The following is a 144,179-nucleotide window of genomic DNA, read 5'->3' as shown; positions in this document are numbered from 1 at the left end:
TCGTACAGATCACGTTGACCAAAATTAAATCTAATAAATGACGGCGGTGATTAATTTTTCTTTCCATAACACATAAATATAATAGAAAATACGTCAACACATTCACATTTGACAAAATTCGATGAGAATTAAATATAACATTAAACATTTAAACTAAATACATGAATTTGGGATAGACAAGTAGCGTAACACGTCTTAAAGTAATGCGAATTCACACTCAGCAAAACAGTCACAATCGGGAATAAGTCACGTTTGGTAATTAAAAGATTAGACGACATAATGACAAACCACAATCTACCATGTGGTAAAAATGTCCTTAGCTAGTTTGGTTAAAGACACATCGTATGGATCCACCAATTCGTGATGGTGTCCATAAAATTTACGGAGTGTCAATTTTAATCTGTCTTCCTCATAACTTTGTTGGAGAAGTTTCTGCGTAAGGAGCACACTCCTGTATATGAAGTCCGTATAGTGTGAACAAGCACGTGAATAACGTATCAATTGTGATATGTAAACACCATACAAAGGGGCAGATGGTATGTTACTGCTGAGAAATGGGAAATTGATAATTGGGAAGTTGAAATCGTCCCGTTTGTCATAGATTTTCGTGTGAAGTCGTCCATCTACGTCAATATTGAGAAAAAGATAAGGCTGATAATTTAAAACGCCAGACGCACGTTTCATCTTCATAAGACTCATCAGTGACGATCAAATAAAAAAAGTAAGAAAGCCAAACAAGTATAAAGTTAAACAGCATTGATGACCCACAATTCCAAAAAGTTGTACCAAATACGGCTAAGATTATCTATGCCTCGGATAAGAAAATTCTTAGTATTCAAAATAATTCATACTTTTGCAAACAGTAAATCTATAAAAAAAAAATGACCATATAATTAATATTTACGTCAGCACCGAAGTACTGGCTAACACAGAATGAAAACGAACACGTAAAACAACAGAGAGCAGCACATAAAAACAGCACAACATAACCATGCATTGTCTAAAACTTACTTTTAAACCCGTAAATGACGTTATCATTAGTAACAACCATACATATATATGAAAAACACAATATACAAACTGAATCATATCTTCCTAAAGAAGGCTTGAAGGAAGCTGACATGTAACATTTCAAAATAAGAATAATATTAATTTTTTAATTAGGTTTTTTTACCATCAGTTGCTTAACAACATCGACAGTGGTACAATGTTAACTAACTTATTGAAAACATAATCGTAAATCGTTTAGGATCTACCAAAAAATCTCGTATTTAGCGAGAAAAAACTAAGTTTTAATTTCTAATTCTAATAGAATTTTGTATCGCTTATGTCCAACTACATGCTCATAATAAGACACCAGAGCAAAGTATAAAAAAATTAAAAGTATTCGCGTCTCTCTGTGGTAATATGTAGAAATGATATTCGGTATCATAATTACTTATTTATTTTGAACAGCAAATATATTAATGCAACCAATGATGCACTTTATAAGGAAAATCGTTATTATCCCTTTCTTTATGATTAAATACCATTGTCAAATACATGAACCACGCATCAAATGAGATCTTTCAAAAATTTAGTTTAAATATCAATACTACAGTTTAATCATTGTATACGTATACAACCATATTAAAACTACTTTAAGCGTCGAGTTTACACATTGTGTTATCTTAAAGGTGGAAAGACTTTTGAATATTACATTTTTGTAATTTACAGATCCGGGTACACAGATAAATCAGTAACCATTTTTTTTTTGCTGAGCTATTTTTAAGCGTTAATGGAATACAGCAAAAAACAAAATATGTGACATGAAATATAAAAATTAAAATGGAAAATTGGATTCATAAAACGTTTGTCAATCAAAGAAAACAACTTTTAACCTCGCTTTTCTTCGATGAAATATTATTTGATATATAAATTGTCAAATCGATTTTATTACGATTCATTTAATTTTCTAATTTAACATCATGCATGGTGAAAATATAGATCCACAAAACAGACACATGATTAAACCAAAATACAAAGATGTAAACAGAGCTTACGGAAAGCTTTCTAAATGAACAGAAATATATAATATGAATCAGTTTTAAGTACATGTAGCTTGTTTTCAGATAAGGTTATTTCTCGGTATACATCGTCCAATCATGTGAGAAATACCTGTAACGTTTTCAAATTCATAACAAAAAATATGCCTCGAGTTGACGCAGGTGGTTTGAATATATCTAAACCAGTTAACAATTATAGATTATGAAAAGAATGAACGAATTTTAAAAGAAATGGTCTGGTCTTATACACTAGAAGCTAGGATTAGATCCGGTCGTGTTCTAAAGAAATAAACCTTCGTAGGAATGAAACAGGAAACTACAGAAATAAAACAAAATAGATAAAGGATGATATAAGAAAATGTAATTGATAGTAGCTCATTGTTAAAAACAGAAGTAAGCCATCGTAGGTAAACTCAACCTGCGACAATCAAACCGACGTTTTACGTAGGCCAAGCTTCAAATACAATACAGTTGTTTCTTAATTGATATGTTTTCATTGTTAAAAAAAGTAATGATTTAATTCAAGAACTCAATAAAAGGGTTGTGTTATTTATTTCGTACTATGATTAAAGTGATTTGAGTTTAATTTTAAAAATAATTAATATACAATTACGGTCTAATATTTTTGGTTTTATTGACTTTTAAAAAACTGATAATCATTGAGGCAAACCAACTAAAGACAGTTATTGTTTTTCTTCCATACCACCAGCTATAAAAATAATGTATTTAAATGGCAACGGTATACCAAAACCAATTGAACATCAAATCATTATACACGTAAATGTCAATGTTTTAAAGCGCGGTAATTAATACCAATTGAAATTCTTTTTTATGTTAGCGCGATATGTGTTTCAGCATTTTCCTCAGATGAATATACGTTGCTTTATTCAATATAGAAAAACATAGTGAATAATGAAATAATACTTATATAGGATAACACCAAAGATTTTACTCGTCAAAACAGATTATCCATCGATAATGACTGTTAGTTCGGTCAAATGCAAGATTTATTGACCAAAGAAAAAGTAAAATAGCCATCCGCCTAAGGTCTCAATAATTAACCGTCACAAGTAAACATACTAATTGAATATTGATGCCAACATTTATTGAAAAATTAACAACCAGCTTTGTTGTATAATAAGTAAAATAACAAGGTCTCAATAATTACCGTCACAAGTAAAATATACTAATTGAATATTGAAGCCAACATTAATTGAAAAATTAACAACCAGCTTTGTTGTATAATAAGTAAAATAACAAAAATACCAAACTCCGAGGAAAATTTTAAATGGAAAGGTCTACCGCAAATACTATATTTTTATCCTGGTATCTATGATAAGTTTATTTACAACCACTAGATCGATGCCACTGCTGGTGGGTTTTTTGTTCCCAAGGGTATCACCAGCCAAGTATACGCCACTTCTGTGTCGACATGATTTATCATTGATATGGTCATAATTATAAATTAACTGTTTATAAATCTTTGTATTTTTGAAAAACTAAGGCTTCTCCACCTCAGGAATGGATCACCTTAGCTGTATTTGGCAAACATTTTAAGACTGTTTTTTTTTTTAGACATATAAACGTTTTATTCCTATTTTTTTTCCTGTATACAATTACCTTAGCCGTCCAGGAATAGGGTCCCTGTGTACAAAATGAACCATTTTAAGAATGTTTTGTTCTCCATGCTCTTCAACTTCGTATTTTTTTGGGGTCTTTTTAAACTTTTTGGAGTTCGAGCGTCACTGATGAGTCTTTTGTAGACGAATTGCGCGTCTAGTTCAAATACTATTTTTTAATCCTGGTAATTATGATGGGTTTATTTACAACGACCGGGTCGATGCCACTGCTGGTGGAGTTTTTATTCCGTAAGGGTATCGTCAGCCTTGTAATCAGCACTTTTGTGTTGACATGAGTTATCATTGATTGATATGGTCATAATTATAGATTAACTGTTTGCAAAACTTTGAATTTTTGAAATACTAATGCTTTTCTACCTCAGGAATAGATCACATTAGCTGTATTTGGTCCTCAATGCTCTTAAACTTCGTACTGTTTTTGGATTTTTAAACCCTTTTTTGGTCCGATCATTACTAATGAGTCTTTTGTAGACGAAACGCACGTCTGGTGCAAATACTATATTTAATCCTAGTATATATGATGAGTTGATTTCATTAGCAAATGACAAAAACAAAAGCTCAAACACATCAAACGACATCAAGTACATGTAACAACTTCCGCGAAAAGAACAGAAAATCCATGAATAAAATACATCACATCAATAGAAAACAATTGAACGTAAGAACGTATAAATCTGTTTCTACTAAATGTTTCAGAATAATCATGCATTTTCAAATTGATAAAGCTTGAAGATCCAAACATGTTGTTTTTTTTCAACGAAGACCAAACAATTTTGTTCATAACGTATTACTGTGTAGTGAAATCAGGAAAATAAATATGTTCAATGAACCAACAATTTGTTTTAATTTTTAAAAGAAAATATTCAGACAAAAATAAACGATGAAGAACGTTCTATGACTTGGTACAGACACACAAAGCGGCGCTGTTTTACTACGAACCAAAATAGTTATCACAGGTATCAGGCTTATATTTCGATACGCTAGACGCGCGTTTAATTTTTATAAAACTCATCAGTGACGCTCAGATCAAAATGATTTGAAAGCCAAAGAAGTATAAAGTTGAAGAGCTTTGAGGACCAAAAATTCCAAAAAGTAGTGCCAAATACGACTAAGGTTATATGATATGCCTGGGATAAGAACATCCTTAGTATTTTGAATAATTCATACTTTTGCAAACAGTAAATTTATAAAAATGACCATGTTCTTGATAAGCATGTGAAAACCGAAGTCCTGACTACTGGGCTGATGATACCTTTGGAGACAAAAAACATGATTAGCAAATAATTGTTCCGTAAAGCACAGAAGATCCATCAGTAAATAATAAAAAAAATAACGAAGACGAAAAAAGCTTTGATTTTATAGGCTATCTTTATCTTACAACCAATATATGCAAATAAAGCATTACTGGTTGACAACACTGTTATCAGTAAGGAATTGTATTGTTTACTTCTTAAAAAAGAGATTTGTATCTTATTACGAATTTGATGTGTATTTCCGGATGGTTTTTTGAAAACAAATCATTTCTTGACATTGTGTAGCTTATTGATTCGTTTTCAAACGGCTTTTCCTAGTTTCTTGACCTGAGAACTTTATATATACAAATGATGATAATCTCATCAGAGTATTCCAAGGTTACTAATAACAACATTGGACGTTTTTATTATTTTAATACAATACAAAGCTAATTCCTGAGAGATATAGAAGACGTTGACGGATATAGAAATCGTTTATGGTTGTAAGTACAACATAACGAGAGCAAATGTCGTTTTATTTTTCGAAAATATCGAGAATGTTAGAACAAAATAAAACAAAACAAAACTGCATTAAGTTGATAAGTTCACGCTTCACTTTCAATTTAAAGAAAAGGTCTTATCTCATGACTCATTATTTATTTTTTACTAAATAAATGTTGTGGTCATGGAAAGTTAACAATGTCATTCTTATGCTACACCCCCTACTTTTAATTTTCAAAAATCATTTTTCTCCATTCAGTTTTGATTTACACTTAAAAACAAACAAAAAGATAAATGCAAATAAATTCATCATATATAAAAGGATTGAATTTTTTTATTTGTGTCAGACGCGCTTTCGTCTACAAAAGACTCATCAGTGACGCTCGAATCAAATACAGTTAAAAAGACCAAATAAAGTACGCAGTTGTAGAGCATTGAGGATTTAAAATTCCTAACAGTTTTCCCAACTTCCCAGCTAAGGTACCTTATCCCTGAGGTAGAAAGGCCTTAGTATTAAGTGTTGTCACCGGTTATTTTCTCTGCATTTATTTCACTTTCAAGGTCTTTTTCGCCAAGTCTTTTTTCAATATTAATTTGTACGTTTAATCAAAATAATTGATGAATGTCAAGAAATGACACAAAACTACGACTTTTATAGATTGCAACCAACTTTCCTGATAAGTGTTTTATTCTCAATTCAAATCGGCAAGTCCTTTAAACTTACTTATCAATGAATATAAATTGTAATTTATATACTTAATGTACACAAACTCATAAAATAAAAAATGTACTACAATGCCACAAATTGCTGTTAACCTAAGAAGACATGAATCTTTTTTTCATAAAACTACATAAAGTTGCTAATTTTGAACATGTTGAACGAAAAACAATTACCAGATGATCCTATATTTTTTTTTATTTTTTTTTATGAATAATATGTACGGTAGCGATCCCTGAAATGTTCTTTCTTTCCCATCATTATGTAAACTAACAAATTAGTTTTACAAATTACATATTTTTGCAAACTGCAACGAAGCTTTTCGTAAATTCAATTCAAAGTTAGATTGATATAACTTTATCAATTTATAGAATACGAAATCAACGCAAATGGTCAAAAGGTGTTTGACCGTTATAGATTTCTTTCATTACAACGATAATGTCAATTACTTCTACGCCCACCGATGCTTATGTGATTTTAACGTCGTTAGATAGATTGGTTGTTTACACGGTGCTTAGAAATTGCTGAAATCTAAACGGCAGCTAACATACTAATCAACATTACACTGCTTTCCAATAAATGACGTATCGTTTTCATTCAATCCGGATATAGAACTTTGCAGTTCTTTCGGGTTGAATAAAATTGAATTTATTATGGAAAAAAAATCGACACAATTTTGAATTGAACAATATCAACCACATGCGTCAAAAAATAATTCTGCAATATATCATTTTGACATACATTCACTACATTTGAATGCTTTTACTGGCTTTATCATTGCAGATTTATAAAGATAAGATTCTCAGAGAGTTATCTTGAGCGAGGTACAATTGTCACTTACAATTTGGCAAATTATAACGATTAAGTACTATAATGAATGACTCATGAATTATTGGTACACAAATACAATTGGTGTGTCATGTTATCACACCTATACTATCCATATATAATACATAATGTTACTTTTGATAAATTTGTACGCATTTTTGTTTAGGGGCCAGCTGAAACACACCTCCTGGCTGTTTTGGGCTTTTTGGTCGAGTTGTTGTCTCTTTGACACATTCCCAGTTTCCATTTATTATTTTTCTTAGAGTTTCATATGATAAGCATTTCTTGACATTTGTCTTCGCTGAAGAGACATGTATTGTCGAAATGCGCATCTGGTGCAAAAAAATTGGTACCGTTAATTTTATTACTACCACTGGGTCGATGCCTCTGCTGGTGGACTATTAGTCCCCGAGGGTATCACCAGCCCAGTAGCCAGTACTTCGGTACTGGCATGAAAATACGGATTTTTTGTGTTATTAAAATTTGCTGTTACAAAATATTAGAAATTATTATAAATTGAGGAATGTATCTCCCTCATGCAAAGCTCTGATTCCTTTCACGGATTTGGCTATACTTTTTGGACCTTTTGGATAATAGCTCTTCATCTTTTATATAAGCTTTGGATTTCAAATATTTTGGCCACGAGCATCACTGAAGAGACATGTATTGTCGAAATGCGCATCTGGTGCAAGAAAATTGGTACCGTTAATTTTATTGTCTTTAACTGAAGTTGGCGAATAAATATTTCCATTTAAATATTAAGTCATATCGTGTTTTTATAGTTTTTTAAGTATCGACATACTTTAGAACTAATTGATTTATTTTTTATGGCTTTTAATGGTCTGTTTTTAAAAACATCGTTCAGACTGATCACTTTTCTTCAGCTATTCGAATGACGAACAATGAAACATAATTTGACTGCAGTCAATGTACAGTAAAAGGAGAGAAATATACACAATTTTCAGTCTGAAACCAAGAATAAAATTTGGACTAAAACTTTAGTTTAAACAATATTTATTCAAAACGTGCATGAAATATAAATATACAAAATAAATACAGGGATTCGGAAACAAGAAAAACTTATATAAATCCGTCTCCCTTAAGAAAAAATGACAAAATTAGGAACATAGTATATAAGAAACTCGTATAATCTAATTTTCAATTCACATTTAACATGTTTATTCTGTGGTTTGCCAGTTACTCAGAAGTCAGTTTGATCGAAAAATGGGATCAACTCTTTTTATTATAATTATGGTTCATGTATCTGAGAAATGTGTAAATGTTCTTTAGTTTTGACTAGTTCTTGTTTTATAGAAAAGTTCAACACCGATAGATTATATAAATTGTGTCACTGAAGTGATTTAATGAACATGCTCTACTCATACACAAATAACGTACAATGAAAAAAGTCACTGTAGAAATTTAGCGAGAGAGAGAGAGAGATATGATGAATAGAACACAGACATACGAGCGCAATTTGATGAGACAAAGGAGATTAATCGATAAAACAAATCCGCAATGAAGACTTTCTTTAGTTTATTTCTTTTTATTGCAAAAAATAAATATTTATTTACCCTGATAAGGAAAACTGTTCATAATTGTATTTTCCGTATCTTTATAATATAATTTCTTAAATCTAATTATAGAAGTCTGGATTATTTTAGGCAAAACGATCATAAGTTTTATAATTTTTTTTCTAATAAAGAAACTTTATAGGGATCTTTTAATAAGTTTTGCGAAGAACATTCGGATATAAAATTAACACAATTTGTACCCGAAGGATTTTTTAAAATATACAAATAAACCTTCCTACCGATATGTCACAGGATTTACATTCCTCTTTTTTTTAATTGTCAATTTTCTATCATGTTTATCCTACTTCTAACAATAAAGGGACTTATACAAATATTCAAGTGCAATTTATTTCTCAAGAGATCATTTAATTGAATTAGAAAAAATGTTTGATCAGGCTTAAGGTGGTTGTAGTGTACTATATAGTGTAAATGACTGCTAAGCTAAGGATATCCCTGGGGACTTGTGGTCCACTAGGAGCGATGTAAACCCCGTGCTATAAAACGAAAATAACTCGTGATGATTTTTTTTCCAAAAATGCGTAAAACGATTGAAAATGGAAATAAGGAATGTGCCATAGAGACAGCTATCCAAAAAAGAACAGAAAACAGCCGAAGGCAACTAATGGGTTTTCAACACAGCAAAAAATTCGCAATGTTTGGGTATTTTTGAGGGGTTTGAAAAGTCAATTAGCGCATCTACTATACAATGATATCTAAAAAGTAAAATCACAAAAATACTAAACTCAGAGGAAAATCCAATCGGAAAGTCCATAATCACATGACAAAATCAAATAACAAAACACATCAAAAACGAATGGACAAGAACTGTCATATTCCTGACTTGGTACAGGCATTTTCAAATGTAGAATATGGTGGATTGAACCTGGTTTTATAGCGCTAACACTCTCACTTTGATGACAGTCTCATCAAATTCCGTTATATTTACAATGATGCGTGAACTAAACAGACATTTTAAATAAAATAGTCAAAATATGGGTACAGCAGTCATCATCGTGTAACAATATTAAAAAGAAACCATTTAACAGAACACAAAAACATCTATCTACAAACACAATTGCATTGCTTCGCGTGTCTGACGTCAGAAATTTTATACGTCACATATATTTGTCGTTCAATGTATATACAAACAATTTTAAAATATCACATAGGCAATGTAAGCATACAGGGTTAAAAAATCAAAAGTATGTAAGAATTAATTTCAGAAATAGACCGAGATTTAAAATAGTCCAAAAGTTATATAGTGTCCTTATACGAAAAAGTGATATAACGGTCTACATACAAATTACAAAAAAAGTGATGTAATCGTTTATATAATAATAAGGTCTTTTATTTTCAACCTTGTGGCTCTTTTATCATGTGACCTTTTGGAAGGAAAGTTGTCGTAAAAACTGCCATTTAGAACGTTTACTTAAGCTAAAAGCAAATGAGAGTTAACTTGATCCATCATTATAGCGATATGTAATGACGTTAGACTACTCATCTTCATTCAGTTGTCTACTTGGATTGCGTCAATAGAACATTGTCTTCTTAAGATCAAATTACAGACAACCTAATTTTGATTTCTGAAGATTATATTTGTACTTAAACCCAGATAACAATTCCATTGAATAACTTGAGTACTTTTCCATTTCCTTTATTTTCATAAGCTTATTTGCAGATTTGTTTGCTTTTAAAGTACAAGGGGGATTCACTGGATATTATATTCCAAACTCCGATTTCTAATCAATCTTATACTATTGGACAGCAACAGGAAATGAGCAGTTCATTATAAATAAATCAAATATTCCATGAAATTTCTGGAAAAGAGAAGAGAAAGATACCAAAGGGACATTCAAACTTATAAGTCGAAAATAAACTGAAAACGTAATGGCCAAAAAAAAAAGCAGAAAGAAAAAAAAAGAGAAACACCAGTACACAAAATACAACATAGAAGACTAAAGACTGAGAAACACGACCCCGACTAATAACTGGGGATGATCTAAGGTGTTCACGAGGGAGAACAACATCCTGCTTTATTTAAATAAATACATTCTAAACGTCCGCACGAAATCGTTGTGTTTATTCTGATATCTCGTGTATGGAGAGGTTCACACCATCAAAACAGTTTTTTTAGGTATCCATAGAAAGATCAAAGTAAAATCACAAAAATACTGAACTCAGAGGAAAATCTATGCGGAAAGTCCATAATCACATGGCAAAATCAAATGACAAAACACATAAAAAACGAATGGACAAGAACTGTCATATTCATGTTAATGTTCGTGTCCAATGTACCCTCTTTTTTGCAGTTGCAGTAAAAATTACCAGTGTCATCCAGGTTGATGAATCTTGAAGAGCATAACTTTTATGATCAATGTATAGTTATTTTGTTTCTGACTAAAATATGCTTGAAATACGCCTTGGCACGTGACATAACAAAACAACAATCACTCAAACATCGTGCAAGAAAACAAAGTGGTATTTTCCTGTTAAATGACTTATTGCAATGAATACCTCTATGCAGTTTCTTGTCGTCATTTGATTTTAATCTGAATTTTAAATCAGCGCTATACTGCTACGTCAGTTAATAATAATTTGTTTCAGTCAGAGTCTGTTAAGTCGGGTTTCTTCTTTAAATCAATACGTCTATAGAAAATATCGAAATCAAATCTACGAAAATTTGACACATATGCTGTTTAAATTAAAAAAAATTAAAGCTGTTTCAAACAAATTTTGTTTAGGATTGTGTTGCCGTTTATTTGAACGCGATAGTTATAACTGTCTAAGCGTCATGATGCAATTTGGCTTCTAATCAAACGGCGTGGTGAGGCCTCTTTGATTCAATACGTCTACAAAAAATATCGACATCAAATCTACAGAAATCTGACACATATGCTATAGAAACTTAAATCAAAATAAAGCTGTTTCGAACAAACGTCTTAACTGTCTAAGCGTCATTGTGCAATTTGGCTTCTAATCAGACGCTGTGGTAAGGTTTTGTCAGTGTTCTGAGCGAAACAAATCATTTTTGAAATTTTATTTTAGATATGCATTTTGGCATACACAGGCACCTCAATACCAGAATCTATGACAAACGAGATGATTTTAATTTCCGACAACTTAGTAGCAATATACCAACTTCACCTGCAAATGGGAAATACATTTTCCAACTCTTTAACAATCATACCACATCTTCTTTGATATATTAAATATGTAACAACGAAGCACTAAAAGGCATATAGACAAAGCCCATTAGCAAAAATGAAAGACAAGAATACAAAAATTTACAATAGCAAAATAATATAATGACGGGATGTATAAATACAGAGACATCCATGTGTATAGCAGAAACACAAAAAAGGCCTATATACAAAGCACATTTGAAAAAATGGAAGACAATAATACAAAAATTATCATAAAACAATGACGGGATGTATAAGGACAGAGCCACATCAGTGTAATAAAGAAACACAAAAGGGCATATAGACAAATCACATTAGCACAAATGAAAGACAAGAATACAAAAATCATCATAGAACAATAACACAATGACAGGATGTATAAATACAGAGCAACGTCAAAAGGACACCACCAAGCAGTCAGGATTTTACTTCGTCAAAATTGTCTCCCCATTACGCAAGTTCATTTTCACAATCGTAGAAATGGAAGCCATTGTAGGGATGACGCGCTGCAAATTTTTCTCTTGGAAACCGATAAATTTATCCACATTGCGCCATTACGATCCTTATATGTCAGTTGTATTTTAAAAGACAAATGTATCAACTAGCAAATGAGCATCAGTTAATGATCGTATCTGCATAGATTCAGTTTAAAACTTTTGTCTGGTCGGTTGTCAGGTGGAATTTTCGAAAATTCATAAAATAATTAAATATTTCGTGGAAGTAGTAAGACTAGATTTTTTTCGTGGTTGAAGACTATAAACCCTAGTTATCACACACAAAAAATTATAATTTTTCGAAGATATGCATTTTCATCATCCAACTTGAAAGACTATCGTAAAGTACTTTTAGTAAAATAAAAAAGCTATTCGAACACACCTACTCTGTTTTTGTGATTCATTAGATAGGTATTTCACTTGACCCATATATTTCATCTTTAGCACCGTGATTTTTTTATGTTATAAACTTACCCTGTAGCTTTGATATATAAAAATGATAAAATCTGAAGCGAGACGATGTATGAAATATTCTTGCTTTGTGCGATATCAAGACAAAATATTCAACTCAAACACAACATTAAAAAGGGGCACTCGATTTTATCTTTTCATTACAATTGTTAACTTTTTTTTTTGGAATTTTTTCTCGAGTCACATAATGGAAGGGCAGACACGAAAATTACTGAACTAATAGATTGATATGTTTTCCGTCCATGGAAAAAAAAATTTAATCGGAGATTATTCATTTTCTACATCCAACTTGAAAGATACCCATGTCGTCGACTTGATATCTAATTGTTCTGCTTAACTATGTTCTAGATAAATTGAAAACTTACGCAAATAGTGTTTTTAAAATAAAACACTTCGTAATTGAGTAGAAAATTGTCATTTTATTTGTTTCTATTAACTTTTTAAATTTTGTCCTTATAGTAAACATTACAGTAAGCATTTATCGCCTTCTCTAACAAAGAGCTTCGATTCTTTTGTTCTATTTCAACCTGGTTTCCTACTGCAAAAACAAACTAAACAGTAAAAGTAATATTCATAAAGACAAATAAAAGAATACCATAACACCATAATCTATAATGCAATACTATCGTGTATTATTTGAAAGGAATATTTATCAACAAGGTTCCCTGGTTTATCATCTTTCTGCTCAGACTTAGGTGACATTTTACAACGTCTGAGTAGTTGCTTTATGCTCTTGAATACCAAATAAGTTAGGAAATGAATATTTCATGTGCAGGTGAAGTTGGTATATTGCTACTAAGGTGGGTGTAATTGATAATAAAGTTTGTCATAGATTCTGGTACTGAGATGACCGTGTATATCAAGTTCAATGTATAAGTCCAAAAATAAGTCGGTGAAAGCCGTGTCTGTTGCTTCATTAATATCTTCTTGTTGGGGATATATCTGAAAAGTTTGGATTCTTAATGGCTTTTTTATTTTCTTGTTTTTTACAAGTGCCGATTCATATGAAAATAACTTTTAATACTACCAAAGTAGCAAGATATGTTTTTAGGTCATATCACTATACTCTCAAGTTTTTATAGAATTATTAAAGTACGTGTTTAGCACAAGGTTATGCACTAAGCAGTATGCACAAGGATGGAAATCGCATGATGAACAGTTTCTCCTAAAATTGTCGCCTCATTCTTGTTTTAGATGTTTTGATCATGATCCGGTTATTCGTTGACTCAGACAAACAGTTTCTCTAGATAGAACAGGCAGCAATGCAAGATTCTTAAGCATTAATGATTTATACCAGCAGATAATTGTAGTGTGATATACTCTTCATTTGACAATATTTTTGGTCATGATTTCGGTCTGGGGAATGCTTGTGAAAATCGGAAAAATCGATATTGGCCAAGCCTTCAGACTTTTAATCTATTAAACTTTTGATCTTAAGGGAACACATTTCAGGATTAGTTTAAAATAAATAAATGCTTACACTTATAGTTAAGTAGCTCATATCAGCTATGTGAACGCTTTCAATCATTTTACCCTGGGCTTGTCAGTCTAAGTCTAGAATTGACACTTTCGAAAAAATTTGAGATGATTTTCTTTTTTCTGGACTCGAGTTCACTAATAATTGTAGAGTGTTAATGGAGACTTTTGTCAGGCTTTCCCCCCTTTGTCATACAATAAAACAGTCGGATCTACGAAAACATTTACATTTCTTGGTCTTGACATTGACACGTAACGCATGTTGGTGAAAATTCCTGAAAACAAGGTAATTAAATAAAAGTCTGGTATTCAATACATGGTTGGTCGAAAAAGATAAAATTGAAGGAAGAAGAGTCAATTATATGTCCGATGGGGATTTTTCGCGTGAAATTCCGTCAGCAAGGACTTATACCAGAAGATTTTATGATGTAATTTCAAACCTCAAGCACGGAAAACCGTTTTATTATGTCAAAAATTAATCAAGAGTTTAAATCTGATGTTTTACTTTTGGGTTTTCTAGGATTGTGGTAACTCCGAATTATTCTCCTGTGGAAATGTGAAAGAATCAACATTAATATAATTCAATACGATAGCTTTTAACTTTTTTAAGATTTTGACAGCAATGATCAGATGTTGATGATATTTCAGAAGGCTTTTATAGCAAAACATTCGTGACATTCTATTTTACAAAGAAACGAAAAATTGCATTGCATCTGTTATTAAAAAAGTGTTTGACGTATATTCACCATTAACATTTTGTATGAGATATTGCGTATTGGTTCAAGTGTGAAAATAACATGTATTCATTTTTGAATTTGATCCATTATTCTAATACATCATATGGCAATCAAAAAGTTCAATAATCCCTAGCATGCAGATAAGCACATTAAGTAGAATTAGGAAACATATATGCAAAGCAATTATTTATATGTTACAGCAGAATTATGCATTTGCATGTCAGGAAATTACGTAACTGAAATTGCCAAGATTAAATTCATTTTTTCTTCGTCTGCGTTATGTCAGACACGTAATTGAACAATTATCTATATCTCTAAAGAATATTACTATTGACAGATTTTCCTACCGGTTAATTGTACTTTTTATTGCCATAATATTTACGACGTTTTATCATATAAATTACATTGCAGGAACCATTTTTGATACTTCCTCTTATGATTCAATGATTATATATTAGATTGCATTAAGGATTTTTCATTTAACATATATTTCATCTCGTTGAAAAAGAGGGACGAAAGATGTCAGAGGGACAGTCAAACTCATAAATCGAAAATAAACTGACAACGCCATGGCTAAAAATGAAAAGGACAAACAGACAAACAATAGTACACATGACACAACATAGAAAACTAAAGAATAAACAACACGAACCCCACCAAAAACTAGGGGGTGATCTTAGGTGCTCCGGAAGGGTAAGCAGATCCTGCTCCACATGTGGCACCCGTCGTGTTGCTTATGTTATAACAAATCCGGTAAAAATTCGGTAGGTCACATTCATGAAAGGGCAGGGGATTGTAGTTACGACGTAAGGAGCATATCCGATATCATTTGTTGAGTGTCATATGAAGACAGTTTTTTGGGAGAGCCTGTTTTCTTCAACAAATATACATATCTAAGCGAAGCTGGGTTCCATTTTTAAGTCAAATGATACTTTAAATTTCAAAATAGGTTCAACTTTTTTTTATATACTTGAAAGGTAAGATTTACTTTAAAACAACTGTACAATAATTGTGTGTAGTATGTATCTACATCTGGGTAAATCATGACTTAACGCTAGTCAACTAAATATTTTATGCCTAGAAGCAAATTTCATTGAAAGTTTGTATCGTCCAGCTTTTTTTCTCGAAACAATGACCGTTCAGAAAGGAATTAACACTAAAAGGGAATTAAGTTCAAAAGAAGGATTTTTATTTGATTAAAACTTAAGAAATGTACAGCAATTGAATTATATGATCCCTCTAAACTCATTCGCCCGTAGCTTTTCCGTATGAAATTACATTAATCACGGGACCTCTCGTTGGCAAACACACAGAGCAATTGCGATGGAAAAAGTAAATAAAAATGGAACTAAGATAACTTTTATATTTTAAAAGAAAATCTGAATCATTTAACAAATGCACTGGCTTTGGCTAACACAGTTGTGTATTTTTGTAATGTGTCCGTTTTTATTCTGTAGATATTCACCACTTCATTTTAATCATGTTTATCTAGTTTATTATATAGTCATTTTATAAAATTTACTGTTTGCAAAAGTATGAATTATTCTAAATAATAAGGATGTGCTTGTTTTAGGCGGATTACCCTGGCCGTATTGGTCACAACTTTTTGGAACTTTTGGTCCTCGGTAGTCTTCAGCTTTGTACTTGTTTTGGCTTTCAAACTTTTTTCATCTGAGCGTCGCTGGTTAATCTTGTGTGGACGTGGCCACAACAACAACAACAAATTTCAAAATGGCATCCCTCATTTAAATAATTTCTTTAACAAAAATTTAAACGTTTCTTATAAATTAACAAATAATTTCAAACTAAATTCATACATAATTTTACTTTTTTTTTATATAGATTATGATGTTGTATTTATTTTAAACCATAACTATAAATATACTTTCAATTCCTATTGATTATGCAATACATCTTTGAATTTGGATTGTGGTTAAATATTTTGCATAGCCTAGATTTTTTAGCTCTTTTTTTACCAGTAATAACTACACGGTTCGGGCCATAACCCACAGAACTAATCCCAATCTTCTTTTTTCAGGGAGGGTACCTTGTGATATAATTTCATAGGAATCTTTACACTTATACATAAGTAGTAGTCCTGAAACTAGATTTATTTTTTCTTTTTGGCTTCTTTTATCTTAACAGCTGGATCAATAACTCCAAATTCAATCCCTAACATTCCTTTTTGAAGTATGGTACCTTATTGTATAATGTCATAGAGATCTATACTCTTATTCTCAATTGAGAGTTTCGAAACCTTAATAAAAGGAGGAACGGGGCCCCCATGGCCCCTTTGATCCGCCTATGCTTTATGCAGTCAATGTTAAGATTCGTGACGAACCAGTACACTATTATGATCGACTCATAGTCCCTATCCAAAACAAGATGTATGGATCGCTTGATTTTCAGTTAGCTGCATGCATGGTTCAGCATGCATACTTGAATCAATATTTTAATCATCTTTGTTGATTGTTACCTTCGGTATTGTTCAGTTGTTCATTTACAGATTTCATTATGTAAATGTCTCGTCTTAAGGAGGCAAATCTTTAGAAAATTCAAAAGGATATGTGCGATATCGAAAAAAAATATATCTGACTACGTTTTATTTCTAGTGTCTTCCGTATGATGTAACCTTATACTAATTATCTGTTGTCTGACTTTGTCGATGTCTTTTGATAAATGCTTTTCAACGTTAAACTAAAATCAATTAAAAAGTCACTGTGTAAAGAATGTTTTATTGAAAAACCTATTAATTCACTTTATGTTTTCCTTAAACGAACGGTTGTTTTAACATTTGTTTTCAAAATAACAGCAGAATGAAAGTTTAAGATGTCAATTTGTTTTACAATACCAATATACATTGATTATTTATTCTTCATCATCTTAACTTTGAAGAACGATAAAGTAAAGTGTGTTAGAAAATGGAGAGTAAAGACAGTTTTATCAAGTGGAGGGAATTTGTCTAAATAATTACAAAAATACCAGTTTTAATATAATTAATGTAAAATCAGTAGTTCTGCATCTTCAATGCAAATGATGCTAGTCCTGGTATACTTCAAATAATTTTTTTAAGAAACGGACAAAATCTTTTTTACTTCAAAGAAAAGAAATAAAAGTCTGTTTAACTTCAGCATATCGAGAGACGCTTACCCAGCCAACAGGCATACAACTGGTCGTGGTTCAATGAAAAGAAAAGCGCGATATTGACAGAATCTTAGTTTACCACTAGACATGTTTTAGAATAAAATTTTGCATGCATAAGAGATACTGATTGATATATCTTACCCTGTTATTAAGGACTTTTAAAACCATTAACAGAATAAAAAGAACTAAGGCAAGAAATAACCTCAAAGTTTGCACAGAAAACATACGATTGAGAAACTTGAGCCCCACTATACAATTAGATACTGTGGAATGGTGATCAATTCCTGTTTCGCCAATTGCATATGTCGTGCTGGTATACTTTAATAACTTGAGATACTGTTTATATCAAGCAATTTAAACAATGAGTTCTTGAAGAGAAATAGTGGATTTTTCGATATGTTAATACTCTTTTGTCCGGTTGTTGTCTATTTGACACATTCCCCATTTCAATCCCCAATTTTATCATTCAAGTCTTTATCAAATCGTTTGATGTGTTTGAGCTTTATGATGTTGACATTTCATTTCGTACTTTCCGTTTTGAATTTTCCTCGGAGTTCGGTATTTTTGTTATTTTACTTTCTATCATGACTCCAATGGTGATCTCGGTAATTCACGTTTTATAGCAGCTGAAAAGTTTTTTTAAAAAAGAAGAAGAAAAAAAACTACATGTTCATCTGTCGTTCAATTAGTTCATGCAACAGTAGTCTAGCGATGTTACAATCTTATGAATCGATTAAAAAGACAGAACAAGGTCACAAACAGAAACTGATAGAATCACATAAACGCGTTTGTCGACAGAGTAAGCGCCTGCTGCTGTGTATCAATCGCCCGTAGGATTTTTCGCAGACATCCATTACTACCTACTTACCAGTGTAAAAACCACCACAACAAATTCGAATCGATCTTGCAATGTTAAAAAAAATCTACTGACATATTTTAAAATAGCAATTAACAGTTTATCAGGATGCAGAATTTTTTCACTGCGTTTGTTGTTTACCGACGTTCAAACTTCATTAATCGATTTAGATTATGAAGATAAGGTAATAAAAAAAATGATATGTGCTTTGCATGCAACATACATCACTGGCCATACAAATCTCTCTGTTACTCTGTTAAATCATCACATATCAAAATTAGGCAAAATGTGTAATAACTTTTTTTTATTTCGCGATATGAAAATACCTGAATTGTGAAATAAGCTTGCAACTTTATGAAAAGTGTTGAAATTAAAATTTTATATACACATATTCCAAATGATATATATAGCAGATTATACATGGGTATTTGTCCTACAGTTTTTTCCAGGTATCCGAATTGATTTTTGTATGAACAATGAAATTGTTATTGATTTACTTTATTGAAGACGTATAATTGAAACATTTTACAGTATAGTCAAAATCAGTTAGATTCATTTAAAGGAAAAATGATTTCAAAAAGGCAAAAGCTAATAGTGAATAATTTCTATAGATACGCTTTTTGCGTGGATAAAATAAAGAAACCAATTGTTGTTCGATAAAAGTACTTTACTTTGATACTGATCGACAATTAAAAAGATTATTCAAATTTCAAAAGTCTGTTCTTAAATTATCATGTTTTCAGTCGCTTCAATTTATTTAACAATAAATTATTTACGTTATCATCTAAATTATACGAAAATGAGGAAGTGTAGGAATTCTAAACTGATATCTATAAAACATTTCTATTGAAAAAAAAACAGTGACTGATCCCATTACATTCAAATTGGTAAATCAGAAACATTTCCCAACCAATTTAGTTTTGAAAAATTTACTTAAAAGAGAATACTTGTCCAGAATCTATGATTTATGACCTGACATTTTCATCCAGATATAAGTGAATATCAATTAGGTTCTGACATATCGGTTTTGATTTGTGCAAGCACTTGCCAAAAGTGGAAGATGGATTACTTTGAAATATAAATATTTCACAAAAGAGTTTAATGGAATGAAAAGGGTTAATCTTATTTGCAATAAATAAATGATGACAGAGATTGGAAAGGGAATTTGTTTCTATTTCCGAGATTTCTGTCTTGGAATAAAATTAATAAATAATTGATGTCTGTCAAGTTATAAGGACAAATATATAGGAGTTAGTATCAGTTCAGGATGGAGTAAGCTAGCTTTAATAACCTGATAATAAATTTTTCAAATAAGGCCTTCGAAAATAGTGGAATAAATTACTTTTGGAGTGTCAAGAACTCGTTGGATGTACTTGATAAATTGCATGCTTATATTGGTGATTTTGAATCTGTTCAAAGTTTTGATTTTTCTACCCTGTATATACCACATTGCCTCACATTCTCATTAAGAAAAAATTCACACACCTAATTAAATGGGCATTCAAAAAATCAGAATGTGAATATATATGTTCAAACTCTTTTAGGTCATTTTTTAGTAGCAATAAACAAAAAAACTATGTTAATTGGACATGCTTTGATACTATATATGCCCTTGAATTTTTACTAGATAACATTTTTGTTCGCTTTGGGATTCCGTATATCGTCCGATTATCGGAATTCCAATGGGGACTAACTGTGGACCACTTATTGTGGACCTGTTTTTGTATTGTTATGAGTTACAATTTATGACAAAAATAAGCAAAGACCCATCGAAACAACATCTGATAAACAAATTTAATAATACTTTTAGATATTTGGATGATATTTTGGCTCTCAATAATGACGACTTCAGTATGTATATTAATGAAATTTATCCTGTTGAACTTACTTTAAATAAAGCTAATACTAACAATGATCACTGCCCTTTTCTCGATCTTGAATCTATATCACTAATGGAAAGCTGAATACTAAAATTTATGATAAAAGGGATGATTTTTCATTTCCTATCGTTAATTATCCGTTTTTAGATGGTGACGTTCCCTTGTCACCATCTTACGGTGTTTATATATCTCAACTTGTACGATTCGCTCGTGTATGTAACAATGTTTTAGATTTTAACGAGAGAAATTTATGTATTACTGAAAAATTATTACACCAGGGTTTTCGATATTACAAACTAGTCAAAACAGTTACTAAATTTTATCATCGGTATAAAGACATCATTCGTAAATATAGCTCAACATGCAGACTTCTAATACGTTCAGGTATTTCACATCCAATTTTTTTATGGAAATATTCTTTATAAAGCACAAAGGTGTCAGTATTCACCTCAGAAACTTACAAAACCTTTGAATAGACTTATTAAGAAGGGATATAATTACGATACTGTTGTCAAGTCATTAAAGATTGCATATTTTGGCGTTAATATTGAGTCACTGATAAGGTCTTTGCATCGGAACTAAACACATTTATTCTAAAAACAGTTGTTGGCATGACACGGGTTATGTTATTCTCATATATGTTATGATGGTATGATACTAAACCCCTAACGGGAAGGATTGTGCCTGATGTTCATATGATGAAATCATAATCTTTCAGTCAGTTTAATTGAAGTCTGGAGATGGCATGTCAGTTAACTGCTAGAAGTCTGTTGTTATTTATGTATTATTGTCATTTTGTTTATTTTCTTTGGTTACATCTTCGGACTTCTCTTGAACTGAATTTTAATGTGCGTATTGTTATGCGTTTACTTTTCTACATTGGTTAGAGGTATAGGGGGAGGGTTGAGATCTCACAAACATGTTTAACCCCGCCGCATTTTTGCACCTGTCCCAAGTCAGGAGCCTCTGGCCTTTGTTAGTCTTGCATTATTTTAATTTTAGTTTCTTGTGTACAATTTGGAAATTAGTATGGCGTTCATTATCACTGGACTAGTATATATTTGTTTAGGGGCCAGCTGAAGGACGCCTCCGGGTGCGGGAATTTCTCGCTACATTGAAGACCTGCTGGTGACCCTCTGATGTTGTTTTTTATTTGGTCGGGTTGTTGTCTCTTTGACACATTCCCCATTTCCATTCTCAATTTTATTAAACATTTGTTAAATGTGACCGATCTATGAATTGATAGACTTTGTTTATAAACGTCATTTACATTATTTCATGTTTTACATTTTGTTACAAGCCGTTTGCCCATTGCAAAACAGATATTGAATAACAAGGTGATTTGTTGCTGTTTATAATCAGTACATAAAGGCTGTTTTCCTGAAGGATGAAATCAAAAACCGTACGTCGAAGTACACAGACAATACCATGGCAAAAAGAAGAAATTAGAACAACTAATCAAACAATTAACAAACCACTACACAGGTTTAAACTGAAAAGCCCTCACCAATGTAAGATTAAATAAGAAAAACAGAGGCAACATATATCAAAGAGGTAATCCGACTCATAAGACGAAAACAAACTGCCAATTGTATGAAGAAAAAACGGAAAACGACCTACATAACAGTACATAAACTAGTACATATAACAATAAAGACTGAGCAACACTAAACTTGGCTTGATCCAAGATGTTCTGGACGAAAAACTGTCATACTTACATATGGAAACCGTCGTGTTGCTCGTATAAGTATAGAATCGATGAAATTCGATAGGTAACATTCAAGGAAGATAGCACGGGATTGCATTACAACAGTTAGAAAATATTCGATGTCATTTGTTGAATAGATATTTCATAGTGGTCAACCTACTCGTTACTCAAGTGCTTTCAAATAAACTCATCATAGATACCAGGATTAAATTTTATATTACGCCAGACGCACATTTCGTCTTCAACAGACTCATCAGTGACGCTCGAATCAAAAAATGTTTAAAAGGCCAAATAGAGTACAAAGTTGAAGAGCATTGAGGACCAAAAATTCCTAAAGGTTTTGCCAAAAACAGCTAAGGTAATCTATTCCTGAGGTAGAAAAACCTTAGTTTTTCAAAAAAAAAGTTTTGTTAACAGTTAATTCATAATTATGAACATATCAATGATAACTCAAGTCAACACAGAAGTGTCGACTAGTGGGCTGGTGATACCCTCGGGGAAATAAATCTCCACCAGCAGTGGCATCGACCCAGTGGTTGCAAATAAACTCATCATAGATACCAGGATTAAACTTTATATTACGCCAGAATCACGTTTCGTCTACAAAAGACTCATCAGTCAAAAGATATGATTCATGTTTTCACTAGTAACATCTGTCGTGTTGATCATGGCATGCAACATTCGCCGCTTCAGAACTTAATGTGTTTTGAGTTATATTTTCGAGAGTGTACATTAAAACGCTGTGAATGGCTTACAATGTCCAAAATGGTAACTAGTTGGACATTGGTCCTTTTGATGATTCTAAAACGGTTAATTCCATTTCTTTAAAAAAAAAAAAAAAGAACGAAAATGTAAGTAAGACAACATGAAAAATTATACCCATGACAATCTGTGACAGAAAAGTGGTGATATCCAAACCTAGAAATTACGACTGTTCCCACTAGTCTTTTTTTACAGCCCCGATGGCCGTTATTACTGGGGATCTAAACATAATTCAACATACACATTTCCAAAGGTAAAAAAAATCAGAGAAACGCATCACATAAATTTGAACCATAATTTTAAAAAAATAATGAATTCTATTTCAGAGACAAAATAGCTTCGAAATGTCTATCATCTTTTCACCATAAGTATGTTTGAGTTCCTGTGTTTTGTTTGTTTTTGGATACCTAATCTTCACAAAATTCCATACACACAACGGTACATCAGCGTCTCATCTGCATATTCTACAAAGGAATTATCCAGTTGATTGCCAAAACGTCCGTTCACAGTGATCTTATGAATACTGTGAAACTGTTGATTCGCGTAGTGGTATTAACATTATGTGGATTCTAAAAAACTTTAAAGATCTTCTGGATAATTTTATATCGCGATCTTTTCCTAAAATTAATTCTATCAAAACTGTTGAGTTTTCAATCTTGTATACCACCATTCCCTAGTAAAATCGAAAAATCGTCTAAAAAAATAATTCATGATAATTTCAAAATTAAAAATGGAAGCATACTCTACATTTTATTAATTTTTGGATATCATACGGCATATTTTGATATTTTGTAACAAAAAAGGTGAATAAAACTTCACAGAGGAACATGCAATCAGTATGCTGCAGTTTCTTATTGACAACATATTTGTTGAATGTAGAGGTAAACAATGGTAAACTTTTTCAACAGATTATCGGCATTCCTATGGGAACTAATTATGCGTCTTTCCTTGTCGACCTCTTCTTATTTGCATGAGTCCGGGTTCATTCAGACACTTGTCGAAAACAAGACGATCAAATAATCCAGTTCATTTATTTCCCATTCCAATATATTTATAATGTTCTTTCTATTACCAATGCAAATTTTTCTGATTGGGTTCATTCAATATATCCTCCCAAACCTATAATTTAAGAAACAACAAATAGGACTTCCTCTGCCTATCATTAAGACATCAATACCTCATCAGTTTCATTCACATTAGTATCAATATACCAACTTCACCTCAATATTTGATCAACATTTCCCAACTCATTCGGTATTCAGGAGCTTGCAGCTGCTATACAGATTTTATGAAACGTCAACAGTGTGTGAGCTCAAATTTGATGAGCCAGGGTTATGTCAAAAAACGTCGCGTTCTTTTTATAATAAATAGGTGCACTGGAAGATACCTAGACTTTGATAGATATTCCCATCAACTTAAGTATAGATTCTAGGTACAGACGTTGTTAATCATCTAAATGACTTATACCTATTTCTCTAATTTGTCTTTGTAAATTATTAACCTTTACTCTTTAGTCCACTTTTGCTCATATCTTTTGGCGTAGGTCGGCAGTAATGCATGCCGACAATGTGTTGGTTGGGCTGTGGTAATTTTTTTATATTCTTGTCTTTCATTTTGGCTTATGTATTATGTCTATATAAAGTTTGTTTCTCTTGTTGACATATTTGTTTGTTTTTAAAGTGATTGAGATAATAACGCATTGTTGACTGTTGTGTCCTACTTTTGACATTTTAACCTATTATGTCTCTTTGTTTTGTCCATAAATTGTTGTCAATATAATGATTTGTTTTTGCGACTGTCATACAAATTAGAGGTTGAGCTAGCTATAAAACCATGTTAGATCTACCATTTTTTTTACATAAGGAAATGCCTGTACAAAATCAGAAACATAACAGTTCAATTCAATTCGCTTGGTGAGTTTGAACTTTTGATTTTACCATTGGATAGGGACCTTTCCGATTTGCATTTTCCTTAAAACTCGTTATTTTTGTTATTTTTACTTTTTACAAACAAATGACTTCAATTTTTTTAGAGAAAATTGTTTTAGCTCAAAATATCGAATGAAGTATACATCTTATTTGGATCATTAAAAATACAATATTTTTTTTACAACTTTAATTTCTTATATCGGAAAGCACATGATATATTATAATTAAGCAGATCTATTTATTTCTAATACAACAACACAAATGGTAATTGTTATATACATTATAGAAGGAATCTCTTCTTTTGCTTTGAAACGAAAGCATGTTCTAATTTTATTAAAACATGGTGTACACTTATTTTACGTTACAATTGGAGTTTCAACTGAAGTTTTATTTTGAACAACACTAGAGATTGAAACTGCTGGAGTTGATCATAATATTTAATTATATCGTTAAAATGGTCGGTCTAGTTGTATATGTACACTTTTGATCGTAACACACTTGTTTATTTTACAACGTTTTTATACCATCAAATCAAAATGGCTGCCTAATGAACATATCAGATATATATATATATATATATATATATATATAAGTACGTCTGAGTCAGTGACAACCCTACAACAGAATATCATGTACTGCAGTACGCCGCTATATTAAAACTGACGTGGAAAGGTAACACACGGTCAGCGAAAGCTCTATTTTATAAGAGCCCAGGCGGTCGTGTGGTCTAGCGGGACGGCTGCAGTGCAGGCGATTTGGTGTCACGATATCACAGTAGCATGGGTTCGAATCCCGGCGAGGGAAGAACCAAAAATTTGCGAAAGCAAATTTACAGATCTAACATTGTTGGGTTGATGTTTAGACGAGTTGTATATATATATATATATATATATATATATAATATATATATATATATATATATATATATATATATATATATATATATATATATATATATATATATATATATATATATATATATATATATATATATATATATATATATTCGCTTTCAACAAATAAGTTCCGTATTTTTCCCTAATTAGTAGATTCGAAATAAATCTAAAATGAATTAGTTTATATTATATTATATTTGTCAAAATTTTACACCCAACTAACAATTTTATACGGTAAAATTTGTTCATCTACATTTATAGTTGCAATGTCATCTTTATTGGTTGTTTGAAGAACGATAAATCAAAAACATGTTGAATAGAAGAAAATAACTGTATTTTTTTAAACAGGAGTTAGATTAAATGTGCTCATAGCAAAAAATAATACTGTATTGCATTATTGATATAAAATATAAAACAAATCATCTGGATCCAGTTTCTTCATATTCGTGTTGACAATCTCAATTCCTCTTCAACATGGGATGTATATTCCTTTTTTCTGCATTATCATCATTTCGTATTCTTCAATTCTTTTATTTTCAATATTCATTAAATTGTCGTCCTCTGTTCATCTCTTGTTCCTTTACAAGTATTTCATTTCTGATACTTCCTCTTTATGGTGTTTGAAAAGGTAATTAATAGCTTTTGACAGAGCACCAGAGATCACCTGGGGTTTTTTTTGTTGGGGTTTGTGGTATTCAGTCTTTAGGTTTTATTTTGTGTTTTGTATATTGTAGTCTTTTTGTCGTTTTCCAATTTCTGCAATGGCATTGTCTGTTTGTTTTCGACTTATGAATTCGAATACTGATGTCACTTTGGTATCTTTCGCATCTTTTCTAATTCGACCTCCTTCAAAAAGACCGAATGAGTTTCTTCTCTTTTTTATTTAATACAATGCCAAGCATTTGTAAACTTTTTGCTTCTTCACATTCTCGTAACTTTTTACGTAGGTTAATTTCAGCATTAGCTATAGGTAGTGGCGTGTATATGCTTTCTGTGCATAATTCATTATATGTTTTTAGAAAAGCTATCCTCTTGTCATCGTCCATATTAGTTAGGTATCTGAAAGAACCGATTTATAAAATAAAACCATTTAATTATATTTGTATTGGACTTCTAACTATATTTCAGTTACATCGAGTACACTAATATAGGTACTTTGTGTCTATTGATTTTATGTCAGTTGTTTTCGTGCCTCGTACCGATCTTTTGAGTTAAGCAATTGCTTCTAACTTTAACAAACTGTTTTAATGCTTGGCTGTTACACCACTGTCCCAGGTTAGCAGATGGTTGAACGTAAGTATAACATTATGTTTAACCCGCCACGTGCTGTATATTCTGACACATATGTTCTTGATTATTTGTTTTGATTATTCTATTTACTGATATGTTGAGTTAGGCCAATTGCAACTGCGCTTTGGAGTAAATTTTTATGCCATGCTGTAAAGAGACTGTCCTTGATCATGAACAGGAAGGCCGATCAAAAACATGGTCAACCTCGCCACAATTTTTATGCGCCTTTTTCAAGTCAAGAGACTGTAAATCAGCAGTTGTCCTTGTTTCGTATTTGTCGTCTTTGTTTTTCGTCCATTTCAATTGTATCAGATATGCCGTTTTATTTCTCTTTTGAATTATTTCCTTTTTTCATGTCTAGCCTTTTATAGTTATGTGTTTTTTACTCAGTGTTAAAGACCATACGGTGATCTATAATTGCTTTTCATATTCGTCACTATATTTTGAGTTCATTTGTAAAAATAAGTGACTGAAGATATCAAAAGACACTCAAAACTGACAACGTCATGACAAAACACGAAAGAGAAACAAGTACACAAAACACTTCACACAAAGTACTCAGCTGGGCGCGCATTTTAATACGACCGCAGTGGTCAAACCGTTGGGGCAAGTATGATCTCTACAATAAAGTTTAATTTAGCTCTGAATTTGGATTGTGATTAAATATTATTTTTTGTGTCTATTGTATCTAATATTAACTAATCATCTATTTTTGATTTATATGTATTGTGCAATTCTCTGAGTTTGATTATGATTAGATATTTGACATAGCATAATTTTTGACACAGAATGAATGAGGTCTAAGATCATAGTAAATTTAAATTGGATATATACCTTTATAAATATGGTCAAATATCCAAAATATAAATGCACGGTAAGATTCAGCATATCAAAGAAATAAAGATTGTAACTCATGACGGCATCAAACAAAGTTTAATTTGGGACATCTTGAACTTCAGAGTTGATTTATTTAATTATGGGACCCAAAATTCAAAAATGAATACAAAGTAAAATTCACCATATCAAAGAAACCCACAAATTAATTTTTGTTGAAAACAAACAAAGTTTAATTTTGATACAAAAAAAAAATAAAACTGCTCAATAAAGGTTAACAAATTAACTTATTTCGGAGAATAATGAAGTATTCGAATGATATAATACTTATATTTTACTGATCTAAGTGAATTGGAAACTGTATCGAATCTAATTAAAAGGAAACATTGTTAGTCAGCACAAGTCTTTTACCATAAATATGCATTGCTTAATGGAAAATTGTAAACCTTACTTTTTCTAGGAAATGAGCAGCATAACCTATGATATATTCATAGTTTTTCAGAAATCTCATTTCGATCAACATCATATATCAAAATCATAAAAATGACAATAGAATTAAAAACTGTATCAAATCTAATTAAAAGAAAACATTGTTAGTTATAAGAGAAAGCATAAATTCATTCAACCTAAATATGCATTGCTCAACGTAAAATTGAAAATTTCATTTGAACATAGGCAAATTCCTGTTGCCTAGTCATAACATGTTGCTCAAGTGAACTAAATGAAATAATGAGATCAATGATAAAGGTCCCGCTCCAGTAGAAATAAACTTATCATAAATACCAGTATTAGATTTTGAACTCCCGCCAGACGCGCGTTTCGTCTACAAAAGTGACGCTCGAATCCAAAAAAGTTTAAAAGGCCAAATAAATTACGAAGTTGAAGAGCATTGACATAGCATATGCCAATGGAAGGCAGTAATGGTACTGATGTACCACTTTTTCATTCTCAAATCCAAGGGGGTTTGAAGTAATAGAGCAGAACCGATTATAAGTTCATATCAACATGAATGAGCAAGTTAAACTAAAATTTTGACCATGACTTTTCATGTTCAGTTTTTCTTACTTCTATGCGACACGTTTTCTAGTTAGGGTTAATAACTATACCAAGTTTTATTACCCAACTCTAAGTGATATGAAGTAAAAAAGTGAAAACAAGGAAGACCAAGTTATACTCAGTTTTTTACAATAGTTGCAACAGTCCGTTTATTCTGCCTTGTAGGCGACGAGTTCAGACACGTGCTGTTGGTAAATAGTTATGACAGGTTTCATTAGCCAAACCCGAGGTTTCGAATTAAGAGATCGGCAACAAATTGTGACAAATAGACGAATGGACGGTCAAACTTGCCAGTTAGCCTTAATTATTGTACTTACTTGGACATTGAAACCCGTATTGGCAGAAGTGTCTCAACATCTAATGCTGCATACAAAGCCATTTCTCTTGTCAATGGCCGTCTCAACCAAATGGTCTGATCCTCTGACATTTTACTTTTCATATCATCTTTCAGTTTTTGATTTGGAAAACGTCCTACATACTTTTCATAAATAAAGTCCAACGATTTTCTTTGGCATTGTAGTCTTCTTGTTGTTAATGCCTGGTTAGACTGGTTTTCAACTGTCATCTGGAATGTCTAAAATAAGAAATAATATGAAACTTTAAATTAATTATAAATCCACAATCAAACATCGCGGCCGGGTAAATTGATGTGTCGATATATATAAAGGCAAAATTAGTATACCGCTGTTCAATATCGTTTCAACTGAAACAGATCCGGGTGACGAACCAAAACTTAGGAAAACATATCTACTGTAAGGGGAACAACAGATCCTATTTAATCATTTTGCCAAAAATTTAAAAACCAAGTGGCAACCGACCTTTTTGATTTGAAAATTGTTCATCGACAGTGATTACATCATTGTCTTTAAAGTGGTGAGTAAGCCTTCTGTGGACGTATCAGTTTATTTTATCAAAACGTCAAAGTTAAATTTATATAGTATTGAGATCAAATCGTTTAATTTGAGTTAACAGATTTAACGGCTTGGATTTACAATCACTTTCATAGATAATCAAAGTCGGAAACAGAAAATTTTCAAATTCGTATCTTTTGGCTATATTCAATCCATTGCTGCTTTAAAAAAATAAACATAAAGTATAAATGAGCAAGATTAGATGAGTTGACAGAGTATGCGTTTCCTGGTTGGTATACTTTACTCGCCATTCGATATAATTTTAACACAAAGAGTATGTGCAAAATAGAATATTCGATCTGAACACATTTTGTTTGTACAATTTATAATGGAGTTCAAAAAGTTGTACCAAATCAGGAATATGACATTTGTGTCCATTTGTTTGATGTGTTCTGTCGTTTGATTTTGCCATTTGATTAGACACAATCCGTTTTGAATTTTCATCAGAGTACAGTATTTTTGTTAATTTCCTTTTAAGCTCACCTGGCCCAAAGGGCCAAGTGAGCTTTTCTCATCTCTTGGCGTCCGGCGTCGTCGTCCGTCGTTAGCTTTTACAAAAATCTTCTCCTCTGAAACTACTGGGCCAAATTGAACCAAACTTGGCCACACTCATCATTGGGGTATCTAGTTTTAAAAATGTGTGGCTTGACCCGGCCAACTAACCAAGATGGCCGCCATGGCTAAAAATAGAACATAGGGGTAAAATGTAGATTTTGGCTTATATCTCTGAAACCAAAGCATTTAGAGCAAATCTGACATGGGGGTAAAATTGTTTATCAGGTCAAGATCTATCTGCCCTGAAATTTTCAGACAAATCGGACAACCTGTTGTTAGGTTGCTGCCCCCGAATTAGTAATTTTGAGGACATTTTGCAGATTTTGGTTATTATCTTGAATATTATTATAGATAGAGATAAACTGTAAACAGCAATAATGTTCAGCAAAATAAGATCTACAAATAAGTCAACATGACCAAAATTGTCAATTGACCCCTTAAGGAGTTATTGCCCTTTATAGTCAATTGTTAACAATTTCCATAAATTTTTGTAAATTTTTGTAAATTTTTAGGAAATATTTTCCACTGTAATTACTGGGCCAAGTTCATTATAGATAGAGATAATTGTAGCAACAAGAATGTTCAGTAAAGAAAGATCTACAAACACATTACCATCACCAAAACACCATTTTGTCATGAATTTATCTGTGTCCATTGTTAATATGCACATAGACCAAGGTGAGCGACACAGGCTCTTGAGAGCCTCTAGTTTTTTTTAGTTTTTTTGGAAGGTGGGATCAATTATCAATGATAATGCAATTCAGCTTCAAAGCTGATACTTGAAAGTCTATCTGAATTCCCATCAAAATGTTAATAGAAGACAAACACAAACCTGTGTATCAAATACATTTCGCATCTCTGTCTGGAATGTTTCATACAACATTCTGCTATCATTTCTAGGATCATGAATCACCTGGAACAAAAATAAAATTAATTGATAAAAATAAATTAAAAAATAGAGCTAAAACAAATATGAAAAAAATAGGAATAATACTACGTTTATATGTTATCAAAACCAGACTGACTCAATATTTACTATCACAAGCATATGAAAAAAATGTATTGAAAAATTGACTTGAGTGTCTATTGAGTATTGAGGCTATATTAACAAACCTTTTCAATCTCTTCTGATTTCATTATTTCGTTAAACAAGGTCGCCTTCAAATCTATGTTGCTCCCATAAATGTCTATAATGTATGGAGGTTCGTCTTGTACCTTTATTTGCACAATGCATACAACTGAACTTCCCAATTCAACAGATTCCACATCTAAACCAAGTGTCGCAATATTGTGTTTGTTCCTATGTATTCTTTGAAATAATGCCTTCGCCTCCTCATTTCTTGATATCAAAATAAAGTCTTGGGTTGAATTATTTTGTTCTCCTGCTCTATCCTGAAATGATGTCATCTGGTTTGCATATAATATAAGCAACAGAAACTTAAAAATTCCGATAAAGCTGATGGTCGATTTATCAAACCATTTCCACGTCAAAGATATTGCAAATTAATACTTTTGACCTAAAAGTTTGATCTTCCCCAGTGTACATAAGCACATTCTTGTGTGAAAATTGAAGAAACCCAGATGTGTACAAAAATGAGGTGTGCATCTGCGTTGTGAATAGATTTCATATGAGCAATGTACGTACTTCGTGTTTGTGGGTTCTTTTTCGGGTACGGACTGGGTTTTTTTATCATTCTGTTATTTTACTGGACTAGATTTTATTTTAGTTTTAAGCCGGCACCAAGGAAACTTTGTCAATGATTTCAATTGTAAGAATTTCTTGCTTTATCATAATGTTTCTGACAATTCGAGTAGTCTGTATTGAGGACACCCTTTGATATTTAATAACGATTCTGGATACGATTTAAAGCTAGACATATTGTATTGACAATTGTATATATATATCGAAGGTTGTAAAGTGTGTTGACCTCTAGATATTTAGGTGTGTCAAATGATTGCTATATCAGTGATATAAATGCTGTGCAACCGACCAAAACATTTGCAACTGGACGTCTTTAAATTTTGTATTTGAATCCAATACACAGAAAAACTTCGTTAAAAACGAAGCATAACTGCTCAACAAACATATAGCCATTTGAACAAATATATGGAACACATTTGAATACACAACGAAACATTTGTCCTGAACAACAACAAATATGCACAATGAATTAAGCAGATGAGATAATAAGGTTAATTTATTGGTGTACTTACATATTTAGCGGCCATCAATTAATTCTGCAACTGAAACCAATAATTAAAAAACGAGTGCTAAACTGAAAGTGTTGAATTATTATTTTGTGAAAATTCCCTTCTATTTATAGATTAATATTAACTTATTGATCTAACTTTTTATCTAATTTAAGTACTTGGAAACCCAACTTAAATGCATGGTTCATGTCTATGAGCTTTTGGTTTTGCCATTTGATTAGGCACTTTCCGTTCTAAATTTTCCGCAGTTCGGTATTTTAGTGACTTTACTTTGTTCATATTTCTGTTTCAAATTTGAAAATATATAACAACCTTAATTTTTATGGAATAAAAAAAATATTGAAATGTTGCTTACGGTTGAGAAAATAACTTTTTCTTCACTTGATGCTTTGCTAAATATTCGTTGACATTATAAAAAAAACACAACTGGCAAATCCTTTGTACTTTCTCGCGTTATTGAGTTGAAATTGAATGTACGTATCAAATGAGTACAACTTAAACCAAACGAAAGTGAAAATGAAAGTTAAATCGTTTACGCAAATTCATTCGATTTAAATGTATTATTCATGTTATTATAAAGGGGAAATCCATAAATGTTTGTGTTAAAAATAAACCAATCTTTTGTATTTGGTTAAAAAATACATACATAAAAAGTTAAGGATCATCCTAGTTTTCGTGAAGTAGAAAGTATATGTGATCAATGTTGACTTGGTCCTTCGTATGAGTGAATTGAAAATGCAAAAGAGAGATGTGTATACATACGATAAGGTACCAGATATGAAGATTCATTTCAGAAGAACGTTTGTATACAAGTTGCCATATCAGAGATAAAAGAAAAAATAGTAGTGAACATGTTGTTCAACATAAAAAAAAGTAAACGGGATATTCAAAATTATCGGACAGAACAACGCACAGCACCATCCAAAACACCTATAGCTCCTCTGCCTCTCTGCAAAATAGGTCTTCCAAAAGGTGTATCTTATATACTGAACTCCAATGCAAATTAAAAAAATTAAACGTTAATTATCAATCAACGGAACAGTTACTGCCATTTTCCTGACTTGGCACAAACAAAACAACAAAGTTCAATACATAGATCAATACATAGCCTAAATAGCATGACTTGATGCAGGAATACAATATGAAGGGTTTATCCAGATGTACATCAGTCTATGTCTACTATAATTGTCATTACTTCTTTTGAAGGTAAACTTTTCATAAAAGAAAAAGGATTGCAAAGATATTTTGTGAACACAAATACATTTGTATACCACCTGAAGTTTCAGAAGATGCTCTAATGGGACATAGTACATGTAGAAAATCCTATATTAAACTACTATGTATACCACGCGTTTGATGATTTAATGTGGTCAGATTTTTAATAGTCCTTTCAATATGAAATATTGCAAAAAGTTAAGTTCTGTTATCTGGAGAAACCAACATTTTTTACAACTTTAAGAACATACATTTCTTGATTCAACGAATCAGTTGCCACTTTTTTACCCAAATGTCTACCTATGTGTTTCCAAACGCAGGAGGTTAGTATTCATCTCTACATTCAGTATTCAATCATCAAGTATTACACTTTTTTTCTAATTCCGTGGTTGCTGGTATATGTATAGTTAGTGTCAATGTTATTAATACTGCTAACTGCAACCTTTGATTGTTTGTCTACGCGTAATTCCAATATCTTACCATTCTTTGCTGTAACTACGCTATCTGGAAGGCTTTTCAAATTTACCTTTTCTTTCGTGACATCGACTCTGCTCCTGCTTAAACCAGTTTCAGCGAATTTCCTTTTTTTTATCGATCTGGTGTTTCGCACATTTAAATCTAATAAAACATTTCTTTCAAAGTATACTTCTGTAACTATCGTACATGTCTTTATCATATCGGCTCTTTGGGTTCGAAATTTTGGAATTTTTATTTTTCAGTCGTTTTTCGTCTTTGATGAAGGATTTTCTGCTTCACCTTAGACTTTTTCTATAGACTTGATATCCGTCTTTCTATATATGGGCTCCTTGTGCTAATATCATATTCAAGATAAGGACGAGCTAATGCTTCAAAAAGTTGGTCGAAATTTTTATAGCCTTTATATTATTTTTTTTAACTTTCTTTTACTTGAGAGAATATATATTGTATGCCAAAAAGACATTTATTTTTTTAAAAACCGATTGTATAAAAAAAACCAATATATGAAAACAATATTTTCGATGCAGAAAATATTTAAAATGCAAATTTCAACAGACGTTTTATAAATTACAAGTTGTGCAAACAAACAAAAAAGTCATTTATGTGGAATCCTTTTCATTCGAAAATACGCTATTAAAATGAACGTTTATAGGTACTTACAATACTTATATTTGTAATCGTTTTATGAACTACTATCTAAACAAATATGTTATACAGTTAATAACACACTGTCCTGCATCCAGTCTCTCCAAAAATGTGGAATTACAAAGGTTCAAGCTTCATCATACTGTTTTAAATCATAGGAAACAGTGTCAAATTAAAAGTTGCAATTGATCTTTGAAGTACTATTAGTAGTGAACTTCTGTGTCTTTTGTTATTTTTCTTTCTTTTTGCTCATTATCGATAGTTGGAGTGAAGTCCTTGTCAACTGTTATTTAACAGTGGGTTTTTTTTCTGATGTGTTGTTGCATTACTGCATCAATGTTAGAGAGAGCAAAGCAAGCATGTGCATGTATATCCTGGATATGTCCATAGTATGCCTGTGCCAAGCCTTAAGTTTGTAAACCAATTGTTGTAATTTGTTTCCGTCTTTCTTAATTGTGTTTCGTGTAATGTTGTAGTTTCAATTTATGTTAAGTATCATTTGGCTTTTGTAGATTGCTACATGATACGAGTTTTGATCACATTGTTCTAATTAGTTATCAAAGGTACAAGGATTATAATTTAGTACGTCAGACGCGCGTTTCGTCTACATAAGACTCCTCAGTGACGCTCAGATCAAAATAGTTATAAAGCCAAACAAATTTGAAGAGAAATGAGGACCCGAAATCCCAAACAGTTTTGCCAAATACGGCTAAGGTAATCTATTCCTAGTATAAGAAAATCCTTAGTTTTTCGAAAAATTTAAAGTTTTGTCAACAAGAAATTTATTAAAATGACCGACCATATAATTATCCGTATAATGATCTGTAGTTTTTTACATATATCCATTGATTAAGATTTGTCTCTTTGAAGATCAAACTACATTGTCTTATTTTTGTACCGAAAGAAATGTAATTGTTTCAATTGGAGTATGGATAATAATGATTCGATATTTCTCTGCAAAAGGAAAATTTTGTAAATCTAATTCCATTGTTCTACAACTCTTCTGATTTATATTCTGTGGTAACTTTTGAAAAATGATTTGATACATAACCAAAACAATGGTTAAAATACTTTTTATTGCACAACAATAGATAACAAACAATAATCAAATGATATGATTCTGAGATAAATACAATTTTGTTGTACACATTTTTGTTTAAAAGGGGAAAAAACTACTTAATTTCATTTCGATGATTTGTTTTGGCTTATTTCATCTGCAAGACTTAATTTATCTAAATTTCTTCTTAATACTCGTGAAGGTGAATGTCTAGAACTCACTGGCAGCTGTAAACTTCTAAACTCTTGGTTTTCTTGATTTGGCGTTGCTGATTCTATAACGGATACGTAATTCATTTGGTCCTCTGAGTTATTTTTGCATGAGATTCCTTCAGCTTGACATGGACCCGTTTTAACATCTGGACATTTTCGGTCAATGGTTTTCCTTTGCTTTTCTTTTGCTGTTCTTAGCCTATAATGGGATTGTTTACGACGTCTCGTTGGTGAAAATGTATAAGAAGAACGCGGTGTTCTCAAACTTTGAATTATTTCACCCTCTGCTTTAGACAAGGAAATGCCAGATTTCTGTAAAAATGACGCTTCCTCATATTCACGATCCTTTTTACGCATCATAATTTTTCGTTTTGCAACATGGTCTGTCGTATATATGCTTTCTATGCACAGTTCCTTAAACGTTTTCTCAAAACCATTTCTTTTTGTTTCGTCCATTTGACTAAGGTATCTGGAAATAATTTATTAGTACGAAAACGAATTATTTATTGATCAAAACAATTATTTTTTTTTCATTTAAAAATGAGATCACTTTTACAACAATATGCTTTAATCTGCAGTCTGATTTCAGACAAGTGTAATTATATCTTCTTATTTGTATTCAATGTGACAAACTAACATTCACGAGTTGTGACTAAGGTACTTACTTCTCCATCTCAGAACGTATTGGCAGAAGTGTCTCAACATCTGTTGCTGCATACAATGCCATCTCTCTGGTCAAAGGTCGTTTCATCCATAGTTTCGGACTTTGATCTTTTGACTTCATCTGCTTTTTCATATCCTCTTTCAGGTGTTTATTTGGAAACGGACCAACGTACTTTTCGTAAATAAAGTCCAGAGACTTTCTTTTGCCTTGCAATCGTCTAGTTGTTAAAGTCGGGTCGGATTTATTTTCAACCGTCATTTGGAAGGACTAGAACAAAAATAAACAAGTCATAAAAAGCAAACATAAACTAAAATTTATTTGTTTTAATAAAGGAATCATCAGTTTGTGTTTTTATTTATCACTCTTTAAAAGTGAGAAAAATCTGTTAAAAATCATACTAGTTTTACGTTCTAATGGTGTTTGTTTGTGATCTGACTGTTTCTAAATACTACTCTTAAATCAAAGTTCTTTCTTAAAGTACATGCTGTATGTGTAAAAAAGATATCACCTTGTTATTTAGACGATATTGTCTAAAAAAATTAGTGCTTTCCCTTTTCTTTAAAGCACAAATATAAACAAATTTTTTAATCCTTTAAAAAGTAAAATCACAAAAATACTGAACTTAGAGGAAAATCAATTTGGAAAGTCCATAATCACATGGCAATTTCAAATAAAAAAACGCATCAAAAACTTAATGCATTTTTGGTCAAATAGTTTTTGTTATCACAGATTAATCTTACAATTGGATAAGACAAATTATATTGAATATATATTCGACTAATCAATCGTTACTATGACTTACAGTATTGTCCATTTGACTTCTATATATTTGTAGAAGAAAATTCTTAAAAATTCTTTTTTCAAATTAATATTTCTTTCCTTGATGTATGTTAATATATAATATTTACGAACTCTGACTATTAATAATTTTTGGTCTATAATTTAAAAAGTTTTCCTTTAGGTTTCTAACTTAATTTTATTTGTTGAAATGTTAAATAACTGATAGAGTAAGTATGAGTAGGGTACAGCTGCCAATCAAAACAAAAACAACATACATTTGTTTTTAATGTTTGTTTATTTGTAAGCTTATTTTGTGTACTGTAAACATGAATGCCAAAAGAAAGCATTCATATAAAGATAAAATTAAAATTAAAAGGTCAATAATTGTTGAAAAAACGAATATCTTCGCAAAAAGTCAAATTATATAAAATATTGAACTCCAAAGATATTCAAAACGGAAAGCTCCTTATCAAATGACAAAATCAAAACCGCAAAACATTATATTAATAACAATCAAGACATATATAATCAGGTCATCTTTTGTTTGAAATCCCGTTATGAGATTTTGATCAAATAACAGGATAACTGTGACTCGGGAACATATAATGAGACTATTTTTGTTGGTTTTTTTTTTATTATTCCTTTGGCTATTCTAGAAACATATAAGGTTGAGACTCATGGTTGAGACTAAACTAATAAAATAACTACAGTAATGTGTCAAATTAGCTGGGAATACGCTGCAATAATGTTTACCTTTTTATGGAAAGCTTTATCCTGGTATATATGATGATTTTTTTTATTCTATATGAACAATTTGGTTAAGTTTCATATCAAATTGACAAATGCAGGATCTTAATTAAAAAAAATAGGGGAGAGGGTGGTCTCATATTGCAAAATTGCAAATGACAAACAAAAAATTCAGTAGGTATACACAACTATACGATGTAATATTTCTTTCTTCAAATGAAGAAAAAAATGTTATCGGGATAATAATGAACAAAGGAAGACAAACCTGTGGGTCAAACACGTTCTTCATCTCTGTTCTGTACTTTTCGTATAGCATTTTACTGTCATTTCTGGGGTCCTGTATGATCTAAAAACAACGAGAATAAATATTTCCATTATTCCTTATTTTTCCCTTTTTACAAATATTAAGTATAAGTAGATATTAAACATGACACTTACAAAAATGAATAAGTGCTTAAATCATGCAATTTCTTTTATTTAGAAAAATGGTCTCTACAATATGTTGTTAATGTTGTAATTAGCAAGAATAAAATAAAAAGTACTTAAAATTAGTTATTTCAAGTTTGTTACAGTGTATGTCATGGTAACATTTATTTCACATTCTTAAAGCCAAATATAAAACCTACCGTTTCAATGTTTGTCGATTTCAATACTTCGTTGAACTTCGTACACTTCAGATCTATCTGGCTTCCATGTATATCTATTATGTAGGCTGGTTCATCCATTAGTTTTATCTGTATAATTGAAATATTTCCATTCTTGAAATCTCCTATATTATCTGCCTCCATATCAAAGCCAATTGCAACAGTTTGTTTGCTCTTTTCTATTCTTTGGAATAATTCCATTGCCTCCTCGGTAGTTGATATCAATGTGTATTTCAAAGAGTGGTCGGTTTCTTCTCCTTGTTCACTCTGGAATGTTAATACATTTCGTTTTTAATGACATTAAATATACACTTTCTCAAATAAATATAACTTTATGCGATTACTATAACTTTAACAAATCATAGCCAAATACAATAAATAATGTACAAATTAGACTACTCACAATTTTTGAAGTCATGATTCTTTGCATTTATTAAAAAAAATGATTAACATTTTTAAAATATAATGTTTTCAAAAGATTTAACTGGTATATGTTAGAAACCCCCTTTTCTATTTTATTAGAAAAATGGAATAACCCAAGTGCTATTTATGATTTGTATTTAAATTTAGACCGAATAAACAACAATGTGTCATTAGAATGAAAAACTTCATTAACGTTACCTCAATATCGTTTCTTTTTCGCATTAAATACACATAAAATGTTATTTCATTGCAAAGTGTTTAATGGCATAATTTTCAACACAAAACGAGGTGGTTGGAAGGTTTGCATTATTTTAAAATAAACGTTTTTCAATAGACAATAGACAATATTTTATTGGCACAACCGCATTTACAATAAATGGTAATGACCGAATGGATAAACAAATTGCTATACATGGTAGTAAAATACAAACAATTATATATATGTGTGAATAAACGATTAAAGGTATAATTAAAATCTATTACAATAGATTACTTCTTGCATTTAAACAATTTGTTACGAAAGAGGAAGATAATTTTAGTGCCGTATAAGGTGTATTATTAAGTATAAGATTTATTTTATTTTTATCGCACAATGTGGATATACTTTTTCCTGTAATTTTGAACATTTTTAATACAAAAGTCTCTCTAATACTAATCTAAATCACAAATCTAAATCTCTAATCTAATAGCAGCATGTGCTGTTTATTTTCAATTTCGCCACTTTTACAGATTTCACAAATTCTTTGATCTCTGGGCACTTTTAAATATCTTCCTCTTTCAATGGCAAGGTTATGAGCACTAACTCTTAATTTACATAATGATGATCGATCTGATCTATTTTTTAAAGCATCAACATAACCTGCCCGTTCACTCATTTTGTAAACACTTTGGAAAAATGTTAATTTTGGAGATGCTGAAATATTTGCATGTTGTTCCTGAAAACCCTGGTCAATTAGTCTTTGTTTTTTTTAAACCAAACAGGGGTTTAATAGTAAGGTTATCATTTGACAAATAAGATAAACCGAAGTTTTGAATAATAATATTTAACCTTTTAACCCATGGGTTGCTTTTTTTTTTTGTAGCATTATATATTTGGTGAACTAAACTTCCTTCTGAAGTGGTTAAATGGTCCCAGAATTTAATGCAAGATAACATTATCCTATTTTTCAATGGTAGTCTTGTAAGTTCGGAACGACATGCATTATTCGAGGCCTTACAGTGTACTCCCAAGATTTCTTTAATAAATTTTATATGCAACTTTTCATAGGCATCACTGTCTTTAAATGTCGAAATAATCCCCCAGATTTCGCTACAATAAAGGAGAATAGGGGCTACTAAGGAATCAAAAAGTTTTTCCAGAAGTTTACAAGGGTTATCTAATCCTATTGTTTTCTTAATTTTAAAATATGCTTTCCTAGCTGTTTCCATAAGCGAAGTGATGGCGACATTAAAACTGCCATTATATCTAATATTAATACCCAAGTAACAATAAGTACTAACTGTCTCTAAGGATTTGCCATTATAATAAAATTATCAAACATTATAATTTTAGACTGGGAATATCCAATTTTGTTAAGTTGTAATCGTATCATCTATATAGATGCGTGGGATGGCTTTGTCATTAGCGTTTACATATAAGTTCTTGATTATACTTTGTCGGTCCCATGATCTTTGTCCAACAACCTACGAAACAGTTTACAGGAAATAAATATTCTATTATTAGAATTATTTATTCTCTTGTGGTATTTTGAAACAATCATTCGAACTGTTATCCTAGTTAAAAATAGGGGTTCTTAATTATATTTACAAGTATGATGACTTTAAACGATTCAGTATTTGTAGTAACTGAAATTCCTTACACGTACCACAACTGCTTTAACATTTTGTAATAAAATCAAATTTCATTTGAATTTCTTAGTTGTGAATAAGTAAATTATTCAAAAGAATTTTCTGTCTAGTGGTAAATCATTGAATCTGTAATATCGGTATTGCATACATGTTGTATTATTTTTATCTCCTTAAATAACACATGTAAACACGTGTTATCCTGTAATTATTTTTTGGTCAAATCATTTTTGCTTTCATAGCTCTCTCTTAAATGTGATAAGACAAATTATATTGAATGTATAATACATTATTCAATCATTTTTATAATTAACTATTTGCGCCATGCAGACGTGCGTTTTGTCTTCAAAAGACTCACCGGTGACTCTCGAATAAAAAAAAAGTAGTTAAAAAGGCCAAATAAAGTACGAGTTGAAGAGCATTGAGATCCACAAATTTTAAAAGTTTTGACAATTACAGCTTAGGTTATCGTTTCCTGAGGTAGAAGAGCCTTAGTATTTCAAAAATGTCGAGTTTTGTAAACAGTAAATTTATAATTATGACCATATCAATGATAGTTCATGTCAACACAGAAGTGATGACTATACTGGGCTGGTAATACCCTCGGGGGTAAAAAAAACTCCACCAGCAGTGGCATCAACCCAGTGGTTATAGTAAGTAAGTTTCATGTGTGTACTTTAAAGTTCTTTTAACTTATATGCAAAAAAAAAAGATTAACAAAGAAATCTTTTCTGATTTTGACCTACTTTAATCATTCTTATAGAGATCGAGTTAAAAAGTCGATCATTGCTTAAAAAAAGAATATCTTTGCAAAAAGTAAAATATTTAAAAAAAATACCATTCTTAATGGATATTCAAAACGGAAAGCCTTTTATCAGATTGCAAAATCAAAATCTGTCTTATAGGTCAACATACGGCAGTATTGTTCAGCACTCCAATTGTTTTTATTTATCCACATACATGTTAAATGGAGACAGAAGACACCAAGTAGAAGTAAAACTGACAAAAAAAGCCAAACAGGTCCACAACATAGTACAATGTCGAAAGACTGAGCAACACGAGTACCACAAAAACAGGAGTAAACTTGGATGCTCCAAAAGGAAGAGAAGTTTGTGTGCCCCATTTTACCCGTAGTGTTTATTTCATTATGTGATGCCTCAATCGAGAAACAGAGGACAGGAATTGTTATGACTATTGTTACATATCGATGGTCATCTATGACACAGCTATTTTATAACTGTCAACCAACTCTAAATTGCGTCAATAAAAACTAATAATCAAATACCCGGGTTATTACTGTGTACGCAAGATGTACGTTTCGTCAACTTGTGACTCGTCAGTACCACACATATTAAAACTTTTTTGGATTCGAGCGTCACTGATGATTCTTTTAAAGACAAAACGCTCGTCTGGCATCAATAAAAAATTTAATCCTGGTATCTATGATTAATTTATTTACAACCACTGGGTCGATGCCACTGCTGGTGGAGTCTTAATTCTGCAGAGCGTTTCACCAGCCCAGTAGTCAGCACTTCTGTGCTGACATGAATTATCATTGATGTGGTCATATTTATGAATTAACTGTTTACAAAACTGGAATTTTGAAATACTAAGGCTTTTTTTACCTCGGGAATAGATTACCTTAGCTGTATTTGTCAAAACTTTTCAGAATTTTGGTCCGCAATGCTCTTCAACTTCGTTCGTTATTTGACCTTTTTAACTTTTTTGGATTCGAGCGTCACTGATTAGTCTTTTGTAGACGAAATGCACTTCTGGCGTAAGTACAAAATTTAATCCTGGTATCTATGATGAGTTTATTTACAACCATTGGGTCGATGCCACTGCTGATGGAGTTTTAATTCCTCAGAGGGTATCACCAGCCCAGTAGTCAGCACTTATGTGCTGACATGAATTATCATTGATATGGTCATATTTATAAATTTACTGTTTACAAAAATGGAATTTTGAAATACTAAGGTTTCTCTACCTCAGGAATAGATTACCTTGGCTGTATTTGGCAAAACTTTTAGGAATTTTGGTCCGCAATGCTCTTTATCTTCGTACGTTATTTGACCTTTTTAACTTTTTTGGATTCGAGCGTCACTGGTTAGTCTTTTGTAGACGAACGCGCGTGAGGCGTAAATACAAAATTTAATCCTTGTATCTATGATAAGTTTATTTATTTATATAAACTCATTATAGATACCAGGACTAAATTTTGTATTTACGCCAGACGCACGTTTCGTCTAAAAAAAGACTCATCAGTGACGCTCGAACCCAAAAAAGTTAAAATCATTTTTTTTTAAAGCCAAATTAGGTACAAAGTTGAAGAAGAGCATTGAGGATCAAAGTTCCTAAAAGTTTTGCCAAATACAGCTAAGGTAATCTGTTCCTAAGGTATAATATATGGTACGAACAAATTTTTTTAAGTAGGAAGGTAATTTTAGATACAATCAACTGATGAAGGATGAAGCATATTGTCGTAATCGATGGCATTGTGCCGATAATGGTAAAGACGTCAAATTGGAAAGGTCTTATGGACCATAAGTTTCAAGAATGAACTTCCTGTTGTCAATATAGTTAATTTTAGGGTAGTTGTTATCTAATAGTTCGTTTCTATGTATTTTGCATTGTCGTTCGTTACACTTCAGTGTTTTTGTTGTTTCAGTTTTCCTCTTATAGTTGATGTGTTTCTCTCGTTTTTAGTTTGTAACCCAGATTTGTTTCCTCTCAATCGATTTATGACGTTTGAACAACAGTATACTACTGTTGCCTGTATCTATAAAAAGTATAAAAGGCCATGTTGGCTATAAAAGAATGGGTGTTGCAATCTCGAATATTGGCGTGATCTGGGTAGATGAGTATAATGCATATAATATTAGTCCCCCTCCTCTTGCAATGGTGTAAAACGTTTGAATTTTTAATATAAATGTATTTCTGATTTTTATTATCTTTATATATCCTATTTGTTACTGGCGATTTTCAACAGACAATCGTGTTAGGGTTGCACTGAGATAAGACCAAACTGCTCCTCTTATCTGACATGTTTCTTTATTGGTATCAAATCGGCTTCTTACGGAAGTTTCTCATAGACAGTGTCAAGAGGATGTATTCCTGTCCTCTATGTAGACAATGTACTTTCGCATTTGATGTGACTGGTGAACTTGATATGTCCGGTCCGTCGCAGTTTATAACATGACAGGCTGAACTGTTTGTACAAGAGGAATTTTGAGGTTTGGATTTTACATATCTGTGGGTAAAGGTCTCAAATACCCTCTTGTGGTTAAAATTCACATAAGAAAAAGGTTTGGTGTTGGTATATGAAATGACAGTAGTTTTGTCTTCAAACTAATTTTGCATTTTCATGGCTGTAGACTTTTTGTTGGAAAATACTGCTAAAATTTATGGCATACAAACTCGTCTTTGGTTTCAACTTCTTCATGTAATATATTACCATTTTTGATCATTTTCGAATTAGTTGTCAGTTTAAAATAGTCTGTGGTTAGCAATGTCCATGAAAATTGCAACATATCTGTATTATTTTAAATTACATGTATAATTTAATTTGAATCAATAACATTGTTTTGTTGTTGAAATCACTTCAACTGGGACTCCACAAAATACTGACACCATCAAATTGGTTGTTCCTGATTCTTGAATCCAGAAATCTGAGTAAGCAATATGGTGTAATACAAATAGGATCACTTGTTGATATCTAAATTTTATCTGTAATTTTGACTTTCATAAAAGCAATATAATGGTGAGGGTGGTTAAAGTGTTATAAAGAAATTCATTGTCTTCTTGATCCTTAATATTTGAATGTTGATCGTTCATTATTTCTTGAAGTCTTTGCCATTTTTTAATTTTGCTTCATTGTCAGGACCTCTTAAAATAAATATGAGTTTTGAATATCCTATCAACCTCTTCTGTCCCTTTTTAGCTCACCTGGCCTTTCGGGCCAGTTGAGCTTTTCTCATCACTTGTAGTCCGTCGTCGTTAATATTTTACATTTTGAACTTCTTCTAGAGAACCACTGAATGGAATGAAACGAAACATGGCATGAATGTTCTTTATGAGGTGCTGACCAAGTGTTGTTACTTTGTAGTCAATCCATCATCCAAGATGGCCGCCAGCGGGGCACTTAGTTTAACATTGGACCCTATGGGAAATGCATACAAATTACTTCTTTTAGAGAACCACTAAATGGAACGAAGCCAAACATAGCATGAATGTTCCTTATGAGGTGCTGACCAAGTGTTGGTACTTTGTAGCCGATCCATTATCCAAGATGGCCGCCAGCAGGGGACTTAGTTTAACATAGGACCCTATTGGAAATGTATACAAATGACTTCTTTTAGAGAACTGTTGAATGGAATGAAACCAAACATGGCATGAATTTTTCTTATGAGACGCTGAACAAGTGTTGTTACTTTGTAGCCGATCCATCATCTAAGATGGCCGCCAGCAGTGGACTTAGTTTAACATAGGACCCTATGGGAAATGCATACAAATGACTTTTATAAGAGAACCAATGAATGGAATGAAACCAAACATGGCATGAATATTCCTTATAAGATGCTGACCAAGTGTTGTTACTTTGTAGCAGATCCATCATCCAAGATGGCCGCCAGCAGGGGACTTAGTTTAACATAGGACCCTACGGGAAATGCATACAAATGACTTCTTTTAGAGAACTGTTGAATGGAATGAAACCAAACATGACATGAATGTTCCTTACTAGGCGCTGACCAAGTGTTGTTACTTTGTAGCCGATCCATCATCCAAGATGGCCGCCAGCTGGGTACTTAGTTTAACATAGGACCCTATAGGAAATGCATACAAATGACTTCTTTTATAGAACTATTGAATGGAATGAAACCAAACATGGCATGAATGTTCCTTATGAGGCGCTGAACAAGTGTTGTGACTTTGTAGCCGATCCATTATCCAAGATGGCCGTCAGTAGTGGACTTAGTTTAACATAGGACCCTATCGGAAATGCATACAAATGACTTTTATAAGAGAACCAATGAATGGAATGAAACCAAACATGGCATGAATATTCCTTATAAGATGCTGACCAAGTGTTGTTACTTTGTAGCCGATCCATCATCCAAGATTGCCACCAGCAGGGGACTTAGTTTAACATAAGACCCTATGGGAAGAACATACAAATGACTTCTTTTAGCGAACCATTGAATGGAATGAAACAAAACATAGCATGAATGTTCCAATTGAGTTGCTGACCAAGTGTTGTTACTTTGTCATCCATCAAACATCTAAGATGGTCACCAGTGTGGGGACTTAGTTTAACATAGGACCCTATGGGAAATACATTCAAATTTCTTCTTTTAGAGAACCACTGAATGGAATGAAATCAAACATAGCATTAATGTTTCTTATGAGATTCTGACCAAGTGTTGTTACTTTGTAGCCGATCCATCATCCAAGATGGCCGCCAGGGGGGGGGGGGGGGGGGTTTAGTTTAACATAGGACTCTAGGGGAAATGCATAAGCCAAATTTACCTTTTTTTTTATATGATTTCAAAAACCCAAGTAGAGTCAGATGAGCGATACAGGCTCTTGAGAGCCTCTTGTTTATTACTGCATTGATATAAGAATTTATGATTGGTTGAGAATTAAACTTGATATCTCTCAGTTGATTTTATATTCCAGGGTTTGTTTTTCAGTTCTCACTTTCTTGATAGAAGTTTGCTGCTTAGAAGGCAGCTACATTTGTACTCCACAATGTGGACAATGTATCAGTGCAAACTATACAAGCCTGATTACCAGTGTGTGTAGTTTAATGTGATGGATATGTTAAACATTGTTTAAAACAAGGATGGAACTGTTTTAATTTCTAAATTATTTTGTATGAGATTTTGACTTTTCTTAACACTTATGAAGCGTTTTAGAATCCTTTACAAGCAGTTTCAACTTCTATGAGTTGATGGAAAACAGGGTTTCTATGAAAATACTGCAAACAACCACACACAATTTGAAATTAACAGGGTAGTGTAAATTAATGTGTCTAAGTGATTTAACTTCGGCTTGTTATTTTGTTGTTGACTATACTGGCATTAGTTGGTAAAGTGCTTTTTCTGTACTGATCTTATTTGTATATTATGCTATGATCAAGTTATAATGCAGACATTCGATTTAAACAGATAGGGTTAAGATGTCAAAAAAATATTTAATCTAGCCACATGTTAAAGTGCCTGCATGAAGGCAGGAACATGGTAAGTTTCTTTTCTTGATTAAATTTTTATATTTATTCAACAATAATGTAAATTTGCTACTGGTGGTATACATTAGCAGTTGTTGAAGACAGTACTAGTATGTTGACTGTAAGATGTTTTTCTGCAGCTTTTTACGCAAAACATCTTTTGAGTAAAAATACTTATAAATCATGATTATTTCAGTATAACTTACAATCAATTAGTTGCTGGGTTCCTTTTTTGTAATTTAGATGCTATTTCACCAATATTTTACCCAATATCTTGTAATTCATAACATCAATTTTCTTTTTCTCAATGCCCAGCAAATTTGTTTTCTCTTCCATTCAACAGAAAACAAGTCAAATAATAAATAAATCTTTTATACTTTTGAAGTAAATATAAATAGTCCCGATGAGATTAACTTCCAGTCATTAAATGAGATGATTTTCTTTGATAAAAAAATTCTTCAACATAAATTAGCACTAATTATTACATCACAGTTTGGTCCATACAAGTGTCAATGAATTATGCTTTATGAAAACGTTTTGTTGGGTCATTTGCATGGTCTAACAACATCTGACATGGTTTGAACTGTGGCCCATATAAACTCTCATATCTTAACATTTTGTCTACTAACTGTCCTGCACCATATAAATCCAGGTATCTGAAGGGACCTACAAATAAAATAATTTAAAATTTAAATTTAAATGTATGGAATACTGATAATATACTGAGAAATAAACCTATATCTTTTGATGTTTTTTTTATCCTTGGTGTTCTTATGGGGAAATCTCACTGAGAACACTAATTTCCTTTTTTCTCTATAATAAATAAGAACCCTAACCAAACTTTATTTCATAATAACAAATTACAACTGTATAAGTTGAACAATTATTCCTATAAAAGTCATACCCAACAGTTTTCAATACTAATACATACCAATATATCGATATGAAAGTCTTTTCAAGAGAAAAGGAAATGAAATTGTACAAAGTTCTACTTCTGTTTCGCACAATAAGTTTAACAAAAAGGTTAACATATTATGTGTGAAATGAATATACCCAATTTATTGTATTTATTTGGTGTTCATTAGAGAATTTGTAATTTTTATGTGAGATATCAAAAACATGTATGAATATATATATATAGCTGTATAATTGATATTTTTCAAAGATGATTGAGGCAAAGTCTTAGTTTTGTAGAGTAGTTGGTACTTCAACCACTGATATATACTAATAATACCTACCTCCCATAAATGGAGGGAATCCTAAACCGAAAACGGCACCAATATCACCATCAAGCTAAAAATAGAATGATCACAGTTTGTTATAACCTTATTTAAAATGTATTTTATGAACCTTGTGGCTTGTCAATTGAGACATTTTATATTATCAGCTATAGTATGTCTAATATTACTTTTTTGAAAGACAATGAAATAGAACTACACATATCAATTATAAATTTTATTGTGGGTTTTCTTTCTTGACAATTTTTTTCCTTGTGAAAATTTGTAGAATAGGTATGTCAATATGTAATAAACTTACTTACACAAGAAATCAACAATTTCAAACCGACTTCAGAGAAACATTGAATTTGCAATGCTTCATACAGCATAAAGTTATTTTAAAATATATAGTTAAAATACATGATACTGTGGAATCATTATTATTCATTAGATACCAATTTTCATGGTTTTTGTGGGTACAGGTGAACCATGATTTTAAATGTTCAACAAATTACAAATTTTCTATCAGGTTGTATGCAGACTTTGGCAAAACCACGAAATTACATCTCCACGAACAGGCAAGTTTTCTGCAATCCATGAAAATTGGTTCCCACAAAAATAAATGAATCCACAGTACTTATATAAAAATCTCCCTATAATTTCTACTTATAGAAGGGTATGAGTTATGATAATTTATGTCAAACAATGCTTTAACATGTAAAAGCTTTGTGCTAAAATTAAAATACTTACTGGTGAATCTAGAATGCCCTCTTGTAAACATAAAACAGCTTCATTGACAAAGCGAGAAACTAATCTGTGTTGTATATCTACATCTGTATTCCTATAACAAACAAATAGTGGAAATTACACGAACATTTCAATGTTTGATCAATTTCTGATGGGCTGAAACAAGAGTCAAATTTACTTTTAATACTTTAACTAAAATTATCCCCACTTGGATAATATTACATATCAACGGAGAACTATTGTAGTTTTAGAACTACTGATCAATACCAATAAGCAAGTTATGCAGGCCAACTTCTTCAATCAAGGATTATTGAAGCCATTTTTCATGACATTTTTAAACTCTTTATAAACTTATTTCAGTCTAAATTTTAAAACTGTGAGGGAAAGTTAAAATTACAATCATTACTCAGGTCTGTGAGGTTATATATTATTTGATGAATAATAGTTATAACATTTATAAAAAGATGAGCAAATTCTGAAAAATTTTACCAATATTTATCATCATTCAAATGTGGTTAAACTCAGGAAAAGATTTACTCCATCTTTTAATCATTATAGTCAACTTTTTATCTGAAACAAATATCTACATACTCTGCCAATGGTTCCACACTGTATCTTTTCACTATTTCTAAAGCATCTTGATTTTCTGGTCTTGCTTTTGATCCTTTTTCGTAAATATAACAACCTTTTCCAGCCTTTCTCCCTATGAATATAAATTTGGAACAATAAATTCTGAAATATATCTTAATTACTAAGGTCAGTGATTCACTCAACTCATAGGCACTTACCAAATGCAGACAACGTATCCCCTCCATCATTTTAACTTTTACTCCAAAATTAAGATTTTTCTTTTGATTGATTTTATTATAAACCATAACACTAATTTTTAATTATAATTTAAAGTTACTCATACACTCAAAGGATCAACAGAATGTACTTAATTCTGATATCTGGGGGTAAAAATATAGATTCTACCACTGTATTGAAATTATTCACTCTTGTTGAGTGTTTTAAATATTCAAAATTTAACTGTTGAGAGTGGATAAATGTTGTATTGCACAAGATTTGGATGTTTAATCTTTTTCTCTAATGATTTTTAGACAATATGCAGACAAATTTAATCCGTTTCGAATGATCTGTGAAAGGATGTGTTCTTTCTACACGACATAATCAGACATGGTCACCTTTTTCCATGACTTCCCCAAAAGGAGAGCAAGAAAAGTGGCCGTCTTAATTCGAATTTTTACCAATGATAAACTGAGATCAACCAAACCACTTGCTGATTAAATAAAACTACTTTGGGTTCATTAATATTCGTAATTTTAGTGGATTTCATGGGTAAAGGAGAACCAGGAATTTAAATGTTCAACGAATTACAAATTTTTAAAAGGAATGTAAACATACTTTGCTAAAACCACGAAATTAAATATCCATGAAGTTACAAATTTTCTCAATCCACGAAAATTGGTACCCACAAAAATAAATGAATCCACAGTAATCAACATGTTAGGAAAAGGATAAATTGTATATGAATTAGGGAAAATATAAATATAAATATGTGTCGGAGACAGTCCTCCCATACCAAAAGAAATCAACAAAGACAAATGACATTAAGAGGGTGACATACCATTTTCAACAACAAGTAAGTATTTATACCAAATTTCAAGCTATCAATTGACCTAAATCTATGAAAGTTGTGAGTATGTTTTTAAACAAGAGACAATAACATTCTATTTATTTATACTAAACCAGATACAAACCTAAGAAACCAGCTTTTACCATATCTTTCAGTACGTTGACATTACCACCACCAAATCTATCTCCAAACACTTTGCCTAGATCTTCTGCTACATGAGCAGCAACATCTACACCCACTTCATCAGCCAATGTGGCTGCTCCTACCGGGAAACCAAACTTCTTTGTTAAGGCATCTAACTTCTTTGGTCCTACTCCTTCCTACAAAATACAAGAGTGCACACGCTGAAATGTCTCGCCTTCTATACTAATCATTGATATTATGCTGATAGTCCTAAGTATAAAGCTTAGTTTTATTACAACTGTCTCATAAACTTAACATTAACCAAGATAACTAAACAAAGACCAATGAACCTTGAAAATGAGGTCAAGGTCAGATGAACAATGCCAGGCAGACATGTATAGCTAACAATGCTTCTATACAACATATATAGTTGACCCATTACTTATAGTTTAAGAAAAATAGACCAAAACACAAAAACTTAACACTGTGCAATGAACCGTGAAAATGAGGTCACCGTCAAATAAAACCTGCGTGACTGACATAAAGATCATAAAATATTTCCATACACCAAATATAGTTGACCTATGGCATACAGTATTAGATAAAAAGACCAAAACTCAAAAACTTAACTTTGACCACTGAACCATGAAAATGAGGTCAATGTCACATGACATCTGCCCGCTAGACATGTACACCTTACCATCATTCCATACAACAAATATATTTGACCTATTGCATATAGTATGAGAAAAACAGACCATAACACAAAAATTTAACTATAACCACTGAACCATGAAAATGAGGTCAAGGTCAGATGACACCTGCCAGTTGGACATGTACACCTTACAGTCCTTCCATACACCGAATATACTAGCCCTATTGCTTATAGTATCTGAGATATGGACTTGACCACCAAAACTTAACCTTGATCACTGATCCATGAAATGAGGTCGAGGTCAAGTGAAAACTGTCTGACAGACATGAGGACCTTGCAAGGTACGCACTTACCAAATATAGTTATCCTGTTACTTATAATAAGAGAGAATTCAACATTACAAAAAATTTGAACTTTTTTTTCAAGTGGTCACTGAACCATGAAAATGAGGTCAAGGACATTGGACATGTGACTGACGGAAACTTTGTAACATGAAGCATCTATATACAAAGTATGAAGCATCCAGGTCTTCCACCTTCTGAAATATAAAGCTTTTAAGAAGTGAGCTAACACCGCCGCCGCCGCCGCCGCCGTAGCCGCCGCCGCCGGATCACTATCCCTATGTCGAGCTTTCTGCAACAAAAGTTGCAGGCTCGACAAAAATTAGACAAGTTGTAAAGTACAGTTCATCATTGAACAAGAGACTGTCAAACTGAAAGCAAACAAGTTTTTTATTTTATGTATTAAGATCAATGTCATACCAAAAGATCAAAACTCCTGAACATTAGCAGTGGAAATTGTAAATATCTCAATCTTGAAAATTGTGAAAATGACTCCATACAAATTCAAATTTCATATGTGCTTTGTGGTAATGGTAATACACATTGAGCAAACTTTTTGGTTAAAGCAAACTAAAGTTAGAGAACAGTATCTAATTTTGAGACAAACAGATGAACATATAGACAGACAATGGTAAAACTTGCTTTTAATGTTTGTAACCTGACCATCAACTGATTTTGTTAACCATATGAATCAATAAGTTTTTTTATTAGATGTCTAGAAAACCAACCTGTAACAGTCTGATAGCTTCTGACAACATAGGTGCTAAGATTCTAGTGGTGTAAAATCCTGGGCCATCTTTCACTGTGATCACAACCTTTCCTTGTTTTAATCCTACAGCTACGGCGGATGCTATGAAAATATAATATTAAACAAGATGTACTCCACAAATTTATATTTACATAGCCATATTTTGCAATGGCAGTCATCAGAGATTATTCAGAAAAACTAAAATAAACAGCAGGTGCACAATTACATTTTGTATACAACAATCTGCAAATGTAACTTTCATACATTTATTGTTTGGACCATGACTGAATAAAATTTAAACATTGCACATTTGTACAGAATACATGGAAAATTGGTGAAAAAGCTTTTAGATTTAAATAGATTTAAAGGAGTAGGTCCGGTAAGGACCGATTTTGGCCTCAAATTTCAGGTTCATTTGACGAAAGATTTTGACCACTTTTTAAACACTTAAGTGTCTATTTTATTTGAATTAATTAGTTTATGAGAAAGATTTTAACAGATTTAGTCATTAAAAACGATCTGATTCAAGCTCAAATCTACCTAATATGCCGAAAAATGTCACTTTTCAGATGGTTTTTGGTAAAAATGAAAGAGGCCGCATCCGTGTTCATCCTCAACCTTTATATATGTTATGTATTATCATAAAATACAACTTACATTTCAATATTAAGGATGAACACGAATGCGGCCATTTTCGTTTTACACGAAAACCGTCTAAAATTTAACTAAAATGCTAGAATTATGAGGATTTCAGTAATTTAGCATGACTTAATGGTGCTAGTACCGGATATATGTGTATTGTATTGTCAAAAACAGCCCATATGTATGTAGCAGAAGTATTCTACTGTCCAATAAATAACTAAAGGTTTACATTTTAACAATTTTGTAAAACTGCTATATTTTGGGGCCAAAAAGGGGTCTTACTGAACCTACTCCTTTCTTATAGGGTTGATGGTTACTCCTAACTCAAATTATAGACTTCAACTTTCCACTCTTAACCTGTATAGATAATTACCTGCTGTGTCCTTTGATGTTTTATCAGTTGTTATTATTTCTAGCAGTTGCATTTTATCAACAGGTGAAAAGTAGTGCATACCAATGAACTGAAATAAAATGTATATCATCATTGAAAGGCTTTGTAAGATAAATCAACAAAATACCAATTAAATTTTTATGTATGCAACTTCTAATTTTGAAATCTTATGATGATTAAAAAATATTTGACCTCAAATGTTTCATCTCTAACAAAACAAACTGCTCACTAAAAATCAAAATAATATAAGAATCTAATCCTTATTATCTTGGGCAATGAACAAGTTCAATAAATTCAATACAATGGCCTAATAAGACTATTATCAGCACAATTTGCTTCAGATTTTTACAACTGTACATTTTCATATACCTTTCATAAAATGATATGAAATGTGTTTTTTAAATTCAAACTGTATCATGTAGTGTAAAGTTTTCCTGAGAAAGCTTTAACACTAAATCTGTTAAATCAGTAAATGTGATTCGAACTGTAGAGCTTCTTGCAATTAACTCTGAAATGAAAACTTAACAGTTAAATATAATTACCTTTTCTGGTCTTTTACTGGCTGTAGCTATCAGATTAATTGGTAATGCTGATGTGTTGGAAGCAAATATACAATGTTCTGGTATATGCTTAAAATAAATTCAATGTTAAAAACACTTATCTTAACACATAAAAGTTGATTTTTTTATTATCTACTTATTCATAAAAAAAATAGTGTTCAGAGCACATAAATTCAGAGTATTACCAATGTAAACTCTCTGATCTTATATGGTTATATCCATTGTTGTGACTACATCTATTTCACTTAATAGCTATAGGTTGTACAAAAATTGGTAAATGACAAATTCAAAATAATTCAAACGTTTTTCTCAGCTTCTTTAATTTCCTTTATTTTTTTTTAAAAGAACTAACATGTTTTATTATTTATGATAGACTAACCTGTTCAACTTCCTTGACAACTTTATGTTTAATGTTGATATCCTCAAAAACAGCTTCTATAACCATATCAACCTTGTTAAATCCAGAATAGTCTATTGTTGGATCCATGAATGACATTAAATGATCTCTTTCAAACCTATCAAAAAACATCTAACATTAGACTGATTGATGCTATATAATATCAAACATCAAATATTACATGTATATCCAGAACGATAGTATGTTAATATGAAATGATTAGGAAACTTACAATGTACTTCACTGAACTAGCACATCAACATTAGATCCTAGAAACATTATCTTCCATAGAGGTCATTTTGTTTATACATTGTACATTATTTCAACCAATCTATTAATACAAAGCTTATGAAGAATTTGTAATTCATTAAACATTTAATATCATGGTTTACTCAAACCCTTGAAACACACGAAAATTGGTATTCAATAAATAATAATAAATCCGCAGTAGTGTTAAATGTATAGCATGCTAGTTGGTTATTATACCCCACGCAACAGGTTGCGGAGGGTATAATGTTTTTGACCAGTCCGTCCGTCCGTCAGTCTTGTTTCTTGTCATCGCAACTCCTCTCAAACCACACAACAGAATTTCACAAAACCTTTTTAGATAATAAGGACATACTATGTAGTTGTGCATATCGACAGGAAATTGTGATTCAATTTTTTTTCTAGGAGTTACGCCCCTTTGAACTTATTTACTTTAATGTACTACTGCAACAGTTTGTCATCGCAACTCCTCTCAAACCACACAACAGAATTTCACAAAACCTTTTCAGATAATAAGGACATACTATGTAGTTGTGCATATCAACAGGAAATTGCAAAACAATTTTTTTTCTAGGAGTTACGCCCTTTGAACTAATTTACTTTTAATGTACTACTGCAACAGTTTGTCTTCGCAACTTCTCTCAAAACACACAACAGAATTTCATGAAACCTTTTTTAGATAAGGACATACTACGTAGATGTGCATATCGACAGGAAATTACAATTCAATTTTTTTTCCAGGAGTTACGCCCCTTTGAACTTATTTGCCCAATATACTACTGCAACCTTTTGTCTTCGAAACTCCTCTCAAACCACACAACAGAATTTCATGAAACCTTTTCAGATAATAAGGACATACTATGAAGATGAGCATATCGACAGGAAATTATGATTCAATTGTTTTTCTAGGAGTTACGCCCCTTTGAACTTATTTGTGTCAATGTACTTCTGCAACAGTTTGTCATCGCAACTCCTCTGAAACCACACAACATAAATTCATAAAACTTTGTAGATAATAAGGACATACTATGTAGATGTGCATATTGACAGGAAATAATGATTCATTTTTTTTTCTTATACAATTTTTTCTTCTTGCACATATTTTATTTCTCCAATGACAATGTGAGGACGTGGGTAATTATTCTAGTGATGTCAAGATTCAGTCACTTATTGGGGAAAGCAAACCAAACATCAATATTTCATAATAAAAATTATGTTGTATTCATTGAGTGATACTGTCAGTTGTTCAATTCTTTTCATTTGGAATTTCACTAAAAGAATTTTTTTAGCAGAAACATGTCTATAAATCACTAAACTTAACATTTGAAAAGATACTTTTCTTGATACAAGATTGAAGATATTCATAGTTTATGACTGTAAAGATTAAAACATACGTAGATATCTTCTTTCTTTTGGCTTGTTTGTTCAATCCTGCATACACTTGTTCTTGACCCCTAGCTAATCCTTCAATTGACATATCTTTCATTGTTACATGGTAACCTTTGTCTATGCTAACTTGTACTACACCAGCTCCCATTAAACCAGCTCCAAGAACAGCTATATGTCTACAAAATTATTCATACAAGTTGTACTGTGCAGTAACTCTATAAATAAATTCATGACAGCAAAAATATTAACTTGCAAATTTGGCTTTTTTTAAAAATATAATGTATTTAAGCACTATTAGTCTTGCAGATTGTCAGTAGATAATCATTCCATGTTGTTTTTTTTTTAATTCTATGATATTCATTTCTAACTGAATTGACCGATACAATAAAGAGCTGTGCCATGAGCCTATGATACGTCCATGCCCTTTTTAGTTGACAACTTTTCAACAACAAATAAACAGCTGCACCATGAGCGCATGATACGCCCGACGTCTTGTGTGGAAGTTTTATGCAATAATCATAAATAGTTTCAGAGAAAGTTTTAAGTAATAACCATATATTGTTTTTGAGACACGGCGGGACATGTGAAACCCCCAACCCTGTTTTTTTTTTTTTTACAAAAAACTAAATATCACTAAAATAACATTTTGAATCAAAACCAAAAAGTATACAGATCTTTATATTAACATAACAAAGAAGTGTGTAAAGTTTTAAGCAATAATCATAAATTGTTTTTGAGATACAGCGCGACATGTAAAAAAAACCTCCCCTGTTTAACAAAATACTCAATAACTCCAAAATAAAGTTTTGAATCATCACCAAAAAGTATACAGATCTTTAGATTAATATAACAAAGACATGTGTAAAGTTTTAAGCAATAATCATAAATCGTTTTTGAGATATGATGCGACATGTAAAAAAAACCCTCCCCCTTTTTTACAAAATACTCAATAACTCAAAAATAAAATTTTGAATCATCACCAAAAAGTATACAGATATTAAGATTAATATAACTAAGAAGTGTTTAAAGTTTTAAGCCATAATCAAGAATCATTTTTGAGATACGGTGCGACATGTGAAAAAAAACACACCCCTGTTTTAGTTACAAAGTGCCGTAACTCAAAAAGTTTTAATCTTATTTTCACCAAAAAGTATACAGATCATTTGACCATCATAAGAAACAACTATGTTAAGTTTCATGAAATTTGAATAAGTTGTTCTCAAGTTACGGTGCGACATGTCTACGCCGGACAGACAGACAGACGGACGGATGGACACCGGACATTTGTATACCATAATACGTCCCGTCAAAATTTTGACGGGCGTATAAAAAATCAATAATTCCCCAATGTCACATTAGAAAGATCATAAAAAACGTCAATAGATATAAACAATACACCAAAGTTTTATGAAAAAAAATGTAGGAAATTTCAACTGCTTTTAATACTCAAGTGTGTTGTTCACATACACCCATGAAACCCATGAAAATTAGTACCCTATCTGCCCATGAATAATAATAATGAATCGGTAGTATATCATTTGCCTAAAAGAGTTATGAGCCTTTACATATATTGGTATACAAAATTAACCATTACATACTTGGTCTCTCTGGCAGGTTTGCCAAATCTGTTCTTCTTGCAGTGAGTTTGACCATGGTATAATCCTATCAAGGCTTTGGAATGTGTGGTCATACCTAATTCACCAAAGGCCTGAAATATTAGTTTGAAATGATGTTCAGAGAACAATTAAAATAACACATCATTATAAAATGGAACTAACAATATGATTGTCTGCTCCATGGCTACAATAGTAAACATTCTCTTCTAATATTATGAAAATTGACACCTGTAAAGAATTTTTAAGATCCTCATAGCTTGAACCATTTAATGATTTTTTTTTAAATAATATTGAAAGCGTTTCCCCATATACAAATTGACTCTGTAATTTCAGGAGATGAGTTTTGAATAAGTTCACGATTTAGAGAAAGTAATGAGAAAAGCACACCATCACTTTGTAGAGCCCTTACAGGAATTAAATAGCACAGATAGCTGTATTCTAAAAAGATATAATAACAAACAAAGATGTATAAATATATTAACATACAAAAGGTAATCAAAAGCAGGGATTTAAAATATGCAGCCATTTATCAAATTCATTATAAACAAGATATACTCTACCTCTGATTCTGCCTTATATCCAGCAGCAGATCCAGGTTTGTTCATCAGACTGGTTTTTACTATCTGCAATCATAATATACATACAAAGTTCATTATTCATATCTTTTGTTTTATTTTTACTTGAATAAGTAAGTTGCATGTGGATGAGGCCAATGTTGTCTTCCCAAAACATTATCTGAATTTAAGCAAATACCAGTCAAAACAAAACAATTGGTAGTGAACAAGCATACATACCTCCAATATAAAGGGGAAAAGCTTTAAGTGACCTGCTCACATACTATTTTCTGTTATGATATCAGACTTATATTTTCTTACAAAACTTTAACCTTGCCTTCAGCTTATTGACTTCAATATCTAAAGAGATCTTCCCCTCAATATATGTGACTAAATATCCAATTTGTATTAAATCTTACATCTAGAAACCTTTTTTTGCACATATTTTGTCTATTGTCATGGTTGTTGTGGAAACCCTATTTCTGATATTATGATTTGTTTTTAGAAACTATTAGGACTATAGTAAAGTTGCAATTGGATAAACAAATATTTTATTTAGCATCTGGAAACCACTTTTCGTGGGTACTTTATTCTATTGTCAACGACTGTGTTGTACAGAGTTATATATTCCAGTATATCTGTTTTATTCTGAGTCCCCTTGATGGTTGGCTGGGGTAGAAAAAGTGTCACCTTCCCATTCCGCAGAAAAACTTATGCTCAAAAATAGCAACTGCTCTGCTGTGCAGAATAAATAAATATGAACATTATTTCTACAGTGTACACAAATGATATATATATCATACAATCCAATACACTTCATCATTTTGAATGCAATATCCATTACAAAGCCTAAATAATTACTTGCTATGATTAAAATTCAGAACTGTCCAATACCAAATTCAAATGTGCACTTACATCTAAAATTTTAAGTGGAGCTGGATAGTGTCCGCCTGAAGCTTTCATTACTTGTTTTCTAGCTTGATTTAAAATAATATCTGGACCAAATGAATAGATTACTCTTCCCATAATTTCTGAAATAAATATTAAGGTATGAGTTACAATTTACATAATCAGAACAGAAAAACATTATTATCTTTAACCCATCTTAAATTCTTATATTTCTAATGTGTTGAGTTATAGCCTATCTATTTGAGAATGTGTAAGATTGATTGATTGTTGGTTGTTAAATGCCAAATGGCAAATAATGTACAAAGAATAATAAAATGAAGTTGGCTTGTTTGTTAGTTGAACCATGCAATCAATAAATTCTTTATTTTATTATCTCCTGAAAAAATGTATACACTGTTTATCTACATATGTGCAGCTACATGTCACAAAGGCTACAGATACCCTACTGACTGGTAATCTTGTTAAACTACTCCATGTAAAAGTAGCTATTTATAAGTTAGAGAATTTATAAACAGTGTGTTTAAATTCAGAGTACTATTCAAACCATTTTACTTACTTTCCATTAATGATTTACTTCTATTTGTTTTTTTTAAACTTCTATCTGCTAATGATCTGAAAAACAACCATAATTGTCATTTCATTAAATTATTGATGAATATAGTGTCATGCTATTCTTTATATCAAAATCATACCAAAGATTGTGCTTGTAAAGCTACATTATGTTTTCATAAATGATGGTTTTTCTTTTCTGTATAAACTTAGGATACGCTCTATAAAGGACATACTATTGGCATCAATATAAAAGTCAACCTTTCAAGGTCACAAACCTGCTGGATCATAATTGTCTTTAGGAATAACAGGAACCTTCACAGAGATCCAAGAAAGTAACCAATATGGTTAAATTACATATTTAGAAAAAATATAATATCATTTTGTAACCATCAGCTGGTGATCTTGATTATATTCTTTTAGAAACGTCGATATTACAATGGTACATGAAATTTTAGTAGAAACTATCTTTTTTAATGAAATTGTAAAATTAGGTGAAATTGTTCTAAAAATATGTTGTTTTAAATGTGCATGATGTTGCACATGAGAAAAATAAATGATTTTTTTTCTTTAGATTACTTTATTATTTCCATCTGTATAAATATTGTGATGTCATAACTTTTGAAAATTTGACTGTTTAATCTATTGAACTTTCTGTTTTTTTAGGTTTCATATTTTTCTTTCCTGTGCATAACATTTTTCAAATACTGTGGATTCATATATTTTCGTGGTTTTATGAAAACTTGCATATTCGTGGATATTTAATTTCGTGGTTTTCAGGGTTCTCCATGGCCTGTTTAACGATGGCGCCCCGCCATCGTTCAAATGTCTTGCGCCATCGTCAAATGACTTGCGCCATCGTTCAAATGTCTTGCGCCATCGTTAAATGACATGCGCCATCGTTCAAAACTGTGATCGTTTTTATAGCCTGACGCCAATTTTTTTTAGCAATTATAATCAAATGCATGTAATTGCAAAGTATAATCCAGTTCTAACGCCTGAGGGATATCCGGATTAAGATCGCTAATCACTTGTACCTGAGCTTGTACAGGTAGATCAACAAAGCAGACAGGAGAATATTATCTGAAGATAGACGATTCATTTGTCGAATTATTTAATTAAGTTTCCGCAAATGCTTATGATAATTCAGATTAAATAAATAAATTAATAGTCCAGTTACAAAGTTAAACAAGTAGAACACGTGCTTTTATTTTGACTTACGCAATCAGCATCCCCCTTTTTAAAAAGTACAAAATAAGACGTAAAACAGTAATTATTATTTCATCGCAAATAACTCGAGTACTGCTGTATTGTAACGATAATATAGAATTACTTTAAAAGTTAAAAAGTAAAAACTTTTAATATTTCCTGTAAATAAATATCGTATCGTAATTCCGAATTCATTTTGTAGTTTACAATCAAATTGATACATCCGCGTTTCCGGTTTATATTCCGACTTGAAAGATGCATATTGCATAGCATCGATTTGCTAGATAGTCATTAAAAACCTTTTCATTTGACAACAATCGTTTTACAAATCTTTTTAACCTTTTACCTAATCCGTACGACTCGTTTTGTCGTTGCTGCAAACCAGCCATACCGGTAATGGGTTCATGAATTCTGAATTTGACAATGTCCGTGAAAAATAAGCTCCACATGAATTTTAACCCGCATAACAATTACCAAAAATAGCAAGAAAACTACATTGGGACCTTCGTGATAGTTATTGGTCATTCTCGACTAAGGGAAAGGGAGGGGGCATGAGGGCTTGGCCTTTGAAGGGTTACAAACGGCAATTATTGAAAATATATATACTTCAATATAGCATTTATAATGAGAATTCAAACAAATATAATTTAAATAAGCAATGAATTAGCATGTACACCTATCCTTATGTGGAGGGAAGAAACACTTTCGATTGCGCTACGCTGTACATCGTAGATACGGTTTATGATGGTGAAAGTTCCTCCATCGTTCAATTTTCATCCATGGAGATCCCTGGTTTTGGCAAAGTGAAAGTCTGCATTCATTCCTTTAGAAAATGTATTATTCGTTGAACATTTGAATTCCTGGTTCTCCTTTACCTACGAAATCCACGAAAATTGGTATCCAACTAATATAAATGAATCCACAGTAAAGAAAATAATTCCATTCTTCTTTATGTTTCATCAATTTATTATGGAGTTTATATTGACAAAACTTGTATTTTGTTTTGTCTGCTGTTGTTAGACTTTGTCTTTTGGGGTTTACCTCCCTCTATTCATGTTAAATAAATAGAATTCCTTGTTCATAGACTACTTATTCACAAGAGTAAAGATGTAAGTACTAAACAATCTAATATACAGCCTAGAAATAATCAAGGTTTAAAATTTTAACCGAAAGGGTTTCATTTATGAAAAGACCAATCATGAAACTTTCTGGAAAACAGAAGTAAAATATTTCACAAAACCAAAAATGAAGATTAAAACAAGAATGTGTACATAGTATCATTTTGTATGTTCAGTGGGACGTGAAATTGGGGCCAAACATTACTTTGGCATAAAAAACTAGATAGATCATATCATAGGGAACATGTGTACCAAATTTCAAGTTGATTGGATTTCAACTTCATTAATAAAGGGCTGCTCTTTAGCGCATGATACACCCGTTGTTTGAAAGACGACGGGCGTATAAAAATGGCAAAAAAGACTACAATGACGAGCAGCAGCAAGAAGATAACAGGGAAAGTGAAGATGGTGAAAGTGACTCTTCTGAAAGTTATGATCTAAATGAGGAAGTAGGTGATGAAAGTAAGGATTTCATTGATGATGATGATGATAAAGATTCCATTGATGATGGAGATGAGGATTTCATTGATGATGAGGAGGCCTCTTCTGAGAATGAAAATGAGGATTTTTCTGATGATGAGGACAGTGATTACAGTGAAGAAGACACTGATGATTAAACCTAGTTCAGCTTTTCAATATTTAGCATAAAAAACAAATATCATTAACATTGGCATATAACATAGAAGTCTTCAATGCAATATAAGGAAAGTGATATATGATTATGGGTTTTAGTAATTCTATGGCTGATTTCCCAATTTTATAGTAGTTTGAAAGAAGGTAATTTTCTTGGGGTATATTGCTCATAGTTAGATTCTGTTGAACACAGTAAGGAATCCATACTAAATTATACAAAGATGTATGCAAAAGTTGTTCAAATGGTGCTTAATATGGTGGATAATGATTATTACCTTTTTATTGTTTAGAATATTCACAAGATGATCATATTGATAAATGTTTAGGAGACTTGATTCAGTGTTCTCCCCAGGCTGTTTTAGCGTCGCGGTACCGCGACGCTATATTTTTTCACCCTGATGCTATAATAATTCCCGCGACGCTATAATTATTTTGAAGATGCTATTTTACTTGTCCTCAATTTTGAACTTTCATCTATTATCGATTATGATCATAAAAATTATATCACCTTTAATTGTAATCCCTTTAAGTCGGACACTAAAGGCAATTAAGAGATTAAATAGCTAGGTGTTAATTGCCCTCAGAGTGATAACTGTTTGGATGTGAATATCCCAAGCTGACACTTGTGACATAACTAATACCACGTGCAATCACCAATATCGACATGAAACAAGAATGTGTCCTCAGTACACGAATGCCCCACTCGCACTATCATTTTCTATGTTCATTGGACCGTGAAATTGGAGTAAAATCTCTAATTTGGCATTAAAATTAGAAAGATCATATCACAGGGAACATGTGTACCAAGTTTGAAGTCGATTGGACTTCAACTTCATCAAAAACTACCTTGACCAAAAACTTTAACCTGAGGCGGGACAGACGGACGGACGGACGGACAAACGAACGAACGCACAGACCAGAAAACATAATGCCCCTCTACTATCGTAGGTGGGGCATAAAAATGCAATCACAAAACAATTCGAAATCTACGTTTTGCATTACGAAATTTCAAAGATTGAAACGATTTTTATTATTTTTAAAAAGGTCGTTTATTTGTGCAACTCTCCAAAAATTACTTTCTTTCTCTTCCGGTAATACGAGAGCGAGAATTTTGGTTTAGAGCTAAAATAAGTTTAATACTTCTTTAAAAAGTTATCATAATTGGCTTCAGTTTATGTTTAATCCATTTAATGCATTAAAAGCGTCTTATTCATTCACAATCTCTTGTCAAACAATGTTTATTCTCGGACTCATTTTCGTAAATTTTACTACGGCCGCCATTGCACATTTTTGTGTAAACTACGGATCAGAACCGGACCAGATATGACAAAAATCCGCATTTTCACGATAATGACAACAGATGGACAGTAGACTAATTCATTGAGTGGCATGAAACAATGAATTTCATAAACATGATAAAAAAAAGTTTTTAAATTGATTTTTTTTTGCTTCTTTTGCTACTTTATCTTTACTTGATATATATAATATAAAAAGCAGTTAATTTTGTGTACTAGATAATTTAGTTTTGTATATATACAGGTTGCACTATAATGAACCATTCATTCATTTGACTTATTGTTGGGTAACTGAAACCACATATTTATTTTTATTTGGCACAAGAGGAAAAAAATTATTCTGTAACTATAAATGAATAAAGAAGACATAAACTGAAACAACTGTTTTTGTGGTTATAGTTTAATTGTATTTTCAGTTATGAATTGAACAATATAAACTAAAACGTATAAAGGAAATAGAGCATCAACGCGACGCGACAAACGACATTAAAAAAAATACAGTTATTTTATTTTACGCAAAATGTGATGCTATCCAAAATTTCTGGGGAGAACACTGCTTGATTTCCTTATTTTTTTCATAAAATGACACCCTTTAACATTTAAGGAATATTTAGTCACATGTTAGGATTTTCATGTTGTCACTTGTTCACTTATTATGTGCTATTGTAAACTAGTTATGTTTTATAACATTTTTTATCGCGCTCAACCCTTCCACCGAAACCGAACTCTATAAAAAAGCTGCAATGCTAAGGTATCATTTGTGATTTCAATTGCAACCAAATTTAACAAGAGTAAAACATCCTATATGCAAAAACAGTATTTGATTTTTATCCATAGCTTAGATAGTAAAAATGTTATCATAAAATGATATATGCCTCAGGGAACAGTTAGTATCTCAGGGACTGCTAATGTGCTTTCATCCTTGCAACCATTCAATAATAGTACAAACGAATGACATTCATGGAACCAATTTTTTACAAGAAATTTAATGTTTTAAATTGAACTAAAGATTTTACAAATTTTATGTTTTCATCAGATTTTATTAAGTATTATTTGTTACATCAATAGATATAAACAATTCACCAAAGTTTCATGGACATTGGTGAAAGCCTTTTTGAGTTATTGTCCGAAGTGTTGAAAATCCCCCTTTTTTTTATGAATAAAGCCCCATAAATCCAAAACTTAAAATCTGAAATTTATAAAAATTGAAAGGGAGCTTACATCAATAGATATAAACAATTCACCAAAGTTTCATGGACATTGGTGAAAGCCTTTTTGAGTTATTGTCCGAAGTGTTGAAAATCCCCCTTTTTTTTATGAATAAAGCCCCATAAATCCAAAACTTAAAATCTAAAATTTATAAAAATTGAAAGGGAGCTTACATCAATAGATATAAACAATTCACCAAAGTTTCATGGACATTGGTGAAAGCCTTTTTGAGTTATTGTCCGAAGTGTTGAAAATCCCCCCTTTTTTATGAATAAAGCCCCATAAATCCAAAACTTAAAATCTGAAATTAAAAAAAAACGAAAAGGGGGTTACGTCAATAGATATAAACAATTCAATTAAGTTTTATGGAAATTGGTGAAAGCGTTTTTGAGTTATTGTCCGAAGTGTGGACGACGGACGGACAGACAACGGTATACCATAATACGTCCCGTCTAAAAGACGGGCATATAAAAACTACCTCGACCAAAAACTTTAACATGAAGTGGGACAGAGGGACAGACCAATGGACACAGACTGAAAAACATAATGCCCCTTGGTGTAGCATAGAAATACATACTTAGCAGTTTGAACAGCTACTTCATGCAGGTATTCCATTGTTCTTGTTTCAGCATCTTTTAAACCATCTCCTAAAACATAAAAATATCTCATTGAAAGTATTGTTTATCATAAAATATCTTAATGAGTTTTAATAACTTTGCAACAACAAAAAAACTCACAATTGTATCAAGCAAACACATTTTAATGTCTCTTTCCTGAGTTATTTAACTCTACTTTCACATTTACAACATTTTGTGCTGTATATTTTTTCCTCTCAGATGTGTCTAATTCCTATAAATATTAACCATTGATTCAACAGCTATACTTTTGTTTCTCTATTCCGTGGTAAAATATTTTAAAATATACTGCCTGGGCTGTTAATGTGTTAAAAAAGATATTTCAATTTTAATGCCAAAAAATGACATTTTTGCACAAAAAGGAGATAACTTTGAGTTTTTTCAATGATATAAACATTTTTAAACTCATCTGGGGCCAAACCAAATCGATATTTATGGTTAATTTTTTAACCATATCATAAAGTAATAACTTATAGTGTGATAAATAAAATTTGTAATGAAAAAAAACAAATGTTGAATTTTTTGCTGATTTTTTTGTACCCGCGAGACTCCTTAATCATCATTTAAATTCTTCCAAAACTATCTAAATACGTTATTGTAAATAGTTTAAGCATGTCAATAATTCAGTTTGCTCTGTTCTTTAAGCCAATTTAATAGAGCGTTTATTTATGGGAATGGCAAATATTTGCCTCTACCCAAAGAGCTTTGATCCAAAAGAATTGCCGCATTTGTCCTAAAAGAATCGAAATAATTCATGGGGGCTTGATTATATTATGATTTTACCATGAGTTGTCCCTTTATGCTGATATTTTACCCCTCCCTATCGCACAGGGCAAAATATTTTGCATAAAGGGCCAACCGTTGGTAAAATCACGATCTATTCAAGCCCCCATGAATTATTTCTTAAATAACATATGGTCCAATCGGTCCAACTTCTTAACCACTCCAAGCTAATATACAAATCTCTAACTTGCAGGGTATAATCTAGAGAGGGAAATATGTTAGTTTTGCTACTTAAATATGTCACTATTTGGTTGCAAGAGACATAACAGAGGCAGAAATGTAAGGTCAGGCCTGCATTTTACATTATATAATTAAACCCCATTATAACCACCTACCTAATGGAGAGACTATATGATCAACCAAGCCGATTTTTTTGGCCTTCTTAGGTGGTATGTTTTTACCAGTCAGCATCATATCCATAGCATCTGTGATCGGTAACTGTAAATATACATGTTCAAGTTATACAGTGCATACATTCTAACACTAGGATCTATTGAGTATATCTATCTCGATGAATCAGATATGCAGTAAATAAAGGTAGAACATATTATCTTTAATTTCAATAGAGAAAAGTATTTTTTGCCATTATAGCATCAAAATTCGTTCATGAGTAAAATACATGTCTAGATGATCTATTTGTGATGTGGTAGACAGCCTCTTTTCATGACACATGTTTATGAAACATTGGAAAATCATCTCTTCTCAATAGTGTCTGAGATATTGATTTTGTCCATCCCAATTTATTTCTTCAAAGCAATTATGAATATTGATGTACCTCTCTAAGAAGTCTCTGTGTTCCACCAGCACCAGGCAACAATCCAAGCATTACTTCAGGGACAGCTAGTTTTGTCTTTTTGTCGTCAACAGCAATACGATAATGACATCCTAAGGCAGCCTGAAATTAAGTTCAAATAAACAAAATATTTGAGAATGCAGTTTCAGTTATCATAAAAACATAAAAACCAAAACCATGAATATCATTCTGGTTTTTAACTCAAAATTGAAGTTCAGCTATACCTATGTTATACAAAATTAATACTTTTTCTTTTGAGGTCAGTTATTATTGATGTTTATACAAAAGAGAAAAAATTTGAAATAGATGTCTTGTTTAGTCTAACTGTGAAAATGCTGATATTATCATTTACTTATGTCAGCATTTTAAATGTTTTGTCATTTTGTTTGTTGAATTCTTCAAGTCAGGAAAAAAACAAATAAAAGAACTGCCATTATTAAATTTGCCATACTGGGAAATAAATAAATGAATTCAACAAGACTAACAATTTCATTCTTTCAAACTTTTAAAATCTAAAGCAAACAAGAAATCTAATTGGAAAATGTAACTATTTTGTATATATTGGGAATGGGCCAATATCTTACACTAAATTCCTAGAGATGTAAATGCATATTTGTAATGTGTTTTAAGTTTTTTTAATATTGGCTCATGGTTTTGGATTATTATTTTTTATCTAATTTCAATAACAATATCAAACTTGCCAAAGCTCATTTATAATTACATTGAAATTAGATAGCTATAAATGCTATCAAATGATATCTATTTTTCACTCTTTATCTTATAAAACCTATAAATGTGAGCACCAATTGTTGACCTACCTCTAATCCACCTCCCATGCATGTTCCCATTATTGACCTACCTCTAATCCACCTCCCATGCATGTCCCCATTATTGACCTACCTCTAATCCACCTCCCATGCATGTTCTAATTATTGACCTACCTCTAATCCACCTCCCATGCATGTCCCCATTATTGACCTACCTCTAATCCACCTCCCATACATGTTCCCATTATTGACCTACCTCTAATCCACCTCCCATGCATGTTCCCATTATTAACCTACCTCTAATCTACCTCCCATGCATGTCCCCATTATTGACCTACCTCTAATCCACCTCCCATACATGTTCCCATTATTGACCTACCTCTAATCCACCTCCCATGCATGTTCCAATTATTGACCTACCTCTAAACCACCTCCCATGCATGTTCCCATTCATTATTGACCTACCTCTAATCCACCTCCCATGCATGTCCCCATTATTGCTGCTACAACAGGCTTTTTACAGTTTTCTACATCCTGGAATATCTGTTGTCCCTTCTGAGAAAGACTTGTTAATTCTTCTGCAGTTTTACATTGCTCTAACATTCTGAAAATAAACAATCACAGATTTTTAGTAATTGTATTATTTCTAATTAAAATAACTATTATTTACTATTATTAACTTCATTCACAGTCATGTATATGTTATTCACGTTAACCCTTTAGTCCATGAGTCCCGGTTTACTGGGATTCACGCTTCAGACAGCTGACAATTTTGAAAGAATATGGAAGAATTGAACCTAAACTAGTATAATTTTTTGACATAAAATGTTGTTCAATGTACAAAACACACATCGTTCAGTGTAAGGAATTTGTACAGCCTCATTAAATTTTTCAAAATTTTGCCGTTTTGGGTTAAAAAATTACGAGAATTTCACCTAGATAATGCAGAAAATCTGAAAATTGAATATTTTATAAAGAAAAATTTATCAAAACATGAACAAAACTGTGAACATGGTGTTAGTGAATGAACATGATGAAATAAAGACACAAATAACTACAGACAAATTTTATTGACATTTATTATGAAGATCTCCCACTTGAGTAATAGAAGCCAGGGAAGCCATCGTCTCAGAGTAGCTTCTGTCTGGGCAGCTATCGGTGAAAGGGTTAAGAAAATTCCTATTCTATAATAATGAAAATTAGGTACAGCTTTTTAATATGGTTGATAAAAAATGACTTTCATAATAAAATGTTCACTAAGATTGTTTGAGTATTGGTTTTTATTAAATGTCCAATGGCAATTTCACTAAAAAGAACACATCACAAAGTTGTGAAGGATTCTTGCTACTGTATAGCCTTCCTACAATAATCATTTCATCCATGTTGTGAATAAAAACAAGTTATGTTTATACAAAACTGTATTGATTCCCTTCAGTCCTTCAAGATATGATCATGAAGTTGAATAGAGTTAAGTTTCATTTTAACAGAGTTCTCCAAAAGTGATGGTCTGTTTGACCACCAAACTTTGGCAAAGGAAAGACACAATTTTGGTATATAGCAACAGAAATAATACTGAGGACCAGCAGATTTTTCTTCAAGGACTCCTATGGGAAATAAGGTTTCGAAACCTCTGAATTTTAGAAGATTTTTCACTTGACTAATTAATACACAAAATTTGTTTCCGATAAAAAAAAAAATGCCATGTTCAACTGTGAATTGGATAACATTTTTTGTGGATTATGTTGATAAAGGTTAACCCAAAATTCAAATATCGTATTGGCTTGTATACTCACTAACAAAACCATGTAATCAAATATCCAAAAACTAAAAAAAAAATTTTTCCTCAATTCACAATAAAATTGACATCAAGGAAAATGAATGAATCCACAGAATGACAACTTTTTACGAAACATAGAATATCTTGTAAACTACTGTCTATTATTTTGTAGTATCTTTCATGACTAGGTAGAAATCTTACGACATAATTATTCAAGCAAAACTTTAAAAGCTGCTAAAGTTTACATCATTAAATGTATGTCACAGAAACATATTGGGTTCCCAAGTTGACCCACATATTATACATAACGACACTTATAAATAAGTTTAAATAATCCTTCATCACAATAACATTGGATATAATTTTGGCATTCCTTGATGAAGCCTTCATACAGCTACTTACCCAATATCTGCACCAGCAATAAAACATCCTGGCTTTCCTGAGGCAACCACGATGCTTCTGACTTTGCTGTCTGTGTTTGCACGATCGAATAAATCTACAAATTCCTGCTGTACATCTATTGATAGAGTATTGACCTACAATATAAATTTTGTTGTAAAAGCTTAACTTGAAGAAGTTAAGATGTATAACCTTACTGATGGTTATAAATAAATAATACTAATAACACTTATAAAGTTCCTGTATTATCATTGTCAACAGGACAATGAAGCAAATATTTTACAACATAAGGAACAATTTAAATTGCAGAGGTATAACTCGATTTAATTCACTTGACTGGGCGGGGTTTAACCGGTTCGCTCATAATAAACCAGTCCATCTATTGATAGGTTTTTTAGGACTGTAAACTCATCAATGAAATGTAGTCATTCTTTTGTAAATTCAGAAAGTTTATCAAACTAAGTGCATCTTACCCTAAGGCTTACCATGTATTACATTTAAATTCAATCTTCTTTATCTAATAAGGTGACTACACCATAACTGTAGTTATAAATAAGTGACAGATCATTCAATTTCTTATTTTCAAGAGAAATTCATACGTCAATCATTCAATTTAATAAGTTGAGTATAATTGGGACAGACTTTGACCACAAGGCAAACTTTTTACAATAACATCATCTAACCCAGGTCACAATTTTGGCATCTTTTTAGATAAAGGCTTTTGATATTTTGTAAGTCAGTACACACCCTAAGACAGAGTGTTGTATACAATTAGGTATGCATTTCATCTTTGACTTGAGGGTCAGAGTTTTGATATTAAAGGACAATAACATATCATGCATCATTCCATGTTTCAAGCCCTGATATTTCCCACTGACTTGACTGCTTAACACAGGGTATAGTCCCATAGGACTAATTGTGAAGCATGTTTTCTTCATCTTAACAATTGTACTTTACCTTTGAATTTGGTGTGTCAAATTTAATTACAGCTACATCTCCTACTGTTTGATAGTTTAAATGTGCTGAAATTAAAAATTGTATAAATTGCTGACAACCACAACTTTCCACAACATTCAAGTAAAATAAACAAGTAAGATTCTAATGACTATAAATTTGAATTAGGTAAACAGTGATCTGATTGAATATTAAATATTTATAAATGTGATTGAATTTTTGTCAATACTTTTAAAGTTACAGACAGCAGCAATTATGGTGTCTCTTATCTAAAAAAAAATGCAAAGCAAAAAATATCAATTTTTACAATTAACTGAACTTTCAAAACTTTGAACATGCATGTTTTCTATTTCAAATCAAAAACTCTATCAAAGGTAAAAAATAAAAAGCTGACCAATCTAAATTCAGGTTACCAGTTAGAAATGATGTATGTAGAAATAAGCATTTTGAAAGATTACCATATTAAAGAATAGAGAGTATGGGGAAAATGTACTAATATTTTTCACTTGTATAGATCTATCAAGAAGATGACACTTTATGTTTAATGTAATATGACACAATGTAATAATGTCTGTTTGCATCACTAGAGGGTTAATATACAATTATGGCCCGCTGAGGAGTTGATTATTTAAAATTGTTAACTCGAGTAAGGGTTATTCCACAAGGGCTTTAGCCCAAGGGGAATAACTCTTACTTGGGTTGACAATTTTGGACAATCACGGACTCAATGCCAATGGACAATAAATTTATTATAATACAGAACAAACAGTTAGTTAAAAGTAAAATGTTGTAACAGATTTTCAAAACACTTACGTTAGAAAACTTTTTTGTGTCTATTGAAATTTGGCGTATGTACAACAAAGGTAGATTCTTTTTGTAATATATATAAGAAGTCCCTGAAAAAGGCTGTTTACAAGAGATATCGTAGACACTTGATGAATTCCCAACCTACATTGTCGGCTTCCTGCAACGTGAACGTTGCCATTTTGTTTATTTACATCTGTGACTTCATCCTTATGGGAAATAACTTGTGTTTAAATCAAGAAAATCAAAATGTTTTTCGACTGCTCCGCTGGTATAAATTTTAAGGGTTATTCATCCTTCCTTGCAATTAATTGAAAAGCGGGCAAATTATTCCATGTCAAGTGATAACATTTACACAAATAAAATTGTTTGAAATAGATATTTATGGTATAATAAAGGATATTTTGGTTTTATAAAATATAATGCATAATAAAACTAAATCTTACCATTCATACAAGAGCCTGTTGAGAAAAAATGTCTGTATTCTCCTAAAACAGAAAAAAAGCCTTCAAGGATTAATTAATATAGTTAATCTACCATGGTCTATGATTTTTTTAAGTCAGTTACATAAGATTTGCTATGAATGCAATTTAACAGAAAAAATTACCATGCTTAAAAACATGATCACGCTTCAACTTGTGACGCTTGTGTGACTTTGGTGTGCAACAATGGTTAACTTTCCTATAAATACCATCTATACTGCTCTGCTTTAATCATAAACATTCAACTTGCTCGCTTTCCCGATGCAGTTTAAAATTTTCTGCCCTCAATCACGGTCAATTTCATCAGATATTTTCTATTATGAATTCAAAATTTTACAGGAAATTTTGTGATGTCCAGTTTTGGTGGACAAATAGTGATAAGGAATTAAGGTGTACAGTGCAGTCCGGGGTATCTGCGTGTCGAAGACTTATGACTTCACTTCATTCAACTGATAAAACCAATAATTGGATACTATTGTGTGAACACATTCATGGCATACTTTTATTTCATAAAATCTTCTGTTTATATGGTTTTATCCTCTAGATTTTGTGTAATGTGTGCCCCAAATTAGGGAAACCCTTGTTCTGAGAGTTCCTCCAATGTTCGGTGATTTTGGGCATGCCTTCCAAAAATAGCTTATTTTAAAAAAGGAAAAATTTTGTACTACGAAATATAGCGGAGTTTGAACCAGGCACTGCAAAGGATGCAGAGCAAAAATTATTTCAATCTGATATAAATTTGACTTAAATAAAACAACTTTTATTTGATGATGAAACTTTTTTTAATGGACATTGACCAAATATGGTAAATCACGGGATTGCAGTAATTAATTAACTCTTGAACTTATCCCTTCGGAAGGCTAAAACAATAACAAGATCGATTTTATTTGTGTTACTGTGTTGATAAAACTAAATCAGCTAATGCGCGATATCACAGGCCGCGCGGACTCCACTGTATAGCATGAATTCGGAAGTCTGTACACAAATCTTGAGTGTTTTTTATGAATAAGTAACACCAGTTGACCCGGTGTGAAACCCTTAAAATGAGGTCATCCAACATTAAGTTTTTACTGATGTAATAACAAGCTTATGAGGGTAAAACAAACACTTACAGTACTGTAACATAATTTTACCACACCACATCTAATTTTTATGATCTGAAAAATTATTCAGATGTGCCAATATTTTTTTGTCAGGACTTGACCATGCCTTAAATATGAGGCATGTGAGAACTACTACTTGGGACAAGTTACATGTAGCATTTACCCTATAGGCTATACAGAAATTATGACTTATAAAATATTTTTTTGAGGACGATGAACTCAGTAAGGTCAATCAGGATCATATGCAGTCCATTCAGTATTCGGCAAAATATCAAGAAGAACATAAGAAACGTGAGAATACTTATTTGATCACCTTGAGATATACGCCCAAACGATGAAGATGCAAATTTACAAGCTCTCAGTATCTTCATGCTGGACGACATGATTTCAAGATACCGGTGCCGGTTGAACTTTGGGCTCTCGGAAAAACTCGTAAAATCTCGTGAAATCTCTTTAATTCTTAATATCTTTTATTGTTTGTAAGGAAATTATAGTCATCAGAGATACGATAAATGAATGTTGTTTTATAGCCTCTTGTACAAACAGGCTTAATATCGTTTGACAAACTAAAGTTTTGACACAATCGACTATTTTCTTATAAGTCACGTGAAGTCCAACGGTCAACATCAACTGTCATGGCTGCCTCCATGAGAAGAACTGTTTTAGCCTTGAAACATCAAGCTTTACCTTGTAGGTTACTGATATAAACGCATAATATGTAGTAGTATGGTTGATTTGAAAATGTAGAAATACACGACAGCCTTCAACTTAAAAAACTTTGCAGACGTCGCATTTTCTGACTTGTCCGAAATGTTGCTCTTTGAAAAGAACGAACAAGACAGTGCTGTAAATTAAAATGCACAAACTTAAGGCATTTCACTCAGTGTATTACTGACTTGCTCATGCTCATGTTTAAAATCATAATTATTTCGGATCAATCACAGGCACTTGGACCCCCCCCCTTTTTTCATCTACAAATGTACCTTTTTTTAATAATTTTTATATGCTTTGCATATTAGGGAATACGTTGATATGATTGGTCAAGAGAACTTCCGGTGGTTGTTCTTGACGTTTATTTTTCGACGGACCTTAAATTCTTTTTGTAACCAATGTAAACAAGATAATTTGCAATGATGGGTGATTGAAACATAGTATCCTTGTGTATTGTATTTTCGACCTACTAACATATTTTTCGAATTTTCCTTTTATATGTTTGAACATAAATATACCTAATATTTTCAGAGTCGCTAGTATACTTGTGCATAAAATAATTGTATCAGAAATATATTTCGATCTTTAATTATTTTTTTTTATTTGAGTTCATTTGATCGATGACACCTTTGTTGACAAAAACAAGCGTCTTGTGTTTTCGACCTATCTAAAAAAACGGATCAAAAGTCGGAAACGATATGTCGTACAAATCCAGAATTGGTTATAAATTTGATACCAAAGTTTATATATCAAAGTGTTAGAGGCAATCAAAGTTATGACTTAATAAATTAAATGGTTAAATATACAACATAGAATATTATTTTGATGTCTTTTTTGGACAAGTTGTACACATTTCAGAATGAGGCACTTTTGAAGCCTTGCATGGTCTTGTATATGTTTCGGACCATATGAGTATTTGGACCATACGCGTATGGTCATGATGCGCATGGTCCGACCATACACATATTTTGACCATATAGGTATTTTTTTCAAATATGCATCACAAACATTTCAATAATACAATAAACTTTATCTTAAAAACAATAATGGTTACATGACAATGTATTAATTTAAATGACAACATAAGGGTTAATAAAAAAAATGTATTTTTTTTCTTGCAGTTAGTTTAAGATGTTTGAGCACCTCTGTGAATCACAGTCTTTGTGCACCAAGAAAAGGTATGTAATACATTTATAAAGAATGTGATATATGAGACTGTTTGAATTCAAATAAGTTTGAATATAAGTGTCAATAAAATTTCACAGCTCATACTGAAGTAGATATTTGTGGTTTTCTTCTAGAAAAACAAAGATGAAAAATTAGTTACTTTCTGGTCTGAATTATATATCATGTGGCTAAAAAGACTAAACAATCAATATAAAAAGGATATTTTGTTTAATTGATTTAAGTATTTTAATGTAATGTTTGCATACCTGTCAACCTGTGACGATGAATTGAAGAATGAAATCTCAGGTCATAACGCATACAAATTTTTTCGAGCTGAATTTCAGTATTTAGGGGACATTTTTCTCAAAATTAAAATCAGTTTCCATAACATGTTCACTTGGTTAAGTAATTTAAAATTTTATTAATCATTATTTCATTCCACTTTTAAAAGCATTTGATAAATTTGTGTAACAATCAAATCTCTTTTTGTTATTCATTTTTATTAATATTGCTACATGAACTTATTTAATGTGTTTCAGCCTCAAACATAATTTCCAGGGGCGGATCCAGCCATTTTAAAAAGGGGGGGTTCCTAACCCAGGACAAAAGGGGGGGGTTCCAACTATATGTCCCATTCAAATGCATTGATCGTCCAAAAAAAAGGGGGGGTTCAACCCCCCCTTTTTTTTGGACCAGGGCTCACGCTACCAGGCGACTTGGGCGAAGAAGTCGCCTTCCCGACCGTCACTTCGCTTTCCCCGACCCCCAAAAGCGAAAACAAGTCGCCCTGTTCTTGACGACAGTCGCTTTCAGTCGCTTCCGTCATCGGACATTTTCAATTTTTACCAAGTTGATGAAACAACAAATTTTTATTGATAATTAAAGAAATTCAGACATAAACGATTCATTATCTTTTGAAAAGAGGTTGAAGCATTGTCTTCGCAGTGTGTAGCAGGTTTTTTGATAAAAATACAACTTTTTATCACTTCGTGCATTTCCGCAAGACCGGTGCTTGTTACTCGAAAACGTACATCAACCTCAATTTCGGCGGCAAAATAAGTTTGTTACTTCATTTAAACGTGATAAAAGTTGCCTCCAGTAAATTTTAATCCATTTATTGCATTAAAAACGTCATGTTCCTTTCCAAATAACTTGTCAAACATCGTTTATTTTTGTAAATTTTCTTGCATTCGTCCGCCATTGACCGATTTCTAATCTCCGGATCTGAAGCGGACCAGCTATGACCGAAATCCGTACTTTTACAATAATTACTACGGACGCACGGATGGAACAGCTGACAGAAGAATATTGATCCCAAAGGGGAAAATTACGCATTCCACACGCATTAAGAGACTTTTGGTTACATCTAATTGTTTGGTGTATATAATTCCTTATATTTTTTATGGATTGTTTCAAACTATTGATTAAAGTTGCTTAACTCTGAGACTATTATACTAATATCAATATATTATGGCCCAGCTTAAGGAGGCTCGAGGGTATAAAAATTTTAGAAAAAAATCAAACATTTGTTTTTCATTACAAATTTTATTTATTTCCTTTTGTAGTTGTTACTTTATCATATGGTACAAAAATCATTCAAAACAATCAATTCGTGTTGGCCCCAGATGACTTTCAAAATGTATACATCATTGAAAAAGTTCCAAATTATCTCCCTTTGGTGAAAAAATGCCATTTTTTGGCTCTAAAATTGAAATATCTTTTTCAACTCATCGGTGACCTATCTTTTTTAATATAATTTCCATATAAGCTATACTTAAACTAAATTATTGTAAAATTTTAGCGATTTCTGTAATAAATTTCTTTTATTTCTTTCGATATTACCTTTATTTCTCCTATTACTTCAACAGAAAAAAAACGCCTTTACACAAATGTATGCTTCTTTCGAAGGCAGATTGTGAGCGCAAATGAACGGTGACCCTACTTTTTTATTTTATTTTTCTATTAACTATAAGATAAAGATCATTTATAGAAAAATATAGAGAAATCCTATATAAATGATTTAGACCCGCGAACCCCCTTAAATAACTTTTATATTTTTTTATGAGAAACACTGAATGTCATACACAAGATAATTTTGAATTAAATTGTAATTGATATATAATAATTTTTTTACATTTTTTTTAATATTTTTTTATTTTTTTAGTGCTAGATATTTAGTTGGTAGTTTCTCACAAGCTTAAACAACTTTTAATTTCAAATGTTACTTTAATTGTAATTTTTTTACTCAGATATGAATTGAACAGTATAAAAAGAACATTATTTACATATGACCCTTTATACTATTGTAAAATCCAAACATTGTATCGCACCGCGCGAATGAGCACTTCTCTTTCAAATCTCACCACTTCTCCCTATCAGTTTCAAAAAGAGAAGTCACTTCTCCCTATAATTCTGAAGTAGTGTGAGCCCTGGACAGTGATCCGCGCCTGATTTCTACACATGATGTATCTGTTGTTTGTGACTGGCGATACAGCCTTTTCACATTAGCTGTTTCTCTATTAGATTGTTGAAATTATAGTATAGTAAAATAAAGTCAAACAGTTAAAGGAAGTATAGATTGATAAAATAATTTTCAATATTTTTTTATAATTGTATTATTAAAGGTATAAAAATAATAATAAGTTATATTTCAATATGTATTTAAATTCTTTTTGTTTTAGATTTTATCTTTTTTACCCCAAAAAACGTAAATATAAGGAACAATTTTGAATGGTGACAAAAAAGGGAAAGTAAGTCATGTTGAAAAACGTTTGTAAAATAACAGTTAAATTTATCTACGACTTAAATCTAAGGTAATTGGTGTTAATTAACAGTGTGTTTGACACCAAAGCTGTCACGTGAAGCCATGCACTTAATGGGTAACTTAATTTTACATTTTACACAGCTAGCTGAACTTCCTGTTCAAGGAAGAATTACGATTTTGCCAGTATTTTAATGGAAAATCACTTATGATGAAATCAATCTTAGGCTAAAAAATCCATGTAAAAACGGGTCATTTTCGGAAATCCCGGGATATTCAATGACCCGGCGGGTGATCCCTCAGAATTGTGAAAATCTCGGGTCACACCCGCCGAATATGGGTCAGTTGACAGGTTAGCTGCGAAAAAGTAGCTCTATCATGTCTATTGTCTTTTGAATTTCTTTTTGTCAAAATCATCAAAAGGACCTTAAGAGCTACGTTTTTGCAGCTATTGAAAGGTATGTGTTTGTTAAAATAATATGTTTAAAAAATAATTCTTGCAGCTTGACTATATATTTGTATTAGAATTATAGACTTACCATTTATGTTTTAGAAAAGACTTTATCGAAGCCAGGAGTTAAAAATGTAGTTCTTGTTGAAGGAGTAAGAACTCCATTTCTGATGTCGGGAACAGATTATAAAAATTTAATGCCACATGACCTGGCAAGAGCAGCGTTACAGTAAGTATTTCATGGATAATTTTACACTGGTATTAAGAAAAAAAAGTTAAGTGAGAGCTGTGTATCATATATTGATAAATGCACCTTTAATTTACATGTATCAGATAACAAAACTTTAAATTCACATAAATATACAATACATTGTCAGAAATATAAAATTTAGTTTATAAGCTTTAGAAACAGAATGAAAAGCAAGGCTCACCGAGCTTTTCTCCTGTTTTATAACTAGTTCAAATAAATTTTATATTTTCGGAAGATGTATATATATTTATATAATAGTTCTTAAAAACTGGTCATTATCGTGATATATGGACTGTCCTACGGGCAGTCCATGTATCACGATGATGACCATTTTTTCAAGAACTATTATGTTTATTTCATTGAGAAACCATTTGGAAAATTCTCATAAATTCAAATGCCTAAAGCGAACTCGAGTAGTTGTATGATTTCTATGGCAAAGAGTGAAGACCAGTCGTAATAATACTGCCATTCATTTTAGTGCAGTTTTTCAGTATATAAATACTCAGTCAAGTTCTCTTTAATTTTATTATTAACGAAAACATTTAATAAACAATTCAACAACTGAAATATAATATTAAAAACAGGAACATGTTTTAAAAAAGGTACACATCTCTCTAAACAGAGAAACCACGCCCCATCGGTCATTAACAGAGAAACCACGCCCCAACGGTCATTATCAGACGGAAACCACGCCCCACCAGTCATTATCAGACAGAAACCATGCCCCACCGGTCATTATCATGTAAAAGTTCGTTAACGACCTGTTTTCTGGTCCGTTTTGTTCTGGTAATGACCAATGGAATTTATTACTGAAGAATTATGAATGTCATGTGACCCCTTTTTATCCAATAAGAGAATCTTATTCTCAACCGATATGAAATAAATATTGTTTTTATCTTGCAATATACACCCACCACTTAAAACTTTAGTTGTTAAAATTCAAATCATTGTGTTTAACTTTTAAAATAAATCAACATATTTTAATTTGTACTAGTACAAATAAACCAAATAACATTTGAGTGGTGTCAGTGTGTAAAATCATCATATTAGTAAATTTATTATTACAAATAAATGCATCAAGGTATATGGAAGTTGAATACATTTTAAAAAAAACAAGACTCTTTGAAGGCTTTATTATTTATCATTTTTATACTTTTTTTCTTCAGTGGATTGGTTAAAAAGTCAGGAGTAGACAAAGGTAAGTTAATACTAAATATTTGATTTAATATATTTCTGATATTTTGGAATTTTTATGATTGAAACTATTTTTTTGTGTGATTATGAGGACTTTTACACTGAACTTATTCCAAAATTTGGAGGTAGAGTAAACATTATCAAAATGGTGCCTTTAACCTTGGTTGTAATAAAAAAAAAAACATAGAATTTACTTAAAGATAGTATTAATAGGAATCTGCAAGCTTTCTCAATGACAAAATACATTGATTATTTTCTAAATAAAAAACATGTATGGATAAGGTTAATGAAACAGAAGTTGAAAAACTCGGCATCTGTGTGTTACCATACAGAATTGTGTAATAAAATATTAAGAACTAACGTAGAGATTTGAATTTTGTAGATATAGTTGATTACATTGTGTATGGAATAGTTATCCAGGAAGTAAAAACCAGTAATGTGGCAAGAGAGGTAAGGAAGGATTGATGTTATACTTTTTAACCGGATTTTTGTGACAAAAATGTCGGTTATTGATTTGGGGATGTACGGCGGGCGGGCGGGCAGTCGGGCGGGCGGGCGGGCGGCAATCAAATGTTGTCCGTGCATTAACTCATGAACCGTTCAACCAAAGCTTTTAAAATTTTAATATGTTATTACTGACAACTATTCGAAGGTCAAGTTCAATAATTGCGATTTTGACTTTTACCGTTCAGGAGTTATGGTTCTTGAAAGATTGAAAAATGGAGTTGTCCGTGCATTTACGCATGAACTGTTCTACCAAAGCTTCCCAAATTTTAATATGTTGTTACTTATGAAAGAATGGAGGTCAAGTTCAATAATGACGAATTTGACTTTTACCGTTCAGGAGTTATGGTTCTTGAAAGATTGAAAAATGGAGTTTCCAGTCGTGTCCGTGCATTTATGCATGAACTGTTCTACCAAAGCTTCCGAAATTTTAATATGCTGTTACTGATGACAAAATGGAGGTCAAGTTCAATAATGACGATTTTGACTTTTACCGTTCAGGAGTTATGGTTCTTGAAAGATTGAAAAATGGTGTTTCCCGTCGTGTCCGTGCATTTTCTCATGAACCATTCAACCAAAGCTTTTGAAATTTTAATATGTTGTTACGGATGACAAAATAGAGGTCAAGTTCAATAATGACGATTTTGACTTTTACCGTTCAGGAGTTATGGTTCTTGAAAGATCGTAAAATGGCGTTTCCATTCAGGTTGTTGCATTTACTCATGAACCATTCAATCTAAGCTTTTCAAATTTTAATATGTTGATACTGATGACAAAATGGAGGTCAAATTTGATATTGACGATTTTCACTTTCACCATTCATCAGTAATGGTTCTTGTGATATTGCCAGGACACAAATAAATGTTAATAAATCCGGTTTGCTGTCGTTGTGACAGCCTCTTGTTATCCTATTAATATTATATTAGATTTTATCAGACTTGTACTTATAAACATTTCAAGCAGACATGTAAAACTAATACACAATAATGATAGGCTGTATAAAAAAAGAAAATCAAATACAAAATATTAACAAATTCACCTATTATTTTGTCTGAAATTATGTTCATGTAGCTCCTATATTTATAACCTCAGATTTAAACCTAATCATTATATGGGAAAATACAGTAGGAAAAAAGAAATTGATTTCAGATAATCACAAAATTGCTCTGGTTGCAAAATATCTGTTGTGAATATCTCCAAACCATTCTATTCATCACTTTTATTTCAGGCAGCCCTTGGTGCTGGTTTTTCAGACAAAATACCATCTCATACTGTCACTCAAGCATGCATTTCATCAAACCAAGCTATTACTACAGGTATGTACAATCAATTGATTTTCTGTTAGGCTTGTAGCTTACCTAAAAAATTGTTACTGTCTTTCTTTTGTAAAGGTATGTTAGTCTTATCATGAATCTCTTAGGAAAAGTTGTTGAGGTTTGGTATGCATTGTTAAATCTCATATCAATGGAGATTATATAGCTTTGTCCAAACAAAAAACAGTAAACTTGTCATAATTTTTTTTTATGCCCCACCTACGATAGTAGAGGGGCATTATGTTTTCTGGTCTGTGCGTCCTTCCGTCCGTTCGTTCAGGTTAAAGTTTTTGGTCAAGGTAGTTTTTGATGAAGTTGAAGTCCAATCAACTTCAAACTTAGTACACATGTTCCTTATGATATGATCTTTCTAATTTAAATGCCAAATTAGACTTTTGACCCCAATTTCACGGTCCACTGAACATAGAAAATGATAGTGCGAGTGGGGCATCCGTGTACTGGGGACACATTCTTGTTTAAAGTTGTACCTATGACTGTATACCTGTACTGGGTTATCTATTTTTGCTTTCGATGTACAAATAGTCCTACAATGAATGCACCAAGGAAAGTGATATATAAAAATCATAAGTTTACATAGTTGACAGTTACAATTAAATTGTGTACAGTGATATATAATTTGCATAAACATGTACATCAAGACTAGAATTTCTGACATGTTTCCGTAAAAATTCAGAAATTTTAGTGTGCATTTATTTTTGAACTTTGGACAAAAAAAATGAATTATTTATTGATATATCTGAAAATGCTTCATACAAAAATGCTATCAAAATTTTAAAAGAAAGATTTAATAATTTTTGTGAAACCTATTAATACACAATTTTTATAATAAAAACAAATGGCTAAAAATACTGTTTGGATGGATAACCTTATTTGCCATATAATTGGAACGTACATTCAGTTGAATGAATAAATAGATATATCAGATAGATTACAATTTGTAAATCACCACTTAACAACATACACCAACCAACATGAACACTATTATTTCTTAAATTCATAAAACAAGATTTTAAGAACATGTGATTGCAAAATTCGCATTATGAAAACCAGTACAGAAGAAGCACTTTATTTAATGAATTTGTCATCTTGGTAATGCTGCTGGAAGATGAAAACTTGTATTCAATAAATTTAACACTGCTTTTAGATAAAAAAAATTATAATTATCTTTCAAGTTATTTGTTTGGACGAAAGTGCATTTAAAGCTTCCATTATCATGTTTTCTAGTGAGTTCTATAGAGCAATGAATGTTTATGACTTTGCTAAACCACTTTTATGGTATATTTCACTTGTATTGTAGGAATTGGGATGATTGCATCTGGTCAAATGGACACTGTGGTTGCTGGCGGTGTTGAATTTATGTCTGATGTACCTATAAGATTTAGTAGAAAGATGAGAAAGCATATGTTGTCTTTTCCTAAGGCAAAAACATTACCAGCAAAACTAGGTCTTTTCTCTCAGATGATTAAACCTTCCATATGGGCACCTGAGGTAAGTGTACTTTTATATACCAGAAGGACAATATATGATGAGATAATTTTTTTATGGCCCCGCAACTAAGTTTTCTGTGCCTTATAGTTTTACCCTTGTCCATAATTCTGTCATTCCGTATTTCAATCCTTCCGTCATTCTGTCATTCCGCAACAAACCATTATACATAGTTTTTCTCAGACGCCTTCAGGTGTTGGACTGATTTTTGGTATGTGAGCCAACCATGATAAGTTACAGATCAAGTTTAAGTTTCGTTCTGCTCCGCTAATTTTTGCCAAAATTAAGGGTTTACAACTTTGAAAATTGTTGAAAATCACAGTTATATGGACATTTGTCTATATCCCTCCAGATTTTGAGCTGATTTTTGATATGTGAGACTACCATCATGTTTGTGTCCACATGTGTTATTGAAATTGCAGATTTTTCAACTTTTTGAGACGGGCCATTTGTGTCGCTTCGACACATCTAGTGTAAAATATATATGGATAGATGGATGTTTTTTCAAATATATTGTGTGGGTGATTGTTATAAAAATGTACATTTTAAACCCCCTCATACACTTGATTCTGGAATATCTCTTGAGGCAGGGCTTCCAAAAAGGTAACCATGAAAGGGGATCAAGGGTAATGAATTTGGTCACAACAGCATCTTATTTTGATGTTTGTTTCTGTTACTGACAGAAAAAGGTACATTTTTATAGGTTCAGATATTGAACAGTGATTACTTTGAATTTCAGGTAGTGAAGGGACTAAAGTGTGAGCTATACTCTTTATTATAATGCAATTACATTCAGCGGACAAGAAATTTTGCTGTAATATACTTACTTTCTTTTAATATTGTAATAAATTAAATGTGTATTCTGTCAAAAGTATAGTAAAAAGTTTTACATATTCAGACATTATTTAAATTTTTATATGTGAAATTTTTTATATAACCACAACAATAAACTGAATTTAACCAATTGGATTGATTTGCTTATCAGAATGTCCAGAATGTAATATTCATGAAAAGTGTCTTTTATTTGTAGTTACCTGCTGTGGCTGAGTTTTCTACAGGTGAATCTATGGGTCATTCAGCAGACAGACTCTGTGCTACATTTGGTGTCACTAGAAAGGAACAGGTTAGTTATATTCTCATTGTGAAAAAGGGCTTAGAGGCTGAAAATGTACTCCTTGTTAAAACTGATCACAAGCCTGGTTATTTCAGTCAACTATTCATACATTGTTAAAACTAGACATGACATGATTATTTCAGTTAGATACATTTACATACTGTGAGACAAGGCTGTTTTCCTATGTTGCAATAATATTGATTGCCAATTTATAAGTAAAATAAATGTTTATGATATGATCAATAAAAGGATAAATATAGGTGGTAAGATATGCATTCCAGTGTTCTAGCCAGGATTTGAAAAGGGCAGGTTGCTAGTTAGAAAAAGGGCAATTTTACGCGTTAATTAATGTCACTGAAATTATTTAAGCCTCATAATTATAAATATGCATTCTTGAAATTAAAGTTTCAGTTAAAATGTAGTAATATTTTTCAATACTTTTGGCACAATTTCATATGGTTGACTTCATAAATCTATGGTCATGATGCTTAGACCCTTTTAGGAAGCTGTTTCCTACATATTATATAGTTGATGCTACTTCTTTTTTATCTTTTTTTTTATCTTTATTCTGTCTCACCAAGTATGAAAGCAGATATTGTGATTTTTTTATTATTATTTGCCCTTGATAGATCAGTTAATGGAAGTAAAGATGCAAAATATAATTTTCAAAATATTTATTTTTGAAGTATATTTAAGTGAAAATAATTTAATTTAATATTCTTATTTGCATTTGCATTAAATTAATTTTATATTTAATCCTTTTACAAAAAGAAACATAAATTTAAGGAATATATTGTGAACAGGTGATACATAAGGGGAAGTAACTCATTTTGTTGATATACACAAATTATGTATGACCTTAAGCTATTAAGGTAATTGGTGTTAATTAACAATGTGTTTGACACCGAAGCTGTCAGGAGAAGCCATACACTTAATGGGTTACTTAAATTGACAAGTTGCACAGGTAGCTGAACTTCCTGTTCATGGAAGAATTACGAATTTACTGGTATTTCAAAGGCAGAAATTGCTGATTTTTCCGCGATTAAAACGGCAGGGCGCCTGAGGGACGATAGAAAAAAGGCACGGGCGTCTATAAAAAAGGGCGACGCAGCACCCTGTTCAAACTTTGTAGCTAGAACACTGCATACAAGTCTTTAATTTCATTAGTTTTCATCTTCATAAATTTGTCGAACAATGGTTGTCATATATCTAGTTCATTCCTTGTAATAACTGATTGCTGTCAGAAAATCCAAATTTATAGTTAACATGTGTAAAGTTTTGAATATGTAAAAATGCACATGTTAGTACTGACAATGGACAGGTAACAACTGCTACATTTTCATGATGTATTTTGTTAAGATTTTTAAGCTGATTTATTAAATAAAAATGGGTTAATGATTTTTGGATGTACGGCTGGTAGGCCGCATGCCAAACAGTGTCTGTTCAATAGCATGAAACCCTTTGATGATTTTTTTTTAAATTTTCTTTTTATTTAGGACGATTTTGCTATAAGGTCACATACACTAGCAGCTGAGGCAACAGAGAAAGGATTTCTTAGTGATGTCATTACTTATAAAGTACCAGGTTTGTACATCCTTTTTATTGCATTACAATCTACAGACGACTGACTTTCTTTCAGTTTTGTATAGTATGCTTGAAAAAGTTGTTTAAAACATTCTCTATTAACTTTTCAAAATTCTCAAAGATTTTATACACAAATGAATTCAAGTTAAAGTTTTAAACCACTCAGTTAGAATACATGTTCCTCTAATCTTAGGAGACATTGAAATTTAATTGTGTTCCCATTGCACAAACTTTGATAAAGTGAAGAAACAATTTTTCTGCTGTAATAATGGTATCCAATATATAAAAAAGGAGAAGTAGTATGAATGCCAACCAAAGTTCAAATGACTTACTGTGGATTTGTTTATTTTCGTTATTCCAATTTTCGTGGATTAAGGAAAAATTGCATGTTCATGGATATTTAATTTTGTAGTTTTGCAGAAGTCTGTATACAAGCCTATATGAAATTTGTAATTTGTTTAATTTTGTGGTTCAACTGTACTCACGAAAGCAAGGAAAATTGGTATCAAATGAATAATAATGAATCCACAGTAGATAAAAGCAATTGTAGGTCACTGTTCCCCTCTTCAATAGACCACATTATTAAAAGATGAAAAGATATCCTGTTTTATTTTATAGGCTACATTTTCTACTATTTGTAAGACATTAATCTCATTAATTTTAATTTTTGTTCAGTTGGATTAAAAAAAACTGTTCAGAAAAACTTTTCAGCTCAGTATTGAATCAAGATTACAAAATGATGAAATTTGCAGGATTCTGACTGTTTATTAAGAACTGATAGCCACACATTTTATTTAAACATAGGAGTAGGCAAACCAGTGGTCAAAGATAATGGTATCCGACCATCATCATATGAAAAAATGGCAAAGCTGAAACCAGCGTTCATCAAACCTCATGGAACAATCACTGCTGCTAATTCATCATTTCTGGTTTGTATTTTTAGATAACAATTAAAAAATATATCAGATGAAATTGACAATTAACAAATATATCAGATAAAACTGACAGATAAAATTGACAAATGAAATTGACAATTAACAAATATATCAGATAAAAATCATGAAATTGACAATAAACAAATATATCGGATGAAATTGAAATTTATAACACCATTTGGATGAGAAGTATGTAAATGTGCAATCTTTATGTTATTTATGTAAATTTAAATTCAATGATGTCATATGGAAATCCACCAATGTATAGATTATAAGTTTCCTACTGACAGAAGTCTAAGAGGACTTTAGGTTTGCACTCTGTCTGGTTTTTTTCGTGCTCAAAGATATTGATTAGATATTTGGTTTATTGTTTTATCATGACAAGTTACAGGTCATGTTCAATTTTCATGATTTTAGCTTTTGTTCAGTTAAAGTCCCTTCACTAGAATTAAATTTTGATGAAATATTTATTAATAAGTAGATTTCATCAATAAAATTGATAGTTATTTTTGGGCATGAGTTTTGAAAATCTCAAATTTCATTGACATTTTTTTGTCAAGAATGATTTAAACTCTCTCTAATCATCTTTGTGTTAATTTTTCCTTTAGACTGATGGTGCATCAGCTTGTCTGATCATGTCAGAAGAGAAGGCTTTGGCTATGGGATTAAAACCTAAAGCTTACCTCAGAGATTATGTATATGTCTCACAAGACCCAAAGGACCAGCTATTGTTAGGGTAAGTTTTAATTTGTTTATCTTACCTGCAACAAGTTAACTGAAAAAAAGAAATGAAATCAGTGATTTGTTGCGTAGATTTTTTTTATAGTAAAATATTCATTTAGCAAGGGGAAATAACTTCTGCATTATTTTTCTTAGGCAGAATACTGTGTTTAATATGAGAATTCTTTTTTAGTTGTTTGGGTTACCATAACTGTGATGCTGGAATATAAAAATGAATTGGTAATGTAACTTTTTTTGTCCATGTCCATATGGATTTCATTTGAACTTCAGTCAATAGTTGAGGGGTATGTATTGTGGTATTATTTTTTTATGATCTTGCTTACCTTAACCGCCTCATTTCACACTAAAATTATCTTCATTATTTTTCCAGACCAACTTATGCAACACCTAAAGTTTTAGAAAGAGCTGGATTGACCATGAACGACATTGATGTATTTGAATACCATGAAGCTTTTGCTGTAAGTTTATATGTATAGATTATTAAATTCCCTTTTTCCATATTGGCCCTGGTATCATTCCAAGACTCCCATATCAGCCTGAGGCTTTACTTATTAATTGACGAAGAATTTTGGCAGTCAACATTACACTTAACACTGTGATCAGCAGCCATACTGTGGATTATTTTTAATTCGTGGGTATCAGTTTTCATAGATTCTGCAGACACATCATATTGGAAATTTGTAATTTGTTGAACATATGACTTTGTGGTTCACTGTCCTGTATCCACATAACCCACGAAAATTGGTATCCAACAAATAATACTAAATCCACAAAAAGTTATAGGAAAAAGCCAAACCAGATTGATCAATACATAATGTATAATATAGCTTTGATAAATTCAACCATGTCAGAATTTTATAATTTCAGGGACAAATTTTAGCAAACTTGAAAGCTATGGACTCAGATTACTTTGCCAAAACACAGATGGGAAGAAAAGCAAAGGTGAATATGTGTTTTCTATGTGTCTTTAAAAATTTAATTTCAAAATTACCAGATATATATGTTAACACTTAATGGATACTTTCATTAAGTGTTAAGTAAGTGTCTACTGGAATATGAAACTTTTCTATTTGAAATAAAGAAAAGTAATGAAAAATTTATAAAATTCGTCACAGTTACTTGTAACAGTATTACTTTACATTCTGAATTAGTAACAATAAAAATAAAGCTACATTATTACCAATCTTCTAAATTCTAAATAGATTAATCTTAGTTGTTCATTTTTTCATCACTTAAGAAGTAAAACTGTGTGTAAGTAGATGATTTCATTTGTCATGGATTTTTGTCAGATTTATGGTATTTTCACTCACTTGGGTACGATTAAGGGATTGAACCAATTTTCCTAGGCTTATTTTACCAAGAGCAAAGTTTTTATGATTGACATTGTATTATTTACAGGTTGGTATTCCTCAAATGGAGAAATTTAACAACTGGGGAGGATCTTTATCAATAGGACATCCATTTGGTGCTACTGGTGTGAGACTGGTCACAACAGCTGCCCACAGATTACAACAAGAAGATGGACAGTTTGCATTAGTTGCAGCTTGTGCTGCTGGGGGCATTGTAAGTTATTGTCATATAATATAGATGTATAATTGCAACTACAGATATAAATTACAGGATATGAATTACTTATAACAAATGCGAAAAACTACCTGATATACTATTACCCTGGTATACACTAACCGTATGTCTTTATTTTTATGCCCCACCTACGATAGTAGAGGGGCATTATGTTTTCTGGTCTGTGCGTCCTTCCGTCCGTCCGTTCATCCCACTTCAGGTTAAAGTTTTTGGTCAAGGTAGTTTTTGATGAAGCTGAAGTCCAATCAACTTGAAACTTAATACACATGTTCCTTATGATATGATCTTTCTTATTTTAAAACAAAATTAAACTTTTGACCCCATTTTCAGGGTCCACTGAACATAGAAATTAAAAGTGCGAGTTTCTGGTTAAAGTTTTTGGTCAAGGTAGTTTTTGACGAAGCTGAAGTCCAATCAACTTGAAACTTAGTACACATGTTCCCTTTTGGTTGATCTTTTTACTTTTAAGGCCAAATTAGATTTTTTACCCAATTTCACGGTCCATTGAACATGGAAAATGATAATACGAGTGGGGCATCCGTGTACTTTGGACACATTCTTGTTGTACAAGAGATGTGTGTGTAGTAGGTGGTTTTCTATGATAACGAATAACACCAACAAGAGCTAAGGGTTCTGATGCTTTATTGTACCAGCAGATAAATCAAGTCTGAAATAGCAATACAACATTTATAAATAACAAGCTATTTCATATAACATAAATATAATACTTTTACGAATATCACAGGTTATATAATACAGAAATATAGTAAATAATACCTTTAACTGTTATTAACTAAATAGCAAGTAAAATGTATTGCAAGTAGAAAATGTTCAGTGTTTATATTCAATGAAATTGACATCGGGTGTCACGTGTACTTTTACAATAGCTTGACCTTTGTCTATATACTAAATCGGAAAGTAATTTGTGTTTACCTGTAACTGTGTATTTGTATTCAATACTGGTTTACCTTACAAACGGTATATAATAAATGTTATATCTACATTTATTAATAATGACTTCATTAAAATATATAATAGGTATAATAATTAACTACATAATATCATACAACAATCATAAAGTTGCAAATATAATAATCATAAAGACTTATGATGTCAATATTATCTATTCGTTAAAAGCTCCAAACTAACGGGAGGTAAGTCATGTTTACAATACAATATAAACAATGCTAAACTATAAATAAATATACTCTTACCACTTGTGGAGTGAGTTGTACTGATACGGTTAACGGCACATCATATAAACATCACACAATCATGTGTTCTACATAATTACATTACATGGAGTCCTGAAACCAAAATACGAACATAAATACTCGGACTCTATTTATAAAAATATACAACGTAACAAATATTCTTTACTCATTCATATTTGTACTTGATAAAAACTATTCACTACAAAACTATTACTTTATATAAATGGAAACACTTTTCCGTCTTTCACTTAATAAGCCGCCATTTATAAAATATAGACTATTCATGACAATAATCAAATAGTAATGTACGCAAATTAACAATACAATTCTACCGTGGCAAATAAACCGTAGATTATAAAATCATTTACTTCTAGCTTAATAAAATACTATCATGTACATCTCGTGTACTTGTGTTACATACATGCGATATGAGGAGAACATTACAAGACTTACAAGACAAAATAGAAACTTTACTAGAATCTCATTTACGTGAAAAATATAAATAATGTTAATAAAGAAGTAACTTACAGTATTCTATAATAATGTTGTCCAAAATATATAAGGTTTACAGGTAAACTATGTGGTCAATATAAACAGATAAATTCAATGGAATGTCATGGCTATCGTCCCGTGGAAATGTACAGGTACAAAACAAAGGAAATTAAACTTAACCGGGAAATATAAACAGCCAATCAAATAGAACAATTCAAGTAAATCCCTAATGAATATTCATAGAAAATAACGTGAATATTACTATACATAAAAGTAAATTTTTGCAAGTAATGATTTAACCAAAATACTATATTCAAAATATGGAATTAAGCTTTTATAATAAACATAGTAATTAAATAGATGATTTTTACAATATATAAAATAATCATAAAAATCACTCTGCTACATGTGCATGTCATGGCGCTAATAGCAAATTTGCCCCATGTTTGGACATTGTAATTACACAATGCAATATTATTATTTTACACAACTGTCAGCAGCAATATAAAGGAGTGCCTTTAAAGGGAGTCTTCCTTAAAAAAAGATTGACTAAAAGCTGCCATTTGAATTTTAATACACACTTGACAAATGAGCAAGCATGAAGTGTAGAACTGGTTAATCCAAATGTTCAAAATCATTAATTAAAAACTAAAAAAAAATGTCCATGATAACCACTGTGGAATTATGTACATTATGTAATACAACTCCACAGAGACAAAAGAGTTCACACATTGATATTTATAAATGTCATTCAAGCATAATCTTCAACAATGAGACATGCACCTTAAACAATACAGAAATGTCTAGACTACTGCAGTGTAAAAGTAACTTTTCCAGCATTAATTAGATGCAGATATATTTGAGATAAATAACATCAGCTGATAACCATGTTTCCATTAAGATCGGCGCATCTTACACACTAAATATCAGCTGAAAATTACTGTAAACAAAACCACAACATGTATATGATTGTTTATCTTTTATTTTTGCAGGGCCATGGAATGCTTGTAGAAAGATATCCATCATAATGTAGGATTCAGACATTTAGTGGCATAATCATTATTCATCCTCAAAGGATATATTGGTCATAATTGTAAATTATTGTACATGAGGACACTGTGATATTTATTTCATCAGATCTGTATTCTGTTTTGCTAAGATAAGAGTTATTATTAAATAATGAATGATTTAATGTGTGCTTCTCTTATGATTTGCCAGCTAAGATGTATCCAGACATGAAAAAGGCGTTGTTGAATTCTTTATATTCAGATGATGAGATACTGGAAGACACAGTTTGTCACTTGAACAGGTTCATTAGGTGTCTTGGTGCCTGTCGTCGTTAACTTTTCCAAAAATCTCCTCTGAAACTAAATGGTTAAATTTAACCAAACTTGGCCACAATCCTCATTGGGGTATCTAGTTTAAAAAAAAATGTGTCCGGTGACCCGGCCAACCAACCAAGATGGCCATATGGCTAAAAATAGAACATAATGGTAAAATGTAAATTTTGGCGTATATCTCTGAAACCAAGGCATTTAGACCAACTGGACATGTGGTAAAATTGTTTATTAGGTCAAGGTCTATCAACCCTGAAATTTTCAATTGAATCGGACAACCTGTTGCTGCCCCTGAATTGGTAATTTTGAGGAAATTTTGCAGTTTTTGGTTATTATCTTGAATATTATTATAGATAAAGATATACTGTAAACAGCAATAAGGTTCAGCAAGTAAGATCTACAAATAAGTCAAATAACCAAAATGGTTAGTTGACCCCTAAAGGAGTTATTGCCCTTTATAGTCAATTTTTAACAAATTTTCATATTTTACAAAAAAATCTTCTCCTCTGAAACTACTTGGACAAGGTTTAACCAAACTTGTCACAATCATCATTAGGGTGTGTAGTTTAAAAATTTGTCCGATGACCCCGCCTGGGAACTAAGATGGCAGACATGGCTTAAAATAGTACATAGGGTAAAATGCAGTTTTCAGCTCATATCTTAGAAACCAAGGCATGTAGTGCAAATCTGACTGAATTAATTTGTTCATCAGGTCAAGGTCTATCTGCCCTGAAATTTTCAGACCAATCTGGCAACCCGTTGTTGGGTTGCTGCCCCTGAATTTGTAATTTTAAGAACATTTTGCCGCTTTTGGTTATTATCTTTAATTTATTATAGATAGAGATAAACTGTAAACAGCAATAACGTACAGCAAAGTAAGACCTGCAAATAAGTCAACATGATCAAAATGGTCATTTGACCCATTAAGTAGTTTTACAAAATATTTTAACTACTAAGTTCATTATAGATAGAGATAGTTGTAAGCAGCAAGAACGTTCAGTAAAGTAAGATCTACAAACACATCACCATAACCAAAACACAATTTTGTCATGAATCCATCTGTGTCCTTCGTTTATGATATGCACATAGACCAAGGTGAGCGACACAGGCTCTTTAGAGCCTCTAGTTTTTTATCAACTTTGTCCTCAAACTGGAAGTAGCCTTTTTGTGACCCTTGTCTTGTGAAAGCACTTATAGTATATGTATTCCATCATGTTTGGGGAACTTCAATACTTAATTGAAAGGAGGTGCTGCTGGGGTTCTGTTACCCCACTTAGATCTTAAAATTGTATACCTTATCTTATATTGCATAGGTAAAATGTACCCTTTTCCCTTATTGTTGGGGTTTGGGTAGTGTGTTGAATAGTGGAATATTTGAGGCTTAATGTAATGTTTACTTACTGTGAGACATTCTTTCGTCTGCAAAAAAATTACAGCTTTTCATATCACAAGTAGGGGAAACTTAATTGACTTTATCATATATTTATTACATATTTTCAAGCCGGAAAATGTGACCTTTTTTAGCGGCACATCCTATAACCTTTTCAAAAGTTTATATCCAAAACATTGAATATAGAAAAAGTTATTTTCCAGAGGTCAGCAGTATAATGTTTTCACAATTTGTTAGTTTTACATGTAATATTTTTTTATATCAAAATTGTTTATATTAATGGATTGCAACTTAATGTAATGACCTTGGCCATTCTTTTTTAGGCAACAAAAACTAGAGTAAAAACATTGAAAATTTGAAATGGTTATTTTTGCTACATGCATATTCCCAGTATTTTTGCCTATGCACAATTAATTGCAGGAAAAAAAGAGGTTATTTTTGTTGGTGGAAGAAAAATGATTGGAGCAGAACTCCTATATCTTAAAAAAAATATTCATAAGCAATACTTTTTTTCCTAAATGATGAAGTACCCTGTTTTACTATTATCTTATTATTACAACTGATTTTAAATAGTAGAAAACATTTTTTGTATGATTCAATTTCGTTCATCTTTGTCATATAAGGGGGAGATAACTTAAAAAACCTTGATTTTACAAAAAAAAAAATAGGTATGTAATTTACCTTTTTTGTTTTGTAGAAAGAAAAAAAAATGAGGTCAGAAAGCTTATTTGAAAATCATCTTCTAATATTTTATAATAATTTCTCTCATTTAGCTTTCTAAATTGGTTTTACCATATGTAATCTATTCAAATCAGACAATTTTGCAAAATCTGTAGCTTCAAAAAAAAAGTTTGGCCTATCCTTTCATTATATTTTGTTTTAAAGCAAGAAATTAACTACATCGTAGCCAATTATTTTAACAAGAGTGCACACAGTGAAATCTGGTCTGCTTTACTCGCCATTGATTTTATGTTGAAAGTCTAAGGATGAAGGTTTTACTAAAAGTACAACAACTGAACATTTTTAAAAAGCCTTGGCAATGAGGTCAAGGTCAGATAAATCCTAACATGTACACCTTACAATTATTCAATACACCAAATATTGAGTTTTGCTATTGCTTATGGTAATTAAAAAAAACAAAAAACACAAAGTGCACATTCTGAAGTATTGCGCCTGCTTTTTTGACAAAGCGATTTTATGTTAATATTCCTATATACAAAGACTACAAGTATGCCATAAACTTAACATTTAACATAATTCAAGAAAATGAGGTCAAGGTTAGATAATCTAGACATGCAATACATGTACACCTTACAAACATTCCATACACCAAATATAATTGACCCATTGCTTATTGTTTCTAAGAAACAAATACAAATGTATTAAAAAGAAAAAAAAACACTTAAATTTAACCACTGAACCATGAAAATGAGGTAAAGGTCAGCAACACCTGCGTGTTCAACATGTACACCTTACAATCCTTGAATACACCAGATATAGTAGATCTATTGCTTAAAGAATTTGATTGATGGACTTGATCTTGAAAACTTAACCTTGTAAATTAATCTATGTAATGATGCCAAGGTCAGATGAAAACTGCAACAGGAATGAGGACCCTGTAAGGTACACATACTAAATGCAGTTATCCTAGTACTCATAAGAGAGAAATTAGAATTAAATAAAATCTGAACTTTTTTAAGAAATAGTTGGTGAAACATAAAAATGGGTGCAAGGTCAATGGACATATTTTATACGACCCCAAAAAATTTTGGGGATCGTATAATGGTATGATGTCGTCCGAAGACACATTGGTTTCCGGATATTAACTTTAGTTTAAGTGAATAGATCTTTATGAAATTTTTTCAGAAGGTTCAATACCACAAAAGGAAGGTTGGGATCGATTTTGGGGATGATGGTCCTAACCGTTTAGGAATAAGGGGCCCAAAAGGGGCCCAAAACAAACATTTTTCTAGTTTCAGGATAATAACTTATGTACAAGTATTTCAATTGCTCTGAAATTATACCACAATGTTTAAAACCACAAGTAGAATGTTTGAATTCATTGAAGGGGTTATGGTGCCAAAGTTTAGGAATAAAGGGCCAAAAAGGGGCCAAAACAAGCATTTTTCTAGTTTCCAGACAATAACTTGTGTGTAATTGTATGGATCTCTCTGAAATTGTACCACAATGTACCATATAACAAAGGGGAGGCTGGGATTTAGTTTTGGGTTAATTGCCCAAAATATGTAGGAATTAGGGGCTAAACAAGGGCAAAAAAAGCATGTTTCTTGTTTCCAAACAATCATGACAATAACTTGTGTTTAAGTTTATGGATCTCTCTGAAATTGTACTACAAGGTTCAATACTACAAAAGAAAGCATGGGATTGAGTTTAAGGGTTATTGCTCCAAGGGGGGTTTCAATAAATTGGGGGGGGGGATTTTTTGTTTACCATTTTTTTAAGGGATTCCTTTTATTTTCAAAATATTTCGAATTTTGAAAAGTTTCAAGAAGAAATCTTCAATTGCACAGTATTGTGTTATAGATTAGTTAGATCTTTGCCCACATTATTTTGTGACAAAAACCTATATTATGTCAAAAATTTGATCACAATCCAACTTCAGACAGTATCAAGCTTAAATATTATGACCAAATTTGCCCCAACTGTTCAGAGTTTGACCACTGGGGTTGTATAAAGCTGGGCCCTGTGGAGCACCTAGTTGTTGTTCGGATATACAATTTCCCTGTCAAATCAACTCTGTTTTTCTTAGATGTATTTCTATTTGTATCCATCTGATGGTTTACCCGGTAAGCATTTTTCAACTGATTTTTATAGTTTGTTCTTTTGTTGTACTGTTACACCACTGTCTCAGGTTAGGGGAGGGTTGGGATCCACCCCAACATGTTTAACCTGCCACATTCTGTATGTAATGTGCCTGTCCCAAGTCAGAAGCCTTTAATCCAGTGGTTGTCGTTCGTTGATGTTACAAATTTGTTTTTGTTCATTTTTTGTAGATAAATTAGGTTGTTTGTTCACTCGCGTTTGAATTGTTTTACATTTGTCATTTCGGGGCCTTTTATAGCAAACTATAGAGTATGGACTTGACTCATTGTTGAAGCCTGTACGGTGGACTATAGTTGTTTAAAATTTCTGTGTCATTTGGACTCTTGTGGAGAGTTGTCTCAATGGCAATCCTACCACATCTTTTTTATATATGACCAATGGAAACTTTATGACATGAAGCATCCAGGTCATCCACCTTTCTAAAATATGAAGCTTTTTTAAGTGGTAAGTCACAATCCATATGGTCCAAAAACATTGACCGATATACCATGAAAATGAGGCAAGATGAAATCTGACTGACATGTACTCCTTACTAGCATTTCATACACCACATATAGTTGAACTACTACAGACCTAATCATCTTATTTTTTTAAGAGGTTGAGGACAGATGGACCCAGTTTTGGTAGACATGTAGAACTTGCAAGGAACCAATAAACCAGATATAGTTAAATTACTCATTAGTGAGAAATTCACATTACAAAAAAATTATGATTTGTTTTAAGCAGTCACTGAACCATTAAAATGAGGTCAAGGGCAATGGCCATATGACTGAGAGAAACTTCATTTCATGAGATATCTACATAAAATGTATGAAGCATCCAGGTCTTTTATCTTTTTGACAGAAACTACCAATGTACCAAGAAACTTGTAGAAAAGTTATGATGAAACGATTCCTTAAAAATGCTCCCAATGACAATTTTTAAGAGACTATAGTTCTGGATAAAATGTCCTGTCTATGGTAAAGGTTGCAAAATCATCATGATCCAAGTAACCATAAAAATAGAAGAACATTTCAGCAACCTTGAATGAGCAAGCTCAAATATCACTCACAATATTCGCCTTGTGACCATGTATCCAAATAAGACTGCAATCAATATAGCAATAAAAAGATATAAACCCCAACCCCTGCTATTTAGACATTAACCAAATTCCTCCACATTCATAATATGGTTTAGCGAAAAACAATGGGTCTATTAAAAGATAGGTATAATTTACTCAGGAAATTACCTATTGTTGACAATTTTGCTTTTACCCATATGTTTGGTCGCTGTCTTATTGATGTTTTTCCCATATCTACTTTTATGCATATTGCAAAATAGACAAAATCAAAGAAACTTTTGTAATAATTTATTTATACAATATTTAAATAGTTTAAATTAAATGTACACTATACAAGAAAATATATTTTGTAACTTTTGGAGTAAAATAAAACAAAACAAAATGTAAAAAATATGATGTGAAAATGTACATTGTCATATTGTGAAGTACATTGGTAATTGTGATCATGTTAGGTTGTAAATCCTTTCAATTTGTCATTTTCAAACCCTTTTAAGTAATTACCACATAAGATTTCATAAACAGACGAATCCATAAAACAATTTATATTTAAAATATGAACTACATGTTTGTTAAATTAAGCTGTACATTCGTTGTAAAACGAGATTGTATAGGCCCCTAAACTACCAACAGATTTATACAAAATCCTTTTTGTGCAAAATAGGGGGGGAAATAAAAATTAACTGATGTAAATAAATGCCTGTGCTTGCATAACATCCAATGTCAAATCATCAATAAGTGACACGAAGCAATCAATTTTATTTAAATATTTAAGGTATGACTAATATTTTTTCGGTCTATGAAGAAATAATATCCAAAATGTGGTGCACACTGAATAACATGCGTAGTGAGTTATTTTTAAGTGTGCAAAACATTTTTTATGTTATTTCGAAATGACAGAAAAAAATATTAGTCATTTCATATAATTTAATTCTAAATTCCATTTTAAACCGGAGTTAACCATGAAAAAACGTTGATGACATCACAGTCACATGAAAAAATTATGTCTATGAGCTGATAAACAAAACAACGTCAGCCAATCAGAAGACAAGTTACATCCAAAATTAAATTATTGATGTTTAAATGTCTGAGGAACCCTAAAGGGACATCCATACATTGTAAAGATGCATATATAAATATGAACATGGTAGTGAAGGGGTTAAACAAGTACATGGTATTTTGTAAATATCAATTTTTCTGCTGTAATTGAGCTAATTAAATATTTGTCAGCATTGCTACTTAGAAATATCTTTTACCTGAGTTTAAATTGTGTGTACGCTGTGGGTTTTTTTTTCTTCAAATTTTGACAATAAGGTTGCAATACATGAATAAAATGGTTTGTTTTTGTTCAGATCAAATTCAGCAATAGGAATAATTATCATTCTTATTCAAGAAACAGAATTAAAACTCTAATAAATAGTTCTATTTACATTTAATTCATTTAAGTAACAAAAGAGGTAATCATTTATTATAATACAATTACTTATGATGGAATATAAATCAATTGTAAAAAATGTTATTTCTTTTTTTTAATTTGTAAATATTTTCATAAAAAATAAAATTATAGCTACAATTTTTCAATCACTTTAACCTTATATACATGTACAATTCATTGCCACATATCATTAAGTGGTGAGCATTATCAGTCTCCACATATTCTAGTATGCTGTTATACAGATTTGGACACAAGAACAAAACCTCTAGATCACAGGGGCCTAATTTTTGGGGACAAAATTACCCTCTTCAGACACCTTATTTGATACATTTTTATATATCACATCCTATCCTAAAGGTAATCATTATAAATCTGAGTGAAATAGATGTTATCTTACCAAACACACCTGTTCCTTCAGATTTCTTAGTAATGGGTTCATGGCCAATTACTTGCCTTTTTTTGCAGAAAATTTATAAGCCTGTTTAATGTCATTTTTCATAATTCAGAATCACCAAAACTGTTGCTTAGCTATCTTTAATTACAGACATAGAAATAACATTCTATTGGATATAAAGTTAATACTTATTTATATGAGTTAATGGACTTAATTATGATACAGGGGAGATAACTTTTAGATTTTTATTTTTTATCATGAAGACATCCTAGTAAAAAAATTAAATCGCAGGACATTATATATTTATGAAATAGTGTGTTGCAAAGAAATATCCATTGAACAAACTTCAAACAAAAGTTGTGTAGATTTCAAATGAACATCAATATTTGTATTTTGTCAAATTATGACAATCGACATCTCTCTAATTTCTTGAAACTTTCCAACCATATAACAAAATATCTTGAATAAATAATGAAATAATGGAAAAACTCTTTCTGATTTCAAACATTTTCCTTGAGAGACAGTTGGTTTCTCAAAAAACAAATTATTTTAAACAAATATAATTGAAGAATGCTGTGAAAGTGAAGTGATCTCTTAAATGTGAACTTTCAAAAAAGTTCTTTTATTACATATACCAATTTTTTTTTTCTAAGTCTAAAATTATTTTAATCTGCTGGTCTTCTTACTGATTTTTAAAAATAAAACATTATGCTGGTTGATTGGGCAAATAATAAATGGTAATATTGGTTTGGTCCTCTTTGCCAAGTGCCCCTTTTTTAAGTCTTAAAAAAAAGGAACATTTTTGTTCCACCCATGAAAAAGTCAACAAGGACTTAACACATGAAAAAATAAACATCAATTTGTCCAATTATGAAGAACAAAACTTAGAAGAGAATTTTTCACTCAACTCAACTGAGAGCCCTTTTTTCACCTTTAACACATATATGGACTAGTTATAAACTTCTTAAATACTGCACAGAATAAATAGTACTATCAAATAATAAATTAAATCTTAAATGAATTTCATTAACAGTTAGAATATAAAGCCAGCAATCTTTATAAAATACTAGTTTAGCATCAAATTCTTTCATACAAGCTGTCTCTGTAGTATATTTTCCATCTCCTAAAATTAAAAAAAGTATTTATAAGTTATAAATGGTTTAAATGTTTTTTACAGAATGTACTTCTAATATCACCTAATTATGACCCCAAAAAATGTGCATGTTAAGAAAACTAGCTTACAAAAAAAAAAAATGAAGTCAAAGTCAGATGAACCCTATCAAATGGACATGTACATCTAACAATCAATCAAAAACACCAAATATAGTTGACCTGCTACACAATGTATCTAAGATACTTGACCATGAAGACTTCACCTTGACCACTGATTTTAATATGAAATGATCTATACGTTAACGTGATCCCTGCCTGCTGACCATGTTGACCCTGTAATGATTCTATACATGTAACAAATATAGTTGAGCTATCACTCCTTATAAGTGACATCATAACATAGTTTAAATAATTATATGTTTTTTTTACAAAATCAATGGACATATGCCTAAGAAACTTTATAACATAAGGCATCTGTAAACAAGTTTTGAAGCATCCGTGTTGTCTACTTCTGAAGTTTAGAACATTTCAACAAATAATTTGATGATATTAACACAGAATAAGCACCTGTATGTCTGACATAGACGAGACCAAAAAATGTGATAATTAGGGTTGGGATCTCGCTAAACATGTTTAATCCCGCCACATGCTGTATGTATGTGCCTGTTCCAAGTGAGGAGCCTGTAATTCAGTTGTTGTCGTTTGTTTATTTGTTACATATTTGTTTTTCGTTGATTTTTTGTACATAAATTAGGCCGTTAGTTTTCTCGTTTGAATTGTTTTACATTGTCATAGCTGACTTTGAGGTATGGGCTTTGCTCATTGTTGAAGGCCGTACATTGATCTATAGTTGTTAATTTCTGTGTCATTTTGGTCTCTTGTGAAGAGATGTCTCATTGGCAATGATACCACATCTTCTTTTTTTATATTTACAACTCTGACAATATTATACTCTGACATTGAAGTTAAATCATATACAATATTTCATTCTTTAAGCATATAAAAATAAAGGTTTGTTTTCAATAGCTATGATGTTTGTTTGGTGGTGATAAATGACACTTCAACGATCTAAAAGATACACTATTCTATTTTTAACTGAAATCCATGAAACAAGCAGTTTTTACCAATGGAAATCATTTCAACATCTTTTAGCAGGAAAAAATAAATCAAAAGTAGAAATTGCTTACTTCAATCATTGATGTTTTATCATGGTCTTGTCGATAGCAATAAATACAGTTACTATAAAGACTGTACAATTTCTCCAACTTCTCAATTCTGTAGTTCTTTGTCAATGCAACAGTATTATCTAAAAGTTTATTCAAACGTTCTAGGTCAACTACAACTGGCATTGCTTCTTCCTCTAGAATCTGTAAGGCATGTTCATGATCTTCTGTTTGGAGGCGTGACCTTGTAGCCCTGAATTTAGGTGATGTAACTGTTGATATAAAAGTACAAAAAATTACTAACAATCTGAATGCATATTTTTGTATCTTTAAATTTATTCATGAATATATTAAATAAGCAAAATACACATTCATAAAATAACTGATACATACACTACAAGTTAGTGCTTAAATTTAGTAAATGAATTGAATTCAATCTAAGATATATATAGACAAGGTTCAGTTTTGCAATGACTTGCAGGTATTGGTTTTCAAAAATATAATTTTCATCATTAAGTGGTGTTCACTCCTCTTGATCCTCATAATACTTCATGTCAAGTTTTACAGACAATATTTTGCACACAACATGGCATATTAACTAAACTGTTAGTTGGTCTCATAGTAGTGGGCTCATATCCACTACATGGGTATGATTCCTGACTAAAAGAAAGAGAAAATATAGGTGAAAATTGCAGGGCATCTTCCTAAAATGTGACAACAACCCACCTCAATCCCCCTTTACCCCAAATTCTGTAATATAGAGAATAATACATGGTACAATCCGTATCATATGCCCTATCATCCCGAGATACCAATATCAGCCAGAGGGCCTTAGGCCCAAGGGATGATATTGGTCGAGGGAGATACGGCATGTGATACAGATTTTGCCATGTTTTATACACTTTAACATATGTTTAGTAGTAAATACAGTAGTTTTGAATATGTGATAAACAAAATATTTTTAAAACAACAGCACGCAAATTGTAAGGTAACCCAGGTGCTTTGGATAAGTAATTGAGCAGTTTTTTTAAGGCTTTTAAACAAGACAAAAGTAGAACTGAAGGTAACCCAGTGAACAGTTCATATAGTATAACTCTCTTGTTGAAATATATGATAAAGCGTATAAAACATGGCAAATTCCGTATCACATGCCTTATCACCCTCGCCCAATATCATCCCTCTGGCCTCAGGCCCTTGGGCTGATATTGGTGTCTCGGGATGATACGACATATGATACGGATTTTGCCATGTATTATTCTCTATTTATCATATATATATTTCAACAGGAGAGTACATATGAACTGCTTTCTGATTCCTAACACCTGGGTTACCTTCAGTTCTACTTTTGTCTTGTTTTAAAAGCTTAAAAGGACCGCTCAATTACTCATCCGAAGCACCTGGGTTATCTTACGATTTGCGTGCTGTTGTTTAACAAAAAAATTGTTTACTGTATTTTTTTGTGTGTTTTGTATGGTATTTCATTGAGTTCCTTTTATAGTTGCATTTCATGTATCAGAAATATGAAAATTCAACGTTTGTGATGTCACATTCCAAACAATGACTTCATTCAATAAATTGTGCCACGACCGAATGGCCGTTCATTAAGAACCCATTTTGAGGGGAAAAATTTGAAGAAGCTTGCATCAACTAAAACGGAGTTAATGTATTAAAAAAAAAAAAAAAAAATGAGTAGGGGTATGATAAAGGGCATCAAAGTGGCGCGATCTGGATTATACAGCAGGCCATTTATCAAATATTTAAAACTACTGTATTTACTTCTAAATGTATGATAAAGTTTATTACATATGGTAAGTATCAAAACAAAAGACCTATTTTGCTTACAAACCTTTTTCATCTTCACTGTCTTGCTTCGAGGTAGCACCTTCCTGAGATGTATTCAATTTCTAAAAAAAAAAAAAAAGAGGACATGAACATAACATGTTCTATAAAAATTAAACAATAACTTGTCCTTGGAAGTTGAACAAGATATTCATAATTTTTTGCCGATTATACCATATCCTGTTAAGCTTAACTATTGTTAACTATAACACAACAAATTTGAAGAAAAATGAATAAAAGAGGCATTTTTTTTTAATAACAATGCATACGGCTCAATAAGAAACAATTTTTTTAACATATACATGTACTTTTACAAACTTTTCTTAACAGTTGCATAATTTAATTATTATATCAATTTTGATACAGGAACTCATTTAGTTGTGAAACTTTTCATTTGAATAAAGAAAATTCCTATGATTTTATCTTCTGGTAAATACTTTTGTTACAAATACAAGTAAAATGATTGTAAGTTATATTGGAGAACTGAATTTAGACATAAAAACTTACACAGAATAGCTACATTTTTACATTGATTTGTTACTTATAAACTTTTAAGGTAGTTATTAGAAAATAGTTTAGATATAATTTATGTATCATTGTCTTTTTTTGATTTTGCTTAAATAGTTTCTTTTGTTACCTATTCTGACATCGTACTCAGATTTCCTTTAAACTGAGTTTAACTGTGTGTATTACTGTTTGTTTATTATACATTGCCTATAGAGGTATATTGGGAGGATTGAGATTTTACAAAACACGTTAATCCTGCCGCATTTTGCACCTGTTCCAAGTCAGGAGCCTCTGTCCTTTGTTAGTCTTGTATGGTTTTTTTTTATTTTTAGTTCATTTATATTTTTTGGAGTTTAGTGTGTCCATTTTCATTGAACTAGTACACAGGAGCCAGCTGAACCCTGACCTCGGGGTGGGATTTTCTTGCTGTGTTGAAGACCCATTGGTGGCATTTGGCTGTTCTTTGTTCTGCTCTTTGGTCGGGTTGTTGTCTCTTTGACACATTCCCCATTTCCATTCCCATCTATGTACAAATTATTGATTATTATTTTTTAAGTTGCTCAATCACTTTCCAACCAAAAGATTTCACCAAAATATTATTAATTCTGTTAAATAATAAACGTGTAAATCCTATAAAAATTTACAAGTATGCTACAGCCAATGACAGAAACTTTTGTAAGATTTTAAAACTACATTTTGTTAGTAGTAACAGCTACCATAATCATAGGTCTGACAGATGGAAAATAAATTTGAAACTATACACCCATAAGGTTGATAAAAAATGGCTAGTATTTTTATTATCAACTTTAAGGAAAGTTAATAGATAACAGTAGACCAGTGCTACTACATTTGCAGGTAACACTGGAAATTCAGATATAATTGTGATACTTTTATTAATGTAAATGATGTGATATATAAGATTCTCATTAATACGTGATTGCATTATGATAGCAGATATATAAATCTGTATACAGATTTTCCTGAATATAGTCCATTCTTCATAAATCACAATAATACATGCAGGCATTAATTTCTGATTTTATAGAAATCATTTTCATGATTGTTTGCAAGCAGGTTAATATTACATTGAAAGCATTCATTTTACAGGTTAACACAGGTAAAATTATGTCGTTTATATATTACTAGTTAAATAAAACTTATGTGTCTTGACTCAAAGTTCCAAACTGACTTAACCTAACTGGTTTTCTACAGGGGACATTTAATATAATTGATACAACGATCAATATGCATTACCTCAAGAAACTGTTCAACATATACTGTAAGATTCATTATTTTTTGTTGGATACCAATTTTTGTGGGTTTCCCTGGTACAGGTGAATCATGAATTCAAATGTTTTAACCAATTACAAATTTTGTATGGGCTTTGTATGTAGAGAAAGGCAAAAAACCAAAACCAAATATCCACAAATATGCAAGTTTTTCTCAATCTACATAAACTGATACCCACGAAAAATAAATGAATCCACAGTATATTGATTCTTAAGTATTCTTACATTTACCTGTGCGACCTTTAAAATGAAAACATGCAAATTAATCCCTAAAACAGCAAATGTAATGTGCTCTTGAAGAAAAGAGCGACAATACCTCAGGACTAGTAGTAAAAAAAATGTTTTGTTATGTAATGATGGCAAGCAAGGGCAGAGCAAGCAGGAAAAGTTATGCAAATGAAACCACATCCAGCAATACATTTAATGATAATGGATGTTCTGTTTGGACAGAGGTTGAAGAATTCAAAAGTTTTACCTGACTGGCTAATAACTTGGCATGTTCAACACTATCAACAGAATCTCCATTACTATCAACAGAACTACTGATTCCACTGTCTGTCTCCATTGGTTTAGTTGTACCTACCCTCGGTGACATTTTCCCTGACTTATTTGGCGATATGTTTTCTACTACTACAGATAATTCTAATTTCTTTTCACCACCTTTCTGAGATGATGGTGTATGTTTTTTTAGAGTGGGATGTCCACTTGTTTCTTTTGACGTTGATTGTCTATCAGGTGATTTTGATCTCCTTCTATCTGATGATTTCCCTGATGTGTTTCGTGTTGGTGATTTTGATGAAGATTGACGATGAGGTGATTCAAACCGGTCTTTTGATCGGTCACGAGATCTACTTGAAATTGAGCTTCGTCTCCCTGTTGAGGACACAGAGTTTCTTCTCCCTGAAGATTTTTCCTCCTGTTCTGGTGATTTCCCTGAGGTTTTTGAAACAGGTGATGAGTTGCAATTAGCAATAACTTCGGACACATCATAGTCATCGGTATCTGAAAATCTAGAGTCTTTCACTCCTGAATCAGAAAACTGAGAATCTTTACTTGGAGATGCAGACAATGGATTTCTTTTTTTTCGCCTTGACCTGTAACCTGAACTACTCCATATATCTTTTTTAGCTAGTGGTTTTTTTACTGATCTTGAACAGTCATCACCTGAAATTGCTTTTCTACAAGAATGCTGTTTCTTTTTTGAAGATGTAAGCTGTTTTATTACGGCTTCACCATCACTTGCAGAATTGTCTCTTTTTTCTGGTGTCTTTTCTGGTGAACCCTTTCTTATACTTTTTTCTACAGCCCATTGTTTTTCTACATGTTCTAAAGGAGATGTGTTTTCTATATCCAATCCTCTCAATCTACGACTTGTTCTTGATCTATTATCAGGATTACTTGTGAATGGCTTATAAGATGTAGATGTGGATTGCAATGGTTTTGTATGGTAAAAGTTTGGGGCAGATTGTTGTGGATCTATACCTGAAAGCAAATAAAAGAGAATCTCTAAAGGTAAGAAAAGGATGCATCTTAGCCATGGTTACTGAAGACAAACCTAAAACATGTAGTCAAAATATGCTTTTTGATAATAACTTAATTTTCAATACAAACCGATAGATATGGAAAGCAAATAAAACACAATTTCTAGAAAAAGAAAAACTCACTATCTCAACCCTTACCATCAGACACCATAATACTAAGGTCTTACCCAAAATACTGTTGTTTGGCTCCAATATCTCTTCTTACTTTTAAAGGTTAACTTTACGATATTAATTTTAAGGTTGATGCATGTTCCCTCAATCATAGGCTATCTATTGTCTATCTATTGTCATGTTTCTCAGGTTTAAAGAACATTTTGAGCTCAAATATGTACTTTGAAAATTATTAATACACTAAGTGAATTACTTCCATGACTTCTGGTTGCAGATCCAGTTGAAGCCAAAATAATGAAAAAATAGATATTTCAGATATGCCCTACAAGCATTTCAAAAATGAAAATTTTACACTTAGTTCTGATTTTTCTGCTAGGCAATTTAATTTTTTTCTTTCTATGAGACAGATGGCATAGTCTAGAAAAACATCTGTTTTATTTGTTCTCATCGTAATTGTAGCTCACCAAGGCATTTAGACGTTTACAAATGTTTATTTTTTCCCACAAATTATACACGAAACTACAACTCTGTTTTATGTGCATTTAATATTCTTTCTTGGATATCAAATTAAACAGTTGTGTCATTGTGTGTTACTTTGCTAATTTGATATACATCCTTAAAGAACCTACCTCTATTCTTTCTTGAATTTACCAATTCTTGACACTGTGCTTCAAACTCAGGATCAAGTTCTACTTTTAGTATTGCCTCAGCTGTATCTTTCAATGCACAAGCTCTATGTCTAATTGCTCTACCTTTCATAAAAATCAATTTCAACTATTTATTTTGATAAATATTTGGATTTTTCCACATGTTATTAAAGCAACAAGCGTATAATTCATGAGAGAAATATGAAAGCTAGTTCTTCCTAATATGTCTTCATAAAGAAAAGATGGTGAAGCAATCATGAGGTGTTGGATCTTCCAGCTGCATGGAAATAAAATAAACAAAAAGCACACACTGAAATGACCTAAATTTCTTATCTTACTGCATGCAGGCTTTGCATCAAATTAAATAATCATTATCACTGATCAATGAAATGTGGTGTCAGATGGTCAGGTTCAACCTGCTAGACAGACATATATGAACCTTACAAGTATTCTCTATACCAAATACTGCTACCATATTTTACAGTATCAGAGAAATGAATCTAATCATGAAACTTAGCATTGCTCAATGAAGTATGAAAATGAGGTCAATCAAGTGAATCTTACCAGATGGACATGACCACCTTACAAATACACTATACACCACATATAGTTGACAGATTGCTAATCGAATCTTGAAAACAGGTCATATACCCTAAATCTCCTTTATTCATAATACGTTACTGTAGACACCATGGGTATACCAACAGCTTTGTTCAGAATTTTTACTCACCCGCAGGAGTTTTATCTGGGTTATATTCTAAAGCATTCAGGCAAATACGGCTTATATCATCAAGAAATGATTTGGCAGTTTGGTAGCGATGTAGATCTATTTTTGACATCATTGTTCCTAAGTCCATAGGATGTTTAATAATTTCATAATAATCAGGAGCCTACAAAAAAAATATTTACTTTATTCAACTAGATATGCCTGAAAGACAAATTCTGATTTAGAAGATACTTTTCTGGTTAACATGGTTAAGTACTAATCCAGTGGTCTCGCTAGCCCAAAATAGAAGGGCGCCGCGCCCTGGGTGCCCTCAGCCGCGCCCTGGGTGCCTTCATCCGCGCCCTGTGTGCCTTCATCCGCGCCCTTCTGCCCTGACGTCTTTTTCCAAAATTCTCTTGTGCCGTTTTGGTAAAATTGCCTTTTGTTTCATCGATTTCTGATCTCCAAGTTAATTACATATCTGACACCTGTGTGATTGCCCCCAGGTTAATCATGTCATTATAATCAATTACAATAACAAAGACTTCAAAGGTGTTAATATCTAGGTAATTTAATTAGGACAATGTATCTTTTTGTCATACATTTGATGAATGTGTCAGCAAGTGTGTTTAGCTTGGGTCAGCATTTTCGATTTCCAAGTCACAATGGAAGAGTGTATAAATGAAGACTTTCATGACTTTAGAATTGAATTTAAGTCATCAAAATAAAACTATACCTTCTCAGAAATGCCTTCCATCTCAACTTGTTAGCGACAAGCACAGTTTTTAATTAACGCAAACGTGTTGGAAATTAATTTTGGAGTTACTTCCCCTGTTTTAGCTTATTACAAATTTGTGCTCTAAAAATATTATCTAGTATCAAAAAAAGGAATAAAGAACCAATTGAATATATAATAACATAATAATGTTACCTTAAGGATATTAACTGTCTATGAACATATTAAAAAAAATATATTGCAATTTCTGTTTGATAATTATACTTTTAGCAATCCATGTTCTAAACATTGATAAATTAGTATACACCAAAAGATAGAGATAATACGTTTAAAAAGCTGAAATTCTTATAAAGATAGAAAAAAAATTCTTCGACAATGGGTAGAGTGAAGCTAACCTATAAACACATAATATGTTGATGAAGATGTACTATATAAATCATAACTACACAAACAATGAAATAAAGACTATAGTTAAAATGCATCTTTATTTAAAAAAAACAACATAATTATACAGTAAAAAAAAAGAGATTCGTTAACTCGTGATACACACAGAAACGTAGACAAAAAAAATAGCAGTGCCTTTTCTTATCATAAAAAGTGCCCTGCCCTCCATTGGCACCCTGCCCCTTTTGATTTCTAGCTAGAGCACTGTAATCAAACTACTAATGATTCATTCTCTATGCAATCGTATACTCACCTTACATTTGATTTGTTCAGCACCAAAAGACCAATAAAATATATACTCTTAAAGGTATCCAATTTTATCATTATGTATGATTTATATGTGTACAAGAAAATTGGCACAAGTAAATTCTGTGTATTTGCACAATTGATGGCTTTGAAAAAAATATATGGCACAATTGATACATCTCAAAATTATCATTTGGCGCAAAAGGATTGCTGCCATTTTGTTTATTTTGTTATAACAAATCTTTTCAGTTAGTTATTAGTCATTTCAGCATAATATTTGAAATTTAGCAGTAGACATCATTTTACATTTTCCTATGTCAGAAAATTAATATGATTGCAAAATATGAGGCAAATTTGAGGCAGTCAATTTTCAGAAACAATTCTTAGAAATTCCTCTAAATTATGCATGGTAAAACATATCTTGTATCTATTCATTTCAAAATGCATTGGTATTACAACAATGTAACTTACATCCTCTGTGTCAACAGGTTTAGCAAAGAGATGGAATTTTCGGTCTCTGCCTAATTTGTTAAGAACATCCCTGAGAAACAGACGTAATTCCCTGAGTGTAGTTTCTTCTTGTTCATAAATCTTCTCCAATTCCCTTGCTGAATATTTCCTTGGTTCTGGTGGTGCAGCCTTTGGTAATATTTCTAAAAATCTTTTTGCTGAAATTGAATGATAATGTTACTTACAACAAAGCACTAACTTCCTTACTAATAATTCATCCTTGACATCAAAATTGTAAAAACTGAACTAATTAGTCAAACTTAGCCAAATTAAACTGTTAACACAGAGATATATGCTAATACAACAGCAACTATGTTTCAGCCTGTTAATGAAGGACTTCTCCAACATAAACCCTCCAAAAAAACTAACATTTCAACAATGTAAAACTTCCAAATTAAGTATAAGTTGTATTTCATGAACACATATATATTATCAGACAATTGAACATTTGAACTAAAAAGGGGAAGAAAAATCCAGTCTGTGGAACATGATAAGGGGTTGGAGATTCATGGTTTGTATATCAAGGTAAGACAGATTCTAATTGGACTGTAAAATTCTCAGTTTTATAGATTTTAGTGCATAGATTGAGTGAACAGAACAGTAATAATAGTGATTATTGAATTCAATAATACTTATCAGATTGTAATTTGGATTTAGTTTTTATAAAATGCTTATGCTGTGGTGACATACAATATCAATATTTTATGATACATAAAATATATTTTTGAATTAATATAAAACTAAATGCAATATTTTCAAAACATCAAATATATGTCTACTTGCATAAGCTAAAAAATTACTTAAAATCTCGGAAGAAAAAGACTGTTATCAGTTATCTGTTAAAACTTTGGCGCCAATATATAAATGTACTCTCACAAAATACTTCATTTTACCTAGAAGTATTGGCACAAGAGTGCACACGCTGAAATGTCTCGCCTTCTATACTAATCATTGATATTATGTTGATAGTCCTAAGTAAAAAGCTAAGCTTTATAACAACTGTACCATAAACTTAACATTAACCAAGATAACTAAACAAAGACCAATGAACCTTGAAAATGAGGTCAAGGTCAGATGAACCATGCCAGGCAGACATGTACAGCTAACAATGCTTCTATACAACATACATAGTTGACCTATTACTTATAGTTTAAGAAAAATAGACCAAAACACAAAAACTTAACACTGTGCAATGAACCGTGAAAATGAGGTCACGGTCAAATAAAACCTGCGCAACTGACATAAAGATCATTAAATATTTCGATACACCAAATATAGTTGACCTATGGCATATAGTATTAGATAAAAAGACCAAAACTCAAAAACTTAACTTTGACCACTGAACCATGAAAATGAGGTCAAGGTCACATGACATCTGCCCGCTAGACATGTACACCTTACAATCATTCCATACAAAAAATATAGTAGACCTATTGCATATAGTATGAGAACAACAGACCAAAACACAAAAACTTAACTATAACCACTGAACCATGAAAATGAGGTCAAGGTCAGATGACACCTGCCAGTTGGACATGTACACCTTACAGTCCTTCCATACACCGAATATACTAGCCCTATTGCTTATAGTATCTGAGATATGGACTTGACCACCAAAACTTAACCTTGTTCACTGATCCATGAAATGAGGTCGAGGTCAAGTGAAAACTGTCTGACAGACATAAGAACCTTGCAAGGTACGCACATATCAAATATAGTTATCCTATTACTTATAATAAGAGAGAATTCAACATTACAAAAAATTTGAACTTTTTTTTCAAGTGGTCACTGAACCATGAAAATGAGGTCAAGGACATTGGACATGTGACTGACGGAAACTTCGTAACATGAGGCATCTATATACAAAGTATGAAGCATCCAGGTCTTCCACCTTCTAAAATATAAAGCTTTTAAGAAGTTAGCTAACGCCGCCGCCTGATCACTATCCCTATGTCGAGCTTTCTGCAACAAAAGTTGCAGGCTCGACAATAAAAACTGTTTTTTTATACATTTTAAGGCTGTATTCATTAACTCCACAAAATTTTGTCAGGCAAACAAACAAAACATCTACAAATATTTCATAGTTTGCAGAAGAGGATGAGATGTGTGAAATTACTATTTTTAAAAAATTTCATATTTTGACAAACATTTCTGTTATAAGCATGCATCAAAGGATCCTCTGTTCAAACACTTTTTCGTAACTAACAAATTACATACAAAGAAACTAATAACTAAGAAAACACATTTTTCATCGGTTCATCACAAACATAACTAAGTCGTTCATGCAAATTCAACAATTCTCTAAAAAGCTACCTCTACCAAAACTATTTGGACAGTCTGAATTCTGAAAATCTGTAAAGTTTTTCAATAAACTTAAAAAGTTATATCACAGTTAAAATGAACAGCAGTCAGTCGAAACTCAGTAAATGGAAACTTGCTATTATCTGACCAAAAAAAATTATTAAGTCATTAATCAAATAAATGACAAAGTTTAGTCAGAAATAAGGCATGTCATGACATCAAATTATAAATATCACTTACATGTAACTGAAGATGTTTTGTTTAATTAGTGTAAATCTTTAAATCCTTTAACTTGTGCAAATCTACAAACTACACAGCACAATTGTAGACATATTTATTTTATCACACACTGTTTGAAGTCACCAGTACAGTTTTAGTTTTCATTATTTAGACTGACTGCTATACCTTTTAAATTGTTCTTAAAACTTCTTTTTTTTTGTAAAGGGGAGGAGGATCAATCTTGTGAACAATAAGAGCAGTTGTGCAGTTAATTCCTGGTATAAACTTTGATGAAAATTTCAAAACAAGCCTACAATAAATGTAGGTTTGAGTGCTTACAGTGCAAGTTTCCAAAAATTCATTTTTCAAAAGGGCATTACTTCTTTAAATATAATTGATCAGCTCTAATTTTCAAAATTGTCCAAGACATTGCTGATCAATAAAAACAGTCTGCAGCGTAAGCTATAAGTCCTATGTTTCAGAATAGTAAAAAAAAAAATTTGGTCAATTGAGGAATAGTAAATTTTTGCTGGTAGTTGGTTAAGATTTTGGTGCAGACCGATAAACCTTTGATAGACATCTAATAAAAATATGACAATTCAGAGCACTAATATTTCCAAGGACATTACTCCTGTAAAAATAATTGATCTGCGATGATTTACAAACTCATCAAGTCATTGCTGATATCATACCCCATTATTAATTTGATTTGAAATGATGCTGTTCAATCACTTCAAAGAATATTCTATCTTTAAACAATTGAAAGTTCTAATTTGTTTCTCTATCTTTTATATTGGTATAACTAACGTTAGAATGAGGGTACTGTGGATTCATTATTATTCGTTGGATACCAATTTTTGTGGATTTCGTTGATATAGGTGAACCATGAAATTAAATGTTCAACGAATGACAAATGTTCTAAAGGCTTGCATTTGTAGGACTTTGGCAAAACCAAGAAATTAAATGTCCACAAATATGCAAGTGCTCCTTCACCCACAAAATTGGTGCCCACGAAAAATAAATGAATCCACAGTATTCAAACGTGACAGAAATAAAATATAAAAATTTAAATACCTTAACTTAAAAATTATTTTCAAATTGTTTCTAACATTGAAAACGATCTATTTCTAGCTTTGTTGAGGTTTCAAAAATAGAAATATCTGTTATCTGAAGGAACTGTTACAACTCTTGGGGTAATTTATGAAAAATGGCAAGTGTAATCCAGATAATAAGAATATTTTGGAGACCAGGCCTATATTTTAAGACAAAGTTCCATTCAAATAAAGCTTACCAGCTTGCTTCCTTTGAGAAGGAGGCTGCACTGCTTGATTTAACAATATGTCTCTGAAAAATTCTCTTCTTTCAGCTTCTGATGGATAAGCCATCTTAATGACTTGGCTGAAGTTGCTGTCGAAGATATGTGTCAACTGCAAAATAAAACAGAGTAAACAACCATAACACAGTGCAATATTGGGTTACTTATCATATAATTGAGATACGGAACTTTAATGCTGAAAACAAATCTTTGGTAGTCTGTTACAATTTATAAACAATTGGTAGTCTGTTATGTTTTGAGAAGTTGTCTAGTTGTCTAGATATGAGAACAATAAAATGGCTGTTTCTAGTTGTAGGACCAAGTTCAGTAAGAAACTATGAAGGTCATACAACACTGTTTTGATCTCACTGATGTGGCAATGTTTTTGAATGACATGGCATTCATAGTTTTGCAATGTGAAATTCAAATATGTGTCTGGGGAAAGAAGAAGCTAAAATCAAGCGAAGTCATGTCTCCAACAAATCGTCATAAAGGAGACAACTTTTGATTTACAAGTCGCATAAGTATTATTGTTTGGTAATAAATACAAGGCCATGGTTGTTTTTCACTTATGTGAAAATTTTGTTTTACATGGCCGAGTTACAAAAAAGAAAAAGAGAGATTGCATGGCTATCTTAGTTAGGATAGAAAAGAAATCAATACAAAAATGTAACAAATTTTATATGAACTGCTATTACCTGTTCCCCAAGCATGCTGTAATGGCATTCACTTGTTGCTAAAAGAAGAATTGGTGCAGTTGGATCCAATTCATTTAACATCATCATAAATGTTGCACGTAATGTGTCAGTTAATACACTCCATAACTGCTCAATATCAGGCATGTAAATAATACTTGGTGCAGTACGTCTTGCCTCACGGAAAACCTAAAATTACATAAACAAATTTACATCAAGTACAATTTTGAATAACATTAACAGGTTGTGTTGTTAAAAGATTAAAACACTTTATTTCAAATGCTTAATTTGATACATGTAGGTGGTTGGATAAAAAAAACAGTAATATTAAAAAGCAAAGCTTGTTAAATATAAGGAGGGAAGCTAGAACCTATTGATGAAATTGAACATAAACTTAAGGTCGAATCTGCAAATAGGGTGGATAAGATAAGAGTGCTAGTTAATGCTCACAACTCCATTTAATAATAAAATTTTAAAAAATTCCTTTCCCAGGTGGAGCTCATTCTCTTTAAAGGTTTGAAAAGTTAACTTATGTGTATAATAATAAGAAATACATGTCTTACCTACAATAATAATCTATTATTTGTATCGCGTCTGGCATATACTGTTTAATTAGATACTATATCTGTATCTTATGGAGAATTACCTGAGCACATGATTCTTCTGGAGTTTTAGTACTGACTGCAAAAAGTGAGGGAAGATCAAGAACATGAACAGGTAATTGTTCCATGTTATGAAGAATTCCTGGAGCTAAATGAGTTGTCTGCCCTTGTCCTGGTTGGCCAGCTAATAACATTCTTGGTCTGTGTGTTGTTGGAGTCTTGCTAGCATAACTGTTTAATATAAAAAAAAACATCCGGTATCATATGTGAAAACAAATTCACTTTTATCATCGTTTATTGAAGAATTTGCTTTGTAAATTACACTATTGTAAACATCAGTAGGACTACATGAGACCTAGTCCAAAAGAACTTTTCATTTTTCAATTTACAATACATTTGTATGGCAAGCATCTTCAAACTGACTTGGTTTTCAGGTATATTCATAAACAATAATATCTGCTCTTAGGACACCATGTCCCATTCTCACTATCACATTTCCATGTTTAAAGAACCATTCACTCTTGTCAATAATGCTAAATTGGCACATAAATCTAACAGTTCACTTCAGAAGGTATATGTGCTCTAAGTTTCAAGTTGATGAGACTTTTGATTATAAGCTACCTTAAACAAAATTTGTATCCTACCATTAACCAAAATTTGAACCTATTACTTTTCTATGTTCAGTGAAACATGTGTACAAGTTTCAATTTGATGTTTTCTTCTTGTATCTTATTCTTAAAGTCATTCATTTAGTTTTCTTTCTGGTCATATAGAAGTGCTTTTCCTCTAAAATCTAAACACAATATTTTTTTTGGGGTGGGAAATAGCATTTTCACAAAGACAGAACAAAATTTATCAGTTTATTTGATATATAGTCCCATACTAATACAATGTTACCTTGCAAAACTTAAAAATGTTTCTGGTTCATTATCTTCTTTCTTCTTTTTTCCTTTACCCTTATTTTCATATATACTAGGTGCATTTTCATCTTCGTCACTGTCTAGCTGATCTAACAAGTTAGTACTTGACTCCTGCTGACTGGTTGTGGCTAAAAAAATATACATGAAAGATTATAAAGCTGTTAAGACATTGTTTCCCCTGCTTTGCATTAAAATAAAAAAAAACAGAAATCATAAACTGCCATTTTGTTTGCTGTAAACAGAAATGTATCTCATTTCATAAATACTTATAAAACTTGCTGATAAAGACTTAACATTATAGCATGTAATTATGTAAAAGTTAATGCAATATGAAGGAAGAGTTGAAAAAGATATGAATGCATGTTGCTCATACATTGCTATTCCAATTATCAAGGGTTTACTAATACATCTTATAAGAGAACATCAGACTTGCAGGAATCTAAAATAAATAGTCATATAGTGAAAACTTGTATACTGCTTCGTAACCAAGATTCAATCTTTTTTTTAGTGGGAAATAATAACTGAAAGTCTAATCTACAAGAGAAAAAAAAGGGTTCCAAAACTGAAACCTGATAATATAAACCTTTTATCTGCTTCACACAATTTGAACATTTTTCACTCAGTCTTATCAAACATGCATTATATTTGACGTAAACATGATAATCTGTACATAGTTGAATACCAATCATTAACTGATATAGTAATATATATCCCAGTTGTGATGTTTTACTAAGTACAGCATTTAAAGAATACTTACCAGGAGCATCTAGACAAGACAGCTGTGAAAATACTGATGGAAAAACTTTTTGAACTGCATCTATACATTGTTTAAAAATATTTCTCAATAAAGGCTGAACACGCATTGACAATGCACGAGCTGGAGAGGTAACAGATCTTTGAGATGCAGGAACAATCGTATTCATTGCATTGAAGAAGTCTTTAGCAGCAAGATTTATTGAAGACACATCCAGTTGCAGTTTTTCAGATGTTGTGTAAATTTGTGGATATCTTCTTCTCAAAGCCAACAATGAAGCCTCAGTGCAAAGTGATTTCAAGTCAGCACCACAATATCCTGTTAAAATAGAATATTAATAATGAATGGAAACAGAAAAACCAAGTGATCACTTTACCTATTCAGGTTTTTTTTATGCAGTCATTGGAAGTTCGAAAAGAAGACAACTGATATACCTCAACTCCAACCAGACAATGTAGGTCATAAGACATTGTTAAAACATTTACTATTAAGCTATTCTATTTTCAGAAGTATAATATACAATATGTTAATGATATTCTTGAACAATATCCCCAACCATCCTTAGGCATCCTACCATATGAACTACAAGAATCATGAAACTCAAATTACATTTATAAATAACAAAGTTTTAACAAGTAAAACTGCGAGCTACTGCTCACTGATGATACCCCCGCCGCAAGTGGATAATATTAATAGTGTAAAAATATGCAAGTGTTCGGTAAACAGGAAGTTGTCGGGTGATGAATCTGAAAATGCATCACACGGTATAGCTGACTTATATAAATCCTGAAACCAAATTTCAGAAATCCTTGTATTGTAGTTCCTGAGAAAAAATGTGACGAAAATTTCAAGTTGGCTATCATGTGTAAAAGCAAGTGGATAATATCAATAGTGTAAAAAAATGCAAGTGTTCGGTAAACAGGAAGTTGTTGAGTGATGAATCTGAAAACGCATCACATGGTACAGCTGACTTATATCAAGCCTCAAACCAAATTTCAGAAATCCTGTGTAGTTCCGTAGAAAAATGTGACGAAAAATTTTCAACTTGGCTATCAGATGTATAATGATACATGTGTTTTCGGTAAACAGGAAGTTGTGAGAAAAATGTGACGAAATTTTTTTTCAAAGCGGGGGTATAAATACTTGAAAACTACCACTAAACCAAAATTATATTTTTAACAATCTTAATCATGCAAATCTGGCAATAAATGAAATAAACCAAACTCACCAACTGTTTTTTCTGCCAGTTCACTCACAAAAGGAGCAGATAATTTTGGATTCCACTCCTTTGTATGTATGTGCAATATTTGTCTTCTTGCCTGTAAATTCATTTGTTTTTCTAAAATCATTCTTCCTTATTACATGTATTACAAATAAACATATATTATATACCAAGAGCACAAAATAATCATTGAACACATTCCATCCATTGCCTGGTAATGAAATTGCTTGATGAATGGATTCATGCATTCATAAATTTTATTCATCATGTCCTCATTTTTCCAGTATGAGGTCATTTTAAGTTAATTTCAATTATTCTTTGATTTATTTTTTAAGTTTTAATTTTTACATTTATTATAATTTTTTTTTTATAACTATAAGATAAAAACAATATACGACGAAAAATTAAAATTTTTGCGGTCGTATAACAATAAGCACATTTAGTTTAGATGAGAGAATGTTTTAAGGAGCACCTCAAGAGTGAGTGCATCCTTAAAGTTGTCTGTAGAGGTTTGATTTGAGATATCGGGTGGTATATAATTTAGCATCACTGTTCTTGTACTAATGACAGAGGTATGGAAGTTGTTGATAGAATTGGATAATAAATATTTTACATGCAGTTCTGCCACTATATTTCAGACATGAAGAAAAACTTAATAAAACCTAAAAGTAAGACTTATATAAGAATTTAGTCAAATGTTGTATATTATGTAATATTTTATAATCTTGTCTGTTTTAAACATACTTCTTGTGAAGGTAATGGAAACAAAAATTCTCTGTCAAATCTTCCAGGCCTTCTCAGAGCTGGATCAATTGAATCTATTCTGTTTGTTGCACCAATCACAACAATTTCTCCTCTGCTATCTAAGCCATCCATTAGAGCTAACAATGTTGAAACAATAGAACTATGAATCTGATCTTGTCTGCTGGACCTAACAGGTGCTAAACCATCAATCTCGTCAAAGAAAATAATTGATGGTCTCATCTGGTAAGCCTATATCAACAATGAATGCGGTTAATGCTTTATAACATAAAATTTAAAGGAGAATAAATACTATTCTCAGAAACTAAAAGCATTCTTATTTAAGCAACATCAGCCCTCTTCCTGCCAGAAAAGTCATTAGGTTTTAAGGATGCTCGCGAGTACAAAAATTTCAGCAAAAAATTTAACATTTATTTTTTCATAACAAATTTTATTTATTACACTATTTGTTGTTACTTTATAATACAGTACAAAAATCAACCCAAAAAATTGATTTGGTTTGGCCCCAGATGACTTTTAAAATGTATATATTATTGAAAAAAAGCTCCAAATTATCTCCCTTTTTTTTGGTGCAAAAATACCCTTTTTTGGCATTAAAATTGAAATATCTTTTTTAACTCATCAGTGACCTATATTTTTTATTATTGTTTTCAAATAAGCTGTATATAAACTAAATAATTGTAATATTTAAGTGATTTCTGTAATTAGTTTATTTTTTTATTTCGATATTACCTCTATTTCTCCTTATAGTTCAACAGAAAAAAAGGACATTAACAAAAATGTATGCTTATTTCGGAGGCAGATTATGAGCTTAAATGAACGGTGACCCCACTTGTTTATTTCAATTTTCTATTAAGTATATGATAAAGTTCATTTATAAAAAAAATATAGCAAAATCCTATATTTAAAAAAAATATTAGATTTATACCCGCAAGCCCCCTTAATGAAAGAAAAAAATTGGTGCAAAATGACATTTGATATTCAGTTTCTGATATCCATTCCAAAATGTATACAATTTCATTCATTTTCAATAACACAGGCTGTTAACAGTAAACAGAAATAACTTGCCTGATCAAATAATAATCTCAGCTGCCTTTCTGATTCACCAACCCATTTACTAAGACAATCTGCTCCTTTCCTCATGAAAAATCCCACTCTTCTATTTCCTGTACTGCATTCATTAGCCAATGCCCTAGCAACTAATGTTTTTCCAGTCCCTGAAAATAGAAAGAGTTACACAAGTTAAACTGTGAGGTATTGTACACATGCTGCCCCTACTTTGTAAACAGGAAGTTGATGAGTATTAATGGAAGTGAAAACATATCACAGGGATAAACCTGTTTTGTTTTGAAAAAAATGTGACAAAAAATTTAATGGGATAGACCAATTCATGGACTGTCAGGACAACAACAAGGACAAAAGGACAGACAGACAGAAACCCAAACCGACTCCTCGTACTATTCTTAATCACCCAGAGATGCATTTGTTATTTTGACATACTTTGCAATGACAAAAAAATTCCAAATGATTCCATCGAGTGTGTAGCGAAAGGTAATATATTTGGTTAGCTTGCTTGTTAGCTGAACCGTGAAGGCATTATTAGGTCAGGTATACTACCCTCCTTTCGAAGTAGCATAGTCCAACAGATAGATCTATTGGTTTTCTGTCGGACAAGTCTATTCTTAAAGTAGGGTAGTTTACTTAACCTAACAATGACTTCACAGTTCAGCTAACAAGCAAGCTAACCCAAGATATTACCTTTGGCTACTCACTCAATGGAATCCGCTGTAAAATCTGTTATGGTTTTCAATTTACTGGAACAGAAAATGTATTTAATTTCTTGTATAAATCAAGGTCCTATTATCCTTTTAACATTTCTAGTTATACAGAGTTGTCACGATATACTATTGATTATTGGTTGAAAAATTGCTATTTTAGACAATAGATTCAGATGGAATTATGTTCATAACATCTACTTTATACTTTCTACAACTATATTTTTTTGCATAATAGTGGTTCTTTGTTATTTCAACATGCATTTTTGGTAGAATAGCTATAAAATGACTTAATTCAGAAATTGATATAGTTCCTTCTAAACTCTGAATACCACTTAAACTATCCAATGGTCTTCTGTGTAATATACATAATTCATGATTTCTTTAATACTTAATATTAATCATTCAATATGAAATCTTGCATCTATTTTTCAACTGGATCCACCATGTACATGATGATCATTTTTGAATGCCATTTTTCAAAGACAGTTATAACTTTATTTCTATCTTAGTTACCTGGAGGTCCATAAAACAACACTCCTCTTGGTGGTGCCAACTTAAATCTTTCAAAAACTTCTGGATATAGGAGAGGAAAAACAATCATTTCTTTCAATGCTCTCACATGTTTCCCCAATCCACCAACGCTGTTAAAATTAACCTGTTAATATCAAATAAAGAAAATGTGTAATAAAACATGTTTAAAATAAAAGCAAGAATCTAAATTCTATTACGATAATCTGAGTACTAAAATGGCTGAAAATGCACTAAAAGCAAACCATTACATCATTGTAATAACATTTTTTTTCTATTTATAGATACACTACTGTCTGTAAACAAAAGGATCATTGTTATATTCTATAACAAGACCCTGTATCTGAAGGAATGAAAAGAACATCAACATTTATTCTCTTTTCAGGGTTTACATGATACAGTACTGAGTAGCATCTTCATATAAATGTTAAATTACTACAGGACATAACACTTTAGGCTAATGAAGTTTTTATTCTGCTTTTGTCATAAATAAGTTCCTAAATATGACAGTGTTATAATATTACCATGTGTGACAGCAATGCCTGAATAATGATATTACAATAAGAATGTACTGCATCAATCTTATAATAATCCAGGTATTTAACATCAATATGATTTTGAAAAATATCTACAATGAGAACAAAAGTGTCATGTCACATAACTCAAAAATTTCATCAATTATGATTGGCAACATTATATAGTATTTTTTTTCAATTTACTTTTTCATTTTTTTATAATTCTTAAAAATTCCTAGCAATTAAAATGAAAATTTACAAAAATTCAAGAGAGATTTCTTAACTTTTTTGAAGGAAGAAAATCAAAATCAAGTCTATGTTGCCAAGTAAATATAGAGAAAGTTGACAATATATATACATATACTCACAGTTCTGTCAACATTCATAGGATCAACATCAGCCAAACTGGAACCTATTTTTACTCTATCTTTGATAACGTTTGAGTTTTTCAAATTCTCAGCACTGATATTCATTGGTAAGCACCTATTTCTAGCTCTTGCCATACTTTTTGCCTTTCTTCTTTTAAATCTTTCCTCATCATCTGATTCACTACAGGACGATGATGATGTAGTATCACTACCATGAAATTGTGCTTTTCTTCTGAAAGTTTGTAATGAACTTCATTCGCATTTGATAAATAAAAAGTATAGGTATCACATAAACTTAATCAATGTTATATAAACATGAGTTAAAGGTCAGATGGACATGTACATCTTACAATCATTCCATACACCATATATGTTTTACCTTCTGGTTAATTTTAGTATCTGACAAATAGACATTTCAAGAAAAACTTAACATTGACTAATGACCTATGAACATGAGGTCATGGTCAATTGAACACATCTAGACAAACATGTACTCATTTCAATAAAAATATACACCAAATAGTCAACCTAGTGGCAAGGTGCTTTCTATTTCAATCTCAAAGTACTAAAATGCAATTTTCCTGTAAAAGTTTGTTGGTTCTCACTAACTTACTCCAACAATCTAAAAACTGCCCACAATGATAAAGCCAAATGTGTTGAAATTGGCATTAAAAACCAATAATCAATCAATCAGTTGACCAATTTCTTAATCAGAAAAACTGAACATCAAAATAATAATTTCACAGTCAGATGAAACATGCAAGACTTTCAATCTTTCAATATACTGTATAGAGGTATAAAGAAAGCTGTTTAAAAAACAAAAACATTTTTATCAATGCATTCAATGAATGATGAAATTGAGGTCAGCATATACAGATATGAATAATGTTTTTCATTGAGAATCAAAGAAGAAAACTAAGTCCTGTTGGTTCATCTTTTTTATAGATGTTTGTGCAAATTAACACATTTCAATACTCTGATATTCTTTATGTAATATGTTTTCTACAGTGTAGTATATCAGAAAAATAATAACCTTATTTCCAATTTTCGGTGAGCAGGTGATTGGTATACATGAGATTTTTGTCTTCTTTTTGGAGGTAACGGGGGAGTTTCCCTGAACAACTTTTGTACTCTTTTCCTCCTTTCCACTGCAATTAAAAAATACAAAATTGAAACATATTAAACAAGATTTTTTTATATAAATTTGCTGACAGGGAAAAATACTTCCATTTAAACAGTGTGACTGTTTAAAAGTGATGAATACTATATGGTTTTATTTGATATATCCGTGTAATTTTGACTTATTTTTTATGTCATAAATTTTATAAAAATGCATTTTTTAAAACATTTATTGCAGGGATTATACTCGTATAATATATGCAATACACTTTCAGTTATTTGCTTTCCAAAAGCTGACTTATAAACTTGTTGAGCGCAACCAAAATGTACAAAATCCCATGGGCTAACATATTCAAAGCTAATTACCAACTGGTACTTCAAAAAGTTGAGTTCGTGGTTTGTGTTCCCTGAGGTTATATGAGCTTCTTTCTTTTTTCTCTTCTTCCTCTTCATCATTGTCGTCGTCATCATCTTCTTCATCGTCATCATCACTACTTGAGTCTATCAAAATAACATGATATTATCACTGTTGGTGGATATTATATATAGGGCATCAGATTTTGAAGAAAGAGCAGATAAAAATGCATCCAATGATTTCGAAATCCAAAATTTGTGGATATGACTAATGTCATCAAAATGGTTACATCAATTTGAAAGTATTTAAATAAGGAAAACAAAAATGTTGTCTTCATAGTATTCAAATTATAAAGTTATTTATCATACATATTCTTAAATTGTCTTAACTACACTAAGGTACAAAAATAAATACAAATTTATCACGAATTGACAAACCAACGGTCGCACAAACATGAAAACATAATGCCCAAAATCAGCTGATCAGAGCTGGAAACATTTACGATCTATCAATATATCAAAATCACATTTTTGCTTTCAGTTCCTTCAGGATTTCTTACCATCATCATCATCCTCATCATCTTTGTTCTCATCACTGGTGTCATCAGGAATGGGAATACCATACATATCTCTTTTGATTACTTTTCTTGGCCTTTTAACACGACTGTACATATCCTCACTTTTCTAAATAAAAAAAGGAAGGTTAATCTGTCAATTGAACTTTTAAAAAATGTACAAGATAATTCCCATTTATAATGTTTAGATATATTTCAGAGTGACCTTCATAGCTAACAATACTTTCATATATGTACAAGACGAATTTTGCACCTGTTTTTAAAGTTGTTAATTCTAATTAGCACTTTAAAAATATTTACCTGAAAAACAATAGCATTCAATTTCAAATTCTTCTACAATTACTATCGCCCATAGACTACCCAACTCTATACACATAAGACTAATAAAAACAAAACTAAAGTTCAAATTGAATACCCACACGACAGTGCCATGTGCTGAATGGTTATATCCTATGAAGCGAGGGAATACAAATAACGGTCTATGGGCAGACAACTAGAAGAAATTAATTTCAATCTAATTCAGTTCCTTCAAACGGTTGAAATTACATTATTTGACATGTTTTATCTTTATGGAATTTACTGAGCTTGACCGTTTCTATTTTAACCCACATCTTAAACCTGATACTAGACAGACTAAATGGGGACACAGACTGGAAAACATAATGTTCCTTCATTTAAATAAAAGTGGCAACAAATTAAACCAAAAAGATCACAAGTAAGAATGTTTTGATACTCCTTATTCATCTTCTCTAACAGTTTTAAGAATTATTGGACATTTGTTTCTTTTTCAATAAATTCTGTAAACAATGAACAAGAGTTAAGAGTACATTTTGAGTTACAATTAGGCAAAGTATTATACTCCAAAATCACATTATCAGTGACTTATTATGGAATATATTGCCCTGTCTTTTTTTTGTTTTTTTCCTTTAAAATTGTGTCCCTCTTTTATCCACATTGTTGTTCTGTTGTTAGAAGATATTTAACTAAAGCCAAAATGCCCACAGGCAGATTGGGGAGGGGGATTGTGTTGATTATTTAGGGAATCATTTAAGAATGAAGCTGTAGAATACAATAGATTACACCATGGCATCAAGGTAACCTCTTATCTCAGAAAATTAAAACTGAATTTAAAAAAATCATGTCTTGCTGAATAAAAAACTACCAAGAGTGGAGAAATATTATAAACAAGATCAGTTGGGGAAATGTGTTTCACAACTGATATTTGCAGGTAGATTTATCTTTCTATTCAATGATCTGCCAAAAAAAAATATGTTCTTTAAATGTGACGTCATAAAGCATTGTAGCCTTTTTAATGTGGAGATGCAATATGAAATTCAATGAAAAGCAAGAAAAGTTGAATTTTAACCTATGAAAAACCTGATAAATCAAACAACTGAAAAAGTAATTTATAAAGATTTCGAAAAAAATTAATAACAATAGTTGAATTTAAATTGTGTTTAATTTGTTAGTTTTTTACTATCCCTTGGCCACTACTTTTCATTTGCCATTTCTGGTTTTCCAGCAATTTCAGCTTTACACAGCAATTGCCTGACATCTTGTTCATTTGTTCAAATTTACAGATATTCTAGTAGTTTATTTTTTATTCCACAGAACAAAAATGAAAAAAGTTTGGGAACCAGAAAGGAGAAAACAATAAGTAAGAGCACTGGATTGACAAAAATGAGACTGCAATCAAAAGAAATCACTAAGACAAACTATAATATAAAGAATCATCACTTATGTTGCTCTTCTCCATAATGACAGTTTCTAGAAGGATAAAGTGATCAAATTTATCAAAAAAAATTGCAATAAGCAAGGACCTAATTGATCTTAAATATTAATCAGAAACTGCTACTGTCTAAAGAAGTACCATGTTAAATGGATTGTGACAAATTTCTTTAACTTTAAGTCGTGAAATAATTATAAACAGATAAACTGGAAACATGGAAAAGTACCTCAACATCAACAAGCTCAACTTCATTTCTCTTTCTTTTCCTGCCTGGCTGCATATCATCTCCATTCATATACAATGCTTTTTCCAAAATTTTCTGGTCAAATGTGCCATAAATCATTTTTCTTTGTCTGCTACTTCTTCTAACATCTCCATCTGCTGCATTGTTATTTCTGCTATATTTCCATGATCTCCTCCTAGCCCTTCCATAACTAACAGCATCTATTTCATCTGGGAAATCACAATTATCATATTTATAAAAAATATTTACAATATTCACTATAAATTTTGTTTGCTCTTTGAATAGATCTAATGAGTTAAGCCCTTTTCTATTAATTTTTAGTTTGTTCTTCTGTTGCACTGTTTAACCACTGATCCAGGGGAGGGCAGGGTTGAGAGCTTGTGTCTGTCCCAATTTCGGAGGCTGCAATTCAGTTGTTGTAATTGATTGCTGTCTATCAGATAAATAATTTTTTTATTTATTATTTTGTACATTTTAGTCATTTTATTTAAAATCCATAGACTTTTTAATTTGTCATTCTTTTTTCCAAAATATATAATAAAAAGTGTAGGTCATGACTTTTTTTTTCAAGCTACAGGTTGTGCAAAGTTGTCAGATTTTGTATAGATTATGCATGCAAAATCCAATTTTGTGTGATAAATAGAAAACAATATCATAAAATTTTAAGATACAATGTGAGGAGATGGTGTCACCGGACTTGTTTTTTTGATACATATTTACCCTTTCCTTTTTTTATTTATTTTTTGGCATACTTGCATAGGATTTTTCAATAAAATGCTGAAAATATGCTTTACAGTATTAATGCATGGCAAAACAACTATTTCATCAAACAAATTTAAGGCGAATATTCCGATGATATTCCTTTTCATATTGGATACAAATTTATTAAGTCTACTGCAGGCAATTGTAGTCAATGTGTTTCAACTGAGGTACCACACAGGTGTCATTATGGAGTAAAGGTTAAAATATAGAAATCAAAACACACTTTCTATTATAAAATTACTTTGAATGAGTTATCTCACCATATTATCTGAGTTATCTCCCATTATTTGGCAAAATGTAGGCAACTGACTCTCCTCATAAAAAAATTTGTGTCTGTATTTTTATCTGTATTTTATTTTTCATTTACATGTTGTACTGTTAAATCAATCATCCTTAATCAGAACAATAGTTGTATGTGTGAGTGTATGTGAGTGGGAGAGAAAGGCTTTCTATTTTCACTTTATGTGATTACATGCTTGTTATGAGCCCTATGATTAGGAAATAAAATATCTTTATCTTTAAAATGAATCAAACAAAAATATTGTTATTTTTTTTTTTTTTTTTTTAGAAAATACAGCAATAAATATGATAAAACACATACTACTCCCAAAATTTGCCCATTTCATTAAAGATCTAGACCAATTGTTACCTGGGCCTTTTTTTTTTAATTAGTTGGTTTACGGATCCGCCGACCCGATTTTGTTTAAAAGTGAAATAAAATTAAAATTTTGATTTCGTGTTGTTTTTTATTCCGCCGACCCGATTTTTCGAGTGCTGTGAATAAAAAAATCCGAGGCATTCCAAAACGTTTTGTCTGTGTCAATAAAGCGTTTGTAGTGAACGGCGTATTTTGAAAAGCTTCGAAATGACGCAGACGAATTCAAAATCCCAACGAGGGAGGACCATGGAGTCTGACAGCTTCATCTACTTTCAGTTGAATATTAACTTTGATGGTCAACGTACTGCCACCATTTCCACTTTTCAGCGAACGGGATTCATGCATAATTTAGATGCTAACAAATTTCTTGTCTGTACAAAATATGTGTTTTAGTCAAACTTTGGTACATTGCTATTTCTTCATCAGCATGATAGGATCATGAACACAGTTGATTATCAAACATTTCATAAATCAAAGAAATTTGTTTATGTCAAGTATATTGTCCTCAAAAGATTTTTGGGTCAAACATGCACATATATTCATACGTGAAGACCACGTGCACCTTAAATGTGATGGTATTGTGTTCACCTGGAGAGTGAGAGATCTTGGGTTTGAACCTTGACCCGGTCAAATCAAAGACTTAAAAATTGGTATCTGCTGCTTCTTCGCCAAGCACGCTGCAATTGCAATTATTAAAGGAGTCAGAATAATGTGTTTGGGTAAGGTAACATATCTTTGGGGGAACTGTTACCTTGTGAGCTACCACATTTAAATTCTGGCTCAGTGTGTCAGTTTAGCATTTCATTTCTCATTATCATATTCTCATCCTAATTATGCATCTGATTAGCCACTAGACATTAAACAACAATTGACCATCCATCCATCAAATGCAAAGCATATCAAGATAAGAGCTAAACTATTTCTCCTCCTCAACCCCTGTAATGTCATGAATGAACAGCATTTTTTTTTTTTTTTTTCCTCCAACTCAAATTTTTCAGAACAGTTATACGTGAACAAAAAAAAAATCTAAGATTGCTATTTTATTTTTATTTTTTTTACCTCCTCCGACCTTTGACACTAGTTGTCCGTAAACCAACTAATTAAAAAAAAAAGGCCCTGCTAGTGCTACTACAAAATAGAAGATGGAGGAAAACAACCAAAACACCTTAATCAGACAGATTTCTTTTCTGGTCGAGTTGTTTCAATTTTGTGTAAGTAAGGAATTTTATATCTTACTACTCCATATGGTTTCTGCTAATTGTTTAAGACCCTATTGTGATCTCTTATTGCTTTCATTTACATACTATGGTCTTTGTTAAATAGCTTTCCAATTGGCAATCATATATTTTCCTATTTTGAATGGACATTGGTAAACTATGTTTTATCTTAGAGCTAAAAATAAGTATGATAACTATCAATTTAAAGACACGTTCTCCCATGAGCCTATGTTAAAAGCATTCTTAAATCATTTTTTACCATCATTGCTTTCATCTTCCTCTTTGTACCTCCTGAAAATATATAACCATGAATGTCATCATACAACTTTTAGTGGTTTGGTACATACACATATTTTTATAATCTTGTCAGTTTCACAAATAATATCATTTAGATTTCCCATTTTCTAGTAAAGCTATTATACAATTACTTGTTGAGCAAATTTTTGATGATTTGTTTGTTTGAATGCTTGCTCAAGCATTGTTACTTTTTGTAACTTTAAAATATCCTACAAGCAATAAGTTGGAGGAGTTTCAATTCGTTAAAATCAACGATTAAATTTGGTTGGATGATTTACTGGTGGTTATGTACACTAGATTTTGTACATTGATAAGTTCTGAACTTAGATTGATTTAAGTTTATACAAAATCAAAACTTTTCAGGAAGGAAAACTTTAACACACAATATTTCTTTGAGCCATGCAAGTCTAAGTTATTTTTCATCTCATTTTTCTTTAAAAAAAGAAAATCAATTTTGAAATACCTGTGTCTACTTCTTCTCAGGGTAGGAGATTGTGCTTTTTGTCTATGGTCAAGATCTGCAATTTGAACTTCGTCGCTTTCATCACTATGTGATTCCTACAAAGAAACGATCAATTTGAATACAAATGTAAAAAAGAATTCAAATAAAATAGATTTAACCCTTTCCTCCATTGATTTTTTTTTCTTCGCATACTTGATTCGCATAGGATTTTTTTAATAAAATGCTGAACATATGCTTTAAAGTATTAAGGCATTGCGAAAAACAACTATTTCATCAAATAAATTTAAGTCGGATATTCCTATGATATTCCTTTTCATATTGGATACAAATTTTATTAAGTCAACTGCAGACACTTTGTAATCACAGTGCTTCAACTGAGGTACTACACAGACGTCAAAAGGTGTCATTATGGAGCAAGGGGGGGGGGGGGTGGCGTCAAAAGGCGTCATTATGGAGGAAAGGGTTAAAGAAGAATGGAAACAAGTATGGACCATGGTTCATGGATGCCCCACTCGCACTATCATTTTTTATGTTTAGTGGACCGTGAAATTGGGGTCAAAACTGTTATGTAAGATTAAATTAGAAAGATCATATCATAGAAAAACATGTGTACTCTCAACTTCATAATAAACTACCTTGAGCAAAAACTTTAACCTGAAGCAGGAAAGTATCATTTTCTATGTTCAGTCAACTCTAATTTGCCATTTCAATGAGGAAGATAATATCATAGCGAACAAGTTTCAAGTTGATTGAATTTCAACTTCTTCAAAAACTACCTTGACCAAAAACTCACCTGAAGCAGTACAGAGTGACTGACGAACGAACTGACCCACATATAGAAAAACATAATGCCCCATTTTGGGGCTAATAAACCTTGTACCACTGTAAATTTGTAACAGAGCAAACTGGTACTAACTCTGACCTTTGTTAGTCTTGTATTTTTTTAATTTTAGTTTCTTGTATACAATTTCGGAAATTAGTATGACGTTCATTATCACTGAACTAGTATATATTTGTTTAGGGGCCAGCTGAAGGACGCCTCCGGGTGCGGGAATGTCTTGCTACATTGAAGACCTGTTAATGACCTTCTGCTGTTGTTTTTTCTATGGTCGGGTAGTTGTCTCTTTGACACATTCCCCATTTCCATTCTCAATTTTATTATTAAATGCAAGCAGCTGGTGTTTAATGATGAATCTATATTCAAATTTCACTCAATTCCCCTGGCATCAGTCCGTAAAAATTACCAAGTTATAGCTGGCTAATTGGATAAAGAAAACTGTAGCAGATTTGCTTTGTTGTCCAGAGTTCGCGAAAAGTGTCAGTCCTCAGGATTTCACCACCAAAATTTTGCATAGGACTGACACAATTTTAGTATTTTTCAATAGATTTAATAGTGAGGACCAGCAGATTTTCTTCCAGGACCACCAGGGGAAAAAAGATTTTGCCAACTCTGGTTGTCTCCCTTGACAGTATATTATTCAACTTTTACTGTTAACTGTTTGATTAAATTTTCAATAATTTACAATTTATGTACATTGTATTACTTGTAGTCATGGTAGTAGCATTGGATAGATTTTGGTATTCATAATTGTTTCTAAAAGCAAATGTATTTATTGAGAGAATTTGTTTATCTTGTTTTAAAGTTTAATATTGTTTAAGACCAAAATTTAGAAAGTATGAAATTTATGTATACAATATTCAATGCTCAATGTTATAACCACCATGCAAGGCCCTAAGGGCAGTCGAAGATTTTAAAAAACATTACATGTAACATGATGAATAAATCGAGTCATCAACCATGGATTAATAAGGATACATAAAAATGGGGCAGTTTCAATAGAAACCCAAAGACACAGAAAAGTTAAGAAATTCTATAAAGATTTGCAAAAAACGTTATAAATATTGTCTGAATTTTAATTAAGTTTTGGTATAATTTCAAGAATTCAACTATTTTTAAAAAAAGATTTTTTCTGTATTTGTTTATTTTTTTTATGATTTGTTTTGTAAAATTAAGGAAGAAGAAGAAGGTTGCAGTGGAACGAATTTGCAATGATACGTTAATGTTGGCGTTTTTGTTGCAGTAAAAGCTTGCAATAAACCTTATCGCTAATCCCGGCTGACCCGGACGCTAGAACTTTTGACGTCAACAACAATCACTTTTTTTGTTTTATGACGTCAAATTTTACTGGAACCTGTGTGATTTCCAGCAATGACGGACAAATAGCGATTAGGTGTATGGTACCAAATGACTTTTAGTGGTACAAGTTGCAAATGTAACTTCCTTCCATGAATTAGAACAAAACAATAAGTCTATATGAAATAAGCTTTTATTATCAATATGACAAATGTAAGGCTTTGACACTATGATGTGAGTGTCTTGCCTCTTGATACAGTACATCCAATAGGGATTTCGGCAAAGTATCTGCATGCCTGGTAAATATTTCCAAATAAATTCATTGAAATTGATAAGGAAGAATGTTTTCAAAGCAAAGATTAACCTTTTAGTAAATGTTGTTTTTATTACTTTCTGTTTGGTCATATTATTAATGTTATTAATTAAACAGTGTGTTTTATTATGTTAGGTCTGTTATCACTGGATTATTTCAAATGCACCTGTAATAATTTGGACTTGTTAACGACATTACGTGATCATTTAATGATATTTGCTATTGGAATCAGATGAATCTTTATACTGAATGATATGAACAAAGTCTTTGTGACGGGTTGTCGGAAATTTGTTATTTTTTCAACGTACATAGTTTACGGATCGCTGAGGTTTATTCGCCCGATCCCTACTGAGAGACAAGAATGTATCAGGAGACTCTTCTGTTACTCCTATACTATTCCTTGTCTTCACCATCCCGAAGGCTCCAAAATTTCAAATACTTTCAGTTATCGTTCAGACACCATTGCCTTCTCACAATCTCCTGTCTGTGTCGCGCTGAAATAGTTCATTAAGATTTTACTTTTCGTTAATAGTTTGCATTTTAAATACAAATATTAAGTCTAAAAGATATTTAAATATTTTAGATTTTATTTTTTATAAGCATTGAGCAGGAAATTTAAAATAACTACAAATTTTTCCGTACTATCGCGTATGAATTTGAGTAGGAAAATATGGCGGGATTTTCTTTCAAAAACAAGGGAATGAATATTTTTCCCGGACTTTATTAATTATTCTAGAAGATGTCATGCTGATGTGGTTTTTTGTAAGATAGCGTAAAAGTGTACTGAAATATAAACAAATTAACAAAATCGATCGATCTGTTATATCGAAGTTCATGCATTTTCTTTGTTCGATGTTGTGAAATGAAACGGAAGTATAAAGATGATAAATGAGGGGAGATAATATTCGACCAGAATAAAGAAAACATGAAATGATCATATCTTCAAAAGATATTGTTCTTAACCTCCTTAAGTGCCTTGTCACATTTTATGCAGTTTACTTTGCTGTTGGAAGTCTTGCCTACGCCTCATTTAGGTAGATATGGTACAAAATGTGCACCCATATATTTAGGTATCTTCAGAGGAGTTTGAAATCCTATCAAATTATAAGGGGGTAAAATATACCAAAGTCGACTGTGATGATTCTCTCGGTTCTCTCTTCGAGAGAAGCTCTACTGTGATAGTCGACTTTGGTATATTTTTACCCCCTTATTGATAGGATTTCAAACTCCTGTGGTATCTTGTTTTGTTACCCTCATAATCATTATGTTATTTATGAGGGTAGAAATGCCCTTACCCTCAGGCGTTAAACGGTCATTTTCAGCTACTGTTAGCGTCAAATTGGTTAAAATTTTACAGGGATTTTTGAAAATATTCACATTGTGAATCGTCAGAGGTCTCAAATAATTATCGTCACAGTTATTATAGGAAAATAATTTTTTAACATGATTCATCTAAATCAGTTGATTTATTTTATCCTGAAAAAAAGTGTTCATTTTATCGTCATGCACAAAAAATTAACGCTAACATGAATTTTTGCCGTTATTCGTCATGAAGGTACCCCCATTACTACCCTCCATAATTGGCAGACATTGAAGGGGAATGAAGTGCAAGTTCCTGGTTAAGTGGTTAAGATTGATGGCTACAGTGCTGAAGGTCCCAATTTAGATTCTCACTCGGGTGCTTAAAATATCAGTACATCAAATGGGTGATTTTCACCCTCTCACACACATCTCAGGTACCCAGACCGGAGTTTAAACTGGAATGGGAATTTTTGTGGCCTTGGTTGGTCAAAGTTCCTCCCAACTTTGATCTGGAGATCAATCTGCTGATATCTGTTCGGTTTGTTTGTTCCCACTGAGCAGCCTGGTGGGTCATTTCAAGTACTTAGGCTTCCTCCACCTTAATAACAGATTCTGAACGGTATCCTGACACTCCCTGGTGTTGGGATGGGGATTGTCCTTGTAAATATTTAACATTGTAAATAAGTTAGAGACACATCTCTATTAATCCCAATAGGGAGTGTACATGGACTCCACTCCACAGTACCCTCGCAGCTCTTGAGGGATTCTTTGAATAACTGAGGAATTTACCAGTACATAAATATATACATACATTGTACATGAAGCATTGGTTACACACATGAGGGTGGGTCTTTTCACCATCAAATACCGCTGAACACACAAAAAAAAGACCAACCACTAAGAAAGAAAGGTGATATTATACAACATGTACAATAAAACAATAAAATTAATTAATATACAAAAATTTTAATAAATGTTTAGATTTTGATGTGTATCATTTTTATGTGAAAGTCGATATCATGTATGTATATATATATTTCAAATAAAATTCAAATATATTCATAATTAGTAATCAGTTTAAGTATTCTCGATCTCTGTTTATTGGTTGGATTTTGATATGGGTCTCTTTTCATATTAGTACAAATATTTATTAGAAGAAGAAAAAATTGAAAAAAAAATTATCATTTTAGGTGTCAAGTGGCAGTAGTGGTTTGGTCTCTTAATCTTATTATTTGTTAAATGAATAACTTAAATATATTATATTTAGGTCACATTTTAATATGACGTGCTTCTTTAGCTTTGTGAACAAACCCATGCTCTAAATCTAAAAAAATTTGTTTGCGCATGCGTATATTTACATTTTTTTGTACTACTGCAGAATAATGTATTTTATCAAATTGGCATGCATTTAATATATTTCATTAACTTAAAGCACTTCCAAACATTTAAATGATGCACATATTGTTTCTAATTCATTAAGTATGGCTGTCATGTGTTGCACTTAGAAATTGACAAATTTGACCTAGATACAACAACCATTCATGCTGGCTGTTCAAAACTCCTCCCTCTGAAAAATTACGTCAGTCATTTGCTTGTTTACAAACATATAAGGGAGGTTCATGGAAGAGCCTACACAAACGCTCTTCTTTATGCAAATCGGACATAGAAATTACATATAGGCATTACATTCATGTTATTTTAGCCCTCAGTATCGTTCGGTCAAAAATAATCACTAATATAATGCCTACCCATGTTAAAACTACAATAAAGTATAGCTTGCATCAAGTATTTCTTATTTATAACTATTACAGATGCAAATTAATTTTTGGGGTGTTCCGTGGTGATAAGACCTACCGCACACATTGACCTTTAATGACTGATGTATAATGCTTGCTTAACTTTCAGAAATATATGCTATAAACTGTACAAGTATTGAAAAATGCTTTTTTCTTTGACATGTTGTCTCTTTGACACAATCTCAATTTGATATGATCATCCATTTGGAGCTTTTTCTCTCAAAAATTTATGTCTTAAAGCAACCATCTTTACATTACAAAATATGATGTGTTTCCCCTCAAAACAACTGAGGAATTTCATTATTTGAATTGACTTGTTTACGTAGACTTTACCTTCTGGAAAATTAATGCTCATTTCATGAATAAGCAGTACATTGCTATAAACATAATGTATTTATTTATAATATTTCTTTCAAAATAATAAAACTGAACCAAAAACAGGGGAGTAAATAATGGAACCTTAATTGAAACTTTAAAATTTAAGGTTGTTGACCCATCCAACTATTTACAAAACAAATTGGATACTGGGTTTAATATGAAATGTATGATCATATTAAAAAGGATATGAATATTGAGTAACAAATTTATTTTCTTTTGTAGCCAATCAAATTTTGATGGAAAAATCCCATTTGATTTTGAATCATGGATAGATTTATCAGAATGCTGCAGTGTGTACAAAGACAAAGAATTGGGTAAGAAGGACCATAGAGAATAATGTTGTAACTCAGTACCTAGATAGTATTAGATATTAGTGAGGTCTTGCTACAATGTAACTGCTAATATATTTAGAAAGCTGTAGTGTATACAAAAATCAATAGTTAAAGTGACCGAGCATAGTTTCTTTGCAATTATTATTAACAGTACCAAATCTGTTGCTTAATATCATTAAAGAACTAGTACTATATGGGATAAATGTCAGAGCAATTTAAACATGATAAACAGTCAGGCGTACATACATGTATGGAACAAATGTTTGTCAGATAACACCCTTTAGCAATCATGAGTAATATTCATAAAGTTGATACTTATTGAAAATAAGTACTATAATGATGAGTTAAAATTAAACATTGCAGTGGCGGATCCAGAACTTTTCCTAAGGGGGGGGGCCCAGTCATGCTTCAATGATTCCCTATATAATCAACCAAATTTTTCCCACGAAAAGGGGACCCCTGGATCCGCCTATGCATTGATGTTTTTGATTCAATGCATATTTTATATTTATATCAAATTATTTAAAGTTTAAAATGTCAGACTTTTTAAACCAGTTAAAAACGTTTTGTGTATTCCCTAATCAGTCTTTCAAACAGAAAATACATATTTCCCTAGTCAAGTTAGGATGGGTGAAAAGAAGACTTGTTCATTCTCTTGAATTATTTTTTCAGTAAATGTGATATCAATGGAGGTGACCTACTTTATCTGTGGTGTGGTATTTGGAGTGCTAGTAAGGTCTAGAGTTTGGGATTATGCCATTACTGTCTCAGTAATCCACATATTACTCTCCTGTCTAGGTAAGAATAAAAGTATTTTATCCATTACAAATTTTTAGCTCACCTGTCCAGAAGGGCCAAGTGAGCTTTTCTCATCACTTGTCATCCATCTTCGTTAACTTTTACCAAAGTTTCATCTGAAACTACCAAGACAAATTTTACCAAACTTTGTCACAATCATCATTAGTGCATCCTGTTAAAAAAAAACAACGGTTTGATTTATGTACAAAATAATAAACAAAAAACAAACATGATAAACAGCAACAAACGACCACCACTGAATTACAGGCTCCTGACTTTTAACAGGCACATATAAAATGTTCATCATATTGGTACTAGAAACAAACAAAAAAAAAGATACAAAGTACCAATCTCAGATTTCTCACAGTTATTGAGTTATTATTTAATTCCATCTTATTTCAAATTCACACATCAGTTCATTATATATTTGACTCTTTTCAGTGATGTTGGCGTTTCCCATGAACTGGTCATGGTGGGTGTGCCTAGGTAAGCAAAAGTTGTATGATTACTTGAGTAAATTAAGGGGTTTTTTTATAATTAAAAAAATAAGTCAGTTGATATGTTTAAGAGTTTTCCATATCAATTGTCATAAGAATGTTGGATTATTTGTTCATTCAGGTTACTTTCTCAATTGGTTTTTGTCGAGCCTGCAACTTTTGTTGCAGAAAGCTCGACATAGGGATAGTGATCCGGCGGCGGCGGTGTTAGCTCACTTCTTAAAAGCTATATATTTTAGAAGGTGGAAGACCTGGATGCTTCATATTTTGTATATAGATGCCTCATGTTACAAAGTTTCCGTCAGTCACATGTCCATTGTCTTTGACCTCATTTTCATGGTTCAGTGACCACTTGAAAAAAAAGTTCAGATTTTTTGTAATGTTAAATTCTCTCTTTCTGTAAGTAATAGGATAGCTATATTTAGTATGTACGTACCTTGCAAGGTCCTCATGCCCATCAGACAGTTTTCACTTGACCTCGACCTCATTTCATGGATCAGTGAACAAGGTTAAGTTTTGGTGGTCAAGTCCATATCTCAGATACTATAAGCAATAGGTCTAGTATATTCGGTGTATGGAAGGACTGTAAGGTGTACATGTCCAACTGGCAGGTGTCATCTGACCTTGACCTCATTTTCATGGTTCAGTGGTTATAGTTAAGTTTTTGTGTTTTAGTCTGTTTTTCTCATACTTTATGCAATAGGTTTACTATATTTGTTGTATGGAATGATTGTAAGGTGTACATGTCTAGCGGGCAGATGTCATCTGACCTTGACCTCATTTTCATGGTTCAGTGGTTATAGTTAAGTTTTTGTGTTTTGGTCTGTTTTTCTCATACTTTATGCAATAGGTTTACTATATTTGTTGTATGGAATGATTGTAAGGTGTACATGTCTAGCGGGCAGATGTCATCTGACCTTGACCTCATTTTCATGGTTCAGTGGTCAAAGTTAAGTTTTTGAGTTTTGGTCTTTTTATCTAATACTATATATGCCATAACTCAACTATATTTGGTGTATGGAAATATTTTATGATCTTAATGTTAATTGTGTAGGTTTTATTTGACCGTGATCTCATTTTTACGGTTCTTTGCACAGTGTTAAGTTTTTGTGTTTTTGTCTATTTTTCTTAAACTATAAGTAATGGGTCAACTATATATGTTGTATAGAAGCATTGTTAGCTTTACATGTCTGCCTGGCATGGTTCATCTGACCGTGACCTCATTTTCAAGATTCATTGGTCTTTGTTTAGTTATCTTGGTTAATGTTAAGTTTATGTGACAGTTGTAATAAAGCTTAGCTTTATACTTAGGACTATCAACATAACTAGAACACACCCGTGAAATCGCGGGCATTCAGAGCGTAGTTTAAAGTATGTAAAGTGTTGTTGGAAGAATTTTGTGAAATATTGAATGACTGGAGAATTTCAGCAAAATTATCATAAATCACAGGTTATTGGGGACAGGAAAATGTTTTTTTTTATCCCTCCTCCTTTATTTCCAAAATTCCCAATGTGTGGTTTTCTATCAATTTCAATATGAATATACATTTAGTATGTTATGAACATTTAAGTAAGGAGTCTGTACTTCAGTGGTTGTCGTTTGTTTATGCGTTACATATATGTTTTTCGTTCATTTTTTGTACATAAATAAGGCCGCTAGTTTTCTCGTTTGAATTGTTTTACATTTTCATTTCGGTGCCTTTTAAAGCTGAGTATGCGGTATGGTCTTTGCTCGTTGTTGAAGGCCGTACGATTACCTATAGTTGTTAATTTCTGTGTCATTTTGGTCTCTTGTGGAGAGTTGTCAACATGGCAATCATACTACATGTTCTTTTTTTTTGTAATCAATGAATTTTGTAAAAGATTTAATGACTGGAGAATTTCAGAAAAGGTATCAAAAGTGCACATGAATAATTTTAGCGCTTATCTGTATATTATGAACATTCACTATATAAATAAAATGTATTTACTTTCAATTCTAAGTTTTTTAATCGATCCATGGTGGTCATTGATATAGTATACAGACCCTCTCTATTTAATAAACTCTGTGTCCACCGTGGGTAGTAAACTTGAAAATGATAGCAGATAGCATTCTGAAAATACACTTTATTCGTAGTATATGTATGTTCAAAGTATACAGAAAAACGCAAACCGGAAGAATAATCTGACTTAAAATTTTGTCCAATGACGGGACAATATCCGGATGCCCTTTTTCTCGATTTTCTCCCAAAATAACTCAATCTGAATAATCATATGAATGGATGACAAATGCGACTATGCACTGTACCTATAGGACACAGAGACGTGTTGATTAATTTATTGTGGAAAGAAGAGAAGCGACACCCAAAATGAGGTCTTCTCGTTTAATAGTATAGATATCAATGATTACCGGTAGTATAGAAGGCGAGACATTTCAGCATGTGCACTCTTGTTTTTGAAAAGTTTTGGCATTCAAATTTAATTTATTCAAATGAATTATCATATTACTTCTGAAGGTTACACATTCAAGTTATATCAACAGTCTAATTTCAGCTCACCTAAAAAGCTAGGTAAACTTTTGAAATAGCTGGAGATGGGGCTTCTTTATAAACATTTAAAAATATTTTTTGACCACTATCGTGTTTCATATCTGCTGTCCAACCAAAATTGCTATCATTGCAACAAAAGGATATAACTCCACTACTGTTGACAAGTGGATGTTTTTATATAAATGTGGCTAACATTACTCTTAAAAAACTTAAAAAGCAGTGAAAGGGAGGTAATCCAATTTCATTTAAAGACTACTGTTATATATACCAGTTAATATGTTTGATTACCTCCCTTTCACTGCTTAAAAATTATGTATTAAGACATGATGATTGTCTTGAGATGATTACCTGTAAATTTATTTTTAAAAGTTACTATTAATTAATATTAATTTTAACCATGACTGTATGTCATTTTATATTTTAATATTTTATGATGTTTTTAAATGAGTAGTTATTGTTGCAAACTCCATTAGAAATTTGAATTTAGATTATTTTAACCATGACTGTATGTCATTTTATATTTTAATATTTTATGATGTTTTTAAATGAGTAGTTATTGTTGCAAACTCCATTAGAAATTTGAATTTAGATTATTTTTGGAATAAGGGATTTCAGACTTCAAAAATTAAAAGGAAAATTTCTTCAGATATTATTTTTTTAGGGGATTGAAATTCAATAGCATAGTGTATTGCTCAAAAGCAAAATAAAAATTTTAAGTTCATTAGACCACATTCATTCTGTGTCAGAAACCTATTCTGTGTCTAATCACAATCCAAATTCAGAGCTGTATCAAGCTTGAATGTTGTGTCCATACTTGCCCCAACTGTTCAACCTCTGTTGTCGTATAAAGCTGCGCCCTGCGAAGCATCTGGTATTTGTTTCTATTAACGTTTTTAATTTTTGTTACTACAATGTATAGTTAACATTACAGTAAGCATTTATTACCTTCTTTATCAAAGAGCTCTATTTCTTTTGTTCTATTTCAACTGGGTTTCTCCCTGAATGGTTTAGGACAAAACATTTATTGCAAAAAATGAAAACAGTATTAATTTTATTTCTTAGAAATAAAAAAAATCTACAATGAATTGTGATTCCGTGTGGTATTTATAATTGTTGCCATGGCAGTTTTGATTCATTGACTGACTAATTTAATATTTTTATGCCCCACCTACGATAGTAGAGGGGCATTATGTTTTCTGGTCTGTGCGTCCGTCCGTCTGTTCGTTCGTCCGTTCGTCCGTCTGTCCCCCTTCAGGTTAAAGTTTTTGGTCAAGGTAGTTTTTGATGAAGTTGAAGTCCAATCAACTTGAAACTTAGTATACATGTGCCCTATGATATGATCTTTCTAATTTAAATGCCAAATTATAGTTTTGACCCCATTTTTACGGTTCACTGAACATAGAAAATGATAGTGCAAATTTCAGGTTAAAGTTTTTGGTCAAGGTAGTTTTTGATAAAGTAGAAGTCCAATCAACTTGAAACTTCGTATACATGTTCCCTTTGATAAGATCATTCTAATTTTAATGCCAAATTAGAGAATTTATTCAAATTTCACGGTCCACTAAACATAGAAAATGATAGTGCGAGTGGGGCATCCGTGTACTGTGGACACATTCTTGTTTACAGTCTGTTTTAAAGTTATGTGCTTCCCAAAGGTTTGAAAAGATATTTTAAACTACTCCAAGATTTCATCATGTCATGAAATCAGAATCTCAAAAAACACACCTGATTAACAGATTAAATTTGTCTTTTTTAAGGATGTGGTTTAGCAGTGTTGATTTTGGTGGGAGAAGCTGTTGGATTTGCAAGAAGAAAGAAATCTTTAACCAAAGTTAATCCAGAACCATCACAAACAAACATAAGTTACCTCTACAGAAAAGGATAAATAGTAAACATAATCTACAATCTGTATAGAGGAAGAGAGATGTACTTCCAGTAGCAGAAATTGACCTTCTTCCAACTTTTAATAGTCTTTATGCTACGAACATAAGGCCCGTTACATATATTACAAGTTGATTCAAAATGTCTGACTGCACAATACTTTATGAAAAAATAAGAGTACCTTAAGTGATTTCTTTCAGTAGAAATAATTGGCTTTATAACAACTTTTTAGGAAAATATTTTCTAGTGTCCTACATAAATAGTTTAATATGCTGAAAACTGCAAATAACTTGAAAAAATGGTGATTATTTGTAATTTCAGTTGTGCTGATATCAAATAATGATTTTTTTTTATTTTCTATAATTTTAGAAGGTTTTAAGATTTGTACATGGGCAATTTGTCATGTAATTTATCATGTAATACATATCCTAATTGAAAAAAAAAAAATCAAGAAAATATGTTTATAATTTATATGACTAGTAATGGGCTGTGAGAAACCAGAAGTTGTTAAAAATATTGTTATGTGATAGTCAGTCTCTGGACTAAAAGATTTTTAAAAACAAATGAGTGCAAGTTAATGTTGTGAATCATTAATTTTGCCAGTTTTATACAATATACATGTGCAATGAACACTGCAATATTATATTTTTGCTTTATTTTGTAATTATGATGCTCTTTTAGGCATCTTTAATTAACAATAAAAATATTATTGTATTGTAACTTATTTCTTACTGGATAATTCATGTATGTAGACCTAATCTTTCTTTCAAAATGATTTTTGATGGAGAATTGATGTCTCATTGGCAATCTTACCAAATTTTCTTATTTTCATATTTAGATAAAATAGATATTTGATTTTTAATTTGTGCATTGATTGCTTTCTAATTTACATATACCAAAATATGCCTTTTTTTCAAATTCAATATTTTACATCTGTCATAACTGGCTAACACCTAGATAATTTCAGTTTTAAAAATGTCTTCAAATTGTTCAAAAAGTAAGATACCAAAAATACTGAACTCAAAAAGAATTCAAAATGGAAAACAACTGTCATATTTCTTACTTGGTACGGGCATTTCCTTATGTAGATTCCTGATAATGGATTAAACCTAGTTTTATAGTTAGCATAAACCTCTCACTTGTATTAGTACTGCAACCAGAGTTCATTTTTTAAAACTTTAATGGTCCGGAAGAACACACACCTAAATTATATATCGATTGAAAGAGGAAAACGTGTACAATAAGAAAAGTTGGGTCGTAAAAATCCAGAGTGGTCACAATTTTGTGAAATTGAGGTCAAAGGTCAGACATAAAAATATCAATATTTCAACCACAAGGACAAAAAGGAGAAATATTCTGATATTTATTCAATAGAATGCTACAAAAACGATTCAATCATAAGCATATGCTATAAACGATGTTAAAAC

General features: G+C 31.5%; 5 protein-coding genes across 12 annotated transcripts; 2 read left to right on the top strand and 3 right to left on the bottom strand.

Annotated features, from left to right (window-relative positions):
• Positions 1-26,391: 26,391 nt before the first annotated feature.
• Positions 26,392-39,839, bottom strand: LOC139525830 (egalitarian protein homolog). 3 transcript variants are annotated; one of them, XM_071321124.1, is made up of 6 exons: positions 37,201-37,308; positions 32,933-32,962; positions 31,832-32,110; positions 31,551-31,631; positions 29,570-29,826; positions 26,392-27,131 (listed from the first exon to the last, which is right to left on the bottom strand). In XM_071321124.1, the coding sequence occupies exons 2-6, from the start codon at positions 32,945-32,947 to the stop codon at positions 26,921-26,923; spliced, it is 843 nt and encodes a 280-aa protein (XP_071177225.1). In that variant the 5' UTR covers positions 32,948-32,962; positions 37,201-37,308; the 3' UTR covers positions 26,392-26,920. The 3 variants fall into 3 exon arrangements, with proteins under 3 accessions (XP_071177225.1, XP_071177226.1, XP_071177224.1); XM_071321123.1 differs by lacking the exons at positions 26,392-27,131; positions 29,570-29,826; positions 31,551-31,631; positions 31,832-32,110; positions 32,933-32,962 and adding exons at positions 36,334-37,004; positions 38,992-39,072; positions 39,353-39,637; positions 39,774-39,839 and having other exon boundaries at positions 37,201-37,466; XM_071321125.1 differs by lacking the exons at positions 31,832-32,110; positions 37,201-37,308 and having other exon boundaries at positions 32,933-33,189.
• An 8,381-nt stretch (positions 39,840-48,220) lies between these two features.
• Positions 48,221-75,037, bottom strand: LOC139525762 (trifunctional enzyme subunit alpha, mitochondrial-like). Of its 2 annotated transcripts, XM_071321117.1 has the most exons (22): positions 74,880-75,037; positions 73,428-73,469; positions 72,181-72,245; positions 71,227-71,360; positions 69,513-69,651; positions 68,263-68,382; positions 67,823-67,925; positions 66,647-66,716; positions 60,613-60,668; positions 60,063-60,178; positions 59,154-59,216; positions 58,576-58,685; positions 56,983-57,153; positions 55,304-55,439; positions 54,907-54,993; positions 54,347-54,434; positions 53,312-53,433; positions 51,589-51,784; positions 50,420-50,531; positions 49,832-49,922; positions 49,103-49,157; positions 48,221-48,530 (listed from the first exon to the last, which is right to left on the bottom strand). In XM_071321117.1, the coding sequence occupies exons 1-22, from the start codon at positions 74,947-74,949 to the stop codon at positions 48,382-48,384; spliced, it is 2,295 nt and encodes a 764-aa protein (XP_071177218.1). In that variant the 5' UTR covers positions 74,950-75,037; the 3' UTR covers positions 48,221-48,381. The 2 variants fall into 2 exon arrangements, with proteins under 2 accessions (XP_071177218.1, XP_071177219.1); XM_071321118.1 differs by lacking the exons at positions 69,513-69,651; positions 71,227-71,360; positions 72,181-72,245; positions 73,428-73,469; positions 74,880-75,037 and adding an exon at positions 69,140-69,186.
• A 52-nt stretch (positions 75,038-75,089) lies between these two features.
• LOC139525788 (trifunctional enzyme subunit beta, mitochondrial-like) lies at positions 75,090-93,279 on the top strand. The gene is made up of 15 exons (XM_071321119.1): positions 75,090-75,256; positions 76,399-76,455; positions 79,759-79,885; positions 81,073-81,104; positions 81,483-81,550; positions 82,833-82,920; positions 84,236-84,426; positions 85,454-85,546; positions 87,034-87,121; positions 87,926-88,050; positions 88,665-88,792; positions 89,168-89,255; positions 89,665-89,739; positions 90,196-90,360; positions 93,080-93,279. The coding sequence occupies exons 1-15, from the start codon at positions 75,202-75,204 to the stop codon at positions 93,113-93,115; spliced, it is 1,416 nt and encodes a 471-aa protein (XP_071177220.1). The 5' UTR covers positions 75,090-75,201; the 3' UTR covers positions 93,116-93,279.
• Positions 93,280-98,991: 5,712 nt separating this feature from the next.
• On the bottom strand, positions 98,992-133,731 carry LOC139525715 (ATPase family AAA domain-containing protein 2-like). Of its 4 annotated transcripts, none has more exons than XM_071321113.1 (25): positions 133,549-133,731; positions 130,794-130,888; positions 130,293-130,324; positions 127,379-127,605; positions 125,409-125,532; positions 124,861-124,995; positions 124,409-124,523; positions 123,376-123,607; positions 122,478-122,619; positions 121,255-121,403; positions 120,169-120,417; positions 119,431-119,521; positions 118,206-118,520; positions 117,426-117,576; positions 116,573-116,759; positions 115,930-116,115; positions 115,208-115,343; positions 113,710-113,748; positions 111,358-111,554; positions 109,485-109,644; positions 108,737-108,859; positions 106,931-107,937; positions 104,667-104,724; positions 102,845-103,092; positions 98,992-101,667 (listed from the first exon to the last, which is right to left on the bottom strand). In XM_071321113.1, exons 1-25 carry the CDS (start codon positions 133,651-133,653, stop codon positions 101,632-101,634), a joined length of 4,539 nt encoding a protein of 1,512 aa, XP_071177214.1. In that variant the 5' UTR covers positions 133,654-133,731; the 3' UTR covers positions 98,992-101,631. The 4 variants fall into 4 exon arrangements, with proteins under 4 accessions (XP_071177214.1, XP_071177216.1, XP_071177215.1 ...); XM_071321115.1 differs by having other exon boundaries at positions 107,039-107,937; XM_071321114.1 differs by lacking the exon at positions 113,710-113,748.
• A 172-nt stretch (positions 133,732-133,903) lies between these two features.
• Positions 133,904-143,466, top strand: LOC139525804 (putative transmembrane protein 244). Of its 2 annotated transcripts, none has more exons than XM_071321120.1 (5): positions 133,904-134,274; positions 136,939-137,030; positions 137,721-137,846; positions 138,288-138,332; positions 142,629-143,466. In XM_071321120.1, the coding sequence occupies exons 1-5, from the start codon at positions 134,171-134,173 to the stop codon at positions 142,754-142,756; spliced, it is 495 nt and encodes a 164-aa protein (XP_071177221.1). In that variant the 5' UTR covers positions 133,904-134,170; the 3' UTR covers positions 142,757-143,466. The 2 variants fall into 2 exon arrangements, with proteins under 2 accessions (XP_071177221.1, XP_071177223.1); XM_071321122.1 differs by having other exon boundaries at positions 134,133-134,310.
• Positions 143,467-144,179: the final 713 nt, after the last annotated feature.

This window comes from Mytilus edulis, chromosome 1 (genome assembly GCF_963676685.1).
Source record: "Mytilus edulis chromosome 1, xbMytEdul2.2, whole genome shotgun sequence".
Lineage (NCBI taxonomy): Eukaryota > Metazoa > Mollusca > Bivalvia > Mytilida > Mytilidae > Mytilus > Mytilus edulis.
Note: the sequence above shows the minus strand (reverse complement) of the source record. Positions and strands in the feature narration are given on the sequence as shown.

What these genes read in the sequence shown, in the direction of transcription:
- LOC139525830 (XM_071321123.1), bottom strand. Translation starts at nt 39,800, where the DNA reads ATGCAAAGAATCATGACTTCAAAAATT. An exon ending in AATCGACAAACATTGAAACG is followed by an intron (nt 39,073 to 39,352) that starts GTAGGTTTTATA and finishes CGTTGTTTTTAG; the next exon opens with ATCATACAGGACCCCAGAAA. An exon ending in AGAACGTGTTTGACCCACAG is followed by an intron (nt 37,467 to 38,991) that starts GTTTGTCTTCCT and finishes TTTTTGTTCTAG; the next exon opens with TCCTTCCAAATGACGGTTGA.
- LOC139525762 (XM_071321117.1), bottom strand. Translation starts at nt 74,949, where the DNA reads ATGTCGTCCAGCATGAAGATACTGAGAGCTTGTAAATTTGCATCTTCA. An exon ending in CTCCACTTAAAATTTTAGAT is followed by an intron (nt 59,217 to 60,062) that starts GTAAGTGCACAT and finishes TTATGATTGCAG; the next exon opens with ATAGTAAAAACCAGTCTGAT. An exon ending in AACATCAAAGGACACAGCAG is followed by an intron (nt 53,434 to 54,346) that starts GTAATTATCTAT and finishes ATATTTTCATAG; the next exon opens with CATCCGCCGTAGCTGTAGGA.
- LOC139525788 (XM_071321119.1), top strand. Translation starts at nt 75,202, where the DNA reads ATGGCTGCCTCCATGAGAAGAACTGTTTTAGCCTTGAAACATCAAGCT. An exon ending in CTGGCAAGAGCAGCGTTACA is followed by an intron (nt 79,886 to 81,072) that starts GTAAGTATTTCA and finishes TTTTTTCTTCAG; the next exon opens with TGGATTGGTTAAAAAGTCAG. An exon ending in CCAGTAATGTGGCAAGAGAG is followed by an intron (nt 81,551 to 82,832) that starts GTAAGGAAGGAT and finishes CTTTTATTTCAG; the next exon opens with GCAGCCCTTGGTGCTGGTTT.
- LOC139525715 (XM_071321113.1), bottom strand. Translation starts at nt 133,653, where the DNA reads ATGGTGAAGACAAGGAATAGTATAGGAGTAACAGAAGAGTCTCCTGAT. An exon ending in TTCCATTACCTTCACAAGAA is followed by an intron (nt 119,522 to 120,168) that starts GTATGTTTAAAA and finishes ATGAATTTACAG; the next exon opens with GCAAGAAGACAAATATTGCA. An exon ending in TTCTCAAAGGAAGCAAGCTG is followed by an intron (nt 113,749 to 115,207) that starts GTAAGCTTTATT and finishes AAAACTTTACAG; the next exon opens with ATTTTCAGAATTCAGACTGT.
- LOC139525804 (XM_071321120.1), top strand. Translation starts at nt 134,171, where the DNA reads ATGATCATATCTTCAAAAGATATTGTTCTTAACCTCCTTAAGTGCCTT. An exon ending in CATATTACTCTCCTGTCTAG is followed by an intron (nt 137,847 to 138,287) that starts GTAAGAATAAAA and finishes GACTCTTTTCAG; the next exon opens with TGATGTTGGCGTTTCCCATG. An exon ending in GTCATGGTGGGTGTGCCTAG is followed by an intron (nt 138,333 to 142,628) that starts GTAAGCAAAAGT and finishes GTCTTTTTTAAG; the next exon opens with GATGTGGTTTAGCAGTGTTG.